The following is a 139,585-nucleotide window of genomic DNA, read 5'->3' as shown; positions in this document are numbered from 1 at the left end:
GAATGGTCAGCCAGGTTTCATTCTATATTCCACCTAACTCAAAGAATTTTTATTAATATTCTTCACGAACGCAACCACTGTCAGTGTTTAATGTGTATCTGTTGGAGGATCTAGTTATTTCATGCTCTTTCAAGCCTAAATTCTTGCCTAAGATGCAACACTCATGATCCTTGAGACCCACGAATGGTCAGCCAGGTTTCATTCTATATTCCACCTAACTCAAAGAATTTTTATTAATATTCTTCACGAAAGCAACCATTGTCTGTGTTTAATGTGTATCTGTTGGAGGATCTAGTTATTTCATGCTCTTTCAAGCCTAAATTCTTGCCCAAAGATGATCCTCGGGGCCCACGATGTTCTCCAGCATGTTTCACTGTTAACATTTTGGTACCTTACATCATATCTTTCATCAACGTCCCCCAAATAAATAAACGAACAACATGAGAGTGACACATCCTCTCTAGATCATCGTTAAACGATCGATCCTTGTTGCCTTTCGTGGTCCTCCACTGTGAAATGAAATATGATTTTTGGAAATCCATCCGAGTGGAAACTTTTGTCCGCAACTGTATATCTTGCTCTCTGTCGATCGATTCTCTCGTCTGGATATCGCTGGCGAACGTAACGTTGGCAATTAAAGATGCAACGTGCGAAACCCCAACGCGATGGCATTTTAATTGTCCCGAGATCGCGTTTCACTCTCACCTTACCATATTTCCCAGAGTTGCACGTGTTTTTTAAGGGACCAGATCCTCGATTTGAATCGTGTCCCATTAGCTTCTACAGACTCGATCGCGAATGGAAATTGATAAGGTAGATTTCCCACAGTGGGGGGGCATTTGTATGGCGCGGATAGAAAGTAGAATGAACGTTCGCGGAGTGCTCGAGGCCGCAACACGCGTTTTTCAAAGCTGTCAGGCCTCGCGGGAAAGGTGTGCCCCAACAGTCCAGTCCGAGAATTTCAGATCAGTCGACGTTGTCTCGGTCAATGGTCAACACGTTCCTCGGAATTCTCCTGTTTCAATTTTTCTGCGCCTCCTGGGTCAGTTCTCATCGTAACTTCTTCGGTTGGTCTCTCGATTGTTCACACACGTCGATAAATATTGGTTTTGCACTTTCTCCGCTCTCGAAGAAAACGTTGGATGGAGGTCAAAACACTGGTGAACAGAGTTGCTCGATTCACGCGATCGATTTCGAATGTTCCTTTTGATGATTCAGAGCTCGCGTGTGTTTTGATCGCGACAGCTCGAAGCACAAAGTTAGGGGAAAAGGCCCTGGTAAATTTTGATGGTCGAGAACCTGAAACGGTGTTCCTTTCGAATTCCAGATCAAACATAAGTGCGCGCGTGTGGTTCGTATGTGTATACATGTGCCATCCCCCGTGTCAACGGTAAGCGAGAGAGAAGAGGACTGGCGCCAACGGAAGCCGGAACCAAAAAATGGATGCGACGTCACGGCGACTCATTTCCGGACTGCTTTTGTTCGCCTACACCACCTCGCACCTTAGTAAGTAATTTCACTTTACAAAAGCTGTGCGTATGCCGCAGAGTCGGATTCAACACGTTCGAAACGGTGGTTCTTAGTCTCTGATCCAAGGATGTTGAGTTAAACGGAACATTGTCCATCCTAGAGTCGACGAAATTGCGTGTGTTTTGCAAGTAAATGCCGCTGGGCATGGTCTGTCGCTTACGTAACGAATCGCCGAACGTTGCGCGTTTCCAGTTTAATATTCGAGTCTTTTTCATTGCAAAAAGCATTTCCATGTTTCCTCTTTGGTTCACGGTTCCGCGCGATCGCCTGTGACCGGCGTTCCGATACGCGGGGCTCCTAAATTTCTTTAGGCGTTCGCCGAACATGGACAGAGAGGGATCGAATCAAATTTCGCGGGCGGGGAACCTCTGCGTGGTTGCACGGTTGCATACGGCACAGGCGTGATTCGGAAAATCGTACCCGCGTATCGGTTAACGGCGGTAATTTCAAAACTTTGAGCGATTTAGGCGGTAAATTACTAAGGGAAACGGGGACGTGGCTGGAAAGACGGTGGCAAATGCGTCGCCGTAATTGCATAATGGCCCCGGTGTGTTCTCGTCGAGATACGAAGCCCTGGCCTGGTTTTTATTTCAGGACTTTCACTCCGCGCCACGGACACTTCTTCCCGTTCTCTCTCTGTTGCAGTGCCTCTAGCTTCGCTCTAAACTTTTCCTTGTATCGTTACACGCCATCTTACGTCCTCGTGTATTTTATTTCCCGGCTCTAATCGTTGGGGGTCACCGGTGACCGGCGAGAAGTAGTAAAAAAATAAATAATCGGAGTAGATACCGATAAATTTTTCAATAATTATTCTATGGTTTGAAGAAATTAATGGCATATAGAATGCACAAAAATAGTATTATTAATGCATCAGAAATGTACATATTATCTGTGTTACAATGAAACGCTCAAAGGAAAGGTGTCACCACTTTTCTAGTAGAATTCTTTGCTTCTATTTTCGTAACACGGCTTGCAAATCGGGAGAAAAACAGCTTGAAAAGAACTGATAATCGTAAAAGTAGTCCACAGCGTCGCGGAGGTCACCGGTGACCGTCGACCCAATAATAAAAATAAATAATCAGAGTAAATACTGATAAATTTCTCAATAATTATTCTATGGTTTGAAGAAACTAATGGCATATAGAACGTAAAAAAATAGTTTTATTAACGCATGAGAAACACACCTTGCATTTTCCACTATTTTTTTTTTAATTCGTGACGAGGTTTTTTCCTGTACGCAATTGCTCCAAGAAATGCAAGCTTCATCGTCGTCAATTACGCTAAATTCATCCTAAAATCGGGAGGAAAAAACTGATAATCGTAAGAGTGGTCCACAGCGCCGCGGAGGTCACCGGTGACCGTTGACCCAATAATAAAAATAAATAATCAAAGTAAATACTGATAAATTTCTCAATAATTATTCTATGGTTTGAAGAAACTAATGGCATATAGAACATAAAAAAATAGTTTTATTAATGCACGAGAAACACACCTTGCATTTTCCACTATTTTTTTTTTAATTCGCGACGAGGTTTTTTTCCTGTACGCAATTGCTCCAAGAAATGCAAGCTTCATCATCGTCAATTACGCTAAATTCATCCTAAAATCGGGAGGAAAAAACTGATAATCGTAAGAGTGGTCCACAGCGCCGCGGAGGTCACCGGTGACCGTTGACCCAATAATAAAAATAAATAATCAAAGTAAATACTGATAAATTTCTCAATAATTATTCTATGGTTTGAAGAAACTAATGGCATATAGAACATAAAAAAATAGTTTTATTAATGCACGAGAAACACACCTTGCATTTTCCACTATTTTTTTTTTAATTCGCGACGAGGTTTTTTTCCTGTACGCAATTGCTCCAAGAAATGCAAGCTTCATCATCGTCAATTACGCTAAATTCATCCTAAAATCGGGAGGAAAAAACTGATAATCGTAAGAGTGGTCCACAGCGCCGCGGAGGTCACCGGTGACCCCCAACCCCGAAAAACGCATTAAAACTGTTAAATTCGAGCGGATGAAACATGGATGTTCCTCTTATAAGTACGGCAGAGTCGAGACGGTGTTTTGGTAGCGAATCTAGGGAGAGACGATCCAATAATCGCGGTGTATTCAAGACGAATCCGAATGGCCGGTTTCGTAGGGCGGTTGGATCGGAAGCACCCGGTATAAGGGAGTCCCGGGGGCTGTTAGCCAGCATTATTCGGTTTCAAGTACGGAATATTGTTTCTAGAGATCCCGGGCGCTCAAATTGCTAGCATTTAGCAGCTTATCTGGATTATCGTTTCCCTCGTGCGCAATCGGGGAGAAACGAGACGGTTTCCCGTTGGGGTAAAAACGCGAGACGGGGCGACCCGCGCTTTTCGAAATTCACTGGCCACCCCCTCCGCCGCCCCTCGAGCATGATTCTTTTTCTCCCGGGCGCGAGGAAAAGGATTACTCGCCGGGAAGGATTAGAGACGCTTTTTTCTCTCTCTCTCAACTAAATAATTCCAACGGAGAAAGCGTAAATTCGAACAAAACGAGAACCCCCGCGATTTCGTGGGTAAGCCGACTCGAGCCGGGAGAAACTCGAATTTGGATCCGTTGCGTAATGAAATGTTAGGTGGAAAGTGTACGCGATACTTCCGGGACACCGTGTGCACATAGATACAGGCTGAAAAGAGAGAGAGAGAGAGAGAGATGGGGGAGGGGCACATGTAGCTTCCAATAAAGCTCCGCTCGAGTGCTCGATCGGCACTCGACGAATCTCGAATCGGACAATACCCTCGTACGTCTATCTGAAATAACCCATAAGGTCTCTCGAGTGTACATCTATATAGGGGCGGTAATGCTTCGTGGCACGGTTACGAGTATCCGGGCTGTACAAGTATCAAAGCTACGTTTTTTTACCTTCTTTCCAGGGATTACTTCCGGGTCAGCAGTCGGGGCTCGATTGTGTCCGGTCCGCAAGCTTACAGATTACCGGACACTCGTCTCTGGATCACGTGACGCTCATCGCGTGTAATCCACCGACTTCCCCCTTTTTTTTCCACCGCGCTGTGAAATTCGCGACCTTCTTCGTCGACGTTCCGCGAAAAGACACGCTAATAGACGTTTCCGTTTTCCTCGATCGCGGTGCATCCCGTTGCAGAAAGAAATCGAGCAATTTTTACCCTCCTTTTTTCTTTTTTTTATTTTGCTCTCCCCGCGGGATTACTTCCGGTTCAACGAATCCCGCTCAGTCGGGTTCAATCTCCGTGCTCTGTGTCAGATTACAGAGTACTCGCCGTAGTAACATCTATAGTAACACGTGTGTAGTATGTAAACTCGTGGCGCGCGTGCGCGTACCAACGACCAGGCTTCCATGTACGTAGTCCACGATTGCATCCACCTACCGAGAAACGCGTTGCATCCGTGTGCATTCGATGCATATCAGGGGCACGTTTTCTTTTTTTTTCTGAGAGAGAGAGAGAGAGATTACAACGCAACTCGAAATCCATTCGATCCGATAAGTTATTATTCCGGATTATCGTAAACTGCACGGGGGGGAGCATCGGTGCAGAAACTCGAAATATATTTCGATCCCGACTTTGTCTACAGTTCGACTTTATTTGAAATCTGGAACGATCATGCTCGTTACTATGTTTCTCACGTTCGCTACGCCTTGACACGAATCGAACGAATACTTGGCGGCGTCCCATAGTCGATAGCACACGCTCCTGGAATGTCCATGATCTAAATTCTATACAAAGGACACCGGAAAAACTGACGCAATTAAAACTGAATAATTAAAACGGCCGTCGTTGCAACGTACACGGAATTCCGTAACATAAATTACAACGGAGTAATTAAATCTACTTTACCGTCAGGGCTCCCTATCTTACCGACAAGTAGGAATTGTTCTATCTTACCGACAAGTAGAAATTTCCCTACCTTACCGACTAAAATACCACTTTTGGTGTTTTTTTTCACGTGAAACGAACGTAGCCCCGTATATTCATGGGCAGACGTGTCCGGAGGCAAGTGCGCGGGCAAAGATAGAAGATTGCGCGTGCAGGTGCACACGCGTGAGGCCAGAGTACTCCGAGTAATTGGAGTCGGTAACGGGTGTACATTTAATGCGTATACTTGTTGCTCGCACGCCAGATGTGCGACTCCCAGCGGAGAGCAAACGACGACCACCCTCCCCCCCCCGAACTTCGTGGTTTGCTGTTAATAGATGTAAACGGCCGACTCTGGGGTGAACCGAAGGGACTCGACGATCGGACGATTCTCTGATCGATCGAGCAGTCCCACCTGTGGCCGGCATCAGGACAGAATTTCAGAAAACATTTCACTCTGGATATCCCTTTGGAGGGAAAATATTTAACAAATCACCGAGCAGATTAAACCGATTCTTTCGCGACTCCAGACGTTTGCATCCTTTTTACCAGGGAATCAAGATGTTCCTCCAGCCTCGTTTCTCCGTCGTGGCGCGTCCCCCCTTTCATCGAGTAGAAAAAGTCCAATTCCATCGTCGGATCGGTATCGCGTATTGACTCGAAGCCAATACAAAACGTTCGGTTTGCATTGTCGGGCGCTACAAAACCCCCCCATGTACCTTAATCTATCCGCAATCAAATGATCGCCCGTCTCCCCACGGGTCCCTTTCTTCTTTCACGGTATATTCTTATCGTCTCCCCGGGGGTAGAGGATAACCTGGAATCGCGTCGTAGGCCCGTCTATCCGCCGGGCAAAGTGAAATGAAAGCTCGAGTCAAAGAACGCGGACCCGTATCTGGGAAACAATTTAACTAATGGAACGGTATTGCTCGTAGAAATCTATGATCGCGTGTGCAACCTTTGTGCCCCGCCTTATCCAGGGTCTTATCCTCCTCGTCGATTCCAATTTCCGAGGGCTCACGTCTCCGGGAAAGGTGTCTCGTGTTTTTTTAATCGCTATGGAAGATCGAAAACGAAAGTCCTTTAGAAAACACGGTAGGGGACAGGTGTGCGACGCGTTGACACCGCGAGATGCTTGATTGGCTTCCTCTCGTCGACGGTATTGGATCCGAGTATAATTTGCACGTCTTCAGGGCGCATAATGCGTTATTAGATGAACGGGTGACACGTGCCCCGACACGATGCCATTATCGACCGTTCTCGCGCGTTTCTCATTGTCACAGTTGTCCCTCGCCTCCTACACGCTTCTAAATTAACGCCTATTGTACGGCTGTATACATCCCAGCCATTTTTTAACGCGTTATCTGCGTTTCTGTATCATTAAAATCGAGAGTGACAACTAAGTCTTTGTTGCACCTAAGTATGATCATGGAAATTGGCAGGCAAACGTACCGATATCGATGGAACAGCGATCACAGGGCGATCGAAGGGGGAGATATTACAGTGGCGTGTCGTCTCTCCGTGTTTGAGTTCCACTGCGATATGAATGTCTCCCCATGTGTGTGGGGTGTCGTCGCATATCGATTGGAATGAGGTGCCAGCTACGCGCGAACGCGTGTACGTATGTTTCGAGCACCATTATATATCGCGAGTTTCGTGGCAGTCGAAAAGAGAAGGGTGCCAATGGTGGATCGTGTCCTGTACGATGACACGGTCAGAAACGATAATGGTGGCGCTGGGGCATTCGTCACGCCAGAAAGCTACCAAAGTCATTCCGCTTGATATCATCGTCCATCATCGTGTGCAACGATTTTCGATCCCGCTCTTCGGAACTTTTTAAACGAGAGATGTAGATTACGGGGGCTGGTTGGGCCCTTTGCCGGGAATACTTAAAAAGCCATTCTCGATGCTATCTGGTCGATCCCTTCCAAGTTTCCATTACCCCTAAGACAGCTTTTAACACTAGATAGACTGAAACTTAGTATATACCTATATTGGCCAAAAGCAGTCAAAATGACTGCATTGTGAAAGACTAACTAATGTGTAAAGAAATTTGTTTAAAATTAATTTTTAATATTATGTTATAATATTATGAATTTAAGGCGCAGAAATAAAATAAACAACTTGTTAGAACAAGTATCACTAAGATTTGAATAACAAGTACTACTTTAGCTTATTGAGAAACTGCAATTTATCAAACCTAACCCAGACCTAACCCAGACCTGACCCAAACCTAACCCAGACCTAACCCAGACCTAACCCAGATCTAACTCAGATCTAACTCAGACCTAACCCAGACATAACCCAGACCTAACCCAGACCTAACCCAGACCTAACCCAGACCTAACCCAGATCTAATTCAGATCTAATCCAGACCTAACCCAGAGCTAACTCAGATCTAATCCAGACCTAACCCAGACCTAACCGAGACATAACCCAGACCTAACCCAGACCTAACCCAGACCCTAGATCTGGGTTAGGTCTGGGTTAGGTCTGGATTAGATCTGAGTTACATCTGAGTTAGGTCTGGGTTAGGTCTGGATTAGATCTGAGTTAGGTCTGGGTCAGGTCTGGGTCAGGTCTGGGTCAGGTCTGGGTTATGTCTGGATTAGGTCTGGGTTAGGTCTGGGATAGGTCTGGGTTAGGTCTGGGTTAGGTCTGGGTTAGGTCTGGGTTAGGTCTGGGTTAGGTCTGGGTTAGGTACGCCCAAATCGACAATTTATCATGTACTTGTATGTTATCATGTGTTGGTAATCGAAAAAAAAATGAAAACTGTTATTTCAATACAGAGTCGAACTGGTCATATAAGAAATTTACTCAATTCAATAATAAGAGTCATTTGATTATTTAAAATTTCCCAAGCAGACAAAATGACTGCTTTTGGGCAATCTAGTGTTAACGAGTCTGTCGATCGAACTGCAAGATTACAGTCCACGACTCGAAAAGTACCTTTTATGATCAACAAAATGGTAGCCTCTCGAGCCACACCATCGCCTTTTGGATACTTGCGTCCACGAGGCGGAGGAATGGTCCTCCTAGCACGAGTTCTACTTCCTCCAGAAGTCTCGTCTCTTCTTAACGTTAACCATGGGCGGATGGTGTCTGTTTCTGCGTTGAAAAGTGCCTGGGAGTCCGTACCACCCCGGTTGCAAATGAGGCGCGAGAAACGCGATGTATCCTGCACTGCGAGGAGAACGAGTCGCGGAGTCAGTTCGATATTGCCAGGGGGGGTGGAGGGGGTGGTCTTAATGCATTTGGCGAGGTAGCTACGGTACGCATCACCAGCCACCCTTTCTGCAAGCTCAGCATGCCCTCTCCCTTTCGCTCTCTTTCTCTTTGGCCTTTCCTTCGCCTCTGTTCTTCCAGCTCCTCTCTTTTTTTCGCTCTCTCCCGTTCTCCCATCCAGCCGACCCCTTTCTTTGCATCCTTTATGTCTCCTTGTTTACGTTCTCTCCCGGATTTTCCGACTTGGGTCTTCTTCTCCGAAAACCGTTTTCATTTACCTGGCCCCTTTTCTCCTTTGGTCTCCCGCTCTCTCTCTCTCTCTCTCTCTGGCCCCCTCTCCCGAGAGTATAATGGATCTAAAACGAACCGTACCGACCCCTTGGCTTTAATCTCTTAACGGGCGAACGACAAAAAAAATATCATTTGTATTCTTCTTTGGAAGACGAACGGAGTCTGGCTCGATCAATTAAGAGATTGCCTTGTCCGCGATTAACGCCGGGCTGTCGAAAAATGTCGAACGATGGACAATCGAATATCCCTGCAGTATCCTCGGACATCCGGGCTGTTTTATCTCCCAGGGGCGCTGCTAGTTTCGTTACTTTGGTGTTCGCGCTAGACGGTTTCTCTCTCTCTCGGTCGGGAGCACTTAGAAAATCGATAAGCTCTGGCTCACTTGATCCACCGTTGGCTGCTGCCAGGCCATATCTTGATTAAAATCAGTGCCGCCCGACGCGCTCTCCTTTCTTCACCCTTCTCGCCAAGATCCACCCCTCCACGTTGAATCCGGTTAGTCTCGTTAACGTCTTAAGTCACTGCCTCCTTCAGCCACCTTCTCACTCTTTCCCATCGCCACTTTCTCCTCGAGAGGACAATAGAACCTCGAGCTTCCTCGAAAACTTACGCAGGCTACTTCTCCTCCGGACGCGTGTCCGATAAAACCACCCCCCAAGCGCCAGCCTTGATTAAATTCGAGAGCAAAGATTGCGTGTATGATCTCACGGTGCCTTGTTTGCTGTAAAACGAAACCAACAGTGCACCTGCAGGCCTGTAAAATCGTGTTCTCGAGAACTTATGCTGCTAATTCTGTTCTATTAATTGTTGAGATCCTCCTATGCACGTGTGACGCTACTTTGGTGCAGTTAGGAACTCGTGAGATTCATCGGTAAAGTCGAGCGCTTGTGAGAGCGCTAGCCCTCTGGCGGCGAGCACGAGGAGCTGCGCCACACGCGTTTCCAGGATCCCACGGTGTCTTGTTCGACGCGAGACGAAAGTAAAAGTGCACTTGCAGGTCTGTAAGATCGTGTTCATCTTCTGTTGTCTGATTGTAGAACATTTACGCTGCTAATTCTGCTCTAATAATTGTTGAGATCCTCCTATGCACATGTGACGCTACTTTGGTGCGGTTAGGAACTCGTGAGATTCATCGGTAAAGTCGAGCGCTTGTGAGAGCGGTAGCCCTCTGGCGGCGAGCACGAGGAGCTGCGCCACACGCGTTTCCAGGATCCCACGGTGTCTTGTTCGACGCGAGACGAAAGTAAAAGTGCAGTTGCAGGTCGATCGTAGGATCGTGTTCGTGATTTGCGGTCTGGTCCCACGAAACCGACACGCGTGGTTTACCACGCGGCTAATAATAACTAAATTATTCGAGTCTAAATAGAAAGTTTGAATTATATTGCAGCGCGGATTATGGTCGAAACCTTTCGTTGCGTAAGTAACCGAGTGCTCGCGCTTGATAGTAAAACAGCGAATTGCATAAATCGCGATGCAACGTTCGCGTTGGGAAACCGTAAATGTCAATTACAATGGGGATACTTGGAGGCTCTGAGCCTCCGTTGCACCGTATCCTGATTCTATGCTGATCATGAAAAAGGAAACAGTGATGCTAGGAGGATATGAGACTCGTGGATCTCGCGAGCCCATGGTAATCAATTATCCCGATTGGTTCTCGTATTTTCTCGGCGAATTTCTCGCGGAATTATCGCGAGGGCGGAGTCGTTGCATTGAAAAACACTTTGCATCCCACAGCTGGGGACTCCCCCGGATCCCGCAGAGGGTATAATTTCACGGACAAAAGGGGGCAAGGAGAAGCGTAATTCTTTAATTTGATCGGGCGTTCCCGTTTCTCGGTCGGCGTCGCGTTGTTCTCGGTATCATTTCGCGCGCCGCGGCCATGATAACGAGTGAATTTTTCACGACTATCCTCATTAAACGGGCGCCCGGGGGCAGACGTGGCAGAGATCTCCCGTTGAATCCGATCGAAAGAGCAAAGACCATCGACGCCCCCAGAAGGTAACGAACCCCGACGCTCCCGGTTCCCCGGTTTCCCGGGGCGCGATTGTGTGTTCGGAGCACATGCAATATGCTTTGTGCCCGGGGACGCCCCGGGGGCTAAGGCATTCCCCGCAGTGGCCCGTGGAAGCCTAAGACCCGACGTGTGTGTCAGAGCGGAGGACGCAACGCGCGATTCGGAGTCTCATCGACGGCCACTGATACCCAGGGACCAAGGGAAGAACCGCGACTGCCCGATGTTTGCCGCCCTCAAATGTTTACCGAACTACCCCTCGCTGCTCCCAGGATCATATCCTGCTTTCAGACCAACCTCTCAGGGTAGACGCGGTCCTGGTCCCTCGATAAGACACCCCGTCACGCGTCTACGGCTCTCAACTTTTTTTACCATTCACTGGAAACAATTTATAGAGTGGCATATAGTTACTCTGCCTATGGGGAGCTAGTTCCTCGAGTCTCCTTCAGCCACTCGATATTAGTTTTTTATCTTCGAGTCCAAACCAAAGAGATCAGTCATTGAATTTGTTTAAATTGAGAGTGTTGAGTGGTGACAAGATTTAAATGTAATTCGGGGTGCAAAGGGTTAAGAGGGTCTACTGTAAACCCCCAAAATATTCGATTATTTTTTTTTGTTTTTTTTTGCAAAATTATCAGAGGTATACCTGTTTAAACAGTCTGGTCCTTTCGTTTACATGCATTTTTCTCAAAACTACCTTTTCTGATTGGGCTTCCCCGATATCTCAAAATCTATACCTGGTTCTCAGGGGATCCCCCCTGTACTGCCCCCAATTTAGACTATTCCTCATAGTAAAAATTTGTGAATATTATCTAAAGGGTAGTAAATATATATAGGAAACATCGATGCAAGAGGTTGCATAGTTTGCTTGTGAAAAAAAATATGAAGGAAGAGAAGGAGGCGTTTTAGAGGAGACCTCCTTGGAGCAGCGTAGCCGGGTGTCGTCGCGTTGCGTTAATTCGTCCCGGTGATTATGGATCCATTAGTGTGGCAGGCAACAAATAGCACGGTACAATCCAATAACCGTCGCAGCCCATAATAAAAGGGGAGGCAGTTTAAGCACCAGTCGGGGGTAGTTTAGGTGACGGCGCGTACGCGGGGCAGCTACGTACAGACAGTGAACGCGAGTGTGCGCGCGTGTTTACCAGTGGATGTTCCCCGTTCTCTGTTCTTCCCCGTGTCCCGAGTGGTCTGTCGGTCCTCTTTCTCGTTCTCACCCTCCTCCGTTCTTTCCGTTCCTGCGTGCCGTCTCTCTCGCGTGGCCGATTTAATGCGGGGTGGGGCGCAAGCCCGCCCCAATACCGTCCAGATACCGATCACTACGTTCATTGTCGCATCGCCGTAATATCCTGCCGATGGGGAGTCGCGACCACGTCCGTGGATGACGTAGACGACGGCTCGAGAAGAACGGAACCCGGAGTTTCGTTCACCGACACAACCCCAACGCAGCCCCGAACGGGGTTGAATGGGGAACGGTGAGGGTGGACTAAAAGCCTCGACTACGCGTTTTGGACGAACACCGGCATCGGCGACGTGTTAATTATCCCGGGTGTTTCGCCGCGGAACAAAAATCGCGGGCACCGTTCAATGGAAATTAATTGGAAACGAAGTTTCGAGTCGCCATTGGGAAATACGGGTGATCGCCATATCACATTCTGGCTCTTCCAGATTCCCCAATTATGACGACTTCTGACAGATTATTATTCACGATTAATACGGAAGATAGTTGCATGACAAGATAGCTTCGCATTCATGGAGATTAAAGTGTCATTTATTAGATTTCCACCATCTTTCTGATCTCGTGAAATCAGTCCGAATTGAGTTCGTGTAGGAAGGATGATTAACAAGAATGAAAGGCTTCAGATGCGTCATTAACGAACAGAACAAACAGTAAGGGTCTGAGGTGTGAACCTAAGCGTTATTGAACCTAACAATTTGTATTATAGAGACCTGGTCGATCCATCGAGAGTCTTTGTTAATTTATTTCACGAAAGCGTGGCCGTTTTAAGGCGATCCACCTATAAACGTTCGTTGATCTTTACCGTTCTCCTCCGGTTCGGTTCTCTCTGCCGACTTTATGGGCCTGTCGAGCAAATGAAATGAAATTCATGCAAATCGGAGAACCAGCCGACTGGCCTGGCACCGCTTTTGTATCGGGGCGGCGATGCGTCCAACCTATATCACGAGGGTGAAACCGTACTTCCCCCTTTGCAGCCACCGAGCGTGGCTCGAATCAAGTCCCCGGCCACCGCGTCTTTTCGTGGTTTCGTGAACGGCTGTAGGGTCGATTTCAATCGCGTTTACGTCGATCTTGCTAAAATTGTTAAAACCGGAACGCGTTCAACTCGCTTTTCACGTGGCGCCCGCGAGGAAGTCGAGCGCTTGCGAGAACGCCTAGCCCTCTGGCGGCCACAGATCGTTTGTTGAATCGTTTTTTTCGTTCCAGGTCATGCTAAAAAGGGATCCAACGACTACGGGAAGCGGATCGGGACCTTCTCGAAAGAGGATTCTGGTAACAACGGGATTAAAGGCGACGTGTACGCCGTGGACGACTCGACCATATTCATAAAAGGATTCTACTACAATGGTGTCGTTCCTACGTACTTCTGGGCCGGAAACGGCTCGGAGGTCCACCGGGGTTTCATCGTCCCGTACCCGGAGGTGGAGAAGGGCATGTAAGGAATCATTTTTCACGGTATCGAACCTCCCAACTGGAACGTTTTAATGTCGTCAAGTACGTGGTCACGGTTAACGTTGAAGAAAAAACGGGGAACGAAAGAAAAGGAACGCGCGCTGCGGGGTTGGACGAAGGCGGCATACCGTAACCAAGGGATAAAATGAAACTCAAAGAGCTTGTTGTGCGCGACGAAGGGGGGTGGAAACAGGAGGAAGGTCGGGCGAACGGATCGCGGGAGTGCAGTTAATAAAACGGGAATTATACGCCGATCTCGTTCGTATTTCATCCGCGCGAGCACTTTATTACGTTTCGATCCGGCGCTGCTTGTCTCTTTTCCATCGAGATTGGGTGGAAAAGTCGTAAACACCGCCCCGGAGACCGACGTTTCCTCCCTCGGACCTCTTTTTTTCACGATCGATTTTTCTTCCTTTTTTTCTAACGTTGCTGCTTCCTTTAAATATTGATGAAGGTAATTGATTCGTTTACGACCGCTCCATATTATTCTCCTCGGTGCGTAACCTTCTCCACCGATCGAATATATTATTTATTCACTTTCGTCGATTCTCGAGCACTCGAAACGATACGAGAATTCGGTGGCGAAATGTTAAACGTGATCGTCGTTTGCCGGTTACTGGCGAAAACTGGCCAAGCGGGAAAACGCGGTATCATTAGAGCACTTTACGAGCACAATAGAGGTGATTCTCCAGTGTGTGTGTTTTTTTTCTTTTTTTTTTTTTTTCTTTCTATTCCTGTCTGCGCAGCAAACCGCCGATGCTCGAAGCGCACAACTACACGGACATCATACTGAAGCTGCCTGACGGGAAGCGGATACGGGACATCAACATGCTCAGCATTTGGAACGATCGATTCGCCGTAAGTGAACCCCCCCCCAAACGTCACGATCAAAGCTTTACGAAATACTCCGATCGTAAGATTGGACACGGTGTTTTTCTTTTTAAAACTTTTCGCGGGAAACGTGCCCCTCGTTTGTTCGTTATTTGGTACGATTTAACCCTCTCTAGCCCGTATAAATTCTCTGGCCTCGTCGAATCCGATAATAAAACGACGATCCTCCGGGTAATCTCGCGCCCGGTATTTCCAATAAATTTCTGCGACATACTCGAGCGGTCCGGGGGGTGGCGGAGAAGACGGTGCACCACCTTGGGGGGGCCACCGCGTGGCACGAGGTTTTATTCGAAACCCCGCGATGCGCGGAGAATGGAGATAACTTGATTTTTGAGAAGGTCCACGGGTCCCTGCGCCCTATCGGACGTGCATTCGTGGTCAATGGCGCGTGAGAGATGGATACGGAAGCCGGGGACCAGGGGCGGGACACGCATTTTCCTGCACGTGCACCGGGGGGGGGCCTCTGTTGTCTGCACGCACCTAAGCATGCGTCTAAGTCGTTTCTCGCCTCTCTCTCCTCCTAAGGCTCCTACATACATACATACATCTTCCGTCCTGACACTGTCAACCGGTCGTCCAGCCACGGAAAGGGTTTATTTAGGGTGCAACGCCATCCATTATGCTATATTCTTCGAACGAACGCTTCCTATTAACTAGTATCTTTCGAACGAAGCTTAACACTTTCACTCAATTACCATTTCATCATACTTTCTTGAGGTCCTAACACCTTGACGGCCATTGTCACGTGTACGTGACTTTGTGAGCCAGCAGACGTCGGCCATTGTCACGTATACGTGATCTACTATACCAGTTACCATTTCATCATACTTTCTTGAGGTCCTAACACTCTGACGGCCATTGTCACGTATACGTGATCTACTGTACCAGTTACCATTTCATTATACCTTCCATTATGCAATATTCTTCGAACGAACGCTTCCTATTAACTAGTATCTTTCGAACGAAGCTTAACACTTTCACTCAATTACCATTTCATCATACTTTCTTGAGGTCCTAACACCTTGACGGCCATTGTCACGTGTACGTGACTTTGTGAGCCAGCAGACGTCGGCCATTGTCACGTATACGTGATCTACTATACCAGTTACCATTTCATCATACTTTCTTGAGGTCCTAACACTCTGACGGCCATTGTCACGTATACGTGATCTACTGTACCAGTTACCATTTCATTATACCTTCCATTATGCAATATTCTTCGAACGAACGCTTCGTATTAACTAGTATCTTTCGAAGGAAACGATGGAGGCTTTAACACTTTCACTCAGTCACCATTTCATCATACTTTCTTGAGGTCCTAACACCTTGACGGCCATTGTCACGTATACGTGACTTTGTGAGCCAGCAGACGTCGGCCATTGTCACGTATACGTGATCTACCGTATCAGTTACCATTTCATCATACTTTCTTGAGATATCATTTATAATTGCTACCATCTTCGTGCAGTTTGGTGTACAATATCAGTGGTGATGGTTTGAAGTACTATATCAAGGTCAGTCTCGCGTAAATGTTGCAAAATTTGGCCAGCGCGTTGTTGAAAAAAGAATTGATTTTTACTATCCCCCGTTGATGAATCTGTTCGTCCCTTTTGGCGACCCACCCTCGCACGCCCACTCGCTTACCCACAAATCTGGGACGGTCGTTCGCACAAAAGTCAGTATCGCTGGAAGATTCGAGAGGGGGGTGGGTGGGCGAGGGGAACGGTTTGAAACGAGCATATCGACGGTGGAGAGCAAGAGCTTTCGCTCTTATATTAGGAGGGCTTTAATATCGAAGTCTGAGGGGTGCTCCCTTACCGTGACAACCCTCCATCAGACACGCTCTGTCACCGCAAAACTCGCTGTCCGCCGCCTGTGTGTCCGTTCTACAGGGTGTCCCGTTACGATACGCGGACGTAAGCGATCGTCGAACCTTTCGTTATAAATCGATCCGTCCCTCCCATCGAGTGCACCGATCAGGAACGCGAATGGAAACCAGGAGACGCGATGTACGGATCTTTACGAGCAAAAACGCATAGATAGAGGCACCTTTCAACGTTTTGGTGAACTCTGAAATAACTTTACGGTTGTTCCAAAGATGTCTGTCGCCGCGATTTCTCGGAGAAGCAAAACTTCTCCCCGGTACTGTATTTACGACCAAAAATCTCGGGGATCCCCGGAAGTATTGTTGTTTCCCTCCGATACGTGGCTCTCCATTCTATTCGTGATTCACAGAAAACTCGAGGCGGGGGTGTACCGATCTCTCTGGGGGGGGTGGAGAAGGTGGCTGATACACGTACAGGGGGTAGACGTGGGTTTTTGCTCCGGGTAGACAGGAGCTGTCTGTCAGTCAGCACACCCTCGCGTTACGTCGAAGGATGTATTGTCGGAATAAGCCTTCTTCTTGTTCCGTTTTCCTATTTCTACCCCCCCTGCCCCGTGTCCCTCGTTCTCGCGTGCGATACACCGCCGTTGGTTTCTTTTGAAAATGAACAGAGAGATATCCACGGTCGATATCAAACGGCCCTCTCAATGGACCACTGATTCAGATAGGATTTAGTAATTTTTTCCAACGTCCGCTCGTCCCCCTCGTTCAAAACGGTCTCGCCACTTTTGCTACGCTTTGGGGGAACCTGTCCGGCCTCTCGCTTTCGGATCTTATCCACGGGGCTTCCTCGGGGAATCCAAAACATTAAAGCCGTTGATCGGTCTCTCATCCCTTTCGGTTCTTCTTTCATCCCTCTCGATATCGGGCACAACCCTTGGCCAGGGAACGTTTTCGATCATACGGCGTTGATACGGATTTTATGGAAAACTTACGTGTCTTACGATTATGAAATTTTATTGTGTTTAATTGAAATCGATGGGAAATGGGGAGAGAATGTTCGTCGAATTTTTTTCTCTAAAGTGAGTAGGATTTCGGGTGTATGTCTATTGACCAAAATTGATCGTAATTGACCCCTGCAATTGAAAATATTTTTTCCAGAACGATTTGAAATTTTTTAATTTCGTCGAAAAGTTTGTCCACCTTTCGGAATTTTTTTCTCAAAAGTGGGTAGGATTTTGAGGGTATGTCTAATGACCAAAATTGATCGTAATTGACCCCTGCAACCAAAAATAATTTTTTCAGAACGATTTGAAATTTTTTAATTTCGTCGAGAAATTTCACACCTTCTCGAATTTTTATCTCAAAAGTGGTTAGGAATTCCCGGGTATCTCTGTTGACCAAAAATGATTATAATTGACTGCTTTAGCTAAAAATAATTTTTTTAGAACGATTTGAAAAATGTTTTTTTCGGTGAAAAATTTAGGCACCTACCCCCTGTCGATTATTCTTAAGAATTCATTTTTCATTTTTAATAAATTAGTTTGACGCCCGATAGAAAAGTTGTCTAATAGTTTTTTGTAGGTACCTATAAGCTCTACTTTGGAAACAAGTTTCATTGAAATATATGCACTATTCTAGGAATTATGGTTATTTGAAAATTGAACCATGTTTATGGGGTTTTATTCATTTTTCGCGATCAAGGATCAACTTTTCGAATATTTTTACGATTTCTACATATTCTTCGCTAAAATACGCGTTGTTTGCCGTTTTAAACATTAAAATCCTCCAATCCGTTCAGAAGTTATGGCATTTTAAAGATTCGCATGAAAATTCAGGGGAATGAATCAACGGTATGGTCAGACAGTGTACTTTTGGCAAAGAATTTTTCTCTCGAAAATAGGTAGGATTTCGGGGGTACGTCTATTCACCAAAAATGCTTGCAATTGACCCCCCTAGCTAAAAATAATTTTTTCAAAACGATTCAAAAATTTTTATCTTCGAAAAATTTCTCCTTCTACTCGAATTTTTTTCTCGAAATCGGTCAGGATTTCGAGGGTATCTCTATTCACCAAAAATGATTGCAATTGGTCCCTGAAACTAAACATAATTTTTTTAGAACAATTTGAAATTTTTTAATTTTGCTGAAAAATTTCACATATTCTCGAATTTTTTTCTGGGAACTGAGCAGGATTTCAGGAGTACATCTATTCACCAAAAATGATTGTAATTAACCCCTGTAACTAAATATATTTTTTTTTAGTATGATTTGAAATTTTCTAATATCGTCTAAAAATTTCACATCTTCACGAATTTTTTTCTCGAAACTGCGTAGAAATTCGGGGGTATGTCTATCCGCCAAAAATGATTGCAATTGCCCCTTGCAACTAAAAATAATTTTTCCAGAACGTTTCGAAATTTTTTATTTTCACCGAAAAATTTAGGCACCTGGTCTAATTTTTTTCTCGAAACTGCGTTGGATTTCGACGATATACCTATTCACCAAAAATGATTCTAATTGACCCCCGCAACTAAAAATAATTTTTCCAGAACGGTTTGAAATTTTTTATTTTCGTCGAAAAGTTTGTCCACCTTTCGGAATTTGTTTCTTAAAAGCGGGTAGGATTTCGAGGGTATGCCTAATGACCAAAATTGATTGTAATTGACCCCTGCGATTGATAATAATTTTTTTAGAACGATTTGAAATTTTTTAATTTCGTCGAGAAATTTCGGCACCTGGTCTAATTTTTTTCTCGAAACTGCGTAGGATTTCGATGATATACCTGTTCACCAAAAATGATTCTAATTGCCCCTCGCAACTAAAAATAATTTTTCCAGAACGATTTGAAATTTTTTTTCCCTCCAAGTGGAAACGGTACGGTCATAGTCAGACTTAGATTCGTAACGCGCGAAATACCGAACGTGCAGAGATTACGCGTTGAAAAAATGTTTCCCCGTCTATTACGTAGTGTTTCGCTTTCCGCGTCTGATCAGTGCGCGGACAGAAACTATCGCGGAAATGAAAAAAACCGAATCGCTTTATCCCTCGATCTCTGCACGCGCCTTGTGCATTACGCTGTTCGTGATGCGGAAATTTAATCTCCCCGCGTATCTTCCACGCAACGAAACCAACCATGAATACCATGGACGATTACAATTTCTTCACGTGGCTACCTAATTACAGAAATCTTTATTCGTACGCGAAATTTCGTGGAATTATATAATCGGGAAGAAGGGCATCATCCAACCAGCGGTGTCCTCCAAGCGATGGTTGTGTTTTAACCCCGGAAGAAGAAAGGGTCGTTCCGTGGGCGTGTCACGGCATTTGCATCTGAATTCGCGTTCTCTTTCCACGAACATTGGAGTTAATTAAACGCCTCATAGTTTTCGGGAGGGGGGGGGTGGGGGGTGGGATGACGAAGCACGGCTGCTTCTGGCACTAAGTGGACGATCCTAGGCCGCGGGAACGTCAATTAATAACCGTTTCAAACAGATCCCAGCCACGAAAACCGTGGCTCGTTTCCCTAATAGAATTTTCAACCGTCGTTTTTTTTTTTGTTAGAAAATTTGCAGAACCGTAGAGAGGAATGATCGTTTAGGGAATGCAGGGAAGCGCATTGGCCCGTTCGTCGAGAAGGTGGTGTGACAAATTACACGGTCGGCGGGACGAAAAATCCTTGTCAAACGGCGCTGCGAAAACGAACAACGGCCCTCGTATAAATCGTTATGCATCGACAGTACGCATTGTGCTGGAACGACAAATATTTTCCAGCCCCCGTTGAAGGACTTCTCGGGAAACGTTCCATGACGTTCCCGTTTTCGGCTGTTTCCCAGCCGGCGGACGTTAATCGCCGATCGGAAACCAGTAATATCGTCTCGAAATATTTCTGCCGTTCTCGCGGGCAATATTTTCCATCGCTTGTTCCGTTAAAAATATTTTCGCGATGGAATTAAAAAGAAATTAACGAGCTCGAGGGGGCAAGCAACGCTAAAAACATCTGATTTCGATCAAAAAAAGTTTCTTGGCATCTCGAACTTTATCCGTTAATTATGAAAATGCTGGACCATCCCTGGAGCTGGTGAAAATTTCCGAGAACACGATCGAGAGAGTTTAAAATTGCGAAGAGGGATGCTTTGCTGGAAGATCGAGCTTAGATCGGTTTTGATCGCGCGAGGGGTGTGTTTGTTCCGTGCGTAGATCTCGTTTTGCAAAAGTGACGGGGAAGTTGTAAGTCGTGAATTGGATCGGGCCCATCACTAGTCCTGGGATAAGATTGTTGCGCATGGGCAGAGAGCAGCTCGCCGGGTCGATGTTGGCCGGGGCTGGCTGACTGGCTGCCGGCTGCTACCCGAGGATGCTCTCCCCCTTGCTCTTCTCCTCTATCTTCCCACCCTTCTGCCCTCTGTCCTCCACCCTCTTCCCTCCCACCCTCTCCACGGTCTAACCTCCGTCTCTTTCCCTCCAAAATTCTTCCCCGGTGTCCTTGTTGTCTCCATTCTCGCTTTCACCATTTCCACCTCCGCGTCCCCTATTTTTCGTAAAATTATTTCACTTCCTCTTTGTCGCGCTAAAGTCTTCTTTCGCGCCTTCGAAAAGCCGCCATTTTGAAGACGCCTAGCCTCGATTCGTAGGAACGAAGACTTCCTGGGTCCAGAAACGTGCAATTTTTACGAATTTTGATATACACCTCGGCTATGTATTGGAAAAATGCTCGTTATCGCGGGGGAAACTCAATTATGAATAACGGGGGCTGGGAATTGGAGAGCAGCGTGTACCGGTACGCCATTTTGAAGCCACCCCAAAGCGGCCGCAACGATGCGTCAGGTGCACCACGCGTACAAAGCCACACGGCGGCAGCGAACTGTCCCTGGAACATCGCCAAAAGTGTGGAAAATTACCAGCAAAAAGTACCGTTGCAAACCATCGAAACTCCAGCAGACGTTCCATCGCGGTATCAACAAGATAAACGAATGAAATTAAAATTCTTGGACCGTAAAGGGACCATCGCTGTGGTTCGAGGAACCCCACCAATCTGGAGGGGGGCACATATGAACCCAGTACCTGGTGGAGTATGTACTCGCCCAGACGTGGAAAATGAAATACGAGCCGAAGTGGAGCGAAGTTTAACATCCCCCAAGCGTCTGACCACCCGTATTTCAGCGAAAAGTTATCATTTTTCGTTCCCCCGTTCCTACCCCGCTCGTCCGACGCGTCTCTTCCCGTGCGATTTTCCCTCTGACCAGCCAGTTCCTCTTGTCATCCATTCTACACACACGTGTACATTGTACGTGTATATCTTTCTCGCTCCCAGCACGCCGATTGGACGAGAGCTTGCGAAAGTTCCAGGTATCACGGAGGACCGCCCACCCGGGTCCTCCTGCCGCTGAGAAAGTTTCGCCGATTCTGTTGCAGTACAGGGTTGGGAATCTGCCTGCTGATGTTGCTGTATACATTGCCAATTGGTCGACTCTATTCAGAAATCGCGGCACTACGCCAGTTTCTGATAACCTGGCCGGAGGTGTAATTAAATTTCCAAGGATATCGCGACGGAACAACGCCCCGAGCATCCAACGCAGCGTACAACGTTTCGGGATCTTTTTTTCTTGACGAATTGGAGAACTTTGGGTAGCAATTTAGGGTGCCAAAGGGCTGGTTTGAAAGATTGTACTGTGATCCGTAAATCTCCCCGGGTGGAGTCCAGGGGTACCACTCCGTTTGCAACCGGAAGAAACTGGAGGCGACGCGTGAAATCCGTGTAATTAGACTGCTGGAACGTATTTAACGGGAGCTTATCCCGGCTGGTATAAAGTTTCGGTTAAAAAAGTTCCATTAAATCCGCCGGGCCAAGATGTAGAGGTATTACGGGGGTAGGGGGGGAGGCTCGTTTAATTTATCACCTACTTAAAGTTCGACGGACGCTGGGAACGGTTCTTTTTAGATCCGGTTTCAAGGTTCTTGGAGCCAATTGCTCGCGTACTCGACGATTGGAATTTTACGAGAGGTTCGTAAAAAAAACACGATACATCCTCGACCTTGTTGAACACGACGATCTTAAATCTTTGTCTTTCGAAATCCAACACGGTCTGGGGGGGAAATTTTTCCAGTACGTCCTCGATCCTCCATGGTTGGGATAACCCGACTCTCGCGTTATCAATTTAATCACCCGTTAGGAACGACGTTCGACGATGATTGCAGCGGACTGTCGCCCAGCCCGGAAGCAATAAGGTGCAACACAATGTGCGTTTGCTCTCGTTCGACGAGAAACGACAAGGGGCGTTGCTATCGAATCTAACGAGGCTCGATGTCTCAATTTCCGTAAGAACGCGCGTCTCGCAACAGGGGGTGACCAACGAGAGGGTGGAACGCCAGGATTTGCGAGACCGGGGCTGATAAGGCGCTAAAATGATATACCGCCATGACCTGTCCGGAATCTCCTCGATACATCCTGGGATCCCCCCTCCATTTCGTCCACGCGTACCAAACGAAACGTGATCGTTAGCGTCCCGCGCAGGGGATAATCGGCTGACATAAAATAACGAGGAGTTTTAAAAAAAAAACATTTCAGGTAGAGAATCGATGAGAATAATTGGGACGTTCCGTTTCCTCCAGCTGCCCCGACAAATTATTAGATTTCTTTATTCCTGATTGCGCAGCCGCCCCTGGAATTGTTTCTCGATGCTATCTACCACTCTCCAGTTTGTTAGGGGGATTTATTTGATTGAATATCGACTGCTCGAACGGTCGCCGGTATATCGATATCAGCCGTATCGCACCCGTCCACGGGGACCCCAAACCCCCGTGAAACGCGTCCAAAGGGGGTTCCCTCCCCCGTGGATCTTAATCCGGATCGACGTAACGCTCAAGCAGTCACGTTTCGTTTTTTTTCATCACCCCACACCGTGAATCGATCTTAGATCGCGGAGAATAAACAAAGGAGCAGAGAATGGTTTCATTTTTCGCGACACGTGGGGAGCGAAACACTACGTAATAGCCTAAGTCTGACTATGACCGTACCCTTTCCACTTGGAGGGGAAAAAAATTTCAAATCGTTCTGGAAAAATTATTTTTAGTCGCGGGGGTCAATTAGAATCATTTTTGGTGAGCAGACATATCTTCGAAATCCTACGCAGTTTCGAGAAAAAAATTAGACCAGGTTGCCTAAATTTCTCGACGAAATTAAAAAATTTCAAATCGTTCTAAAGAAATTATTTTCAATCGCAGGGGTCAATTACAATCAATTTTGGTCATTAGACATACCCTCGAAATCCTACCCGCTTTTAAGAAAAAAATTCCGAAATGTGGACAAACTTTTCGACGAAAATAAAAAATTTCAAACCGTTCTGGAAAAATTATTTTTAGTTGCGGGGGTCAATTAGAATCATTTTTGGTGAATAGGTATATCATCGAAATCCTACGCAGTTTCGAGAAGAAAATTCAGCAAGTGTAGACATTTTTGGGCGAAATTGAAAAATTTCAAATCGCTTTGAAAAAATTATTTTCAATTGCAGGGGTCAATTACAATCAATTTTGGTCATTAGACATACCCTCAAAATCCTACCCGCTTTTAAGAAAAAAATTCCGAAAGGTGGACAAAACTTTTCGACGAAAATAAAAAATTTCAAATCGTTCTGGAAAAATTATTTTTAGTTGCACGGGTCAATTACAATCATTTTTGGTCAATACACATACCCCCGAAATCCTACCCAGATATCGAGAAAAAAATTCGAGAAGTGTGAAATTTTTCAGCAAAATTAAAAAATTTATTAAATATCGACTGCTCGAACGGTCGCCGGTATATCGATATCAGCCGTATCGCATCCGTCCACGGGGACCCCAAACCCCCGTGAAACGCGTCCAAAGGGGGTTCCCCCCGTGGATCTTAATCCGGATCGACGTAACGCTGAAGCAGTCACGTTTCGTTTTTTTTCATCCCCCCCCCTCCCCCGTGAATCGATCTTAGATCGCGGAGAATAAACAAAGGAGCAGAGAATGGTTTCATTTTTCGCGACACGTGGAAAACATTGGGTTCGAAAAGATTTGTGCGCCGTTGCGTAAGCGGACTTCGCATGATAGAACCAGATCTGAATCTAAATCCGGGCTTACGAGATAAACAGTCTATTAGGGGGATGTACCCTATTGAGACTTGGCTCGACGCATAACGACCAGATCAAAGGTATCGAATTGACGGGGGAACCCTCGTCGACTACCGCACAACCGGTTTATAAACCGGTGTCTTCATCGTGCAGATATGAAGACCGTTTGCTTTGGGAAATTTTCACATTTCGAACCGTCGTTTTCGACGTTAAATGACCAATTTTGAGTAGATTGTGACCACTCGAAACGCCATTAAGCTCGAGCCCCGGTTCATTGGTAGCATCTCTGGGTGTGCACACAACGAGCCGCGGAGGGTAGATATGATTGACGAGCCCTTAAACGAAATGGGATTAATGCGCGTGCAAATTTCGAACCCCCTGGAGGACGTTGGCTCAGCTTGCTAATAATGATTATTATTAACGATGGAATTAGCATCGACTAGGTGGGGGGAGAACTCGACGAAAACGTGAGGCAACTACTCCTCGGACTGGGATGCGAATTTTTCGCTGGGAAACTTAGTTTCTCGCCGTTGGAGAATAAAAGTCACCGTTAATTTGCCAGCCGGACGTATGAAAGGAGAGGGAATATCGGTGGAAGATTAATTTCCGCGAGCAATACTGCTACCGTCTTCGTGCTGTTACCTTTGAAACGTGCCAGTTCGGTTAATGAAGAAGTTCTCTTGGTAGCTTCACCGGGCTCGGTTGAAAATTATTAATCGACCCTCCGCGGGCTGAAGTCCCGTTGACAAACATTTCTAAAGCTCGCGTCTTCCCCGTTCAGAATTTCCCGCCATTCAGCCGTTTAAATACATTAACGGAGTCCTGTCCTCGTATATTACTCCTTCAAAGAGCTTGGGTCTCGCGAGAGAAGGTAAATATTTCGAAATAAAAACGAGAAAGAAATGATTCGAGGAATCGAACGACCCTGATACGTGGGAGGCTCATATCGTCGGTTCAAGGTATCGCCTGTATCGATTCCATTGTAGACAAAAGTCTCGAAGCCGGTCCCAAAGAACATCTCAAGGCGACTGAATCAGGCCACGTGTACAGTAGCCTTGAGCGGAATATCGAAGATGTCGAAGATATTCACCGACTTTTCAATCTTCGACTCTTGGCACACTTTCTCAAGGACCGATAAAAAAAGACAATAGAAAAATAGGAGGCAACGGAGCCAAGTTAATCGGTGCACCATCGCCATCTATGTATACAGGATGTTCGATCTGGAAAAAATTCTAATTTAATGTGAAGTAATTTTAATAAAAAGTACAAGTTTTTCGGCCACCCGTTAGAAAAAATTTTAATGGGAGATTCTAGAGCCCGAAATAAGACGAAAATCAAGAATACCAATTTCTCGATCGAGGCTTCGTTTAAAAGTTATTAACAGTTGCGTCTGCGCAGGTCGATCGCAGTGCGGAGGTTGCATATCTACAGGCGCAACTGTTAATAACTTTTTAACGAGCCAAAAGGCGAGAAATTGGTATTCTTGATTTTCGTCTTATTTTGGCCTCTGGAATCCCCCATTAAAATTTTTCCCAAGGTCGAAGCTTCGTTAAAAAGTTATTAACAATTGCGCCTGTGGATGTGCAACTTGCGTAGACGCAACTGTTAATAGCTTTTTAACGAAGCCTCGATCGAGAAATTTCTATTCTTGATTTTCGTCTTATTTTGTCCTCTAGAATCTCCCAATACAATTTTTATCGAGCAACATCGAACAATCAAATAAATAAAACTCAAATGTTGCGTGAATTTTCAAGCGGGAAGTAATTTTAATAAAAAGTACTAGTTTTTCGGCCACCTGTTAGAAAAAATTTTAATGGGAGATTCTAGAGCCCGAAATAAGACGAAAATCAAGAATACCAATTTCTCGATCGAGGCTTCGTTTAAAAGTTATTAACAGTTGCGTCTGCGCAGGTCGATCGCAGTGCGGAGGTTGCATATCTACAGGCGCAACTGTTAATAACTTTTTAACGAGCCAAAAGGCGAGAAATTGGTATTCTTGATTTTCGTCTTATTTTGGCCTCTGGAATCCCCCATTAAAATTTTTCCCAAGGTCGAAGCTTCGTTAAAAAGTTATTAACAATTGCGCCTGTGGATGTGCAACTTGCGTAGACGCAACTGTTAATAGCTTTTTAACGAAGCCTCGATCGAGAAATTTCTATTCTTGATTTTCGTCTTATTTTGGGCTCTAGAATCCGCCATTAAAATTTTTCCCAGGGTGTGATCGAACACCTGGAGTAAGACAATGTCGGGATCACGAAAAGTAAATTCAGGAAGATGGAAGAAGCGTATAAAACTGTATCGTAAACGAATAGATTTGTCCAGGGTCTCGGAACGAGTTGAGAAATCGTCGCGAACGTTGAATTTTCTCCCATAAAACGTTCCCCGGGGGTTTAAGGGAGTAGATCGGCCTGTATAGAGGGTCGAATCCGTTTCTCGGATTTTACGAGGTCCCGCTCGAGATCTTTCCTTTTATTTCCACCATTTTCCTTCCCGTTCTCGCGTTCCCTCCCCTACCCTTCGGCGTCTCACTTATTCAGACGTTTGACGGAACTTGGAATATAAACGACCCCAAACCAGCCCCTATCGGTGCGTCAACTTCAACAGGGGGTAAGGGAATGACAGATCGACTTTTTCGACCGCGAGGGTGTAAATATGCGGTCTACGGAAGATAGGTCGATGGGACGGTTTCCGGTTTGGATCCTTTCACTACTCGCGGAACAGCCTGACCTTCGATTACTGATTTAAAGCTGTACCCCTGTGTATCGGTTAATTTGTTCTTAATTTGCCCTAGATACCCATCAGCTACGTGAAAATCCCGCCTGATCTGAAGGTACCAAAGGCTAGAGTGCTGCCAGAGTTCTCGAGGCTGGCGCACGGTCTACGTAGCGGGAACATCACCATTCTAGATAGCAAAACTTTCTACATACCGAATTTACACTACGACGGCGGCGGCCCGGACGTTTATTTCTGGGTGGGGAACGGTTTGCAGCCCAACACATTCGGCACCAAAGTGCCCAACGAGAGGAAAAGGTGACCATCTACCAAAATCGACGAGCATCGCTCGGGGTGGAGGGGGAGGGGGGCGTTTGACAAATGTTTCCCTTTTTTTAGCTTGGCTCCGCTGAGAGGGTACCAAGGGGAGGACATCGAGATAGTATTGCCAGGGAACATGACCGTGTACGACATCGATTGGCTGTCGGTGTGGTGCGTCAAGTACGGGCAGAATTTCGGCCACGTTTTCATCCCGAAGGACCTCAGAGTACCGCCTGCCCTCGGTCAGACAAAAATCACGGTAAACGAACACGAATCGTTTCCCCGTACACGGTATTCTTCATCGCTCACGCGTTCATCTCTATAGACGAGAAACTTCACTGTCCGACGAATAACACAAAATTAAATTAATCGAATGTAATTTTACCGGGGATAGCCGCCTTGGTGGTACGATCCTGTAAGTAACGCAAAGCGCACTCACGCAAATTTACCTTATTCGATTCGAACGAGCAATCTCTCCGCGCGTCGATACGCGATCATTCATAAGAAACTTGGGTGGGCCATGCGTCTTGAGAAAGCGTTCGAAATGTTTTACAGACGAGCAGCACACCGACGCCGCCGCAGTTCCAGCACGAGCTGACCAACTGCAAGGAGCTGCTCAACGGTCGGGTGCAGGTGCAATGGGAGCTGGTGGGCGAGGACGTGAAGATAAAGGTGTCGGGGCGAATCAGGGAGGATCAGTACGTGGCGTTCGGTCTGTCGGGCAGCGAGGGGAAGCCCGAGATGATCGGCGGCGACGTGGTCGTAGTCGCGTACAACAACAACACGGGAAAGTTCATCGCCGAGGACTACTACATGTCCAATTACGCGCAGTGCGATGGAAACGAGGGCGTATGTCCTGACGAGAGGGTCGGGGGCGAAAACGACGCCGTCCTGGTGCACGGAGAACGGAAGAACGGGGTGACGACAGGTAAACTCGACGTTGAAGATTCCTAAGGAACGAGGGATAACTTCTGGTTGTTTTCAGTCACCTACATGAGGCCTCTGAGAACCAACGAGCCGGTCAAAGACAAGATGATCCCGGATTCAAAGACCAGCGTGATCGCGGCGATAGGAAGGCTGAACTCGAGAGGGGAAGCCAATGCTCACGAGAGCTTCGACAAGACCACCGAGGACATACGCATCGATTTCACGTCGAAGAACGTCCGGGATTGTAAAAATTCGCTGTACAATCTGCCGGATATGCCTGACATCAAGGCTTGGTCGCCGTTGGAGATCACCAATGAGACCACCTTCAGCGCGAGGATCGGCCCTACTGGCGGTAACAGAGGCTACTCGAGGATCACAGGTGGCTATCTTAATTACTCCTCATGCTATGCGATGTGTTCTATGGTACGTGTGTTTTAGGTCTACCTTCATGGGGCATCGCGTGGTACATCAACGATCTGTTGATCCCGGAGCTCACCGTCAAGAGGGGACAGACGTACACGTTCATAGTGGAGGGCGGGAACGACTCCACCGAGACCTCGAGGCAAGTTCTACCCTGATACTCGTCCTTTGATCGATTCTAATTCACACTGACGGTCGACTTTCTGTAAAGCAGATACCACCCGTTCTATATCACCGACAGTCCAAAGGGCGGATTCTCTCAAAAGACTGAGGAGCAGCAGATGGAGGAAAAGGTGTACGCCGGGGTGAAATACAACTCGGACGGGTATCCCTACCCGGAATCAGCTGGACGTTCTTGCCAGTGGGTCCACAAGACTGTGGACATGAGCGCGGATATGGAGACCTTCGAAGATTTCTTTGAGACTCTTAGATTAGAGTGCGACGAAGGTGAACCGGCCAAACTCATCTGGACAGTGGCCGAGGACACCCCAGATTTGGTGTACTACCAGGTACGGACGAAGGGTGGTAAGCCTGTAACGGAGGCTTCGTTCTCGAGAAGAATCGAAGTAGAAAAGCGGACGTATGGTCGGACGCCGTCTGACTAGTTTCACCTGGATTCCACTTGCGTTCGAGGAATCTTCGAGTTCTCGAGAACGAACGCTCTTTTTTTACTTGTTTTTGATCACTCTAACCCAACGTTTGATATTTTTTTTCCTCCCCCCAGTGTTACACGCACAATAACATGGGCTGGAAGATACACGTTATCAGCAGCGCGCACACAACCGTACCGATCATGTCAATGGTCACAACGCTCGTCGTCGGTCTCTTAAAGCTCTCGAGATGAATCCCTCGATCGTCTTGCGCAAACTACGCGGGTGGGGGGGGAAGCAAATAAATAAAGGTAAAAATGGGGGGGGGGAGGGGGGATCGACGAGACGTAGCTCGCCTAAATAACGATGGTGATACAAAGTAAAAAAAAAAACAAACAAAAAAATCGATTATCAAAATCGGCTGATACACGATACAAGGTTGTAAGAAAGTACTTAGCACGTAAGGTTTAATCTAACGTAAAAAGATTAGCAGAATATTTTTAAGATCTATCAGATTCAATATTTCGTATTATACGATATATGTATATGTATATTTATACATGTGTATACATATATATACAGATATATATATATATATTATATACATACATACACACATATTAAACACGGCACACGAGGAGGATTCGAAGTGATTTTTAATGTTTAAGAATTTAAGGGGAGGCGGGATGTTTCTGACAATAAACGATTTAATGGCGGTCTGAGCGCGGCAATTCTGACAATAATGCGTAACGAAATGATGTTCACGGCGTCTACGATGCGTTTAAATCGTATAATGCAAAATCCAATTACATTGATCGGCGAGAAAATGAAATGGAGAATCGTTGCGGAGCATCGGTGGGTACGGCATGTACAATGTAAATTTTGCACAAAGCTATAGTTGAACTATAAACGTAACATTAAAATCGAGTAGCACGTAAGGATATACATTTATAAATGCTGTCGACTTGACAATAATACGTAGAATAGCGAAACGACGAAAGGATCGTTGACGACGGAAACGAGAAATTATGTACAAGGTAATGTCGGACATTAACAATTAAGGGCGATACGAGTTACAAAACTATCCCCCTATACGTGTAACAATGCTATAATATGTACATACTATAGAGTGGACCTTCCTAAAACGGAATGAAAGTATAAAATGTGCCTTGGGTACAGATAATGAACTTCCTTAATTATCACGAATTAGGAACCACTCGGACTGGAGATGCCCCTATAGTACTTAGGAACTGGCCTCTTGCGAGAGAATCAGCCACTTATCGGGATCCCGTGTCGCTTTAGCCGTGAATCCAGATAGGTGGTATCTGGATTTACGGGAGTCGCTTCAAATAGATACGAAAATTACGAAACGAAAAAAAAAACATTAACCCGCGATATTTAAAAATATGGAAAGAGGGTGGTACCTTGGCGATACGTTGGAAAAATTAAAAAACAAGGAATGGGAAAAAAAAACTGTCAAGAATCTCTGTCTCTCTCTCTCTCTCTCTCTCTCTTTCTCTCTCTCTCTTAAGATCGATTTCGAAGCTTCGTCCAGATTCTAAGTAACGGGGTGTCCTCAAAATTGCCAGCAGCGAAAATTCTTTGCAATTCCAATTGCTTATCGCACGAAGACCAGTCTGTATTTAACTACGTATGCATATATACCTAACATATACATTACATACATATAATTATATATATATATATACATACCACGCATATATACACATATTAAATACACATGCGTAACATGAGGCACGTGTATATATATACAGGGTGTTCGAACCCTGGAAAAATTTTAATGGAAGATTCTAGGGTCGAAAATAAGACGAAAATGAAGAATGGAAATTTCTCGTTTGAGGCTTCGTTAAAAAGTTATTAACAGTTTCGCTTATACGGGGGTTGCTTCTCTACAGGCGAAACTGTTAATAACTTTTTAACGAAGCCTCGGTCGAGAAATTGTTATTCTTCATTTTCGTCTTATTTTGGGCCCCGGAATCTTCTGTTAAAATTTCGAGTCGATCGAGCACCCTGTATGGAAAGGAGAATTTCAAAAAATTTATGTCATTTAGCCCCTCAGCGGTGTCCAAGTACTATTCACCGCTCGCAATTACCTCTCACACCGATGTCCACGTAACAGTGATAAATTAGATAAAACCGTAACGTCAATTCACTCCCATTGTTCTTCTATCATCGTTTCCACCGGAAGACAGAATCGCGTAAATCTAGAGCGACGAATACCATTGGACACGGCTGTGTTTTTAGCTCCTGCGCGAATAAGCATCGACGAAAACCAGCGTTAAGTAGGACATACGTGCTAACTACAACTGTAAGTTAATTAAGCGACAATAACGTGAGGACGGTTTGGTAAAAAGTTCTCCGACAATACGCGCCTAGGCGAGTTCACCGCGGGATCAATGCTGAGATCCGAGTATGCATCGTTCATACCCTTTTCGTTTTATCCCGTTCCCTATCGTTTCAAAGCCCTTTCGGTTCCCCTGAGCGAATCCTTCGAGAGAGCGAGGCTGAGCCTAACGAAACTCCTACTTCTGTGAACGACAATAAATAAGAAGCACCCCGGACTTTGCCGGGTTTTCATAGGGCTGCTCCCGTCGAGGCTTAAAAGAGGATCGCTGTCCTTGTTCCTCAGACAATAAATGTCGCGGGGGTGTCGATCGCCCGTCACCGTCGATGTTACTCGGACAATAATATGGTGATAATATTAAGTCTATATCGCACAATAAGAAAGTATATTTTTCCTTGGCCCCCCAGCGAAACGTATACAAACGACGTGGTAGCGAACGCAACGACAAGTGCTCTTTCGAACGAAGTTGCTCAGTGGCTGGGCGATCGGCGGCTGTGTCTCATCTGGCAACCAAATTAGTCGTAAATCGTGTACAGATTCTAGAACAGGAAAAGTAAAGAATTATCCTTCGAACCCGTCAACCTGGGATTTCAAACCAAACTTGATAGAATTCTAGGGTCCGATGTCTAAACGTAATCTGTAAAATACGAGGCGTTTATGGTCAGCCATCTTGAAAAAAATGACTCTATATCGTAGGCGTCTACGAGAGGAAGCTGTCTAGTATTTCACAAGTTACATTTGAACATCAGTTTCTACGGCTCTAGCAAACGTTAAAATCCCCTTGGTAGCCTGTACAGATTCTAGAACAGGAAAAGTAAAGAATTATCCTTCGAACCTGTCAACCTGGGATTTCAAACCAAACTTGATAGAATTCTAGGGTCCGATGTCTAAACGTAATCTGTAAAATACGAGGCGTTTATGGTCAGCCATCTTGAAAAAAATGACTCTATATCGTAGGCGTCTACGAGAGGAAGCTGTCTAGTATTTCACAAGTTACATTTGAACATCAGTTTCTACGGCTCTAGCAAACGTTAAAATCCCCTTGGTAGCCTGTACAGATTCTAGAACAGGAAAAGTAAAGAATTATCCTTCGAACCTGTCAACCTGGGATTTCAAACCAAACTTGATAGAATTCTAGGGTCCGATGTCTAAACGTAATCTGTAAAATACGAGGCGTTTATGGTCAGCCATCTTGAGAAAAAATGACTCTATATCGTAGGCGTCTACGAGAGGAAGCTGTCTAGTATTTCACAAGTTACATTTGAACATCAGTTTCTACGGCTCTAGCAAACGTTGAAATCCCCTTGGTAGCCTGTACAGATTCTAGAACAGGAAAAGTAAAGAATTATCCTTCGAACCTGTCAACCTGGGATTTCAAACCAAACTTGATAGAATTCTAGGGTCCGATGTCTAAACGTAATCTGTAAAATACGAGGCGTTTATGGTCAGCCATCTTGAAAAAAAATGACTCTATATCGTAGGCGTCTACGAGAGGAAGCTGTCTAGTATTTCACAAGTTACATTTGAACATCAGTCTCTACGCCTCTAGCAAACGTTGAAATCTCCTGTACGATGACTGTACTCGATTTCTTCGAGAATCAATTATTCGAGGCGTAAAGTGTACAAAGACAGTGGACACCGCAATAAGTTCGTTGACGTTAGGGTACCAATTAGAACGGAGACGGAGAAATTCTTTTCTTGTTCCTCTTCCCGCGGTTAGGTGATAGAAACGATCGCGGAGCAGCCCTGCCTATTGGTCCCACGAGTTGTTAGCCGTTAAGGAAGCAAATACACACTGTACACGCTGCGGGTGAAAAAAGAGACCTTCTCTTCTTTCTTTTCGCTGTATCGACATGTAATTTTAGAGGCGACGAACACGGGAATAATTGTATATCATCGTCGGCATTCGACTCGTTAGCGATACCCTTAGGTAAAACGATGTTTTACAAGTTTGTGTCTCGTAGTTAAGGTCCAAGTAGCGTTTCACTCGTGTAACATTTTACTTCCGTCGATTATAGATGAGAGATTCGGACGACGAGGGGGGAAAAAGAGGATTGTATTTGTATCTCGTTAGCGCTCAATTCGGTCCAGCTGTCTAAATATCTTGTAAGATGTCCTTTCCTCTTACCCTGGCGTCCGGGCGTTCCGGTCGAAAGTGTTCGTGGCGTTCGAACAGAGCCTCGAGCAGGCTCGATCGTTACGGCGAGGATCGCGAAACTTGATTTATTTTCTCGATACCTGCTCACATATCTCTATCGAACATATCCCTAATGTAAGGATTCGAACCAAGCGTTCTCGATCGACATCACGGTTCAAGGTGAAACATTTAAGGAGAATTTACGAACGTTCAATGACAAAATACACGACATCTGGTTGCGGTCGATCGACTAAGAATGAGTGAGAAAGGGATATCAAGGGTTGATCGAGTGGATGTTAATAACATTGTCAATATGCATGTAAACGACGAAGAGTCTTCTCCGTTAAAACCGTAGAGATCTCTCGGTGAGTTTTAAGCTGGATATATCTTTCTGAATCTTGTCCTCGTGGTAGAATATATTTTCACACTTGAAGAGCACGGGAAAGCGAGAGAAGCGTCGGCGTTTCGGCTCTTTGCACTATTTTACGCCGGTTCTCAGTCACATTTCAACACTTTGGAGATGTATTTTTAAAGGAACATACTTGGACGAGTGTCGCGATAACTTAAATAATCTCGAAGAACGTTATTCGAACATATCGAAGAAAATGAAATGTTAAAAAGACAAAATTTTGCTGGTATATCGTCACCAATAGCCGATAATGTTAAAATAGCTGTTTGTTGATTTTCGGTAAATTGTTACCAACGAAAGGCAGAGTAGAACAGCCGCCATTTTGGTCAGACGCGGGTGCAAAGGGTCGGAAGTGAGGGGTTGATGAAATTTCCAGAGTCACCGTAGATAAGACTCGCATTCATTAGCTGTTAGAACGTCCCGTAGAGAATATCTTAGTTAACGAAACAAACAATGAAAGAAAAAAGAAAAAGAAAAAAAAGGGTGAAATAAGTGAAATTTATCAAGCGCCATCGAAGAGAAGCGAAAATGAGTAATGTGCCCCCGGGGGTAGGTGAGTTTCGGTGAATTTATCCAAGGTCTAGAGTATTAAAACAAAAAAAAAAGAGTAAAAAATAAAAAAATAAAAGTACGTATTATAAAGTGTAGCATTATCGAGAATGGTAACAATTGTCAACCGTTTTTTTCAACGTTTACGTGTTAGAGTAGGTTAACGAGCAAAGTAACTCTATTAATCGTGTACTCGTGTTACTTGTAAAAGTCGATTCGATCGATCGAGATTATCGAGTTTCCTGCTATCCGTGCTGAACGCGCGCGGAACGGTGTTCTTTTCTTTTTTTAAATTTCGCGCGCGTCCGTGGATCCCGCCATCGCGACTACAGATCGCCAGACAGAATCGTAAGCTTTGCTAACTGCGTACAATGATGTATACGAGTTTTGAATTACGATGTCGGTGCAGCATAGCGCGTTTCGAGTCGTGTACGTGTACGATGTTGCACGTGTCGTCCTTTCCATCACCGATTTTTTCGTTAATTTCAAGGGCGACGATATCGTCATACACACATATTCCAAAGACACCGCTGAGCGTAAAAAAAAAATCGTATCCTTGTTTACCCCAGTCGCGCTGCTAATTTCGTACGATTCAACTTTAACAGACGAGTTACGGTTTTTCGTAAAATAAGTCGAAGGATCCGCGAAACATAATTAATCGAACTTGGCGATTTAAACGCTTATTTCACGAATTCAGTGGATGATTTTCAGACGCTTGAACGACCTTAAAATTCGAATTGAAGCAAAAGACGCGTAACTAGTTCGAACGAACATAGAGAGACGATATATGATATATTTTTAGTCAATTATTTCGTAATAATAGATTTTTTATTCGTTCGTGGATACACGTGTTCGATGGTCGTGCGAAAAATTGACCGTACGAACGAGTCGAGGCTAAATTCGATCGTTTATTTTCTTTTATCAACGATACGGAAACAATTCCGTGGAGTGTTGGTTTCCTTGATATAGTCTATATGCACAGTTCGGTACGTAAAGGATAAGCGAGTTTACTTGTAGCGTTAATACGTCTTTCGAAAAACAAAGAAGGAAATATGGGTATAACAGGTTGTTTGGCCCAACACTAGGAACAATTTTGATGGAAGATTTTAGTGGCCAAAGTAAGAAGAAAATCAAGAATAGAAACTTGTTGATTGAGGCTTCGTTAAAAATTTCTAATCGTACGAAAAAAATTATATTTAGCTACAGGGGTCGATTATAATCATTTTTGGTCAACGGACGTACCCCCGAAATTCTATCCATTTTCGAGAAAAAAAATTCGGTAAATGGACAAATTTTTAGACGAAATTAAACAATTTCAAATCATACTAAAAAAATTATATTTAGTTAGAAGGGTCAATTGCAAACATTTTTTATGAATAGACATATCCCCGAAATCCTGCCCACTTTTGAGAAAAAAATTCGTGAAAATGTGAAATTTTTAGACGAAATTAAAAAATTTCAAATCATACTAAAAAAATTATATTTAGTTAGAAGGGTCAATTGCAAACATTTTTTATGAATAGACATACCCGCGAATTCCTACTCGGTTTCGAGAAAAAAATTCGTGAAAATGTGAAATTTTTAGACGAAATTAAAAAATTTCAAATCATACTAAAAAAATTATATTTAGTTAGAAGGGTCAATTGCAAACATTTTTGGTGAATAGACGTACCCCCGAAATCCTACCCATTTTCGAGAAAAAAATTCTTTACCAAAAGTACACTGTCTGACCATACCGTTGATTCATTCCCCTGAAATTTCATATGTATCTTTAAATCGTCATAACTTCTAAACGGATTGGAGGATTTTAATGTTTAAAATAGCAAACGACGCGTATTTTAGTGGGGAATATGTAGAAATTGTAAAAATGTTGAAAAAGTGGTTCCTTAACCCCGTAATGTGGGAAAAACCCCATAAAAGTAATTCAATTTTCAAACAACCATAACTCCTACAATAGTGAATATATTTCAATGAAACTTGTTTCTAAAGTAGAGCTTATAGGTACCTACAAAAAACTATTAGACAACTTTTCTATCGGGCGTCAAACTAATTTATTAAAAATGAAAAACGAATTTAAGAAAAATCGACAGGGTGTAGGTGTCCAAATTTTTCGACGAAATTGAAAAATTTTAAATCGTTTTGAAAAAATTATTTTTGGTTACTAGGGTCAATTACAGTCATTTTTGGTGAATAGACATACCCTCGAATTCCTACCCAGTTTCGAGAAAAAAATTCGAGATCTTGTGAAATTTTTCGAGAAAATTAAAAAATTTCAAATCGTTCTGGAAAAATTATTTTTAGCTAAGGGCGTCAATTGTGATCATTTTTTGTCATTAGACATACCCTCGGTATCCTACCCAGTTTCGAGAAAAAAAATTCGAGAAGATGTGAAATTTTTAGACGAAATTGAAAAATTTCAAATCATACTAAAAAAAATATATTTAGTTACAAGGGGCCATTACAAACATTTTTGGTGACACACACATACCCCCCAAATTTCTACCTATTTTCGAGAAAAAAATTCCGGAAGGTAGAGAAATTTTTCGAAAAAAAAAAAATTCCAAATCGTTCTGAAAAAATTATCTTCATTTTCGGGGGTCAATTACAATAATTGTTGGTGAATAGACCCACCCCCGGGATCCTACCCACTTTCCAGAAAAAAATTCATCACTGGCGGAACTTTAAATATTAATAACATTTTAACGAAGCCTCCATCAGCAAATTAGTATTCTTAATTTTCGTCTTATTTCGGCCTCCGGAATCTCCCATTAAAATTGTTCCCAGGGGAATCCCCTGTATACGCATAAAATCGCACAGAAAGGAACGCTGGCGCATGTTCCAAACATTAAACGAATCCAATGTTGGAGAAAATCTAATCCGATTACATTTATCGCGGTTACTTCTACGCGGTAATTACATTGCAGTTACGCTATTATTATCGTTCAATTACAGTGGAAAGTGTAATCGAATTACATATCGTCTGACATCGCCTCGAAGTCACAGTACGAAATATAATAACATTAATGAGAAAAAATATAAAAAAGACTGCTCTCACCAGCAAAAAGCATCATTGTCCCTCGAGAAAAATAGTTACTTAGAAGCAGGGGGGGGGGGGGGCAGCATCGACAAAGGCGAGGCCCTCCGAACGCATAATTTTAACTAAAAAATTGTCGCAAAAAAAATATTTACGTTGCAAACATCCCGTTCAGCTTCGAGAATTAACGCAAATAGAAGTATACCGATTGTTTTTCGTTCTCTGGAGTCGGATCGAAGAAAGAATCGAGTTGGAAAACCTCGCTACGAAGCTATCACCGCCATATTGTTTTGCCTAACTCCCTTCTTCTTCGAGCAAATTTTTAATAAACAGGGACGAGATACTCTTTCTTCGACCCTACTGTCCGATTGTTTGAACGGAGTCTCGTACTCATACAGAGGCCCTCATTTCCCAGGGTCCCACACTATAACATATGTATGTATGTGTGACTGTGTATGACTGCCGAGTGTTGGACACTTTGGAAAACGACGGTGAGGGCCCCCGATCATGCCTAGAAAACTCCAATTTACGCCCACGTATTTACAAACACCTTCGTTCCTCGTTTTATCCGTGTTTACTTTCGATTTTTAAACTGAAAAAAAAAAAAAAAAAAAAAAAAATCAAAATCAAAAATTTTCCTGCGCAATAATTCCCGCTTAAAAGCGACAAAATTTTTATCTCGAAGTGTAAGATCAACGTGAATCGTTTCTACGTTGCTTGAAAGATTGTCGTTTTGAAAGTGGAATTATTGTATTTTATTCAGACTCGAGAAATAACTATGTACGGGTTACGAGATTTAGGGGTGGTTCCTCTAGAAGTCGCGGAGTCACCACAATGAATTATTATTCTCCCGAATGGAAATATCTCAGGATATTGTACCCGTTCGTTGTTCCCTGAGTTTTATCCCCGCAACGCCACGGGCGTTGAATCCACAGCTTCGACAGCGCTACATTTATTAACGATTTGGGTAAAAAGGAGCGTCTAAGTAATCATGAGGTATATAATATATTATGATTATGAATTATTGAACATTGTATCAAATTTTATATTCACTTCTTGTGGTTGACAATAAACTGGTTTTATAAAAAAGATACACATGTTTTGTACTGGTACGACGTTCGGTTAGCCTATACAATTACATTATCCTGAATTACATTATCGTCTAAATTTCCTACATGGTTCACTTTGGATAGCCCCAGGGATCTTTCTTCTCGTCCATTAAAATGATAGAAGACTCGCAGATCTTCTTAAACACCTCGTACAACCTATCTTTCTGGAACACCTTGAATAAATCAATGATTAATCGCACAAAGTATCGATAACTTAACACTAGAAAGACTGAAACTTAGTATATACCTATATTGGCCAAAAGCAGTCAAAATGACTGCGTTGTGAAAGGCTAACTAATGTGTAAAGAAATTTGTTTAAAATTAATTTTTAATATTATGTTATAATATTATGAATTTAGGGCGCAGAAATAAAATAAACAACTTGTTAGAACAAGTATCACTGCATAAAGATTCGAATAACAAGTACTACTTTAGCTTATTGAGAAACGGTAATTTATCAATAGGTCTGGATTAGATCTGGGTTAGGTCTGGATTAGATCTGGGTTAGATCTGGGTTAGGTCTGGGTTAGGTCTGAGTTAGATCTGGATTAGATCTGGGTTAGGTCTGGGTTAGGTCTGGATTAGATCTGAGTTAGGTCTGGGTTAGGTCTGGATTAGATCTGGGTTAGGTCTGGATTAGATCTGGATTAGATCTGGGTTAGGTCTGGATTAGATCTGAATTAGATCTGGGTTAGGTCTGGATTAGATCTGGGTTAGGTCTGGGTTAGGTCTCATTTACACTGTTGTTGTATTTTGTAATTTCCAAGTGTATGATATCTGTTTGGTTTGGACTTGAAAGAATGTCGAGTGAGACTTGACGAAGGTGCTCCTGAGATCAAAATTGATGTCGAATCACACTCGACATAGGAGTGCAAAGGGTTAAGATAATTTGGATTATTAACTAATCCAGACCTAACCCAGACCTAACCCAGACCTAAACCAGACCTAACCCAGATCTAATTCAGACCTAATCCAGACCTAACCCAGAGCTAACTCAGATCTAATCCAGACCTAACCCAGACCTAACTCAGATCTAATCCAGACCTAACCCAGACCTAACCCAGACCTAACCCAGATCTAATCCAGACCTAACCCAGACCTAACCCAGAGCTAACTCAGATCTAATCCAGACCTAACCCAGACCTAACCCAGACCTAAACCAGACCTAACCCAGATCTAATCCAGACCTAACCCAGACCTAACTCAGACCTAACTCAGATCTAATCCAGACCTAACCCAGACCTAACTCAGACCTAACTCAGATCTAATCCAGACCTAACCCAGATCTAGGGTCTGAGTTATGTCTGGGTTAGGTCTGGGTTAGGTACGCCCAAATCGACAATTTATCATGTACTTGTATGTTATCATGTGTTGGTAATCGAAAAAAAATGAAAACAGTTATTTCAATACAGAGTCGAACTGGTCATATAAGAAATTTACTCAATTCAATAATAAGAGTCATTTGATTATTTAAAATTTCCCAAGCAGTCAAAATGACTGCTTTTGGGCGATATAGGTATAACACATATATATATACCGGAAATGAAGGAGGGGGGAGGTAATTACAATTATTAATAAACGCATTTATATGTTGTGCAAAAAGTCACAAAATTCTAAGAAATTGTGTCATTATATACATAATTGTTTTTCTAATTGAAATTAAAAAGCAGTCAAAATTACTTCCTTGGGCAATCTAGTGTTAAACGTTCAAAGAGATCGTAGATACGTACTTTATACAGTTGATATTGCTCGGAAGCAAGGATGTCCGCCAATTGAATGCAGCCAGCGTGCTCGTTCATTTCAGACATCACGGAATGCAAAAGAAGCGTAATCTTTGGGATACAGAGCTCCCGTAGCTTCTCCATTTGACGTTCACGCGATTCCTCGTCCAACGTTCGCGGCTCGTCGTTGTTATTATTCGAATCGACCAGCCAACCACCATCGGGAAACAATAGTACATTGAACAGTAGTTGCTTGACAGCCTACGAAAAGAAATTTCTATCTTGTAGAATAAAGAATTCGTTTAAATTTTTACTTGTATGGGCGTTGCTTCCCACGCTCGCCGCCAGGGGGCTCGCGCTCTTACAAGCGTTCGAGCGACCCCTCAGCTGGTATATAAGGCAGAGCCTGCTAGGAACCCTTAGTGACGAGTCCACCAGCAGACTCGGATAAAAAAAAACAGGGCCACGTGTGTAACTTTTATTTGACGAACCTTCGTGTGATGTTGCATCGTACATTTCCACCTCTCCATTTCTACATTGTACTGTGTTTTTTTGTGCTCGTACGCAACCTTCTCCGTGAAAGTAGCATACTGTGGTAGCTCCTCCAACGCTGTGGGTTTTCCATGATGGTAGTGAGAGAACCATTCTGCGAAACCCTCTTGAGCATCGAGATAGGTTTTGTAGCAAAGGTATTCCCGAATCGACGATGACGCTCTTTTCGATAAATTGTTCGTTATTGTAAGATTCGTTAAGGTGCCCTCCATCGTTGGGTATTCAGCCATAACGGACTCGATGGAATCCGCTGGAATCTGAACGAAAAGACATTGGAATTCTTTGAAAATTAAACTGATTCAACACCTACCTTGTTGAATGCCTTCCGCGCTGCGTCTATTTTGTCATTGGTTAAGAAGTATCTTATGAGAGCGTTGGTTTGCCACAACACCTCCTCCCGTTGACTTTGATAGAATATCAACCAGTCCAACGCGTTGATTTTTTCCATGTCCGCATCGGTTATACTGCCCTTCAGATCCGTGGGATCGACATCCACGTCTTTCAAACGTATACTCTCTACCACCAATGTGGTGATCGCATCCACGTTCAGATTCGCGTCCTCTGCCGCGGTCAGGCACTTCTTCCTTTGCTCGTAATCCTTTATCGTCTCCAAATAACTCGCGTAACTCTTCACTTGAGCCTCCTGGGGCAACATGGCCGTATAAAACGCGATCAAAATCGGGTCGTCCATCTCGATCAAAACGTGAACGTACGCGGATAGAACTTTATCACCAATTTTATCATTCGTATTTTTCCCTATTTGTCGAAAGAAGAACACCAGGTGGGCCAGGAATCGTAAAAAGTGAGGGTCGCAAACTTTTCTATCTATCATGCTCTCCACCTCTTCCATCAGCTTCGGTATGTGGTCCAAAATTAAGTATTTCTGAATAAGGTGATCGGGCTCGTTCGACTGCGCGCGAATAATCGGATTTTTCGACGCGTGTAGCTCTTTGAAAACGTCCTCCAACGAGCCCTCGTTCTTCCAATAATCGTCCACCATGTTCGTGAAATTTTTTATCGCCAAATCCCTCACCACTCTTTCGACCTTTATGTCCAACAGCGTTTTCATGTAAGCCCATAGCGCATCTTGCCACGAGGACGCTACTTGCAGCATTTGTTGCACGTTTCCGCAAAGACTAGCATAAATAGACCGATAGAATTGACCTAAATACAAGAGATAATTCCTATCAGCAGAAGTTCCTTTGTGTATTCTATTAAATGTGTAAACGATAAAGAACTATTACCTACGCGTTTATCTTGAGAAAGTTCCCACGCGCAAAGTTTCCAAAGACTCCTGGTAGGATTCCCCTCTATAGGTAATTTAATATCGGACAATGGATTTCTATAATTAGGATCGTGATAAGGTATCCATCCTAATAAACAAGCAGCTCTCCAAGGCTGCCCACAGTTCTCAGCCAATGCTTGCGCCTTTTGAAGACGACCGCAACGTACCTATTCAATAAAACGTATTTAATAAAAAATTTGTTCCGTTCAAATTTTCGATCAAGAATCTTATACCTCTATAAACATTCTTTTCTCGAGTCTTGCGTTATCTTCCCTGTCCAGATCGTGTAGAGGTTTACCTTCCCTTATCGTCGCATCTGGATCAAGAGACGACACCAGCGGTCGGGACAACCCGAAAGGAATTTGATCTCTGTCTTTAACCGCTAGCTGTCTCACCGTATTCTCCCATGCGAGCGTCTTTTCCGTGAAATGTTCGGTGGATGGATATTTATCCGCCTGATCCAACGCATTCTTTTCCAACCAGTCTATTATCAACTGATATTCTCTGATGTATCTCTCTGTTTTGAATAAGTTATCTATTATCAGTTTTTCGGATACGTAAGTAACATTTTCGTCCGAGTCCTCCTCCATCGGAGTTGGAAAATTAAGACTGTTTATTCTGTTTTGGTATAGACAATAAATCAGCCTCCATGTGTTCCTTTCATTCTCTAACGAAACTTCTTCTTCCGACACTTCTGTAGTTTCTACTTTCGACTGCATACCTGTATTACATAAAAAACTAAATAACCTTGGGATTAATTAATATAATTCCAAATATTATAGTACGACTCTTACCTCTCATTATATCTAACGTATCCGAGCAGTTCTGAATGAAATCTGCAATCGTGTCGAATACTTGCGCTTCGGAGAAGTTCATTTGTATACTATGCAAGAAGTCGTAGTACAATTTAGACATGACATCGCGCCACGGTTCTTTCGCTTTCAAAATTATACCAGTCGCGGCGCTATCTTCCATCATTTCCCTCAATGTAAGCTCGTTCTTATCCATACCGACCACAATATCGCGCAATTCGTGCGGAGCGATCGTTATCGAATCATCCATATCCAGAACATCGTGACCCTTCATTAATCTCGAACTAAAATACGATCTGCTCAACATTTTCGGGCTATTGGTATCGTTCAACGAGCAGGAATCATCCGAATCTTTTCGTACATGATTACTCTGTAACGATATCCTCTTGGGTGTCGCGCTCTTTCCACTTAACCTCAAAAATGACTTTCGTTGAGCATTTTCTTGATTATGCATTTGAATCGATCGTTCCAAATTTTCTGTGGTATCGTTTATCGAATCCATCGTTTAAACTGCTGCTTGAAAATCCACCGATGTTAACTGAAACTACTTGCTATATCCGACAGGCAAATGTTTACAAAAGCGTGATCATTGACAATCGCGTGCCGGTTTTCGAATTATACAGTAGTACCACCATTAAGCAGATCGATCGATACCAATAGTAAGGTGTGAAATTTTCCTTAGAAAGACAGAATTCCCTAAATTATTACCCTGTTTAACACTAGAAAGACTGAAACTTAGTATATACCTATATTGGCCAAAAGCAGTCAAAATGACTGCATTGTGAAAGACTAACTAATGTGTAAAGAAATTTGTTTAAAATTAATTTTTAATATTACGTTATAATATTATGAATTTAGGGCGCAGAAATAAAATAAACAACTTGTTAGAACAAGTATCACTGCATAAAGATTCGAATAACAAGTACTACTTTAGCTTATTGAAAAACTGCAATTTATCAAACCTAACCCAGACCTAACCCAGACCTAACCCAAACCTAACCCAGATTAGGTTTGAGTTAGGTCTGAGTTAGATCTGAGTTAGATCTGGGTTAGGTCTGGGTTAGGTCTGGATTAGATCTGAGTTAGATCTGAGTTAGGTCTGGGTTAGGTCTGGATTAGATCTGAGTTAGGTCTGGGTTAGGTCTGGGTTAGATCTGGATTAGATTTGGGTTAGGTCTGGATTAGATCTGGATTAGATCTGGGTTAGGTCTGGATTAGATCTTGGTTAGGTCTGGGTTAGGTCTGGGTTAGGTCTCATTTACACTGTTGTTGTATTTTGTAATTTCCAAGTGTATGATTTGGTTTGGTTTGGACCTAATCCAGACCTAACCCAGACCTAACCCAGACCTAAACCAGACCTAAACCAGACCTAACCCAGATGTAATTCAGATCTAATCCAGACCTAACCCAGACCTAACCCAGATCTAATCCAAACCTAACCCAGACCTAACCCAGAGCTAACTCAGATCTAATCCAGACCTAATCCAGACCTAACCCAGACCTAACCCAGACCTAAACCAGACCTAACCCAGATCTAATTCAGATCTAATCCAGACCTAACCCAGAGCTAACTCAGATCTAATCCAGACCTAACCCAGACCTAACCCAGATCTAACTCAGATCTAATCCAGACCTAACCCAGATCTAGGGTGACTTCCTTGGGCAATCTAGTGTTAAAAATGTAATATTATATCGATCCGTTTATTTCGGTCTATATTTTAATTCTTTATATCGTTATTACTTATTTAAAAATTGTTATAAAGTAAAATAATATGGTAATCGATTGAATTAACTGTCGCCCTCTTTCTCGATTTTACGAAGCTGCCCAAAGTGAGCGAGTAGCGACGAACTGGCGGCCATTACGACGTAATCGAAAATGGCGACTCGTCTGCTAAGAGTGGGCTCCGCATTGCGGACTTATACCAACAAAACCAGCCTCGTAGAGGTAATAACATTTTTATTTTCTAATTCAGTTATCGTTGGAGGAACATACCGCGACGTTTCGTTGGAATTTACATTCAACTCGAGATGATTTAACCGAGATAATACATCGACTCCATTTACTCCTTACGTAATGGGAACGAAGTTTTTTAAACCATTCAAAATAAGAGAGGAATTACTAATTCCCGTTCAATTGACAACAAATGAGATTTGATGAATTAACTCTGTAATATACGTTCAAGTACTTGTGTCAGAGTATCATAACCTTAATATGTTTAGGTCTTATAATGTGTTGTCGATGAATTCAGGAATTTGACAGATGTAACTTTTACCAAATGTCTTTCTAGACGCGGAAACAATGGCAGTCTACGGCACCATCTATGAAAGAGATGCTGATCAATCAACCACCAACGAGAATCACAACTTTAGATTGCGGTTTAAGAGTTGCGAGCGAAGACAGCGGTGCCCCGACAGCCACGGTAGGACTGTGGATCGATGCTGGCAGTCGCCTTGAAACTGACGAAAATAATGGGGTGGCGCACTTTATGGAGCACATGGCCTTCAAGGTAAAACAATATTTTCCGACCGTATTTCTATCCCAACGTTAGAACCTTTAATCTACAATTATAATTATTAACAGGGAACCACTAAACGTTCGCAAACTGATTTAGAATTAGAGATTGAAAATATGGGTGCTCATTTGAACGCTTACACGAGCAGAGAACAGACAGTATTTTATGCCAAATGTTTGTCGCAAGATGTACCCAAAGCGATAGAAATTTTGAGCGATATTATTCAAAATTCAAAGCTGGGCGACGCAGAAATCGAGAGAGAACGCGGTGTAATTTTAAGGGAGATGCAAGAGGTCGAAACGAATCTCCAGGAAGTTGTGTTCGATCACTTACACGCTAGTGCCTATCAAGGTACGCCGTTAGGAAGGACAATTCTTGGTCCTACTAAAAATATTAAAAGCATTACGAGGAACGACCTTGTCGATTATGTAAAAAAGAGCTACGGTCCGCCTAGGTATCTAATTCTAAATCATAAATCCCGTAAGAGATTTTAAAAGATCTTAAAAGTGATTGAATATTATTTTTCTTAGATTTGTTTTGGCTGGTGCTGGTGGTGTAGATCACAACGCGTTAGTAGCATTAGCCGAGCAACATTTTGGCAAAATGCAAGGACCAGTCTACGACGAAATTCCGCCTGTTCTAGTACCCTGTCGTTACACTGGTTCTGACATTCGCGTTCGCGATGATAGTATACCTCTTGCGCATATCGCCATTGCTGTCGAAGGTGCTGGATGGGCAGATGCGGATAATATTCCTCTTATGGTCGCGAATACCCTGATGGGAGCGTGGGACCGTAGCCAAGGAGGAGGTGCAAACAGTGCGAACCACTTGGCTCAAGCAGCTTCGATCGCTGAACTGTGTCACAGTTACCAAAGCTTCAACACTTGTTACAAAGTACATGATCGTGTCATATAAATCGTTATTTCGTAAGCATATTGTACCAGATGTGACTGTTTTATAGGATACGGGACTTTGGGGGTTATATTTTGTGTGCGATCCGATGGCCTGTGACGATTTCTTATATAACGTACAATCCGAATGGAGGAGGTTATGTATATCAGTCACGGAAAAGGAGGTTGAACGCGCGAAGAACATTCTCAAAACAAATATGCTCCTTCAGTTGGATGGAACAACCGCAATTTGCGAGGACATTGGACGGCAGCTGCTTTGTTACAATCGACGTATACCACTTCACGAACTCGAAGCCAGGATAGATGTAAGTAACAATATATCTCGGATATAAAACGTACTGTATTTATTTGTTAACAACGTTCCTTGCAGAGTGTAACGGCCAAAAATATTCACGATGTTGGTATGAAATATATATATGACCAGTGTCCAGTGGTCGCAGCAGTCGGGCCAGTCGAAAACTTACCTGATTACAATTTAATTCGCGGTAGTATGTACAGTCTACGCGTGTAAACGCATTTCTTTAAACAAACTTAGAACGAGTCGCCAGCAACATCATATTTAGTAACAAAAAAAAAAATCAGTATCAAAGTGAGATCACAAATACTTGAAGCTGTCTTTCGTGAATACTAATCGTAGTAGAAATTTTCTTATATTTAATATATAAATTGCAATATCAAAGACTAAGTTTTCACGAATTTTTTAATGGCATTCTGTGATCTTACTTTTAATACTTGTTCAACAATTAGTCCTTCCCCATACGTGTATTATCAGATTTAAATAAAATAATAAAATTACCAACCATTATCCTCTTGGTTCGTGACTTAAAAACAGCTGAAAATTTATATGCTAGAGGATGGAGCGGATTATTTGGTACGTAATTGTTTAAAAAATTAATACATAATTACGGGAAGATTCCGAAAATTTCGAGGTATTATAAATCAATTTTTTATTAAACGTGTTTCTCACCAAATTGCAAGAATTAATAGACACGCGTATACTCTTTTTACATAGTACATGCTATTCTATTTCTATTCTGTTATAGTATCGTTTAATTCAATACAAAATGCAACGTATAAAGATAATACACGGGCATCTAAAGGGTGCGTAATATGTACAATTATATATTTCTATGAAATAATTTCATAAATAACGTAGCCGAATTTTCTCATACAATTTAATACATTTAATTACTTTGATTTAATCACAATAATGTAAAGTTCGATTCGAACAAAAATATTCATAAACACGTATCTTATCAAACAAACTATGCAGATACATGATCATTAGTGTTTCTACAAAAAAAAAAAATTGAATATAAAATTTGTAGAAACTCACCGGCACTGTTATTCGAGTTTCCGTTTAAAATAGTTTAAGCAGCATTTACCGTATAAGCAATAAATGCATAATTTACATTCTACTTAATATAATTAGAAAATTACTTAGATTACTAACTTATTATTCCAAAATAGGAAAATTCTAATGCAACAGTGGAAGTACATTATCATTATAATAATGAGATTACGAATTTAAGCGCTATACATAATAAAGCTTTTAATAATATTCTTGTCCATGTTGCAATATATCGATAAGAATGATTATCAAAATCATAAAAATAATTTTTATTTTTAGCATTCTGATAATATTAATAAATTTCGTCGTTACCTTTCCAGAAAAATACTAAGGGTATTCTTTAATTTTTGTACTTATATTAAAAAAATTTACCTCTACAATTTGGTTACCATATTTATGCATTTCATATGTTTCATGACTCTAGCATCGTTCTGTGGTGCTGTAGCCAGTGTCGGAGATGCAGTATCTTTACACACTTTGGCAGTCATTTCGGCCAATGGTTCTAATTCTTTTGCATTTATTAATTCAAATTCTGTTACAAAATAATAAAAATGCTTGTAACACGTATTTACGTGTGCTTCCTGAAATGCAAAAATTCTCAGTCGTACAAAATTAATTGGAATATGATTATTTTAGCACACGAAATATAGATGTTACAGTGAAACACCGAAATCTGGAGAATGTCGACTTTCACCGGTGAATGTCAACATTCACATAGTCGGTTAGTGTATGTCCGAAATATTTGCTAAACACCCTTATTTCTGACTTACACCGGTAAATGTTGACATTCACCATGCACTAATGGTGAGTGTTGAACATGTTGGAGATTTATATTTTCTTCCCCGCAATTCAGTCGCTATAAAACGTCACAAGGGTGACGTAACTTTTTCGCCTCTCTTTCTGAAAGGATCTAACCCAGACCTAACTCAGATCTAATCCAGACCTAACTCAGACCTAACTCAGATCTAATCCAGACCTAACTCAGATCTAATCCAGACCTAACCCAGACCTAACCCCCGTTATCAGCGATGAATTGGTCTGGGTTAGGTCTGGAATAAGTCTGAATTAAGTCTGGGTTAGGTCTGGAATAAGTCTGGGTTAGGTCTGGGTTAGGTCTGAATTAAGTCTGGGTTAGGTCTGGATTAGATCTGAGTTAGGTCTGGGTTAGGTCTGGGTTAGGTCTGGGTTAGGTCTGGGTTAGGTCTGGAATAAGTCTGAATTAAGTCTGGGTTAGGTCTGGGTTAGGTCTGAATTAAGTCTGGGTTAGGTCTGGGTTAGGTCTGGATTAGATCTGAGTTAGGTCTGGGTTAGGTCTGGGTTAGATCTGAGTCAGGTTTGGGTTAGGTCTGGGTTAGGTCTGGGTTAGGTCTGAATTAAGTCTGGGTTAGGTCTGGGTTCTAATCCAGATCTAACCCAGACCTAACGCAGACCTAACGCAGACCTAATCCAGACCTAACCCAAACCTGACTCAGATCTAACCCAGACCTAACCCAGACCTAACCCAGACTTAATTCAGACCTAACCCAGACCTAACCCAGACTTAATTCAGACTTATTCCAGACCTAACCCAGACCAAACCCAAACCTAACCCAGACCTAACCCAGACCTAACCCAGACCAAACCCAAACCTAACCCAGACCTAACCCAGACTTAATTCAGACCTAACCCAGACCTAACCCAGACTTAATTCAGACTTATTCCAGACCTAACCCAGACCAATTCATCGCTGATAACGGGGGTTAGGTCTGGAATAAGTCTGAATTAAGTCTGGGTTAGGTCTGGAATAAGTCTGAATTAAGTCTGGGTTAGGTCTGGGTTAGGTCTGGGTTAGAAAAAGATCACGATTTACTGCAGTATCCATTTAGTATAAATTAGGGTATCGGAAATGAAATTAAGAAAACGTTGCTCGCGTTATCAAAGCTTGCATAAGACTGACAAAGCTGATTGACTCCGAGCAGAAGAAAGGATTTGGCAGGAGAGAGCCAGTCGCTTGTTTTTTGACTCTTCTGTTTTGGACCTCCACCAGAGCATATCTGTGATTGTCGACACACACCGGAGAGGGTCCGAATGTACAACAATGTAATGAAATATTCGATCTTTCACCGACGTATTTGGGTATCTGTTGACGTTCACCGGTGAAAGTTGACATTCTCCAATTTCGGTCATTCACGGTAACATAGACACGAAACTTACTGCTCCTATTGCCACGATACGGTCAAAATGATGTATGTAGACGTGAACGAAAACTCTAAACAAGCGCGTCAAGATTTTTCTACACAGCGGCACAAACGTTTTTGGGAACGGTACATCTGTAACAAAATTTTTGCATAAACAATATACGCAATTATCAAACTAACGTTTGAACTTTGTACCTGTAGACACTGGGAATATGTTCTCGTTATTTATTTGCGCTTCTATCCAATCCATAAGAAGACTGACGTACTGCGGTGCTGGTAACGCTGTAGGCTTCTTGTATTTCTCACCGTCCGCCCACAAGTATTCAAAACGAGCACCGCCGCTCATCGTTGGACACGACGCGGAGTCACAATATTCAGAAACAGTACCATATATTAAGTTTATTCTATTAAAGAAATCCACCACTGAAATTATAATAACATAACATATAACGGCAATTTTTAAGATCATGTATTAAAGGTTCTAAAAATTTTTAGCAAATCCATCCGAGTACCGTGAACAGCGATCCAGTCGTTAAGATCCTCGCCAGGAGGCAACTTCACCACAGACCTTAAATTAATTCCAGAATTAAGGGAAGCCTGTGCCTGCTTGTGCAGGGAATACCGTAACGTTCCATGAGCAAACTTTTTCTTTGGTCTAAATGTCTACACCATTGAATGAAAAAAAAATCTGAATTAGGAATACGTATATGGTGAGCTTTAAATATATACGTAATAATTTAAAATAGAAAACTTAATACAACTTGGTGTTTTTAAAATCGATCGATAATAATGTTAGGTTAGAATGTTCGTTGTAAATTCGAACAAATATCGTGCAAAGTTAAAACAAATATTTACCTTTCCCTTTTGAAAGAATTCCATAAAACCGCTCAGTGCAGTCATTGCGGCTGAACTTGCACAGAACCCTGTGATTATTACAGAAATACCGAGGTAACCGGTAGTAGAAATTTATTTCGGTCTATGTCCATGCATGTGTTACGAATCCAAATTCTGCGCCACGTATAAATTATTTTACTACCTACAACTTTCCATTATTACACTTGCCCGAGTTATTTAATTGCGATTAATTTTACAAAAAATTTATCGTACATTTAATATTCACTCGCAAGTATATAAAAACGGAACGAATCTACAGCACGCTCTCGGTCATCGTGTTACGCTTAAATAATAACCACTTTGTCGGCGGTAACCGCAATATTTAATACCGCTATCTGCAAATAGTACAGTTATAACGAGATGTCTTTTATTAGAAATATATTATCACATTTGCATTACGTTTGTTGAAGAAATTTAAGATATATCGTCGTTCGCTACACTTGCGAAAAGTGCCAACAACGATACATCGTTGCGTATGCGATGGTGTCTTATTCTTCCCATCAGGTCTGGAATAATTATTTTTATTTGCAGGGATCAATTGCAATCATTTTTGGTCATTAGACGTACCCTCAAAATCCTACCCACTTTTGAGAAAAAAATTCGAGAATGTGTGAAATTTTTCGACAAAATTCAAAAATTTCAGATCGTTCTAAAAAAATTATTTTTGATTGCAGGGGTCAATTATAATCATTTTTGGTCAATATACATAACCTCGAAATCCTACGCACTTTCGAGAAAAAAATTCTTTACCGAAAATCTAATGTGAGGCCCAGAAATGCTTCCTTGAAATTTCATGCGAATCTTTAAAATGTCATAATATTTGAATGGATGGGAGGATTTTAATGTTTCAAAAGGCAAACAACGCGTATTTTAGCGAAGAATATGTAGAAATTGTAAAAATATTCGAAAACTTATACCTTAACCCCGTAAAACGAGAAAAACCTCATAAAACTGGCCCAATCTTCAAACGTCTATAACTTCTATATTAGTGAATGTATTCCATTGAAATTTAGTATGGAGGTAGAGCTCATGCGTACCTACAAAAATGTACTAAACAAAATTTCCGGTAGGACGTCAAAAAAATTTATTAAAAATGGAAAACGAAATTTTAAGAAAAATCGACCCTTAATTTTTCAGGGAAAATAAAAGATTTCAAAGCATTCTGTAAAAAATATTTTCAGTTGCATAGGTCAGTTACAATCATTTTTGGTTAATAAACATACCCCCAAAATCCTAACCATTTTCGAGAAAAAAATTCGAGTAAGTGTGAAATTTTTCGACAAAATTCAAAAATTTCGAATCGTTCTGGAAAAATTATTGTCGGTTGCGGGGGTCAATTATAATCATTTTTGGTCAATATACATAACCTCGAAATCCTACGCACTTTCGAGAAAAAAATTCTTTACCGAAAATCTAATGTGAGGCCCAGAAATGCTTCCTTGAAATTTCATGCGTATCTTTAAAATGTCATAATATTTGAATGGATGGGAGGATTTTAATGTTTTAAAAGGCAAACAACGCGTATTTTAGCGAAGAATATGTAGAAATTGTAAAAATATTCGAAAACTTATACCTTAACCCCGTAAAACGAGAAAAACCTCATAAAACTGGCCCAATCTTCAAACGTCTATAACTTCTATATTAGTGAATGTATTCCATTGAAATTTAGTATGGAGGTAGAGCTCATGCGTACCTACAAAAATGTACTAAACAAAATTTCCGGTAGGACGTCAAAAAAATTTATTAAAAATGGAAAACGAAATTTTAAGAAAAATCGACCCTTAATTTTTCAGGGAAAATAAAAGATTTCAAAGCATTCTGTAAAAAATATTTTCAGTTGCATAGGTCAGTTACAATCATTTTTGGTTAATAAACATACCCCCAAAATCCTAACCATTTTCGAGAAAAAAATTCGAGTAAGTGTGAAATTTCTGGAAAAATTATTGTTGGTTGCGGGGGTCAATTACAATCATTGGTAATAAAATACATTAAAAATACATTACCCCCATTCAAAACAAAAACAACGTCAACGACTTTTCTTTAATATTTCTAATAAAATAGTTTCAAATTTATGTTCGCGGGAATTAGAAGGTATAATATAACAGTAACTGTACGTGAATGTTTTTAATAAAAATAATTGTACATTTAAATTAGAAAAAATATTTTTGAGTAACGCTATGCTTTTTACATAAATAGTTTATTACATACACAGGTAGTTTGATGCACAAAAAAGTAAAAAAGTAAACATTACCCCGGGCACCATTTACTATTCACGTTTTCTTTTCTTTTTTTTTTTCCTGAAATAGATATATAACTTTCACATAATTGTAATTGTAATTGTATTATAATTTTGTGCAAGTATATGTATGTACATAACTACATAGGCATAGTAAATTTAATCTATTGCCTTAATGTTTAATTATTACAACAATTACATTGTTTTTTAACCAAATAGTTTGAAGCTGTATTTAGTTTCGCTTATAAAGAACTTCTCGTGTTATTTATATACGATCAACGTTCAATTTGAGACTGTTGTTTCCGTGAGCAACATTTAGGTACATTTCACTCGAATGTTGCGTGCTTTGCTTTCTTTATATAATCAGTACATACATGTAACGGATAATTCTCTCTCTTCGTGTACTTTACAATTAGTAAAATTACTTTATCTATAAATGTACATTTCTCTTCGACCTCGTTCGCAGAGGTAATGTGTTCACTGTTTCAAAACAGAACAAAAATGATCACGCCTGTGTATTACAATTCTGTAACAGTCAATATTTGGACAGATGGAATGATTCCTCACGGTAGGACAATATTTCGGAATTGAGTTTTATTGAAATAAAACTGAATACCCCTAATATAATTATATCCCATAGTAAACCATAAATATGAACGATAGAATTATTGTCACGTACAATTTAAACAAAATGTTTTTCAACATTAATGAAGGATTTGCGTGCAAGCTGTTATTTTTGTGTCCCGCACAAATATCTTGCGATTTGTGGATCAAATAATACATTGATGCCATTAAATGCACCACAGTCTTAATGAAAAACCTGAAAATCTGTTTTAGTTATAAAATAGATTAATGTCCTTTATCGTTTTTAGTTGAAACGTTCGAAGTAGTAAAGATCATGTATGTGGTAGAATTCATTGCAAAGTACTCTTCTATTAAATTATCCTATAAAATCATTTAGATACACGCCCCGGAGGACTTTTTTAAAAGACCTTTACTGTATAAATTCGTTTTTCAAAGTAATGTTTCTGAACATGTTTATAGAGACGGGAACGTTAATATCTCTGTCGATTAATGTCCAGTAAAGACGTTTGTATTAATAATTAGATACATTAATTTATAGTTTATTGTACGGGAATCATAGATGCTTAGAGCCTTCCGCTTTTTTTGCCGCTGGTGGAACGCCGGGCGCTAACGGGGGATTTCTAACCGAATCGGAAGTGGAATTACTTTTAAGAACCGCGGCTGACTTCTCCCGTTTCGGTTCGGACGTGCGTCCAGCATAATCATCGTCCAACTCCTCCTTACCATAACCCTTTTCGGTTGTTACCGGTGTAGCAGGAACTGGAGACTTTGGCGAAACGTATTTCGCTCCGCCCGTCTCCTTTTGCAATGTCTTTTGAATCTGTTCCTCCACTTCCAGAATTTCCTCCTTGTCAATTAATTCGATCAATTCGTGCACTTGTTTCTTGCTCAGCTTAATATCCTCTTTTCCGATTAGCTCCAATACCTGGGAAAAAATCACGCGAATTTAAATATTCGGTTATTAAATTATCTTATCAAATATTCGATATTATACGTTACCTTTAGAACGTCTTCGATCTTTATTGATCCGTCCCTGTCGTCGTCAATTTTCGCTAAAATTTCTGCGATGCGTTGCAACCGGTGATCGTCGGGTACACTTTGAATTCGTTTAATGGCTGTGATTAATTCGTCTATTTTAATCAATTCTTCGGCAGCCTCGATAGAGACACTTTCCTTCACAGCGGTGTTCCCTTCTTTCTGTTTCACTTGCTTCTCGGATTCAAGTTGTTCTAAAACTGTATCCATCTTGTGGATCATCTTGTTCACTTTGTTAAACAATCGTTTAGCGCCCTTGGACTCTTTGATACTTTCTATGTCCTCCTGACCCTTCGCAGCCGCTTTGATTTCATAGAGCTCTTTAAGATCCTCTTGATAGTCGGCCATTTCTTCTTTGAGCTCTTTCAATTCCTCCTTCTCCACAGACATCATTTTATTATCCTGTACAAAACCATATATTATCTTTATAATAATATGTTAACTACTCAAACATCTCGTTGGAATACAATCGTTACAAACCTTTCCAAGCGAGTCTAAAGCCTGTTCTAGTACTTTCACATCCGTAGTCGTTATTTCGTCCACCTTGGAGCTTTGCACGCAAACCGATGGTTGAGGATCGCTTTCTTTCTTCTCTTGTCGTTCCTCCTCTATCTTACGCTCTTCCATTTTGATGATTTCAATGTTCGTTTTGTGATCCATTTTACCTTCTTTCTCTCCTATCGCGCCCTGAGTACGCGCAACGACCGTGTCAGGAAGAGCAGAGATGGTAGCTTTCAGTTTATCGGACATAGGTATCGTTTCTGGGACCATAAGTGCTCGAGAGAGAAGTAACAAAGATGGCGGGACTTTTTTAGTCAGGCTTAAGTCCAACCACTGAGACAATTGCTCTTTCAGTTTACTTTCTGGCAGTCCGTATGCGCGCATAGCGCGTGCTCTGCAAGCTTGTTGCAATTCGCTTCTAGTAAGCGAATCTATGCCTTCCTTTTCAATTAGCTGACAAAACAATTATAAATTTGTATTATTACAAATTATATTTGTCGCTATCAAGAAGAAAATTACCTTATCGTCCGCGGCAAGACTCCTAAGCCTCATTCTAAGTAGAAATCGTAAAAAGTTCGTGGTTCCAAGCGTCTGTACATCCAACACTCTACACAACGCGACTAATTGTGGCCGTGAAAGAGAGTCTAACGTAATTTCATCCTCGAAAAGTTTGCTAAACTGCATGATCTCGTCGTTAGTGGCTGCGGTGCCAGAGGTTCGAACTTTATAGAAAAATTCGGCAAACTCTTTAGCCTTTTTCGATCTATAATCGGACGACTGTACCGCCATGTCGTCCAATGTTTTTTGCAGAAACTTGGCCATTTCGATTTTAATCTGAAATATTGGATTTACAGTTAGTCGATTAGGTAATTATAGTTAGAGGAATTTAAACCGTTATAGAACAGAAGATTCGTACCTTTAATGCTTGTTTTAATTTATCTTCCTTTTCTGTTGCTGTTTGAAAAGTGGATGGTAGCAAGCCGGGGAAAATCTTAATAGCAATAGGTAGTAAAAATTCCATAAAGGGCACAATGATAAAAACAGAGAAGGGAATAAGCCTGAATACATCGCCGGTTGTCTTTATAAGCTAAAAATTAATTTTAAAATGATTTGAAAAATCCAGCAGACACGATTATATACATTGATAATAAATATATATATATAATGTAATTTAGAATTTACCAGCCTATGTTCTCTTCTGCTAAGTTCTTTGCCCTGCAAAATTCTCCAAACTAGTTTCGCTGAAATTTTCATATCAAGGCCCAGCAACCTAAATCCATGATAGTAGTGTAATATTTCTCCTTTCACTTTTTGCCACAAGGTGAGCTTTTCCGCCAATGCTTTCTGAGGACCGTGCGCGACAGTTCCTTCCACCTTCTCTTTTAATTCCTTTTGCTCCTTGATATTCTTCACTGTATCTTCCACTTTGGAAGATGACTCCTGACTCCTCCATGATGGCGTTATATACAATGTACGCAGTTGTAAATATGGTAAATTAATACTATTATTGCTTTCCACTAACGTCGAGCGTATAAATAATCTAGTACTTTTTGGATCTCTTTTACCGGTGTAAATGAAAGCCAAGCTTCCATTTATTTGAGCGGTACTGTACCACAACTTGAAACTACAATGTTCTGAAATAAATAGATTTTGTAAAACATTTCGCATTAAATCTCCCACGTAAAATGTAACAACATACACTTTCCTTCATCACTTTTTTTTTTTTTTATCATTTGATACGCATTGTTGCATCGTTCGAGACATAATTTTTTAACAATAAATCACCCTATCATTGGCGAACAAATTTATTTACGATGTTACAAATTAGTATTTCGTGGTATAAACATTGTTATATTGTGAAAACATGAAACGTATTATTATTAGTACTTATTTCACAACATAACCTATTGCAAAACCAATTATGTAAATGAAAAGATTAAGGAAAGAAAATGATAAAGTAAAATGAGAAATTTTTTTTAATTTATCATATATATTAATAACTTCGTCCATAAATTCACCTGTTATATAAATGTAACGTGTACAATATCTATACTGCGCGCATTCGGAATAATATTACGATTCTTATTTTATTAGAGAACGAAATTAATTGTACATACGTCGAATTGCTCTGCCCTGGCTAATTGCCATTGTTTTTGCGTGAATTAAAGAGTTCATTCTGTATTAGTTTTTTTTTGTAATTTTTATACTTTTACGAAGCCGTGTTCCCTTGCAAATATGTGGTAAAATACGGCCATCACACATTTTCCGCCTTGAACATAGCGATAAGAGGTCAAAGATTAACTGTTTGTTAGGCTGGTTCCACTATTCGAAGCGCAACTTGATGTTTCCCCGATTACTTTTACTTATCTGCGCATACTTCAATAACGTTTACTTTTTTAAGAACATCGCATTATTAAATACATGTACTGATCTAATTCGAAGTATGACTCGTTTGTTTAAAACAAGTTAATCGACGACTACGGGAAAACATAAGTACGCACGAGGTTATTGAATTCGTCGCAAGGTGTATAGTTTTCCAATTGGTGGACCCGACGCTGGTTACACCCAATTGGTAAAAAGTGGCGTTTTCACCAATCATTTCACCAATTGGAAACACAGCATAAGCCCTTAAATTTTACAAGGGTGAAGCTTTTATCAAAATTATGCTTCACACGAGTCTAGAGATTCAGTAACAAAAATAATATTTAATATCTGGGGGTACGAGAACTTAACTAGATACAGTTTTCGGGAGAGTCGACAAAGGCAAACTGACACGTGCCCTCTTTCTCGATTCCCCGAAGCTGCCAGAATTTCGGATCGTTTCGTGGAAGTCAGAGAGAGGAAGGCTTATATTTGCTTTCTCGCTCTTGAACAACCGAAATTCGACTTCACGTGCAGTTCGAATGACGGTCTCCCGCGCAATAGCGGTGAACTTTCATGGGAAGTTTCCTTTGTGCGATTCCGTTCTGCGCATGCGCACGCCTGACGTCACAGCTACCTGTCGTCCGCTGGCACAGATGTATCTTGAACGCAGGAGGAGGTGGATGTAAGGGGCCTGTTGGGAATTCAAACATTTTATCAGCGGACATTTAGTTCAATATTAGCTGAAAGGGTAAGAACACTGTAAAAACCTGAAATAACTCGTTTTCTTCTACAAATTAGGTCGAAATTGTGACAAAACCTAAGTCGTGTTCCTTCGCGTTTTCTCGTAACGAAATTACGTATCTTGTACATATTATTTAAAGTTCAATTATTGTTTAATTATGATCAGGTATGTTTACTGTAATGTATTTGTATTAATTCGTATTTTATTTCTGTTGCAGTCTTTGGTTGGAATTCGAATTCAAGCTACCGGGCGCACAATGGACGCCATTACAGTTGGAAATATCGAAATGGCGGCAACTTCGAATGATTGGTAAAATTTATATTATTATAACTAGTGACACATACACATTTTTTATATATCGTTATCTTTTTATCGTGTTATTATATGTCGGAGGCGTAATGTATCGGTGTTGAGATTAAGTTGTTTTGTTTCTCACGACTTAAAGAACTATCGTGTTCACGGCGTGTCACGTGGTTTAAATCCGGCTGAACCGTCATCTCGGGAGAATGGCTGCTCCGGTAAAAAAACGTGATATTCAACGAAGTACGGAAGACAGGAGTAGCGACGACGATGATCAGAGTTCATTAAATAGCGAGGATAACGAACGGGATGCGGTAGAAGAACAGGTAAGGTGTTGTTGCATTATTTCCCGTGACACGAATTGTCCGTTTTGTCTTAACCTCACTTTGGGACACGCGGTCTCCGCTACAGTACTATTTCCGATGATCATGTACGATATTTAGATCATTATGATCAGCTTATAATGGTAAAAAAGTTATATCTGAACTTAAAAATTGTGAAAGGTTCGTAAATCGTTCACCCAACTGTCATAGTATTCGTCGTGGTCGTCATTCTGCAGGGGCAGCCTTGCGCATATTTTTACTAATAAAAAAAAACTAAATTCTTTTCATAAAGATTTGTGTTATAAGTGTTTGCTAGAACAACAAGTGCGAAAAGAAAATGGATTACAGAAATTGTATCTTTTTAATTAAGTTAAGTACATATTTGCAAATGTTTACAATAAATTAATTTGTTACGAATCGAATCTGTGACGCTGCTTTGTTCGGTTAAAATATAAGAATGTTTGTAATTAGGGAATGGAAATTCAAGTGGACTTTGAAGGAAGAAGTCCGTTAGACCCGGATTATCATGGAATTAAGACCCTTCTGCAACAACTGTTCTTGAAGGCGCATATCGATTTAGGTGGTCTCACAGACTTGATTATTTCCCAAAATTATGTAGGTTCGGTCGTCAAACAGTCTGAAGATTTAGAAAATTCAGACGACGAAGATAGCGATATCAACGATGTGTTTGGTGTTACTACGGTAATTAATTTATCCAGCGGACAGGTAAGCATTTATTAACACGTTTGGGTCTAATTCGATCCAATTTGCAACGTACAAACTTTTTTTCAGAACTATATCTGTGTACAACAGCTCAGAGAATTGTTAAAACAATTGGCAAACGAACACGCACCGGATGCGACTAATTCAATGATAAAACATGCCCTTGAGAACGATTCGGAAGCTTTAGGCTTATTAATTAACGAAAGATTTGTTAACATTCCAGCACAAATATCTGTGCCCCTTTTGGAAAACTTAACGTCTGAGATAAAGCGGGCGAACAATAAAAGGATGCCATTTAACTTTTCTTACTACGTGTTAATTTGCAAATTGTACAAAACCGAGGACCAAAAAATTGAAAAGAAACTGAAGAACAAAAAGAAGAATAATTCGGAAGAGCCAGCCATTCTATGGAGTAACCCGGAGGAAGAGATTTTTGCTGAGGAGGCTACGTTTAGTTTTGAATTTTCTGTCGAAAAGGACTCTGACAGTGGTTTGTCTGGAACGTGGACAGAAACAGATAACGAGATGGTACCCTATAGGAGGGTTCTTTTGTTCGAAGCGACAAAGTTACAACAAATTATCGACAAAATAAAAGTACATGTTTCTTTTCTATAAAATAAACAAAACCAGCGGGAAAAAGCTAATGATAAATTCGTCTCGTATTCCTAAAAAAAAAAAACTCCTTCCTTCGATGTACCGAAGGAAGGTACACGCTTGACAGAGGTAACTTCTTCGATATCTTTTGTACAATAAACAGTATTGTGTGTATACAATACATGTAATCAGCTTTTTATAATATACCTTTATTCATAATGCTTACTGCAACACGTTTCCAATCACTTTTCCCTTAACCATCATTTATACAGTTTCTTTACACATAGAAAAATACGTCTTGCACGTTAATCGCGAGCCTATATATCTTCTTCGATGGTACAAAAATTTATTTTACGACTAAATAAATAACATTACTTTAAACAGCATTTACGTAGAACAAATTTTTGTTTAAAAAAAAAAAAAAAAAAAAACGTATCGTAATCAATATATCAACAACGGTACGCAACATGCGTAACCTGAGATTTCAAAATAACGTCCAGTTTTTTATGTTGGCACATCTGTTGATTGGTAAGGTTGTTTCATCGGTTTGGCTCTTCTTCTCATGGTTCCTAAAATATTTAACATTTCCGAAACCGCTGGCGGTGCGCTTTCCGCTTCCTGTCTTCTTCTTCTTTCCTCCTCCCTTTGTTTCTGCAACGAATCCATTCCGTATAAAAAGAATTCTCATGAAAAACTATTTCTCGACAAATATAAAGCTTACGTCTGTCTGTTTCAGAGTGAAACGTCCACCTTTGATCTGATTGATAATGTCGTCAATGGCTGAAAGAATTTAAGAAGAAAAAAGGTTTACACGTCCAGCGAATTCTCGGCACGCTTATTGCGAATAAAATCGAAAACATAGCTCACCTGGTTGTTGAGCAACCGTTGGTGCCTTTTTTGCGATTCCAAGCATGTTCTCCATGTCGGTCACCGCGTCGCGTTCCAAATTCATTTTCTCTTTCGTCAGCAGTTTGATCGACGTTTGACCGCCGTTGTTGAACATAGGCGGAGGAGGTGGAGGAGGCAGAGGGGGCGGCGGTGGCCTCGAAAGCTTCTCCTCCATCTCGCCGATTTTCGCTTTCAAGCTCTGCACCACACCCTCCAGACTCTCCACCGACTTTTCCGCCCTTTCCGCCCTCTGTGTAACCACCTCCAACTCCGACTCCGCCAGCTTCAACTTCTCCTCGACAATCTCGAACTCCACGTTCGACTCTTTCTCCTCGAGCTTCTCCTCCAACATTTGTATGTGAGAGGCGTGGTTCTGTTGCTCTTCCTCCAACAATCTCTTGAGAGATTCCACCTCCTGGAGGACCGTTAACAGTCTTCCATTGGGGTCGTCCCCAACTTCCGCCATCAAGAGTGCGCTCTGATGAGCCAGAACGTTCCTCTCCTTTTGCACCTGTTGGAAATCAAAAATTATATATCAATTTGTAAAAATCGAAGTAGTAAATATTTACCCTTTCCGCCTCGATTTTCATAATTTTCGCGTTTTCCCTCTCGCGGTCGCATTGCGCCTTCAACGCCTGCACTTCCTCCGCGACCATCTTCGTCACCCTCTCCATGTTCTCTTTATGCACCTTCATTTCGTTCACTTTCTCCTCGGCTACGTTTGAAAATTTATCATCAGAATAATCGATCAGTTATTACGAACAAATTATCGAGTCGTTTAATTACAATTTTGCCGGAGAGCTCGTTCCTCTTCCAATTGCGTGGTCAAATGCGTAACTTGCTCCTGGGCTTCGAACTCTTGCAAACGAGCGGAATGCAGCTCCGTCTGAAGCCTCGCTATCTCTTTGCTCAGTTCTGGAAGAAAAAATGCTCGCTTTCGTGATCGTGATCGTGATCGTGATCTCTATCATTGCTTCGCGAATTTACCTTTCACCGTTTCCCTAAGTTGATCGAGATCTTCGAAATTCGAGTCGACTTCGTCGGGCACTTCGATATCCAACCCGTCCGCGCTGTTCTCCAAAAGTTTCTGCGTTATGATCTGCGACCTCCTCTTCAGTTCGCGATTCTGTCTGTACCACTGGAAAAAATATCCTCTGGATAAATCATGCTCCCGATTAGAATCATATTAGACTTACCTGGGACGCCTGTTGCATAGCTTTGTGCATCGCGCCAGTCTCCACATCGTATTGATGTTTCAGTTGCTCGTATTCCTTGCATACCGCCTCGGAAACTAGAAAATATTTTCGGTTAGATCGATCATTTTGCGCAAGAGACACGTGTATATTTACCTGTTCGTAGTTTTTGAAGTTTGTGTTCTTTCTCCTGTACTTGGGTTTGCAGAGTGCTGTTCTGCCTCTGCAGATTTTGGTACTTCTTCTCCAGGTCGACATGGTCCTTGCTGGCTACGGTTAAAAAATATGCGCGTCACGAGCGGTAAGGCAACGAGAATCCCTTGGCGACAATTTCATTCCGATCGATTTATAACACTATCGCGTACCGAGCACTGACTAATAAAACGTCGTTCGTTTTGCATGCAGGAGTGAATCACGATCGAATAATTGCATCGCGGATGATTGGCCGTGAACTATAATCACGCGTCGGCCACTTCCCTTTCGCCGTGCATCTTTATCCGCCTCTACTTTTACGTAAGTCCGTTCCATACCTCTGTCCTTACAATAACAAACCAATAGATCGTTCAACGTCGCATTTCAAGCTGTAGAAAATTACTTTCAGGACCCCGGAACCGATAGATCGAAGAGCAAATGCAAGGAACAAGGGATTTCTTGAGAATTTTTAGAAGCGTTGATGCAGCCGCTGTTCCATATTTACCAAGCTCCGTATCGCGCAGCTGTTTAATCAAATTAATGCTCGAGAACGAGTAGGGGGAAGAAGCCGGTGCTCACTTCGTTAATGATGACTAATGGGAATCGTAATAAACTTCTCGAACGACTTGGTGGAAACTTAAATTGTTAATTACCGGCCTCGCTCTTCTGCAGCAACAGCTTCCTCCTCTTCTCAGACTCCTCGTACTTGCTCTTCCACTTGCTCTCGAGGCTGTTGCTGCGGTTCAGTTTAGCCAGGCCGGCTGGCTCGTTCGTCTTCCAGCTGGCGAACACCGGAGTGGCCAGCTTCTCCTCCGAGTTTCGCATCTCGATGCTCGAGGCGGATAGATTGTTGTTCCTCGGACGCAGCTGGACAGAAGCGTTCAGCTTCTCGAAGGACGCCTTTTGAGCAGCGACCGATACGCCTCTGGACAGCTTCTCGAACGATCCCCTGCGAGCCGGGGGACATCTTTCTTGAGCTTTGATCGCGTTCGATATCCTCGGTACCGGGATGTGCGAGTGGTTCACGCTCGAGGACGTTCTAGCCGGCTCCGGGCTCAGAACTATTTTCAATTCCGTTTTGTTCATCTGGAAATAGGAATACACGGTGTCCTCTGTTATACGATCGTGGCAAAATCGACTGTTCGTTAAATAACTCTGCACAAAGAGGGGGAATACTGCGGATGTTTATGCATTTGTGGGAAATTTTAATTATCAACAAACTACAGAATTCAGTTGATATGCAAGAATGTAAGAAATACTTAAAGTATCTACAAAGCTCCAATCTCATTAATTTTATTAATAAAAAATATGAATTTGCACGAAGATCCGCAGTCTGATAATAAATTAACGAAAACAGAAATTTCGTGGTCGATTAAGTATCTGCGCATCAAAGCTTCCGGTAAGAAGTTAGGGTAACGAAAGTTTTAACATTTTGTGTACATGATTTGTTGCCATTTATTATCATCTTTGCTGGAAATCATCATTTTTCTTAATTCGAAATCTCTGGTATGTGTCATGAATGTTCTATTGGGTTTATATCTGGGTGATTGTGGAGTAGTGTTCCGCGTTATCTTCCTGGAAGTGATACATACGTGTCCCTAACTAGGAAGATAGTTGAAGCGGTCAATTGATTTTGCTACGATTATAACAGAGAGAATATTCTATATTCAGTATGCTTATACGAGAACAGAGAAGCTCTATTGTCCCGTCCGGTCTATCAGTGTGAACCAATGTGTGTCTGGAAGCAGAATTTTCTCGTTTCACCGCCGACCACTTTGAAGTGTAGTTTTTCGAACAGAGTAATGAGAATATTCTGAATGAACGATACGAGCGATTCTATACTTAGCCAGGATAGAGTATTTCTATTGAAGTGTGCTCAAACGGCAGAGGGCTAGTAAGATCGTCGTTCCCTAAAAATAAGCGTATTGGTCGCACACCCCCTGCAGCTAAGACACGTTGGAAATAGCCGTACTGTCAAAACGTATTCGTGACTAATCTAGAAATACTAAGTACCGAGATAAGTTGATCTTCGAGTACGTAGTTACCGGGAAACGATAAACGTTGCGCCAAGTAAGCCTCGAATCGAGTTACCGTAAGATCTCACGTTCGAAGTTTAATAAACGTTGACGGAAAACACTGTTCCAATCGGTACACTTGCTTCTCGATGTTTAAATATTATTGATACACGACGCTCGTCGCTTCTCAATTGTCTTCAATTATAGCGAGTTACATTGTTGCCAGCGAGATGAGCGTTTACTTAACCTTCGAACGGGATTTCCATGGTTTGATTTGCCGTTTGTAATTCGACGCGTGTCTTCGATGTAACATATTTTGTATAGTTTCGATATACCATGCGAATTTATACAGGGTGCTCGGTGAATCCTGGGAAAGATTTTAATGGGAGATTCTAGAGGCGAAAATAAGACGAATATTTATGATATTTAAAATTTTAAATCATTCTAAAAAAATTATTTTGGGCTGCGGGGGTTGATCGCAATCAGTTTTGGTTATTACAGACAACCCCGAAATCCTACGCATTTTCGAGAAAAAAATTCCTCACCGAAAATATCATTTCAAGCAATGTCACTCCGAAATTTCAAGCGTAGTTTTAAAATGTCATAACTTCCGAACGGATTGGCCGACTTAAAAGTTTCAAAATGCAAACAACGCGTATTTAGGCGAAGAATATGTAGAAATCGTAAAAATATTGAAAAAGTTGATCCTTGACCCCGAAAAATGAGAAAAACCCCCCATAAAAGCGATCCAATATTCAAACAATCATAACTCCTATAATAGTAAATGGATTTCATTGAAATTTTTTTCTGAAATAGAGATCATACATAACTACAGAAAAGTATTGAACAACTTTTCTGTAGGGCGTCAAGCAAACTTACTAAAAATGAAAAACAAATTTTTAAGAAAAATCGACAGGGGGTAGGTGCCTAAATTTTTCGCCGAAAAAAAAAAATTTCAAATCGTTCTGGAAAAATTATTTTTAGCTAAGAGGGTCAATTACAATCATTTTTGGTGAATAGACATATTTTCGAAATCCTAACCAGTTTCAAGAAAAAAATTCGAGAAGATGTGACATTTTTAGACGAAATTAAAAAATTTTAAATCATACTAAAAAAATTATATTTAGTTACATGGGTCAATTACAATCATTTTTGATAAATAGACATATCTTCGAAATCCTAACCAGTTTCGAGAAAAAAATTCCATAAGTTCCCAAATTTTTCGACGAAAAAAAAAATATTCAAATCGTTCTAAAAAAATTATTCTTAGCTAAGGGGGTCGACTACAATCATTTTTAGTGAATAGACATACCCCTGAAATCCTATCCATTTTCGAGATAAAAATTCAGAAAGTGCCTAAATTTGTCGACAAAATTTCAAAATTTCAAATTGTTCTAAAAAAATTATTTTCATTTGCAGGGGTCAATTACAATCATTCTTGATAACCAGACATACGTCCGAAATCCTGCGCATTTTCGAGAAAAAAATTCAGTAAGGTTGATACTTTGGACGTTGATAACTCTTTAACGAAGCCTCCATCAACAAATTGGTATTCTTGATTTTCGTCCTATTTTGGCCTCCAGAATCCCCCATTAAAATTGTTCTCAGGGGTGTCCGTACACCCTGTATACTTTTAGCATTCCACCGGCTGGGCTACACGTGGGTTAGTCGTCGCGTGAGTTAGGCGAGATCTCCCCGCGAGAGTATCGAAGTCGTTTCGCTGGAATGCGTGCGTCACTGTCCTCGAGGATGATCGTTAACGGGACCGACGACGACGTCATTCTGGAAAGTCTGACGTCTCGACCACTTTCGCAATAAGTGCTTGGATAAGGGCCAGGTTAACGACTCTCCGCGGATCGAAAGCCCCGAGGGCCCTCCCATTTGGCTAGCGTGCCAGGAAAACTATCAACAATGCGTGCTCCGTTCCAAATCGTTATCACTGGTACAAACTCTGGTATCGATCTTAAATTAATCATAAGCTTCTAGTTATGTTAATTAAGAGCGGTAGGTCTTCCATCGTAAACGCGTCGTAACTGGGCCAATTTGTCCAGGGTCTGTTAATGGAGCCATCGATCCGAAATTACGCGCGCTACGGCGTTTAACGTGAAACGTTAGATCCACCTACGACTCGCGTGATCTAATAGAACGTTGGAAGCGAACGTTTGCGAATTCGCCGGAATACCGAAGATTCCAAGGATCGTTTTTACCGGCTGCGACTATTTTTAATTCACGCGTGCCTCGTGCGTGCATATCCGACCGTCGAGGAACGGACGCACTTGCCTTCAGGAAGAGCGAAATGATAATTTCGAACGTGCCCGTGTCATGCGAGCCTCGAGTCCGCGCGTCAGGTCGACGGTCACGTAGATCGTTGCACTTTTACGCGCGCATCACGCCACTCGCGGATTCGATCGATCGTGTCGCCTCGTCGTTTCCGTTCGGCGAAACCGGCGATCCTAGATCGGGCCATGCTCGATCGAGGGAAACGGCGGTTTAACGCGTCGATTACGGAACTAGAAAATCACGGCGTCGCCTCCGCGGAAAGTTCTCACCGGGAGTCCTTTCACTTTTCCTGTTTCGCGCTGGTGGATATCGAACGCCGTCAAACGACGTTCTCGTAATTGAGCGCACTTTCGTTCGACGCGATTTCCCGCATTCTTCGCGGAGGCGAGCGTCCAATTATACGTACGAAGAAACTGTAAACCGTAAGGAAAGATCGAGAAACGGATAGGAAATTTGCTCCGTCGACTTACGGTTTCTTGGGCACCGATCGCGTACGTTGGAGTCACTGCATTTTCGTGTCTCGATCGGGACGAGACTGGCCCAAGCACTGAGCAAACGATCGACGGTCTTTTAACGAAACGAAAGTCGACGATAGAACGGAACAAAGACCCGCGAAGAGGAGGAAAGGAGGTGCGCGTTCCACGACGTTCGCGCGCATACTGCTCACACGGCTGACCGTAATGTCACGTTATCTCGGGAGGTTCCAGACGACACGAAAGAACCCCGAGAGTGCGTGCCCTTCTATCGGTGTGCGACAGCGCGGAGAGGCTTCCTTATTATCACTGAAAAACTGCATCCACCGCACAGTCGTTCTTTTGTTTATCGTTCACCGTTCGAAAGAAACGCAGTTGTCGATTGCTTTTCCTTTTTACTCGTTTTCATTAATTTATTACAACCGTGAAATGTTCACGATAAGTCTTGGAATATTATTACACGAGGGAAAAGTCAAGATTGATGTTTCGTTCGCACGCAACGATGCTCCTACAGCTAGGAATGATCGAATCAAAGAAATCGTAACAAAGAGAATTACTTGTTAACGTGGTTGGTAATTCACGCGATGCATCGTGTTACTATGTATGCGATTAAGACGTTGGAGAATGTTGGTTGTTCTAACGATAGCAAAAACCCCGAATACGTAACGTTACCGAATCGAAATGATCGTCAACCGATGATAACTGTGATTATCGTTATCGTTGGTAAACACGACATGTTTATTTTATACATACTGCGACAAGTAACAGAAGTTTCGACCGAGACGTTTGACAAAATTACATCTCTTTTTAAAACATACTTGCCTCTGTTCGTCAGGTGTTTAGATTTAGGATCGTTCGTTAAATTCCCCACATCGTACACAATTTTCGACCGTCCATGTTCGAACGATTTTAACAATGTAAATAGATCAGTAATATAACTGAGGTGTGTTGGCTGCTGCCTTGGAGAAACGATTGGACTATCTCGATACTTCGGATACTTCTTTTTTTTTTCTCGCAACGCAGCTGCACACACATTCGCGGAACAAGGAACAAATTAACGAACGCGGTTGCAGCGTCCACATATGCGGACTTGAGTCATGATTTCTGAATAATCGTCCAAGTCTTTGTCCCCGGTTGCCACGAAAGCACGTTGACGCCTTTGCGAACCTCGTGCCACGCGAATGTAGATACAGAGGTGTAGTTTCGTCGAGGCCAAACCGTTGGTTTCTTGTCACCGATAATAATAACTCGAAAAATGAATCCTTAACTCACGAGGGCCCGTAGAATCTTTAACGAAACTAGTAAGCTACTTAAAAGTTATTTAAAAATCGTATGTAAACTAAAAGGTCGAACAGTAATCGATAGCAAAGTAACTTTCAATTTCATCGAGCTTGTCGATCGTTAGAACTGCGCAGCAGAGATTTACTGCGCATGAACGTGGGAATTCGAAATCCAGCTTTCTTTCCACCACGACGCAATCGACGTTTTCCGTGTATATTCGTTCAGTACTGCTCGAAACGAGCGTCGCAGCAAGCGCGTGGCTCAAACTCTCGCGGAGGAGCGTCATTAAACAGCTTTATTGTCTAGAATTATTCCCCTACTCCCGTCATAACTAAAGACACGTGAGTCACGTTCATTAAGTATGTAACGGGTGGTCATAGAATTCGCGGAAACTGGAAACGAGATAAAGGACTAGGATTTAAGATTTCGCGGCGGAGGATTCGATTACACGACCGGCCTCTCCGGTTTCCCTCGTCTTTGATTCTTTCCTCGTTAAGCCGTACGAGAACCGTTTTCGTTCTTCGCTACGCCACGCTCCTTCGTTCTATATTTTATGCGCCTGATCGATATATATGTATTCAGATATAAATTGGCGAACGCTCCGGAGCGTTTTGTTTCACCGTGTTTTGTTCGAGAATAGATTATCGGGTGTTGTAAAATACTAGCAGGGAAATCTGTGGAAAGAGAGTGTCGGAGCGGATCTTGATTCAAGATCATCGTTAAATTAACATGCTCCTGATGGATCTCGTTAATGCAAACGTCATTCCGTTTCGTTATTTATAGGTCAAGCGCGGTGGCATTGGCAGCCCTGGGTGTCGTAAATTCATTTTCGATAAGAACTTTTATACTTAATAATTATTAATTTATATCATATTAATACACATGTAAAGTTCGTCCAGTTAAATGTATAGTCAACAAAATCGTAATAATATGTTCGCGCAAAGTTCGTACAATCATAAAAAGTTGTAAATGAACGTAATAATTTGTGCACTGGTTAGCGAACAATTTAGGGATATTTTTGCTTTCAAGAAACATATCTTTTTAAATGTAAAACGTTTCGAAAACTTTCACTTTTATTAAGATGAGATATACGCAAAGATTTAAATCAATCGCCAAATGTCTCGGAATCAGTTCAGGTTAGAAATTGTATTATTTGTGTCGTACGCAGTTGCCCAGCCTGCTTCTTGATAGCGTTTCTCTATATAGCAGCGAGAACAGTCTGCTATTTCTGTCATTAAACTGTGATAAAGAAAGAAAAAAAAAGTTCATTTTGTTGTGTTACGAGAGCAATCATTTAGAAATTATTAAGTTATTTTCTACCGACGAAGCGTCACTTAATGGAGCTGTAATAAATCACGAGATTACGAAGACTTGAAAGTACTTTTGTTATACGGGCGCCGACATTCGGTGAAAGGTAGAATTTTATCGCGTAACAAATAATAATAGCCTCGATTAAATAAAAGTAATAACAACGTGATTTGAGCTTGATGTTCTACTGGACCGACAGTCATGACACGTCTAAGAGGCCGAGCCTCTTTAATGGCCATTGTAATGATCAGTTTCACTCTGTTGATTGTTATTTATCATATTCTGAGTAATGAGGTCGAGGACATATCTTCCAATAAATTAAATCCCCGTTTGAAAATCGAAGAGGTATATCCATTGAGCGATCTTACAGAGAATCCTCGCAGCATCGCCAGAAAACAGGAAATAGAAGCACGGATAATGGGAAAGTTGAAAAATGGCGGTGGAAAATTGTTTGCTGATTTCAATTACGATAAACTAAATACAAACACCGCTCCCTTGTTCAAGGGCCATAAAATTGTGCACCTCGATTTAAAAGGCGCCCCTCCCAAAGTTAGTTATTACAAGTACCTGTTACGTTTGCTCAAGAAATTAGGTGCTACCGGTATACTTATAGAATACGAAGATATGTTTCCTTTCGAAGGAAAGATTCAAAACATTAGCGCGCGCAATTGTTACTCTAAGAGAGACATTGCGAACATTCTAGAAACTGCTAATGAAAATAAGCTCGTAGCGATACCGTTGGTACAGACCTTTGGTCACATGGAATTTGTACTTAAATTAGACGAGTATAAGGATTATAGAGAAGTAAATCGTTACCCTCAAGCTGTCTGCCCTACTTATAACAAGACTCTTCCGTTCATTTTTGAAATGATAGATCAAGTAGTGACTGCGCATCCTAATGCAAAACATATACATATAGGAGCTGATGAGGTGTATCAAATAGGGGAATGTTCTAGGTGTTTAGATGCGATGCTTAAAGGACAATTAGGTAAAAAACGTTTATTCTTGGATCATGTTGCAAAAGTAGCGAGATACGTCAAAGACAAGTATCCGGACCTCACGATTCTCATGTGGGACGACGAGTTTAGAGAAATATCTCCGGAGGAGATAATAGACAGGGGATTACACTCGATGATAGAACCGGTTGTATGGAAATATACTACAGATCCTGGTGCATCGTTAACGGATCAATTATGGGACAGCTATGCAGCTATTTGGAAATATATTTGGATAGCTACAGCTTTCAAAGGTGCCACTGCGCCGGATAAGTATTACACAGATATCGGGTATCATATGGAAAATCATCAACGTTGGCTAGAAATTATTAACAGATACTCTTCCGAAATCACATTCAAGGGTGTGATCTTAACAGGATGGCAGAGATACGATCATTTCAGCATACTTTGCGAACTGCTACCAGCTTCCATACCATCGCTCGCGGTGAATTTAGCCATTTTACAAGCACCGGATTTAAGCGGATTTTCAGTAGACGTGCCCACTCGTGTATTGCAAGCATTAAGATGCGAGGGAAAAATTTCTTTAAGTATACCAGAACCACAGTACGGTTGGACCAAATGTAGCTACCAAGGTGTGTCGATCTACGCTGCACTTCTACGACTCTTTTCTTTGCACCAAGAAATTACTAAAATGGAACAGGACAACACGTTCAAGGGATGGTTGAAACCATACAATTTAAAACATTCGTTTTCGAGTCCTAGTCACGTCGAGCGTGCAGTCGCTGAACTGGACAGAAATAAAATGGAAGTAACGTATATCGAGAAAGAAATGCGATCGGCCATGGAAGAAATATACGACGACTACACCATACAGGAATGGCTGGAAACCTATGTCGTTCCTTTGAACGAGAAATTCACTAAATTGTGGGAGGCCAAAGAAAAAATTCTGGAAAAGAACACGTGGCCGAGGAGACCGTTAAAGAAGCTTGAATTATAGTCTGATAAATATTAATACCGACAAAACAAATAAGTATTACATCACGTAATAACAGACTGATGACCATATTAGGATAAAGGAAACGACGTACCCGAGATATTCAGAATTCTTCTTTTCTAAAAGGACGTGTACAAAAACCTGAACTATAATTTTGCACGTTTACGTTTGTACGTTTACTGTATAATACTCTACAACTCAATTTTAACGGGTGATCAAAATCTGTAGATCCCACCGTCCGTAAATTTTCTTTCGAATCGAATACTCGAACGAAATTGATGGCTCGAGCTTTTGAAAACTGAACAACACCGTTTTACGATCAGCGCTGCCTGGGATAAAATTTGAAATTTGTATATATTCAGAATCCAGAATCTTATTCCACCGAGTACCGATTGTAATTCTCGTTTTATAGCCGATAGACAGTAGCATCGATAACATCGTTCACGAAATTACTTTTCGAATGTTTTTACGAGCTCCCATTTCCTATTTCCTCATTCCTAGGAAAGAACAATTAATTTATTTGCTATTTATTAACGATTTTTTACCCTCTGACTTTTACGCTTCCAATTTGCATTTTACGTATACGTTATAATGTTTATCGTTCCAAATATACGCACACGTGCGACGTGTTTGTTTTCTGTTCTCGTATATGTAACGTTTGCATGAGTAGTGCCATTAATAAGTAGACACCAGAGAAGGTTCTTCCCGCGAGAGAACAAGTTTTCGATTAATAAAAATATCGACAGATCTTTCGAATAATTCCCTTACGATGTTATCGTAATTATCGAACGTGAACTTTATTCGTTTGTCGTGAAATTTTGTGTTCGATTTCAATCAAATACCAACAAAAACATCTTTCCGCGAGCATTTGTAAACTCTGACCAAAACAGAGTTCACGGCATGTAGTAAATCTACGATGTGTATGTACGTTACTACATGTGTATTATTATTATTGTAAAAGTATTTTTAACGTTGTTACGTCGAACAATATTAACATTAATTAACATAAGTAGTAAGATTCTATCAATAAATAAATATCTGTTTTTAAATCTACAGCGAAGACACCAGTGGTTTATTGCATTGGTCCCTTAGAGTAGAAGCGAACCGTCAGGTAACAGTAGGAAAAGGTACGAAAAATATTCGTTCAACATCTTATGTACAAATGATCTTCTATCTTGTAATCGCTAATTCTATTGTTTAGGACGTTATCGTTTGTGTGCGTGGAGATTGAAGAATCGTTTTCTCTTACTGCAACGCGCACACCGTTGATTTAGACGAGTGAAGATGAGGATAGAAAGGGATTTGAGTTTGCTTTTTGGTCGGGACCCTTTTCACAACTTTGTGGATAGCGGTCATGTCGACCGTGTCCCCGATTTCCGCGGTAATTATAGGCTTGTGATAGTCTTGGTCGGTTTTCGTCAATCGAACGCCCAGAATTTGCGCTGCCAATGTCACTATGCACAAAGACACCTGAAATTGTATTATTATTAGAGTAATAGAGAAAAAAACGTGTAATTCAGTGAACTTTACCGCCTCGCCGGTTCTCGCGGACATATCGTGGGAGGGGAAACCATTTTCCGCGGCGAATTTGTGGCTTCGATCCCTTTTAACGGTCCTCTGATGCTCCATGTCGCATTTGTTACCGACCACCGCCATCAGAGGCGTCTCCTCGTAGCTATTGTTCACTTGTCTGATTTTATCTATCCACTGCTCGAGAACGTCGAAGGTGAAACTGTTCGTAACGTCGTAGACGAACAGGATGATCTAAAAATCATATCTTCGTAGTGAGTGATCGAGATACGTCCAGGTTTTTAGCGATCTTTATCGCGTATTTTCTCACATGAGCGCCGAAGACGTATTTGTCCAGCATGTTTCCGTGAAGGGCCACGCCACCCACGTCCCATATGTGGAGATTCACGTTCTTGTAATAACCGATGGTGATGTTCTTCAGGAAGAAGTCGATACCGGACGTAGGCGTGTACTGTCTGGCGAACTCGTTGTTGCAGAACTTCTGCGCGATGCTCGTCTAAACATCCCTGAATCTCAGTTATCGAGAATCGGTGCTTGGTCAATACGAGAGTTACCATTTTATTCTTCTCGAATTCTTTGGGTGCAATGGATCTCTGATCAGTCGTTTACCTTGGACGTATCTCGCGTTAATTAATAGACTACGGATGTTTATGCATTTATGCAAAAATATAAGAAATACTTTAAGTAAGATACGAATTATTATGTTTAGGGTTCATTAATTTTATTAATAAATATATGAATTTGCATAAAGACCCGCAGTCTACCAATTAATAATGAAAGCGCGTCGTGGTTGCTCGAGGCAATGTCGTAGCGTAGTTCGACGATAGATCGACGCCTTTTAGAAATTCGTAATTTATAAAAGTTATTATTGACCGCGTCGTGACACTGACCACATTGTACGAAAGAGATTAATCGATACGTGGCTTCGTTCTTTCGCGCTTCGCCCTTAACACTTTAATGGCCGTCACCGTTGATAGACCAAAGTGAAGATACCAGGAATATTATTATAATTATAACGTAATAAGTTGAATGTAATAAGAAAATGATGGCTGATACGGTAGATCACGCACACGTGACAGTGGCCAAAGTCTGCTGACGCGCGAAGTCACGTATACGTGACAACGGCCGTCAAAGTGTTAACACGAAACAATTGAACCGTAAAAAATGTACGATCCAACAATCGATGATCGGTTTAGAGTGGACAAGACGGTTCGAAACTCACTTTGCCGGATCCGGAGTCGCCGACGAGGACGATTTTTAGCCTCTTCGCGATCAGGTCCTCCTCGATGTCGGACATTGAGGAAGATCGTGACGTGATGACGCGCTAGGAAGCTCTAACTTCGTCCGAATGTGAATCATGCAAAAAGTTCTGACGGCCACGACGGTTCTGCGCCGACTATAACGCGATATATGAACGAAGGTGTCTGGGCATGTGGCCGGGGAACGAAATCGAGCGAATCGACCGACCGGCCGTGGCCAGTGCGACGTCGTCGTCGTCCACACGGCCTCATGAATAAATTACCGAATAATCGATAGCACTGCGAACGCCATTGTGCGTGGCGTCGACGTTGCTTTCGAGGGGGGGGGGGAAATAATTAATCAGCGACCGATCGTGGAACTTTGTATATTTTTATATGAGAATTTGAATCGCACTCCATTTCGTTCGAACATAATTTCATCGTAGATCTCAGCTTTCAAAAATGGCGTATAAAAATATATATCTGGTATTTCGTAATACTAGGAATACATATATCGAAGATGGTCACGTTTCCAGTATCTGAAACAAAAATTTATTATAAACAACGACTCGGTTTAATATTTATTTAATCGTTACCTCGTTAATGTATTTATTCGTCTCGGTGATATTGGTCGATCGTGTGGAAAATTCGTATATACAAGTAGTTGGCAGAAGGTTCCGTTAGTTGAAGATCAGATCCTTGTAATTGGCCAACAGGTAGTAGTTCGATACTCTGCAGCACGTGGACGTTCGAACCACAGTGAGTCTGTCCGCTCGCTCGAAATTCGCTTTTACGATCTCGTAGTACCTCCCGTCGCTGCAACATTTCGTACTGTCACGCGATAATTATCCCCCTCGCCTAAAACTCACCTCAAGCTCAGGCATCGCAACTTTATGCACTTCACGCGTAGTATGTCTATAGCCTTTTGACTTTTGTCGGAGAACCGCAAGTTCTCCGGGTCCCAACGCAGCTCCAATCGTTCCAAGTTGGGGCAGTTGTTCGCGATCCCGTCCATCAGCTGATCCACGTGGATGTTGACGCCAAGTCTCTCTTGCGTACCCATCACGAGGATCCTGAAAACGTGAATTCGTGTAGATCGTGTACAGCCAGAAGGTATTCGACGAGTGTCTCACTTGGCGTTGGTCAGTATCGGTAGGACGCTTTGCCACAGCTGATCGGTGATGTGTGGCATCCCGGACAGCGCGAGTCCCCACAACTGATGGCCGTATCTCGACAGAAACTTGTGCAGACCATCGTCCGTTAAATTGTCCGAACTGTCCAGGTCCAGGGCGATCAGGTTCCGGGGGTTCCCCATCTCCGCCCAGGCCTTCAGCACGCTGTCGTTGAAGCCGTTCAGCTGGCCAGCGCTGAGGAAACGGAGCCCTGGGATCCTGGATAGCATATCGATCAGACACTCCGTGGACAGGTCCGTGGCTGTGACGTCCAGCTCTTGTACACTGGACTTCTCCCACTCGACTTGCATCACGTAATCGCTTTGAAGATCTGCGACAAGTTCGACGCGTCTAAGATTCGCCATAAATGAAGGGGAACGTTAAATCGCAGGGAGCGTAAGTACTTGTTCCTTGCATGAGAAGACACTTGAGCCGTCTGCTCCTCTGAAACAGGATCTTCATCGTCGAGCCGGTGACCTTCGAGCAGAAATTCACGGCCAGGCACTCGAGCTGGATGCAATTCGAGGAGAACGCGTCGATGTGAGAGTCGTCCACGAAGTTGATCCCGTAGAGATTGATCACCCTCAGATTTGGGGTCGCTGACTTCAGTTTGTGAACGTTTATGACTTCGTAGATCTCCTCCTCTTCCTCCTCCACCTTCTCGTAGGTCCCTATGCAACGATTACATGTAACATTTTTGTTTCGTAGGTGTTTGCTTCGATGGGTACGAACCTATGAGATGGAGGATCTCCAAACCGTTGATGAAGTTGTAGATCTTTCTCATGAAGCCCTCCATGAAGATCACCTCCGATAGACAGATGCACATGTACTTCAGCTTTGTGGGGAAAGCCTGCATCTCCGAGAAATCGTGCAGCTGCATGGCGGTGGAGAAATCGAGCAGCATGTGGGTCAGGTTCGGACACTTGTTCGCCAGCTCGTGGAGAACCGTGTGGGTGATCAGTTCGATCGGTAGCTCGATGTACCTCAACGATGCTCCGAACCTCGTGCTGCGGGCACATTTTTTTTATCGTAGTCTCTAATACGTATGCGTTATAGTCACTGTTTACAAAAGAATTTTGGCAAGTGGGACAGAGTTTTGGGGACGTATTTCGGGAACGAGCGTAATCTGCCAAAATTCTTTGCAATTCCTTCTAACTACCTGATCAAATGCAGCAGATTGTCCAACGAGTTTACGTGCAATCCGCTGATCTCCGGCCGCAGGGATACGTGTTTCCATAAGCGCGTGTCGTAGGCGATCTGTCGCCACCTTTTGCAGACACGTGCCACCCTGCAGATCTCACGGTGGGACAGGTAGCTGAAGATGTTGAGGATCACCTTGTCCGGGAGCTTCTCTATAGTCTAGACAAAGAGAAGAGGTCGTTGAAAAGTTGACAAAGACGTTGGAAGATCCTAGGGACGCGACTATTGTCAGGATTAGTTTCGAAGATCACTTACTGTCCCCGCAAAACGACTTTTAATCACACCGCCCTCGGATACGAACATCTGAGACGTCTCCACGGCGATTTGACCCCAGACATCGACACCCCCCAGATCCATTTTGTTGTTTTATTTAAAAACGAACTCGAGATAATTTTTTTTATACGACTGTCGTAGATCGGTCGAAGATTTTCAAGATTCTTTAGCCGCGTGAAATTGAACTTTGCACCATAGAGAAAGCGTTACGATTCACATCGATGGAGAATATAGAGAATAATTGCACGTTCGCGACAGACGGCCGGAATTCGGGGAACCAGAAGTTTCTAAGTCTTCACGGCATTTCTAATCGGATCGCGCCTGCGCGTCGTCCTAAATATAAGACTTGGAAGGTCTGTCTCCGCTTTAATTTTAAACTCGTCACCCGCAGCCAAGGTGCATTTCCTTCTGTTTCTCACGAAACGTCAAATTCCGGATGAAGTTCTTTCGCAAAGCGTTTCGAAACTTCCCCTTAAAAACGGGAATTACAAGAACTTTTACGCAATTGACGCTTATTCTCAGAGATCCGTGGGAAAAAACGAATCGAAATTGTCTCTTGGAAAACGTTTTCTATTTGTAAACTCCTGTATCTCGAAATGCACGATTCTTAACTCGATTGGAAAATGTACATTTTTCGAGGCATAGATACCAGTTCGCCGTGGTCTTGTTAGTTTTCTTGGGAATCGTGGATTTTCGAAATGTCTGCCAACACTTGGCTGATTTAAGACTTGGAACTTATCCGACACGAGACACGCGAAATTCATGGCACGTGGTAATGAACGTATCGTACAACTTTGTAAAAAATGTTTACTCGAGGCAACAAACTCTACGACTTCCTCGACGATCCAAACATTAAGGTAATCGATCGTAGAGACTTTTATCAAACATGTGCAATTTTCGAATTGTTTAATTACCTTGTGACGTTGGCTACTATTATGGAGAACCATGTGTTTACATATTTTGACAGCAAGCACCCGCAACAGAGATCAATAATCTACTGACTGAGAGGCTTCTTTAATTGTCTCTCGTAATAGTCGCAGCACGATTACGCAATGTAAAATTGAACACTATGTTGCAAATAGAAATATCCAACTGTTGCAAATCTAATAACGCTGCAACATTGAGTATCAAATATCCCTATCGAGGATAAAATTCTAGAAAAACTATTTTGCGCAGAGTATTTTGTACAGTTTGAGCAGAGTTTGTGTGAACGTTGTGTGATTTATTGGTACAGTTTAAACATTTACCGCAGTGGACACGACTCTGTACCGATGGACATGAGTGCCGAGATCCTCCCTGGATATAGCGCTGGTTGCATGCTCCACGTTCAATCGATGCCAGGTACTCATCATTATGGCAAAAATAACAATCGTAATAACGTCACGGTCACAGAAATAACAACGTTCCACGTCCTTTTTTCATATCGACTTTCTTCTCTTTTGCAGAATCACGGGTACGCGAGTTCGAAGCGAGGACCAATTTGTTAGGAGGCTGCTAGTTGACTGGACCATACTAGGATACACTTCGAAACGAGTCTAGCTTAATTAGTTATAAATACAGGCAAGCAGTCAGTCAGGGAAGCTGACGAGACGAGAATAGGCGGAACCCATTAGTATAGCCTAGCCTAGCGATCTAGAAAACAAGTGGTCCCGTGGATCTGTTCTTCGACGTCATATCAAATTATAAAATCACTTGTAGAATGGCGGGAATAGAAAAATGATAGATCAACGCACCGTGTTCGGTCGTCTCAGAGTCTCGCCGTTCTCTTCGTCGAAGTTATTGCGCTGCTGAAGAGCCACCTCCACGTTCAGGACGTTCCAATTGGACATTCTCCGCGGGTCCATGGTGGTGATACGTTCGATCAAAAACGTATTCGAACATTAGAATGTTTTAACTTTGGGAGAAGATCGCGTAAACTAGAAGACATTGTTGAAATCGCACTAACAATTCAAAATACACTTTCACGATATTGTTTAGTCACACTGTAGCACTTGGGCGTAAAGGGATCGTGGATGATTTCGTGAAAAGCGCGTTACGTTAGTTTACGTTTCTCTTCCGAGAGTAATTCAATTCTTCTGACGTTGAATGGATGGTGTCTTCCTCGTCGTACGTTCTGCCCTCGTGTTACATAATTATTTACGAAACGCGACACTCATGTCTCATTCATCGGTACTATTTTTTTCTTTGTACGAAACGTATGCGATCCTCGTTGCTCGCGTAAAATCGACCTACTCGGTAATCGTGATGTTCTTACGCTAAGCACCCTGCGTTCTGGTTCGGAGGTAAAAAATTGAACTAAAATAATCTTAACTTTCTGTCGTTCCCTAAAATAGATTCGCTGGAGTGCCCCGCTACGCAAGGATGCACAGCCAACAGAGGGCCGTCACGTTACATTGCGGGACTTTTCGAAAATTCGACGAGAAAAAAGCACGCCTCTACCACACTCTTCGGCGCTGAAACGATCCAGGTGATAGAATCGTCCTAATCATAACAGACACCTACTCTACAGGGACATGAGATTAAAAGCAAAGGGCTAGTCGAAGGAAAGATCGCTCTGCGGATTTAATTCTCCAAAAAATTAGCGAAAAAAAAAACTTGAAAATGATGGCGAGTGTCGCGTACGCACGACAGTTGTTGAATATCCTTTTGATTGCAGGCCAAATAGGTACCATTTGGCTCGGCGCCATTAGCAATTTGATTAATTAAGGCCACACATAATGTGGGCACAATAGCGGCGATATACAGAAACTTGTACGACGTAAATTTATTGTATACATGTTGTTTCAAGACTTGTTAAACATTTTCTATCGTCGAGGATATTTTTAACCGGCGCGATCGGGACTTGGGGATATTCGTAAAATGAAGTTTCGTAATGTTTAGCATAGAATTTTTACTCATTTTAATTTGAAAAAAATAGAGAACATATGCGTGTACATAATTGATACACACGTGTACAGAATATTTACGAATTGACAGTAAAGATGGCGTTGGAAGTTTCGTGTTACCGACAGTAGATCTATAAATTTAAAATTCGAAATGTTTTTTATTTAGTGAGATTGATTTTTTTATTTCAATTTGGCTCTTTTATCCTTTTATCTTTATTCGCGATTGATAGAATGTGATAGAAATTAAAGTCTTTATTATGTAGAAGTTTACTACGATTATCTATGTTCGCTGCATGTTTGGAAATTCAATTTCCATTCAATCTACACTTTATATACGACAACATTGCCAACACAATTGTAACATGTTATCTACCGAGTTCATTGTTTCCGCTCTTTGTCTACAGTTTTTCATAAACTTATCGGTAGCCGGACGATTGTTATTTTACTAAAAGTATACGCTGGAATGAATTCACGTCCAAGTAAAGTTAAAAAACGCGAGGCAATTTCAATCCGTGTATCGATCAAAATGATCAAACAAATTAATTATCTCTGTGATTTCCAATCGTTTGGAAATTAAACGGTATTACTAGCCGTTTTATCTTTACGACAGCGTCACTAAAAGATACCAGCAGATTATGCGTACAAGTATCCGTGATAAAAATGTTAAATGTCGTTGCAAGCAAGGCAGTTATCGTTAGGGGCCATTTAGCAGAATATTGGACTATAAAATTTCCGACAAAATAGCTTTTACGATCACAAAAACATTACAGATTATTTCCCTGTTTGTGTAGCAGACGTGTGTGCGTATTTAAAATTCAGATAGGATCTTTCATTTTATTCGCAAGCAACTGCGATTATTTGCAAGGAAGTACAGCAGCGCCTCTATTGATTTTGATGGTCAACAAGAAGAGTTGAATATTTTTCTGTTTCGTTTTTCAAAATAGGGCTTTCGTCTATAAATTGTTTATTGCCTAACCATCGAATTGTACATTCTTCGATACGTTTAACTTCATCGTCGTCGTCTTCTTTTTCTTTTCCCCCCGTTTCTCTTGCGCATTTCCATTCTCTGTCTCTCTTCTTTGCACGGTACTCGTGCATCTGTCCTCTTCCTTGCGCACGCACACCGCCTAGCGTGGCGCTTCGGTAGCTATAAAAGGGACTGCCTTCGTCGTAATGCGCATTAACCGTTCCGTCAGTGTGGTGAGTGGGCAAGATTGTGCGTTATTTCATAATCAATAGAAATAAAGTAAGAATAGAAGGAGATAACCAACGACAGTGCGATTTCTGTCTGTCGGATCGCCGCGGTCAGCCATTGTCGGCGCGAAAACGCGAGAACCACGAGTCGTACATAACCAAGAAATTCGAGGAGCCAGGAAGGGCCTAAGAATTGTGGGCTGCTGTGTAATTGTGATTTGTTGTTTCGATGGAATGATGCATCATCGCGTCGAAGACGAATCGAACAACCCCAGGCAGAAATTGTACAGCGAGGAGCGAAAAAAAGAATAGAGAGACACGCGATAGTCGACGAGAGCAGAAACGATATTGTTGACCGTTGTCGTTGAGTATTTATCGTCACGGGACTGATCAGGATGCTATTGTCTTCGTATTGCGACGGTATGAAATAACAAGAGGCTTGATTTAATCGAGAAAACCGGCGACGGTAGAGGCGGCGACCGCCTGATTCGTAGCGTCCGCACTCAGTTCTCAGTGTAGGCTAGTCGGTCGCTCGTTAGTCGTGGTCACTCGACGAATTTTCTTTACCCCGGGTGACAGCATTCTTACCTCCCGCAAGACATTCACCCGCGCATAAGTTATTTCCGAATTGTTTAACGGTACGCTTACGTACAGCAGCGCAATTACATTCCCGATAGAGTAACGGCGAGAGGTTATTTTCGTGTAAACAGACCAGTCGCACGAAGAGACGTACGGTATCGATAAACGCTGATAGTTAACGGTGTGTTTTGCTCGTTGAATATTCAAGCGGTCCCGATAACGTTAATTAAAAATCATCGGAAGTGTGATCGTCGCCGGGGGACAAAGGATTCTGGGAAACGTACGGTTCGTTCGAAGGATTTTTACCGAGCGGCGTTTGATACACAAAACGTGCAAACATGGCGGCAAACACAAGCGCAGAGAATTGCACCGACTTTGCCGGATTCTTCTATGAAATTGTTATGGAGGACATGTGGACGTCATGGGATGCCACGATGGAATATTTTCAGTACTCCCCGTGGTTGTTTTCCCTGCTAGGCAGCACCGTGATAGGACTAACCGGTATCTTCCCTCTCTGGATCATCCCCATCGAAGACGGTGCCGATTTTAAAACAGGAGGTAACGAATTCATTTATAATCGACACTTGAACACTGTTTTTTTCTTTTCTCTCTTGTTGTATTATTCTTTCCAGCGAACTTGAGCCCACGCGATATCTGTTGCGAGGGATTTTTATTATCTCTCGTTTGGGAGGTTATGTGTACATTTTAACAGGATCTGTGCCCAATTTCTAAATAGATGTTACTCAAATGAAAATATTCCTTTAAAAGATGCAACAACAATTGATCTCCAAGTATCTTTCGTGTCGTCTTCGGTTATTAAACGATCGATCCTTGCGTTACAATTATACGCGGGAAAATCAAATTTTAAACACTGCGTTCTAAGGTAATTATGTAACGTTTAATGTTTGCGGTTGAACACCGTGTCAATGCACGATTAGAACGTTGCATAGTTCGTCGCTAATTCTCGCCACAGGTCTTGTGCAATAGGATAGAATCCGGTACCGTAATTTCACTAGAAATCTGTGGTCGATCGAATCTTTTTCTTAGAATATTTCTTATCAACGTTTACATCGATAGATCGTTCATTTTTATTAGGTACGTTATTATGGACGAAAGAATGATTGTATTTTTTCTGTTCTTTTTAATAGAAACGAGAGACTTCGGGAGAGACCTTGAAATGTAACAAATAACTCGCGGTAAAACAAATTCTCCCCTCGATGCATGTTCCTTTGTCTCATTATTTTTTCCTTATCACGAAAAACAAAGAAGATAGAGCTGTTGAGTGGTTTAACATTCGTACTTAACAATGCCCGACGAGGACGGGAAAAATTTTTATGACAGATTCTAGAGGCCAAAATAAGACGAAAATCAAAAATACCAATTTGTTAATGGAGGCTTCGTTAAAAAGTTATTAATATTTAAAATTCCGCCTGTATTGAATATTTTTCTCGTTAATGCGTAGGATTTCGGGGGTACGTCTATTCACCAAAAATGATTGCAATGGACCTCTGTAACTAAATATATTTTTTTTGGTATGATTTGAAATTTTTTAATTTCGTCTAAAAATTTCACATTTTCTCGAATTTTTTTCTCGAAAATGGGTAGGATTTCGAGGGTATGTCTATTGACCAAAAATGCTTGTAATTGCCCCCTGAAATCGTAAATAATTTTTCCAAAACGATTTGAAACTTTTCAAATTCGCCCAAAAATTTCAAACCTTCACGAATTTTTTTCTCGAAAATGGGTCGGATTTCGGGGGTACGTCTATTCACCAAAAATGATTGCAATGGACCTCTGTAACTAAATATATTTTTTTTGGTATGATTTGAAATTTTTTAATTTCGTCTAAAAATTTTACATTTTCTCGAATTTTTTTCTCGAAAATGGGTAGGATTTCGAGGGTATGTCTATTGACCAAAAATGCTTGTAATTGCCCCCTGAAATCGTAAATAATTTTTCCAAAACGATTTGAAACTTTTCAAATTCGCCCAAAAATTTCAAACCTTCACGAATTTTTTTCTCGAAAATGGGTCGGATTTCGGGGGTACGTCTATTCACCATAAATGATTGCAATGGACCTCTGTAACTAAATATATATTTTTTGGTATGATTTGAAATTTTTTAATTTCGTCTAAAAATTTTACATTTTCTCGAATTTTTTTCTCGAAAATGGGTAGGATTTCGAGGGTATGTCTATTGACCAAAAATGCTTGTAATTGCCCCCTGAAATCGTAAATAATTTTTCCAAAACGATTTGAAACTTTTCAAATTCGCCCAAAAATTTCAAACCTTCACGAATTTTTTTCTCGAAAATGGGTAGGATTTCGGGGGTACGTCTATTCACCAAAAATGATTGTAATTAATCTCTGTAACTAAATATAATTTTTTTAGTGTGATTTGAAATATTTTAATTTCGTCTAAAAATTTTACATTTTCACGAATTTTTTTCTCGAAAATGGTTAGGATTTTGAGGGCATGTCTATTCACCAAAAATGATTGTAATGGGCCTCTGTAACTAAATATATTTTTTTTGGTATGATATGAAATTTTTTAATTTCGTCTAAAAATTTTACATTTTCTCGAATTTTTGTCTCGAAAATGGTTAGGATTTTGAGGGCATGTCTATTCACCAAAAATGATTGTAATCAATCTCAGCGACTAAAAATAATTTTTTTATAACGATTTGAAATTTTTTAATAACTTTTTAACAAAGTCTCTGCGTTTGTTTTTATCGAAAATGAATGTTTGCACGCTCGGTATCGAATTTACCAAGCGTAGATAAAAATAATCGTGCATCATAGCGTCAGTTAAAATTCCCGGATGCGTAAGAAGAAACGCATATTCGACCACGTGGCGAGGTTCCGCTGCGCATATTGTTTACTACGTCGATACTCATTGCATCGTGCCAACGACTTCTCTGTAAGGGTATTCTGGTCTTCTATCGAGAAATATTACGAATCGAGCCAGGATATTGTAATGACGTTTGAGTTACTTTCAGCTCTCATCTGCATTCCGGAGGAAAGAAACAAGACAACGGTTTGCAAGAGATTTCGAAACAAGAAGTTGGACAGAAACTGAACGAAAAGATCGCGAGCCTGTAACTGTAGAACAACGTTCGCGAAGAGGACTGCTGACGAGAGGCCATCTCCGCCGTAAGGCTGCATCATCCTCTCGTTTATTTGCGAAATCTACATGCACACGTAACGCTGCTGCATGCCAATGCAAGCGGGAGAGGATCGTGGAACTCGTTCTCCAGCGGGACGCATCGCAACAATTGGAATCTGCGGAAGAAGAATGAAACGCGAACGTAATTCGCCGTGGAACGGGATCGCGCACGGAATTTAAATGCGTCGGAACAACTACAGCGTCCCGATCGAACGATCTTGCAATTACAATTTTCTGTATCTCGGCGACGATAACGAGCATTTTGTTTTATTTTTATCGTACGAGCGACGGTTTCATGCGATCGTCGCGATGGAGAGTACGCGAATTGAATTCCTCGTTTCTCCGTGGCATAATTTTAAGCGACACGGCGCTAATTCAAGGTCGTTGTTGCATTTCGTCTCAGCCTGCAACGCGCAGAGGAGCCTCGCGGGAACATAAATTTACCGTTCACTTATCGTCGCCGACAATTTTATGGAAATTTATATCACACAGTGATCAATGATTGATTAACTCATCCGCGAGCGTGTCTGTGATGTTAAGCCACGTATCGTATAGTTAGTAAATTCGTTGACTGATATATTTTTGTATTTTACGCAACGGCTCTCCCTAGTTTCTCCGTGTAAATCCCTGTACCGTACGAAAAGCGTGAAAACTTGCCCATAGAAAGAAAAAGCTCAGCTGCAGCTGGGCTGCTGCCGCGTTTGATTACATTCGGAGCCGGATCCGGAGCGTAAAAAGTCTAACAGCTAATCGATACGTTAGCTATCCTCGTTTCCGGCGTCTTGTTGCTGAAAACACGCTGACCAGGTTGCAGTTCGCTGTTTCACAGCTCTCCTCGTGCAGAATAGGAGGGACCAAAGCGATCTCGCCGCCTCGAATTTACTTTTAAAGCACGATCGATAGCACCGCCGGGTCTATTTAAATAAATTGTATTCGATGCGTACTGGTAGCTCTGTGTGCCCGTTTCGAACAGCTTTAACGCGACTTGAGTCTTCCGTCGAAACGATCGAATTCGAATAATTTAGTGTCGTTTAACTGTTGTTTTGTAGCGTCGGAATATATACGTCCGAAAGAATCCCGGGATTCGCGAGGGGGATGGTGTTAAATTATGGTTCTGGCTGGTCTGTCGCATCACCGACTGTTCTGGAACGAATCTATTATCAGGCCCGTTCTCTCTGCGTTACGCCCACGAGCATCAATGCGTTCCCCGTTTCTGTTTCGCTCGATGCGATCGCGTTTACGCGTAAGTACATTGGACTTTAATTTACCATCGCCCAGCTGCACCGAAACACACGTTCGAACGGTTTCCCTGAATGCATTCGCGCAACGACGATTCGATTGGTTTTTCTATTTTAGAACCGAAGAAACGCGCCCCGTACGCTTTCTATGTAGTGTTCTTTTATACGCGTAGTTAGAAAGCATAGGTTTTTAGATCAATAAGAGATTGATAACGAGCTCGTTCGCGCGTTTATATCGCAAGATAATTGCTTTCAATTAGAACGATAACGCGCTATAAAAACAATTACCTTGCGCCGGCTATTCGATCTTTCAGGTATTTTATCGAGTAGCTGCGATGTACAGGGTGTTTGGACACATCTGGGGATACATTTTAATGAGCGATTTTAGAGGCCTAAATGAGACGAAAATCAACAATATCAATTTCTTGACTGAGGATTTGTTAGAGTTGTTAAAAAACTTCGAATCATTCTGAAAAAATTATGTTTGGCTAGGGGGGTCAATTACAATCATTTTTGGTGAATAGATATACCCTCGAAATCCTACCCACTTTTGAGAAAAAAATTCGAGAAAATTTGAAATTTTTGGGCGAATTTGAAAAGTTACAAATCGTTTTGGAAAAATTATTTTCGATTGTAGGGGTCAATTGCAATCATTTTTGGTCAGTAGACATACCCTCGAAATTTCATCCATATTCGAGAAAAAAATTCGAGAAAATTTGAAATTTTTGGGCGAATTTGAAAAGTTACAAATCGTTTTGGAAAAATTATTTTCGATTGTAGGGGTCAATTGCAATCATTTTTGGTCAGTAGACATACCCTCGAAATTTCATCCATATTCGAGAAAAAAATTCGAGAAAATTTGAAATTTTTGGGCGAATTTGAAAAGTTACAAATCGTTTTGGAAAAATTATTTTCGATTGTAGGGGTCAATTGCAATCATTTTTGGTCAGTAGACATACCCTCGAAATTTCATCCATATTCGAGAAAAAAATTCGAGAAAATTTGAAATTTTTGGGCGAATTTGAAAAGTTACAAATCGTTTTGGAAAAATTATTTTCGATTGTAGGGGTCAATTGCAATCATTTTTGGTCAGTAGACATACCCTCGAAATTTCATCCATATTCGAGAAAAAAATTCGAGAAAATTTGTAATTTTTGGGCGAATTTGAAAAGTTACAAATCGTTTTGGAAAAATTATTTTCGATTGTAGGGGTCAATTGCAATCATTTTTGGTCAGTAGACATACCCTCGAAATTTCATCCATATTCGAGAAAAAAATTCGAGAAAATTTGAAATTTTTGGGCGAATTTGAAAAGTTACAAATCGTTTTGGAAAAATTATTTTCGATTGTAGGGGTCAATTGCAATCATTTTTGGTCAGTAGACATACCCTCGAAATCTTGCGCATTTTCGAGAAAAAAATTCGAGAATGTTTGAAATATTTCGACAAAATTAAAAAATTTCAAATCTTCCTAAAAAAAATATTTTCAGTTGCAAGGGTTAATTGCAATAATTTTTGGTGAATAGATATACCACCGAATTCCTACCCACTTTTGAGAAAAAAATTCAGTGAGTGCTTAAATTTTCAAAAAAAAAAAAATTTTTAAATCGTCCTAAAAAAATTATTTTTAGCTAAAGAAGTAAATTACAATAATTTTTGGTGAATAGGCACACCCCTGAAATCCTACTCATTTTCGAGAAAAAAATTCGAGAAAGTTTGAAATATTTCGACAAAATTAAAAAATTTCAAATCTTCCAAAAAAAAATATTTTCAGTTGCAGGGGTTAATTACAATCATTTTTGGTGAATAGACATACCCCCGAATTCCTACCCACTTTCGAGAAAAAAATTCGAGAATGTGCCTAAATTTTTCGACCAAAAAAAAATTTGTCAAATCGTTCTAAAAAAATTATTTTTAGCTAAAGAGGTAAATTACAATAATTTTTGGTGAATAGGCATACCCCTGAAATCTTACCCACTTTCGGGGAAAAAAATTCAATACGCTTTAAACATTAATAACTTTTTAACGAAGCCTCAATCAACAAATTAGTATTCTTGATTTTCGTCTTATTTTGGCCTCTGGAATCTTGCATTAAAATTTTTCTCCATAGTTGGCCGTACATCCTGTTGTGTAAGTTGGAGATGCTTTTCCACTGACAACAATGGACATTTATTAACAATTAAGTTGACGATGTTGCGTAACTGTTGGATAAGCAACCATGAAAAATAAATGAAACGATAACTATCGTTATAATCTGTCTCGATACGATAACAAATTTGTTGATAACATTGTTTCAACGTTATATTCGTACGAAACAATTTATTAACTTTTTAATCTGCTCGATATGTGCTCTGCATTGTGAAATCGATATCTTATTTGTCGAAAGAAGTATTGTTATCGCCGATGCCAAAACCATTTCTTTAGAAAGGATCTAGAAGAAACTTTAAACCAACCGACAACGTTGCAAATCAATTTTTCATACGCGTTTGTCGTCGAACAAAAACTCCATTACATATCGTGACGCCTGGATCTCACGATCCAAGTAAATTATTACTATCTATCGGTATTTTTCTTCCCGACAAGGCACGTTTATATCAAGATCTATGCAAAATCTATGTTAATAGCCGTTAATCGTAGGATCGTTATTGTTCCTTGCAATAGCGTCGCGATGTTTCATCATGAAATCGATGAGAAAAGAACAAAGCGTGCTCGGCCTGGTACATAAATCGTTGGAAAGATCGCGTAGAAACCGGGAGTAGGGATCGCAACGCGCTGTTTCCCGAGTTAACTGGGCGTCGTGTTCGGCACAGAAACAAAAATTCAGACTTATTATCGGTGGAAGGAAGCCTAGAAGTTGGCAAACATAACAGAAATTTATCGTTGGACACGCTCGTTTCCTCCAGTTTCGAAATTCTGTTCCCTCGCGATATGCCCAATTATGTTATCGCAACGTGTATTTAGCGTTTAATGTTTAAGTCTCTTTTATTTAGAAATAAGAAAGCAATTACCGTGATTTATCAGCGATCACCAAGTGAATTGTACTCGATAAAAGATTAACTTAAACTTCCATTGTATCAATCAGAGTTTGTTCGTTGAAATGATTAAATCATCAGAGATTATTACGCGTAACTCGACAACAGTTTGGGTTTTTCGCGAAACAGAGCGGTTTTTCCCCGTTGCAGTGATCGTTTATCTGCGTCAATTACCGATGATAAGTTCTTCGTTGCTGTTTCTATTGTCTATTCTAGAGAAATAGTTTTAATTCCAACGAGTAGGGGACCGTGTGCAATGCATAAACATTGACCCATTTCACAAGAATGTAACATTTATCGATGCGACATAGATCGCGAGAGGTCGGTACAAGGTTCAGGAAGAAGAAAATTGCATCGAAGAGGAATTAACGATACTCGCGTTTAGCATGCTCGCAGAAATAGAAAGTCGAAAGAAAAGCGATACCGCGCTTGTTGACCTTTGACCGGCGGACGGTTCAAGATAGCTTCGAATATTCCATTTTCTGCCACTGCGAATAATATCCGTCACTCTCGTGCAACGTTTGTGCATCGAAATTTTAGTAAATATCTAAAAGTTTGAGAGATTAGACTGTGATGTAAATAGATCGGATGACTAATCGCTGAAATATCTGTTGCAGCACGCATTTTAACGGATGTCTAATGACTCTCGTCACGAACCACTGCTACATTTGTTCGAATTCGCCTAGACGCTGTTGGAATAAATATCGCACGATTTTGAACCAAGAATTCTAGAGCAGTTTTAACGAACCATTGAAGAAGGGATGAATAATAACACGTGGCAGCAGTTTTTATTAACCGCAGGTCATCGTGCCAGCAGTCGTGAAAACAAGCGTCTCTCGGGTCGAATAATTACCTTAATAGCAGTCGACTATTATCGAGTTAAACGTAGACTCCGTAAAATATTAGGATATCTCTAAAGAAAACAAACGGTTGGATCAAATGTACGCTGAGGACACGTTCCACGCACTTATTAAGAGTCGTCCACTCAATGATCTGTTCCGCAAAATGTGGATCAAGGTCTGCCAAGTCGCTGTTCTCAGCGAACACAATTCTCCGTTCGATTTTTTAATCAAAAGCCCCTGGTATTTCGCGATATTTCGCGTCGGTAGATGTCATCTAATCATCGAGATAATACAGAACCTTTTATAATTGTTCTCTGATTGGAAATTAAGCTAATGGCGATCAGTGGCGGATTAAATGTTCATTTAAATGTAATTTCTCCAGTTGGTGGAGAGTGGAAATATGTTCTTTGGAGCGTGAACTGGCTAGAGTGAAATACGACTCGAGTGGAGGGCGAAGATATCGCCCAGGCTCGATCGTACTTTAACGTGGTCAGTGATCCTTGCACGCGAAGGATCCAACCGACGGTGAAATTGTTGGCACCGTGTGGGATTCGACTTAAAAATTTATCGCCACGCGGCAGACACACATCGTTCTGTCGATATTTTTTATTATCGAGGATACGCGCGTAGGTGGGGGTGTTCGATAAGCATTCTTCGGACCATAGTTCCTAGATACTTCACGGAAGACCAATTCCAAATGCACCGTTTTACGTTTCTAACAATTGATATTGTGTTTCAGATAGCGCTGGCACGCTGAAAATACTGTTGAGCTTTGCGGTCGGCGGTCTTCTGGGCGATGTTTTCTTGCACCTTCTACCGGAAGCATGGGGGAACAAGTCACTGAACAGAGGTACAAATACCCTGGAAACGGAAGAAGTCAAGAACCCAGACCTAACCCAGACCTAACTCAGATCTAATCCAGACCTAACCCAGATCTAACTCAGACCTAACCCAGACCTAACTCAGATCTAACTCAGACCTAACCCAGACCTAACCCAGACCTAACCCAGACCTAACCCAGACCTAACCCAGATCTAACTCAGACCTAACTCAGACCTAACCCAGACCTAACCCAGACCTAACTCAGACCTAACTCAGACCTAACCCAGACCTAACCCAGATCTAACTCAGACCTAACTCAGACCTAACTCAGATCAAATCTGGGTTACGTTTGGGTTAGGTCTGGGTTAGGTCTGGGTTAGGTCTGGATTAGGTTTGGGTTAGGTTTGGGTCAGGTCTGGGTTAGGTCTGGATTAGGTTTGGGTCAGGTCTGGGTTAGGTCTGGGTTAGGTTTGGGTTAAACTCAGACCTAACCCAGAACCCAAATAATTTGTTAAATATTTGTCTACATATTAGTTTAGAAGATAATACAGATGTTAATAGTGAGAATGGTAGCTGTAAGTCGTTAAACAGAAGCTATTAATAGAATTTAGCAGAGGGTAGTCTCATCCCCTAAATAATTTGTTAAATATTTGTCTATATATCAGTTTAGAAGATAATACAGATGTTAATAGCGAGAATGGTAGCTGTAAGTCGTTAAACAGAAGCTATTAATAGAATTTAGCAGAGGGTAGTCTCATCCCCTAAATAATTTGTTAAATATTTGTCTATATATCAGTTTAGAAGATAATACAGATGTTAACCCTTTGCACTCCTACGTCGAGTGTGATTCGACATGAATTTTTATCCCAGGAGCTCCTTCGTCAAGTCCAAACCAAAGTGATATCCGTACACTTGAAAGTTACAAAATGCTTCCAACAGTGTAAATAAAACAGATATTTGAACAGGTAAATTTCAAATAAAAGACTTAAAGGGCGTTGGGAGCTGCTGGTAAGAAAATTGAAATATAGTTCGTAGTGCAAAGAGTTTGTTCTCGGTGACAAAACGATTACGTAACTGGTGTGAATTATGTAATAGCTTAACGCGAATTGCGACCCCGAAAACAAGAAGTCAAGGTATTCGTGCAACGCGGAATCGTTCATCGCTTTGGGGGAAGTACGCGGCTCAAAGATCATCGTTCGAACGATGCAATATTCTTTGCGCTCGAGTATTTTTAAGTTAGAGTGTAATTCGTGGTATTAGAGGCTCGAGGCGATCATCTATCTCCTTTGTGAGCGACTCAAGCGACGGTCGCGAACCTCTATTGTGCTTCAGTTACCGATTTCAATTGCCAGCTATCCTCTCCTAAATTAAACCGACACGGTCCTAGTTCACCTACGATTTCCGAGTTACCTTCCCGCCAGAGGGAATTAAACTGGATCGAATGACGCTATAAATATCGCCCTTTTGTACGTGTAAGAATATCGCCGAGCATTATTCTTTTTATTTCAGTCTCGGATGATGGTCGACCCTCGATGACTTCTGGCTTATGGGTGCTCGGTGGTTTTCTAGTATTTGTCATAGCGGAGAAACTCTTCAACGTTGAGAGGGAATCCGAGGATGTGGACGAGTCCGTGGTAACGGACAATCAGGACGCGGAGAAAGAAATGGAGAACAATAATAGCATCACGTTGATCGGTGACAAACCGCAGAACGGATTTTCGAAGCCTTACGATGATTTGTTCACGGATATAGTCAGCGCCATCAATAAGGTAACACAGTCAAGAGCAAATGTATTATAAAAAATACTCTTGTGTTATTAAAAACAGCGAATTATTCTTGTAGCTGAAGCCCACTTTGGAGAAGAAGAACGGGTACTCCCAGATACCGAATGGCTACAAAGACGCGCGCAGAAAGAATAGCTTGGACGGTAACGGTATCGAGCCAGTATCGGTATGTAACAAATTCTCTGGCAGACTAGAGGGTATGTCGATGGACGAAGCGAGAAATTGCTTAAAAAACTTGAAGGAAATGAAGAACGACATCTCTGACAAATTGTCGAACGATCGCGTCGACAAGCAGAATCTTGCGACCGGCGTTTCTGGCAATAAAAAGACTGTCGGTAAAGAGAAATCGAAATCGAAACATATAACCGGCTATCTGAATTTAACAGCGAATATCATTGACAACTTCACGCACGGATTGGCCGTTGGCGGCTCTTTCCTCGTGTCCCTTCGTTTAGGGGTGCTCACCACATTCGCTATCCTAATACACGAGATACCTCACGAGGTCGGTGATTTCGCTATACTGCTACGCAGTGGATTTAACAGGTGGGATGCTGCGCGCGCACAGCTCATCACTTCTACCGGTGGTATTTTCGGAGCTATGTCCGCGGTGTTCTTTTCCGGTGGCAAGGCAGGTGGGTAGTTTCCGGTCGGTTCACGTTATAATTGTATGAAATAAATCGCATCGCGAGGACCTATGTCGAACCCTTATCCAGTTAGTTATTTAGAAATGTTGATATCAATTTTCTCAAACAATTGTTCCACGATTTAAGAAAAATTGTTGATCGATAATCACTTTTTAGGAGCGACGACAAGTTGGATATTACCATTCACAGCTGGTGGCTTTCTGCACATTGGTTTGGTAACCATTTTACCAGAACTGATTAAAGAATCTAGTCCGAAAGAATCGTTGAAGCAAATCGCCGCATTGCTCTTAGGTATCATCGTGATGGCGGTTCTGACGATTCTTTGCGATTAGGATGACTTCGTTTTGTAATCAAATTGTCGACTACTAGTTTAACGTGTGCCGAGTATAGATAATTTTTTTATATTTAGCATCGCCTTGGTACGCGTCGAAACGGTAATTCGAGTTTGCCATAAAAAAAAAAAAAAAAAAAGGGAATTATTCCGTGTAATAATTGTTGCTCAATAAAGATGGGTCTACGTATGCGTCTAGACAGCGAAGAAACGAGGAACGACGATTAACGACTGATCGAAATCAGATTCAAATTATGTAACCATCATATGCTGAGTTTAGTTCCGAAATAGAGGTTTATAGTTTGTTTACATTTGCAACGTTTTAACCGAAATCTTTTTTTTCCATTTGATCCAACTCTAATTTCGTGGTTTCGATATCAACGAATCGATTTATTTTCACTCATAAGCATAAACGCAAAAAAAAAGCATAAAATCAAGCATAAAAATAAAAAAAAAGCCAGCGAGAAATTTAAAAGGAGTATTTGTACGAATTATATTTATATTTTTCGATCGTTTATCGTGGGATCGTATTATTGGCAGTTCGAGATTATTGATTTATATTAATACTTTAAGGGATATTGTTAGAAACCTGACATAGTTTATACACGAATATACGTATGTTCTTCTGTAAAGTATCGGTAAACGTGTTGTTTGTGAGAAACGTTAATTCCGTTTCTGAAGATATTGTCGCACTTGAAACTCCGTTGCCTAGAAGTTACAACAATCGAAACCAGTATTGACATATAACTTTCACGTTGTCAAATGAATTGTGTATGTATATAACCTTTATGCTTCCTTATTTATCGTTTAAAACAAACAAAAGGTATAAATCGAAGCGTATTTTAGTCGAAGGTTTGCGATATCGGTACGTGTAAACTGACGTGAAAGGGTGTCCATCTGTTTTTTTCCTAGGCTCGTGTATCCTTTGGGAAGTGCATGTTTTATAAGTCGCACAAAACAAACGTAATTCTTGTACTTAAAAGAAAACAAGGTATTCTTTTACCGCAAAAAGAAAAAAAAAAAAATACACTTGGTACATGAGTGCCTTTTTTAATCACATGTAAATAGAAATCTTAAAACTTACGGAGCTGTTCGATCAGCGACTTCGCGAGTATATTTTCTATGAACTATGATGACTACACGAGCAGACTGTTCATATGTAATCATTATAATTTGTAAATAAAGTATGTTATTCTATAACAAATTGTTATTTTTCTACGGAATAAAAAAAAAAAAAGAAGTACGAACGGTACAAAATAATTTATTAAACAATCACATCTCGGAACACGGGAAACATAACAATTATTCGCTACATAATTACGGACAAGGTAACTTAAATGCCTTACACGCTATATGTACAGACATTACACAAATGACACTTTAATTCGCATGTACTCGTTTTATAATACATTTATACATTCATTCATTTAGACATCGATCCATACTTGGTAATAATCTATTTACAAGTGACTATGTACTGTTTCCGTAAAAATTAATGACGTAACGTTGCATTTCATTACTCGCTCAAAGAATAACAATATTCCTTATTAACTGTAGATTCGATAACAATTTTCATGCAATATCAACAATGGATAATTCAACGTATCCATGCGAGGAGATGTTCCATTATGCCAAAAGACTGTACAATTGTTATTTTGCAACATAAATTACCGTAGTATTTTCCTCGCGTATTCTACAATTCGTCGTGAACAATCTCAGATACAGTCGTTTGTAACTTTTCGATCAATAGGGTGAGATATTTCAAAATATCATTTTCATCTTGTTCTATGGTAAGATCCGAGTTTTGATAGAAGTTCAATAAATGTTGTATAATAGGAAGCAATGTATCTTTGTTCTCTTTAAATTGTTGTTTACAGACAGGAACTACAATGATCATGCTTTCGATGATAGTTTCAACGAATTCGTAATTCTCGGTTTGAAACTGATTGTGAAGCGCGTCCTTGAAGCTTCTTGTCATTAGGTTGCTTAAATGCATACAGTAGCCGTTCTTTAATAATTTTTGTTCGACGTCGGCGGCTGCATACGCTTTGGTTCTCTGTTGCGCCTGTTCAGGGTCAGGGTCGTCTTGTAAGTTTTGTCTCTCGATAATCAAATCGCTGATTAGCTTCATGACTCTCATTTGCACCTGCAATTGATCGTCTGCTAAAATCTTCCCAAATATCTCCACTCCGCCGTGATCGATCCAAACTTTTTGCGCCGTCGGGAATTGTCTTATTAAGGCACTCAAAGCAAACAGACACTTTGACTTTACTTCCAGTTTAGCGTTCGTCGACAATATGTGCAAAAGCTTCTCGACAAAATCATTCTCCAACGCTTTCAATTGGGCTTTGGGATTGGACTGAACAGCTGCACCCAACAGCTTCAATGCTTCAACCTTAATTTCGGTGTTTGTTCCATTGAGGCAAGGTGATATGACTTTGCCCATACCTTGCATATCGGCGAACACTTTAGCGCTTACAATATGATGAAGCAGATATTCCAAATTGTACAGACTATCTAAAACCTCCTCTACTTCCAAAACTGTTAAAGTTCCTGTAGTAACTGCATTCCTATGAGTTTGAAATTTCTGGAAATAGTGATCTAGTAATTCCCAGCTCGCCGTAACATTTACTTTAAGCTCTTTTATCAAAGTTTCGTAAACTCTGAAATTTTGCTTTACTCTCTGGGTGTGCTTATCGTTTAGTTCACCATCATCTTCTTTGATCTTCTTTAACCTGGCTTTTAATTCTTCTATCGGATCATCGAACAGATCAGATTTATCCGCAGTCACGGAAGAATCATGATCTTCTATAATTGCTTTATCAGGATGCAATGTTAACGAATTTGAACGCGAATGATTAGAATTCTCGTCAGAATCTTTTTCTTCTGCATCTTCTTTGTCCATTAATTTTGCCTCTGTTACTCCAGTTTGAAGACTATGCCGTACGTGTAATCCTTTGGGAATAGGTGTACCTAACAAAGAGTTAAATATGAAACTAATGCCGCAAAGATAAAAGCAATATTTTTTATAAAAAAATTAATTGGGTTACAGATGAGTCAATTGGCACCTTTAAATAAAATTCTGCATACGTCACTGTTGTATATTATTTACGATACTCTACGTGTTAATATATCAGGCGTATTTCAAGCAATGTGCAAATAAAAAATATTCGTAACATTTTTTGCACGAACAGTGATATGCATTTGATTGCAATACGAAAACGATGACGATTTTTTATCGAAGAAACGTGCAACGTCAAATTTGACTGACGTGGTCTTAGGAACAGCACAATCAGTTGCGTAAAAAAGTAGTCCCAAAAATGTACGTATGTAGAAGATTAAATGAACGTTTGCTCACCTTTTTTTACGGTTTGCCATTCACGGGTCGGTACAAATGTTGTCTCGTTTTTTTCGTTATTGCCAAATACTACCGGCAACAAACATAAACAAGTTAGAATAATTATATTGGCTCGCATTCTGACGAGTTCCTGTCGTCGACCGAGGTCTATAGCTTATCTTAAGATACGCTGATGTCTTTCTCGGCGAGGTTGCTTAAATATCGTAATGCATTAATGTCAACCGTGTCGTAGCAATTGCTCAATTTTTCTACAAAACTCTTTCATCGCGCTTTTGTTCAATTTAAGTATTATTCACGTGTTGCGCCCGATATTTATGCAGTCAATGTGTCGATGCTTTGTTTCATGTTCTTACCACCAGGGATTCTACAACCAATAAGCTTTCGATGCAACGTTGTCAAGCTTTTTATTCAAATTCTGTTATTCATGAAATACTATTTTAAATAATTACAGAGTATTCGTACGTCGAATAAAACGAACCTAAAAGGAAAGCAATTTTTTCGTTCAGTATTTTATAATCAATGGGAATTTTGCAACAACTTAGGAGGTACAAAGTCATTAAATGCATATTGACGATCATCTGTTTAGCAGTAACTTCTATATAAATTTATAATTAACTTATATACATGTTATTTATAGAGTGTCATAGAGAACTTTAAATTGGACAATTTCACTTTATATTTAATGTTTCTTTCATAACTGGCACAATGCATGGGGTTAAGAATACCCCTCGTAAAGCCCTCAGTGGTGATTTGTGATATTGAAAACGGCAACGCTGTCGCGAGCGTATCGACCAATCAAAGAAGAGAACGTATTCTAGGCGCGCAAGGCCGAGTACGCGAAACTCATTTGCTACGCGTTCGTCTAACACGTGCGACCACTGTTCTTCGCGCAGTGACCGTTGTGCGCGCGGCGTCTTTGGCTTCTCCACTTTCGTTCGGCACGCATACTCGAAAAGGGTCCGTCTACACGTCCGCTAACGAGAATCCTTTAATATCAAGTCGATCGCCATGGCAGAGGAGTATCTCTATGGTAAATATTAGAAGCCGTGATATCGTGATCGTCGTGGATATTTTATTTTGCGCCGCACGCGGATACTTTCGACGTTGTTGGCCATTCGGCTCGAGCGGTAATATGGTCGGGACGCCGGCTGGCTTTCGGCCATTGTGACGAGCCCCCATTGTCTCCTAAGAGCCTAACGAACTCGCGTCTTTTACTTAACTATGATGCAACGGCAAGCATTTATTATATTTTGTGTGCGTACTATTGTGATTTGTGTGTCCAGGAATCACCCTCGAAGGACTCAATTGCAGCGAGGTATGGGATCCTGAACACAAGAACGACGACGCAGACGGCACGAACCAACATTTCGGAGCCGATCAGAAGCTTATCATAAAAATGGTAAGTCGAAGACATAAAGGAGATATTAAATTGCTTTGTGCTTTGTCGTTTATCGACGTTCCGCAACCATCGAATTTTATGTACCCTTCCATTGTGAGCGGTAGGCTCTCGTTAACGCGCGATTTTATCGGCAACGAGTTTCCCATCGATACCATGATACACACGTTCGTTTTGGCTGAATTCAGCGATCCTCTGTCTTTTACAAACAGGTTATGGCACCTTTGTGTGTCATCGTATCAATTGTGTATGAATATATGATGAATATTTGGCGTCACTGGTAATCTTGGCTTTTTCGAGCGCTTTCGTCGACTATTCTTATGTTTGCGCGCGAATTTTTAACCACCGTATGAAAGTAATGAATTTCAGACATCCTAGTCGCAGACTTTTTACCACACGAGTTACTCTAACACCTTTTATATACGTCTATAATACATTCATGATTATGAATTTACATGCATCTAAGCATGAAATTGTCCTCAGATTTTATATAAATGTTACGACGTTTGAGAACTTATATAAATTTAAGATATTTTGTCTTTCCGTTCCTTGTCTTTGGTTCCGTTTGGAACTACTTGAGATTGCTTAAGACGTAGAGATTTAGATTCTTTTTTAAAGAATCTGTAAAGATCTTGTTCGATAGTTTCATTCTTCAGTGTTAAATATGTAATTAAACGTAAGAGAAAAAAGAAGTTTACGGCTTTCGACTATCTACTTTGACAATGAAATGCATTGCATTTTAGGTAAGATGGTATACAAATTTATAGGTTAACTAGTTGCGAGCAACATTGATTTTCAATTAGTTTACACGTGTCAATTTCTTATAGGCACTTTTAGGTCCAGAAGCTAAACCTGGAGAGCTTAACGTACTACAGGTTGAAGCAATGGGGTTAAAGGGACCAATTAAAACACCAATAGCTTTGCTGGAAATAGGAAAAACAGCGCAAATTATTCTGGATCTCAGTTTTCCCGACCCACCCGTTACATTTACGTTGGTTAAAGGAAGCGGTCCTGTTCATATAGTAGGGCATAACCTTCTTGGTAAGAATTTACGTTATGCATTATCGTTAACCTCTTTGCATTTATGTATACAGAAAATTGTGTTATGTGTGTGACAATTATAGAGCATGTATCGACCAGAGCAGAGTATTAACGCTTTTTAAAAGATCGATTGCTTTCCATGTTCCGATTAAAGGTTATTTGAAAAAGGGCGATAATTATAGCTGGACGCCTTTAAACAAAAATTTATGTCAACTATAATGTGGTAAATTTTGATACAGATTTGATAGTTTGATCAAATACAGATAAAATAATTAAAATAAATTTTTTAACAAAAGTATTAGACTCCTCTGTTAAATATACATTTTCTTGTTTGTACAATAATGCATTTCAATAATTAAAACTGTCATTTTTACATAATTATTTGTTGGCACAACTATTTTCGAACATTTTTTACATCGGCGTTGTATCACACTTTTTTTGGCGAGTCTCGGAAATTAGCAACGCGAAAGTAAATAATTCCGGGTTAATTTCAATGTTTTAGGTACACACATGGAAGAGTTTGACGATATGGATGATGAGATGGAGGAAGAGAACATCGACGATGACGATGACGATAAGGTACAAGCTACATAATAATTGCTTGATTAACGTTCGCATACAGATTTTTGTACATGTACATATTAAAAGTTTTTTAAACGTTCACCATTGAAGAAGAGATTGTATTTCTAACTGACATTCTGAATAAGCTATATGAAAAAAATGTGACTTGAAATGAAAAAGTATATGCAGAATATTTTCGATGAAAGTTGGTCTTATATATACGCATATATATATATATATATATATGTAGATACACATATATAGAAAATACTAATTTAAAATTAATAATTCCTATACTTTTATTATGTATGTTGTCAGAAGCAATAGTATTACATTTTTTATATACTAGGAATACGAATTTCAGGCACTGCAAAAGAAACGAAAGCATTCTGCAGAGGGTAAAAAAAATGGCACCAAGCGTGCCAGGATGGATGAAGCTGTAGACAAATAGAATGTTAATATTAAAGTGCTGCTATTTAAACATCCTCCAAAACGAGTTTTACCGAGAATATTTTAAACTCGCGTTACTTTTTATATGATTCGGGAAGGGGAGGGCTCCGAAGATTGTCTTAAGGAATAAATGAAAGTCGTGGATATACTTTCTGCGTTTGTGTTCTCATTCCATGTGTCTGTTTTATTTTTTTCCATAATAAATCATCCCATTTTGAAACAGTTGCTTTTATTCTTTACTCATCTTGTTTTCCTCTTTTTCCATTCTTGCGTTCGAACAGTATACTTTTAAGGTTACAGGAAAAGGAGTTACGCTAGAATGTCAGTAATACAATCTTTTGTTAGAAGATTAATCGAATCACATTTATCGAATTGTATATTACAAAAATCATTCAGTTTCTACATGGTTATATTTTATTTATTTCAATATGTTAGGAACCAGACGACGAGGAAGACGACGATGACGAACCCAAGAAGAAGAATGCCAAATTAACAACTGCAGCCAAATACAAAAATCAAGCTAATAAGAACAAGAAAAAATAAGCACGAGCCTTAATACTACGGAAACACAAAAAAACTTTTAAGTTAGGCTAATAAGCGTAAGTCCATCATTATCATCCGCATTTTTGCGAATCTAGTATCGTTTCATCAGATTATCAGACGACATACGTCGCATTTCACGTTTCTACGACACGACTGGACCAACGAATTATCATAAATGTTAATCGTCAGGTTTTATTGATTCATGGGACAGTAACGTTATAACTGATTGACATAATATTTAACACAGAACGAGATCGGCTTAATAGTCGTTTTCGCGTGGTCTGTTTTAGCTGTACATTTCTCGAAATGCCTTGGAGGAATGACCCCTAAAGCGGTATTAGATGAACTCTACGGATATTAAAAATGTGAATCGAAAATTATTTTTTTGACAAAATTTTATGGAGTTGAAAAGTTCAAAGGGCATTCTTCCGAGAGCTGATCGTATACAAGGACTTGTTTTCATCTTGTTGCAATAGAGTCGACAGGGAATCGAGGTTAGAATAAACGCGGAAGTCCGTTGGCTAAAACGCGAGTAATTGTTTTGGTCCAGTTGTTGTCGGTAAAAGCAGTGGAAAGCGCGGATGGACCTACAGTGGAAGTGTATTCGTATTGTTTCCTTTTTGTCTTCTCCGATGCCGTGTTCACACATCGACACTTCCAGTGATATACGAAGGTACACTATTCTAATGTAGCTATGTAAACGCGATTCAACGAATTACTATGTCCTTTAAACAAAATAATTGCGAAGATAACGTTCCAGTGTAATTTATTATTTTCGTGTGTACAAGATGGGGAAAGGGGTAATAGTCACAAAACCCTTATACCAGAATGTTATTAATGACTAAAGAGGGGGGGAAAAAAAATGATAAGATCAGAAACTAAAATAATAATAATAAAAAAAAAAAAAAAACATATGCGTCATCTCGACATTCATTCCATTTGATGAAAGATTACAGAAGAGGGGGTTGCAGGTGTACTACACAACGTGATGCTCGTACATCAATGTTATATGCGATAAAAGCATATGTAAAGCGTGTATTAAACGCGCCCATGCGATTGATAAGTAGTCTGTACACCTATTTTGTACATATACGATACAATAAAAAATTTCACAACTTTTAATCAGTATCGCACGACGTAGTACTTATTCGTCGAACGTCCTTCCTTTTTTTTTTTTTTCCGGCTCGAAGGTTCGTCCTTTAATGCATTACTCGTAGGTTAAAGAAAATGGCGACGTTTGGACGTTCGTCATTTGTCTAATAATTTAATGGAAATTACTTTTCGTCATGCGATCGAAAGAAATTGCTCGTTCATACGACACTCACGGAAATAACTAAAAAAAAGCATGTTGGTGATTTTAAATGTGTAAAAAGTATACATACCCTGTATCTTATAATAAGAACTCTGAAACTGTCTACGAATAAATCGAACCTAAAATTTTATAAATTGACTCAATACCTGAACGTTATTTGTAAATTAAGGTAAGTGATTTTGTTGTAATAATAACGGTTAGTGCATTTTAAAAAAAATTTGATCGATCTTCAGATTCCTCGTTGGTAGAATGTGATATTCGATATTATGATATGCAGAGTATCGGTTCAAGGAATAGTTTGTGTAAAAATCTAGATGCGAATGTTCTTTGTACAAACACAAAATGTCAAATTACCAACGAAGAGTTAGTAGACTTACGTCAACAGGTATGGATAATTCGTGTTATCGTCCATTGATAATTAAACTAATTGAAACGCACGTGTGTTTGAAAGGTGGCGAATCTGAAAGAAACGGTCGTGTCTCTGGAGAACACCGTGCAAATGAAAGACACGCAGCTTCGAAATATGCAACAAGATAACGAAAGGTTATCGATCGAGCTGAAGAAGCAACAAAGATGCGTCAGGAACATAAAACGTAAGGGTTGGAAAGTCTTTGAGTTTATCGTGATTCTTAAATGCATCGAATTAATTTTAGAGCAGTTGGACGACGAAAGGTTCTTTTACCAAAGGGAAAAGGATTACTTCAACGACGAATTGCAGCGACAGAAAACACGATGCGTCAGCGGGGCGTCCAGGTTGCACCAGCAACAGAAGAAACTCGAAGTGGCGTGGGATTCGTTGGAAGAAGAGAACAAGATGCTACGGGAAGAATTGAACGAAAAAGCTGAGACTACGTACAACCTGTGTATAAAGTTCTTACGAATGAAGTACGCGAAGGATACGTTGAGAGAGAAACTGGATCAGCTGTTGAACGAGCATCTGCAAGTAATGACGGACATGATGGAGAAGCTGGACGAGGGCAGAGGTGAACTAAATATCATCGTGTCGGAAAAGTTTCAAGAACCACTCCCTTTGAACAAAGCAAAATTCTTGCGGGTGAATGTTTCGATCGTCGATCAATTTTTTAATTCGTTCTTTGGTTTGGGTAAATAAACGATCATTTTGTTAGGTGGTCCAGAGGAATGCGCGATTAGTTCACGAAAACGCGATGCTCAAAGTGCAAATACAGCAGCTGACTTTGAACATGGAGAAATTGAAGAGTTACACGCAGAAGCCGAAATTGATCAACGTGGATGCGAAGATCATCGCTAAATTAGCATCGCGAAATGGAAGAAAGTGTAGCAAGGAATCAACGAGATGGCTGCCGCTTCAGTAAGAGAACAACTCGATTACGGTTTTAATGCTCTCGCGAAAATTGTAATAAGAATTGATCGAATCTCGCCCAACGGTGTTATTAGATCGAACGTAGACGAGAGTGAAAAGACTGCGTTGCTTATCGAACCCTCGAATCGTCGGAATCCTGTCGATTACTCCGGTGATGCAAAATTAATATCGAAAATACGATCGAATCGTTCAAGAAAATACGCGGACACAACGGTACGGGAAGTTCAAACGGAGGGGACGATAGAGTTTCGAAAGGAACATGCACACAGCGCCCCGGAAATCGCGCGGACGAAAGCTGAACAGAGTTGTTCAACGATCGCTCTAACAGATTCTTTGATCGACTCCCGCGATGCCTCCACGAACACGTAACGGGGCAAATTTGTTTAAAACATTATTGTACATATCTTTTTATACTAGTTTTTGTTTAAAAAAAAAAAATATGTATCGTCTGTAGAGTATAGAGCCTGATGTATCGACTGTACGTTAATGTAAACCGTTTGCGGTGTGTGTTGCGAGGTAGAGGGCGCGTTTGGTATGAAATACCGAGTTTCGTTTCGTATGCTTGTGGGGTTCGAATTAGTTTGGTGTAATCACTTGGCGAGAATGTGTTTGATAATGTTAAATAGGAAGAACAGTGGACGAAGAGGGCTGGAGGAAATCTATTAACGGAGGTATGTAGGTTATTAAACATATTTCATCAGAGAATTGATTATTTCACGTAATTGTTAATTGATGTTGAAATTCTTGATAAGCGTTATTTATGGCTATAGATGTGTAGTACCCCTTGTTTACCAATTTGTGGGGAAAGTTATTGGCACGTGGTGGATAGGTTAGGGTACGGCCGAGAAGTGCCGCCATTTTTGTTAAAGAAGAGGACGTGTACGGTTTAATCGAAACGACCGGTAGTGGCAATTACAGTGTTTGCAGGAGTCATCGATATCCGTGAAAGTAAGGGACGTGGCAAATAATCGGTAGGGCCGCGATACTTATAAACGTCATTACGACAGAGCGGCCGTGATTACGTTAGAACGACGAGACCGCGTGGAAGGGTGTGGGTAGAAACGAGGACTCGAGGAGGAGTGTCGTCGTCTCGTTTCCTCCTGCTTGTTCTCGTGCGCCTTCGGAGCCGGTTCGAGGCGAAGCCAGGTTTTAACGATCGGTCATTAAGTCGCGAAGAAAATTGAGACGTCCACCTCTCGGTGAGCTCATACCCAATTGAGTAGCGGCCTTAATACCCTTTATGTATTATCCGGTAGGCGAAGCACCTTGTTAAACGGATCCGCCATTTCTTCTTCTCACTTCGTGTTGTTCCAGGTGGATCGCGGCTCGATCGAAAACAGTTCTTCGACGATTCTTTTTTTTATCCGCAACGCGTCTCCCGGAGCTTTTCACTTTTGCTTTCCTCGACGTAAGTACCAACTTGGTAAAATGCTTTGAAAATAAATATTGTTTATCGTTTTTTAGGTTCACCAGGTTCATTAGAAAGAAATTATAGAAGTGATTGGATATTTCATCGAGCCTTTTGGGGTCAAAGGCTCCCCCAAGTTGCAGGGTGTACGTTCCATCGAATGTCCAGCTTTATCCTATACCTCGTCCGCGTTGACGCGCGTTTAATCGTCACGCTGACGTATATTTTCTCCGGCGTGTCGGATCTTTGAGTAATGGGCTCGATGTATGCAATCGTCGATCCTGATTATGGATCCTGATTGCAGGCATTAGTGCGCGCGCCGGTTATCGACCATCGGACGTCATGTACGGCGCGAAGCCCAGCATAAATACGCCGCGAAAGACAGCCGAGATCCCGGTAGAACCGCGAGGCGTTTCGATACACGTCGATTGATAGCCCCGCCGGATCGGTAAAGCCCCCTCTGGATTCGAGACGGGCAAAAATCTGGTCCGAAACGCCGCCAAATCGTGCGGACCGATTGGCTCAACTTCACGCATACGATCCTTTCTCGCGATTGGACATGATACGATTCGTGTCTTGGAATAAGTCAGGGAAAAATGAGCCAAGCTCGCTCCAAGATAGCTACCTAGCTTAGTCCTTGCAAGCTAGCTACCTAGCTCACTTCTTGATAGCTAGATACCTAGCTTCCTAGCTACCTAGCTTAGTCCTTGCAAGCTAGCTACCTAGCTCACTTCTTGATAGCTAGCTACCTAGCACAGTTTTTGATAGCTAGCTACCTAGCTCAACTTCACGCATACGATCCTTTCTCGCGATTGGACATGATACGATTCGTGTCCTGGAATAAGTCAGGGAAAAATGAGCCAAGTTCACTCCTTGATACGTAGCTACCTAGCTACCTAGCTTAGTCCTTGCAAGCTAGCTACCTAGCTCACTTCTTGATAGCTAGCTACCTAGTCCAGTTCTTGATAGCTAGATACCTAGCTCACTTCTTGATAGCTAGATACCTAGCTTAGTTCTTGATAGCTAGCTACTTAGCTCACTTCTTGATAGCTAGCTACCTAGGTCAGTTCTTATTAGCTAGCTACCTAGCTCATTTCTTGATAGTTAGATACCTAGCTCAGTTTTTGATAGCTAGCTACCTAGCTCAGTTTTTGATAGCTAGCTACCTAGCTCAGTTCTTGATAGCTAGCTACCTAGTTCAGTTTTTGATAGCTAGATACCTAGCTCAGTTCTTAATAGCTAGATATCTAGCTCAGTTCTTGTTAGCTAGGATACTTAGCTCAGTTCTTGTTAGCTAGCTACCTAGCTCACTCCTTGCTAGCTAGGTTAACAGGTTGACTGCCAGACCAAACTCCTCAAATTCCAAGGGAAATAAAATTTAGTTTACAGAGAACTGGAAACTAGCATACCCATCATTCGTTATTGAATTTATTTTCGCAGACTCGTTAAAATTCAAGGGCCCTACTTAGCTTTATTTAAGCTTGAGAATGAATTTTGTTTAACTCGTTGGTTGAAAAGTTGTGTCACCCATATTGTGGTTAAAATTCAAGGGCCCTACTTAGCTTTATTTAAGCTTGAGAATGAATTTTGTTTAACTCGTTGGTTTGAAAAGTTGTGTCACCCATATTGTGGGTGACGATGGCAGTTAATGTGTTAAGATTAGTATTAAAAACTGTCGAGCAGGAATGATCGTGAAGCGCGCGTAACGAATATCGGAAGCGTAAAAGCGTTGGTCGAGCAAGGCGCATTAGCGAGAGGGCATCCGTTATCGACGATCAGGCGGTGCGGAACAGGGTTGAAACCGGTATAAATATGCCGTCAAAGGACAAGTAAGATGACAGCTGCCGTACATACGTAATATTTCATCGCTAACAAGCGGTGAACGCGCGACGCGGGGCCCCGGTTATGCCATCCATTGTCGAAGATTACATCGTTATTTCATTGTTTTACCGGTCGATTCAAATTCGCTTTTTGCTCGCCGACTCGCGCGGCATACATGAATCAATATGTTCCGTAATAATCGAGTTATCGCGGGATGCAACGGACCAAGAGAGAGAGAGAGAAAGAGATTCTTCATTTCTCCAAGGAACGTTTCACATAGTTTTAAGTTAGTCATAGCACAGAATGTATCGCGATTTAATACAACTGTTATTTGGATATTCCACGTTGGAAGGTCGTGTGTCACGCCGCGGCCATTAAAGCGTTAATGCATGCGTTCGTCATTTGCCTCGATTTGCGTCAGCTGTTCCAGAATCAATTAGCACGTAAGTTACGATTACAAGCGACGATTGTTATTCCCCGTGTGTATTGTCAGCGATTATCGGGAGACATCGGGATCCGGATGGCCAAAGGGACCGAAGGATCCCGTCGATGGGTATCGTTTACCTAGCGAAGCTTAATTTTCTGCGAACGGCTCGCGATTCGAAATTAATTAGGTCCTTTCGCGAGTAGGCTCGCTGGGAAGGATATCGAGCGTCGAAGGGTGGCGGGGACGAGACCAATCGTGCGCCTTCATTGCCCTCGACGCGTTTCAGGCCGTGAGCGTTAATTGGCCGGACCAATTAATTCCAACAAGTTCGCTCGGTGCGATTAGTGCGCGTACGTGGTGGTGCGGTGTGATGGCGAGCACACACGTCCTTCTCTCTCTCTCTCTGTGGCTGTGTGTGCTCTGTTCCGAGGTAACAAGCGAAGGCAGCGGACGACGATCTGCCCCCGGAAAACGAAGAACCTGTTCAAAGCACGGTGGAGGTTTCTCGCATTCCCGGCTGTTCCCGCGACACCAGATACCGTCGTTCCATCGGCCGCCTTCGGGGAATAGGAATAGGAATCGGACGCAATAACGAAAACACAAATTACGGGAGCACCGTGGCACCGCGGCGATCGTCTCCGTACGATAATCTACTCGGGATACTCCCGGTGGTCGGGGCCAGGGATTATTAAAACCCTCGACGGAGTTCCTTTTTACCTCGATAATTGTTTGTTTCCATTAACGGACGGGTTTGTTCATCGCTAGTTCACTCATAATCGCGTAATTGCCGCCATATTGTTACTTTCTTTGCGATCCTGTTACAATTTAACAAGCTAGAACGCGATAAGGCTCCGATAAGAATGTAAACTCGTGTACATTTTCACCCGGATGGCAAAATAATATTGTAAAAATTTACTGCGAACCGCTACCATGTAAAGAATCACCCCTCCAAACGTTCACGTTAAAGGATTTCTGTAATTTTTGTGGGGGCGTGAGACTGGAGCGGGACTTCCTGGCATTTGCCAGGTCGAAAACCCCGATTTAGCTGATGTTCCCCTATATCTGGGCTTCTACCTTGGTAGCGATCCGGTGCAGGGAACTTCGGCGATGTTGGCGGACCTGTTCCGGTCAAATCCACTCGTCTCACCTCCTCGTGGGGCCCCTGGGACCCTGTGTTGGACACAGGGTGCGAAAGAGCGAGTGGTACTCAAGCAAGAAGTCAAGATCCAAGAGACTAGATCCCCAAGATGGATCCTGTATCTGTACCTACTCTAGAGAATAGTTCCTAGTAACCCCTTGGTATGTGTGAGCACCTATATGAGATAGATACTTAGCTTTGGTTACAATACTCCTCTCACCTCTATCTAGGGACCCCTAGGACCCCGTATTAGACACAGGGGTGCAAAAGAGCGAGTTATACTCAAGCAAGAAGTCAAGATCCAAGAGACTAGATCCCCAAGATGGTTTCTGTACCTATACCTATTCCAGAGAATATTTCCCAATAATCCTTGATATGTGTGAGCACCTATATGAGATAGATACTTAGCTTAGTTCACGATACTCCTCTCACCTCTATCTAGGGACCCTAGAACCCTGTATTAGACAGAGTGCAAAAGAGCGAGTGGTGCACAAGGAAGAAGTCCAAGACCCCAGAGACAAGGTCCCCAAGATGGCTCCTGTAGAGAATAATTCCCAGTAGCCCCTTGGTATGTGCGAGCACCTATACCAGAGAGATACTTAGCTTAGTTCACGATACTCCTCTCACCTAGAACCCTGTATTAGACACAGTGGAGCAAAAGAGCGAGTGGTACTCAAGCAAGAAGATGTCAAGACCCTAGAGACAACATCCCCAAGATGGTTTCTGTACCTCTACCTATTCCAGAGAATATTTCCCAATAATCCTTGATATGTGTGAGCACCTATATGAGATAGATACTTAGCTTAGTTCACGATACTCCTCTCACCTCTATCTAGGGACCCTAGAACCCTGTATTAGACAGAGTGCAAAAGAGCGAGTGGTGCTCAAGGAAGAAGTCCAAGACCCCAGAGACAAGGTCCCCAAGATGGCTCCTGTAGAGAATAATTCCCAGTAGCCCCTTGGTATGTGCGAGCACCTATACCAGAGAGATACTTAGCTTAGTTCACGATACTCCTCTCACCTAGAACCCTGTATTAGACACAGTGGAGCAAAAGAGCGAGTGGTACTCAAGCAAGAAGATGTCAAGACCCTAGAGACAACATCCCCAAGATGGTTTCTGTACCTCTACCTATTCCAGAGAATATTTCCCAATAATCCTTGATATGTGTGAGCACCTATATGAGATAGATACTTAGCTTAGTTCACGATACTCCTCTCACCTCTATCTAGGGACCCTAGAACCCTGTATTAGACAGAGTGCAAAAGAGCGAGTGGTGCACAAGGAAGAAGTCCAAGACCCCAGAGACAAGGTCCCCAAGATGGCTCCTGTAGAGAATAATTCCCAGTAGCCCCTTGGTATGTGTGAGCACCTATACCAGAGAGATACTTAGCTTAGTTCACGATACTCCTCTCACCTAGAACCCTGTATTAGACACAGTGGAGCAAAAGAGCGAGTGGTACTCAAGCAAGAAGATGTCAAGACCCTAGAGACAACATCCCCAAGATGGTTTCTGTACCTATACCTATTCCAGAGAATATTTCCCAATAATCCTTGGTATGTGTGAGCACCTATATGAGATAGATACTTAGCTTAGTTCACGATACTCCTCTCACCTCTATCTAGGGACCCTAGAACCCTGTATTAGACAGAGTGCAAAAGAGCGAGTGGTGCACAAGGAAGAAGTCCAAGACCCCAGAGACAAGGTCCCCAAGATGGCTCCTGTAGAGAATAATTCCCAGTAGCCCCTTGGTATGTGCGAGCACCTATACCAGAGAGATACTTAGCTTAGTTCACGATACTCCTCTCACCTAGAACCCTGTATTAGACACAGTGGAGCAAAAGAGCGAGTGGTACTCAAGCAAGAAGATGTCAAGACCCTAGAGAGAAGGTCCCCAAGATGGCTCCTCTACCCTGTACCTATTCCAGAGAATAATTTCCAATAACCGTTTGGTATGTGTGTGCACCTACACGAGAGAGATACTTAGCTTTGTTTATGATCTGCGAAACTGTTTCACACCTTGTCCCTTGTTAGCGTTAAGCGTTCCCCAGTCCCGTTGACAAATTTCCACGAGGTTGGGGAACGAATGTTCGGTGCATCGTTGCCCCGATAATTAAATTATTCCCCAAAGAATATTACAATTTCAACGAAAGGACGCCGGCGAAAATTTATCGCGTCTGGTAGCCGGGGATCGTCCCTATCGGAGGTGATCTCGATGCTCGCTGATAAAATATCTTCCGTCGTCCTCGTTTGGCCGAGACGTCGTTCTGTCCGGGACTTGATTGGCGCATTAAATACGCGAACGTATGCGTGGCGGGGCAATGGGGGATCATGAGAGACGACGGGTGTAAAGTCGTGGTGTATACCGGTGTGCTTTCTCTCGAGAGAAATTAATCGGTCATCCGAAACGCGGAACTAAAGGGACCGACGATGGCACGTCATCGATTATGGGGGTATAATTAAGCGTTTCGGACAATAAAGCGACGCGTTGAAAAATTTAGTAGCGTGCTGTGATTGCTAATGGCGCGATACGCGGTCTTCAAACGCGATTTAACATTTGTATCGGGTAATAGAAAAGGATATATCACTCTGTAGCATAATTGTGGAGTTATAATTCCTAGGGACTACTCAGTGTATTTACATGTAATCTTCAGCTTGTATGTTTGAACCAAAGAGGTCTCTGTTAACCCTTAAGTGGATTATTGGAACCCTCCATTTTGTAAATACTTTGAAGGAAAATTGATTTCTATTAAGTAATTCAGTTGAGATAGAGTACATTCAAGGGTTAATTCTGACAGTGGAGTTGTAATTCCTAGGGACTATTCAGTGTATTTATATGTAATCTTCAGCTTGTATGTTTGAACCAAAGAGGTCTCTGTTAACCCTTAAGTGGATTATTGGTAGCCCTCCATTTTGTAAATACTTTGAAGGAAAATTGATTTCCATTGAGTAATTCAGTTGAGATGGAGAGTCCATTCAAGGGTTAATTCTGACAGTGGAGTTGTAATTCCTAGGGACTACTCAGTGTATTTATATATAATCTTCAGCTTGTATGTTGATTGAACCAAAGAGGTCTCTGTTAACCCTTAAGTGGATTATTGGAATTCTCCATTTTGTAAATACTTTGAAGGAAAATTGATTTCCATTGAGTAATTCAGTTGAGATGGAGAGTCTATTCAAGGGTTAATTCTGACAGTGGAGTTGTAATTCCTAGGGACTACTCAGTGTATTTATATGTAATCTTCAGCTTGTACGTTGATTGAACCAAAGAGCGTCTGGGTAGGTCTCTGTTAACCCTTGAGTGGATATTGGTAGCCCTCCATTTTGTAAATACTTTGAAGGAAAATTGATTTCTATTAAGTAATTCAGTTGAGATAGAGTACATTCAAGGGTTAATTCTGACAGTGGAGTTGTAATTCCTAGGGACTATTCAGTGTATTTATATGTAATCTTCAGCTTGTATGTTGATTGGACCAAAGAGGTCTCTGTTAACCCTTAAGTGGATTATTGGAACCCTCCATTTTGTAAATACTTTGAAGGAAAATTGATTTCCATTGAGTAATTCAGTTGAGATAGAGTACATTCAAGGGTTAATTCTGACAGTGGAGTTGTAATTCCTAGGGACTACTCAGTGTATTTATATGTAATCTTCAGCTTGTACGTTGATTGAACCAAAGAGCGTCTGGGTAGGTCTCTGTTAACCCTTGAGTGGATATTGGTAGCCCTCCATTTTGTAAATACTTTGAAGGAAAATTGATTTCTATTAAGTAATTCAGTTGAGATAGAGTACATTCAAGGGTTAATTCTGACAGTGGAGTTGTAATTCCTAGGGACTATTCAGTGTATTTATATGTAATCTTCAGCTTGTATGTTTGAACCAAAGAGGTCTCTGTTAACCCTTAAGTGGATTATTGGTAGCCCTCCATTTTGTAAATACTTTGAAGGAAAATTGATTTCTATTAAGTAATTCAGTTGAGATAGAGTACATTCAAGGGTTAATTCTGACAGTGGAGTTGTAATTCCTAGGGACTACTCAGTGTATTTATATATAATCTTCAGCTTGTATGTTGATTGAACCAAAGAGGTCTCTGTTAACCCTTAAGTGGATTATTGGAATTCTCCATTTTGTAAATACTTTGAAGGAAAATTGATTTCTATTAAGTAATTCAGTTGAGATAGAGTACATTCAAGGGTTAATTCTGACAATAACATTGTGAATAGATACGTTTGTTGGGGCAATTAGAATAGACTTGGAAGGATTATGGGGGCTTGAGGTGGTGGTGATTGAGGGAAGATGGTGTCGTGAAGCGTTGGGTGCGTAGGTATCGAGAATTTATCCGAGCTAGCAGTCGTTCGGAATTAGACTCGGGGCGCGTGTGTACCTTACGTCCGGAAAGTCCACCTATGAGTCTAAAAGGTCCAGCGAAGGTACGGTGGAAGAGAAGGTAAGCCGGAGGTTGATTTATCGGCCAATTAGTCCACCGTACCGGGTGCGCTTCTCTGGTGTGTCTCACCTTCCAGATGATATCCCGGCAAAGACCGGCACATGGGTTAAAACCTTGCTGGAGTGCCTGGAAGCGGGAGAGGGAAGGGAGAGACGCAGTGCCGTAGCTACGCGACCCTTAAAAATGTAACAGTTTCCAGAAAACGTATCGATTTACCGTATATTATTTTACGATCGTAGGTAAACATCTTTTACATTATCGATAGCCTCGATATATTGTTCGAAAATGTTTGCATAATTTGTTCAGATTAGCGGTTGCAGTCAGCATGAATTAGAGTATGAATAATTTGCAAATGCCCGTGGGAATGTTTCATTTGTTTACGTCGAAGGACTTTGAATGGCTCGTCGATTATGCATTCGAATAGAGGCGGGCTTCGTCCGCATGTAATCGTCGTTGTCGGCGATAAATGTCACCCGATTCTACTAATTAACAATTACTCGTAAAATTCCACCAACGCCTAGTAGAATCGTGGATATATTCTTTTGCTCGTGGGTAACCGCGAATGGCAGCGAGAAAAACAGATGGTGGGAATCGTGGGAACGACGATATTTTGTTTGACACGAGAACACGAGATGTTCCGCTCTTTTTTTTCTCGTTCTCTCTTCACTTTGGACGCTCGGAACGGCTCCATTAGTCCACGGGATCTATCCCAATCTGTGGTTAACGGAGTACGGGCAGCGTCCGCGAGCCTCCGCGGCTGTCCCCAGTTTGTCTCGTCGTGGTTTGAAGCCGTTGAAGCCGTTTAACGTTCGGCGAAAATAGACTGTCGCCTGCCCTCCGTTCTCCGAGGGTTCCCAGAAAAACGCACGACGCTCGTAGAAACAAGATCAAAAGGGACCACGGTGGCCAGAGATCCTGCGTGATCGTTTATGAATCGATCTGGAAATTCGAGGTGATCGCGGGTATCGTTCGATATGTAACTAATGGCTGAATCCCTAGAAGGGAATCAGCTTTCACGCAATCAGCGTCAACTCGGAACTCGTACGATATCGAACGATTCTTCCGGCGACAGAGGCTCGTTCTCGAACGTCGGGCGTTAAGGAATTAACCGTCCGCCGAATCCCTTTATTTCTCGAGGTCTGAGCGCGGCGTTTCCTTTTACCCGAACGAATGAAAATGCAAATCGTGAGAAATGAAAGGAGGGAAGCAAGAACCTTGCCCCTCGGGCTATCGCGGCGTTATTATGCTCGATCTCGCCACGGCGGTTCCGTTATATCGTGAAAATGAAAGATGCGCGCGCGACCAAGAACCACCGGATATCGTTGGAAATATATTCGTTAGCCTGTAAAACAATCGTGTCGATTCTCGGAAATCCTTTTCTCCCGGTTTAGAAGTCGCCAACGGTAAAAAAAACTTGTACGACCGTAATGGTCGGGACGGTTGCACGCTTTAATTCGATAAGTAATTTTTGATAATTTCTTGCCGGCGTTCCAGCAGAATTCCACGGCGAGGCAATCGGCTCGGAACAGCCGCGGCGAACGGGCACGTAGCCGGGGCACGTTACACGAATATCGGTCCTCGCGAGCGAGATTTCTTTCCGCGAATTCTCGCGTGTCGGAGCGCGTTGCCAGGCCGCGGCGATCCGCGTCGCGATGACACGCGCGTTAGCTAATGCTCGCAACACGACACGGGGGCCCTTTCGCGTGCTCCGTGATTTCCATTCTCTGTTTCGTGCCCCCTCCCCCCACCCCTCTCTCCACCTCTTTGGGTAACGGTCGGGTCCCCCGGGTTCCACTCTACGTGATGACTCGGCCACCGCCGCCATTAGATCTGCCGACTCCAATTTCAGTTGCAACCGAAACGAACCTTCTACGCCGGGTTCCACGCTCCGACTCTTACCGATTTCACGTTTTATGTCCCCCCTGTGGGCGTTGGCTTAGAAGGTACAAAAGGTTTTCTAGCAGTAATATTGTTGGAGAAGTGTATATTATAGGAATGGAAGAGTCAGGTCGAGTGCTTGCGAGAGAGACGAAAGAGCGTAGCCCTCTGGTGGTCTAAACTACCATTAAAATACTCAGTTTCGCGAGTTTTACTATTTAACACACGTTCACTGTCCGGTTTCTTAATGGCGTATCCAAAAGCGTGGTGATGTGACCCGTATGTGAGTCATGGACAGTGAACGGGTTTAATATCCCCTGTGAATGCTGCTTAGAAGGTACAAAAGGTTTCCTAGCATGGAATATACTTAGAAAAGTGTATATTATAGGAATGGAAGAGTTAGGTCGAGTGCTTGCGAGAGAGACGAAAGAGCGTAGCCCTCTGGTGGTCTAAACTACCATTAAAATACTCAGTTTCGCGAGTTTTACTATTTAACACACGTTCACTGTCCGATCTCCTAACGGCGTATCCAAAAGCGTGGTGCTGTGACACATATATGGGTCATGGACAGTGAACGTGTTTAATATCCCCCTGTGAACGCTGCTTAAAAAGTAGAAAAGGCTTCCTGGGATATTGTATAGTTTTGCTCGTGCGCTTGCGAGAGAGACGAGAGCGTAGCCCTCTGGTGACCGAAACTACAAGTAAAATACTCGAGATCGGAACAAGTTTTCGCGGATTTTTATTTGAAAATCGTCGAGTCCACTTAAACGACGTGGAAGCACGTAGCCAGGATAAGCCAGGCAAGAGGTTTACGATTTTACTTTATTGCTCGGACGATGCATTGTCAAAATGTGTTATGGTTACGGTGTATAGAGCCTAGTTTAATATCCTGTCTGCATTTAATCGCGGGCGGTATTAGAGTACGGGCCACGGGTGGTCCCATTAACTGTCCGCCGCGCTGAAGCGGCCTTGCCTCACCTTCCACCGAATATATCCGCTCTGTATTTGCGTTATTAGTTTACGTTAACGTCGTCGAAAATTCCTTCTTTTTTTCTCTACCGCGGCCGTCGCGAGATTGCCGATTAACGCGTCGAAACTTTAAGCCGGCGGGCCAACAAAATTAACGGGAACAACGAGGCGCTGGTAATCTCGTTCGTCGACCGCCTTTGGATCCTTAAGCTTGATCTTTCACGAATTATACACAGTTTTTATCAGAACGAACATCGATTTCACCCTCTGTTCTCCATGGAAATTTCCATAGAAAGCGATACTCGATCGCTCGGAAGTTGTATTTTTCCTGAATCGATGCGTGGCATTAAGCAGTCGTAATCAATGGCGAATGAAAGTCGAATCCGTGGCTTTAATCTCCGGATTCACGGATCGATCGATTCGTATTTGACTGATCGCGGTCCTGGAATAATTTTAAAAATAACTTGGAGCAATTTTTACCCTTCCGTTGGGCTTCTTCTCGTTGTTTAAAGTAGCAAAGCCATTAAAATGGGCTCATGTGTGTGTGGCGTGGCGGTCTGTATAATTCGCGCACCGTAAATACGTACATACGTCTCCGAATGTGGTATACATACGCGCAGGAGGGCGGAGAGTCGAAGGAAGGTGCAGCAGATGCGAACTAGAACACTATGTCTCGGTCGTAAAACGCGGGTCGCGGTTAAATTTGTATTTGTAGAGCGTTATAACTTCTCCGGTTGTACCGGAGGGACGAGTCCAACTTGTTTCTTCGACACGTGTCGGTTGGTCTCGATTTTTCGAAACAAACGATGCAAATATAGTTGCACCTCTCCTTCTCGTTTGACCTCAGGTTCTTCTCCCGTTTCAATAATAACGCGCAAACAAGACCTAAAACCGTGACTGTTGCACCGTTCGGAATCGCCAACGATTGTTTACCATCGTTTTATTTTTCGTCGGCGAACTTCCTGCCCGTAATTACCAATCGTCGAACACGGATAGCCGCGGAAAGAGAAGGACATTTAAAGGTAAAGGAAAAAAAAGGTAGAACAAGAAAGGGAAGGTAGAGCGCGCGGAACAATGGAAATTACCAATTTTAATTCCACATCGGTAAACCGATGGAAATCGTATTCAACATGGAGGAATTTATTAAACTGTGAACTTGTGCCCGGTAATTCTATCTAAAGGGACAAATAGCAATGTATTGTTTCCTAAATCAACGGTGTATCGTGCATATGCATGGGGTGCACGAGCGTGTGGAAAATGTTGTGCATTATCATGTCGAACGATAACAATCGGTTAAATTTTGTTGAGCGCGGAATCGGACACGCCGCTTCCAGCACCGCGCTCAGCAAAAAAAAACCCCGAACGGAGAAAAAAGGGGACTTGGTTCTGCAACATCACCTACGAACACATCTTCGACCATCAGCATTGTAAAACTGAAAATAACTTGAACCACATCAGTAAACCTTGTACGTAAATCAAACTCTTAAATCAATCGTTCTCTAACTCCTCCATTCGGAATAAGTAAATTATTTCGGAAAAACGCGAGCCCGACGTTGAGTGCCGATCGTTTACTCAACGGATACCGCGAGCCGCAACATTTGTTAAATATTCAACGGAGGAAGTGCTTGGCAATCGTCAGACCCCGAGTTTTTAACCAAATTCGTCGGTTAGCTTCGTTTATACGTGAAAATACGAACGTTGAGCAAAGTCTGGATAAATCGAGAAATATACGAAAAAAAAAACGCGGAAAATTCATTTCTCGAACGTAAATCGCGGCTGCTTATTTCCGATGGCCGTCGAAAGCGATATTCCCCGGCGATCTATCATATTTCGTATAGAAATTGCAGGTGCGTGTACTCCCCTATCCCCTCGGCCATCAGCCGCTCGTGCCCAGGATTACGCAAGATAAACGCTTTTAATTATTTTTCCCCCCGTGGACCGAAACCCTGAAATCCCTTCGGCAAACACGAGTAATACGAATCAGCCCTCCGACAGGATGCAGTTCTTCACCCCTACCGGGCTTGTCGCGTGTAACTGCGTTTCAGGGGGGGGGGTGAGGAGGAGGCTTTGTGTGGGTGGGAGCGCGCGCGTGTAATATCTGCAACGGCGTAGACGGGTCCATTGACCGTGCTGGACGAATATCTACACTCGTGTGCAAGTATCATCGTTCGTTTCGGTCCCCAGTGCAATTTTTTACCAACCAAACAACGCGAAACTGAGCTTTTCAATTTTTTCACTCGTTAATTCTTTACCCCAGTCGTTGCAATTCGTTCGAACTCATTAAGGGGGTAGACTCCATATTTGACAATTTTTTTACGATCAGACTTCCCGCCATTTTGCATATATATTTTTTTCCCCGTTACGTTTTATCGAGTCTGGATGAAATAATTCTTGTTGTACTATTTTACGATCAGACTTCCCGCCATTTTGCATATATATATATTTTTTTCCGTTACGTTTTATCGAGTCTGGATGAAATAATTCTTGTTGTACTATTTTACGATCAGACTTCCCGCCATTTTGCATATATATTTTTTCCCCCGTTACGTTTTATCGAGTTTGGATGAAATAATTTTTGTTGCACTATTTTGCATGGGTTTGTCCCCCTAGTCGCGTATCAGGGTACAGAAATCGTGCTACGCCATTGCGTACAAAGTCGTAGGGGATGTCGAGAAAGAGAAGAGGGGGGTTAGAGGGGGATAGAGGTGGATGGAAAGGTGCACACGTGGCGAGAGAGAGAGAAAGTGGCTCTTTTAACAGGCCATTATTGTGTGCCAGGGACATTTTCCCGGGCCATTATTGTATCTGACGATAAGTCGGGAGATAACCGAGTCGGCCGGGCGTCTCGACGTCCCCCGTCGTTCACTTCGCAGGCCGCGTGCGCGAGAAAATCGGAATCGCTATCGAGAGATCGGTGACTAAGCGTTGTTTGTTAAATGGCCCTTACATGGCTTCTCTTCCTCTCAAATAGAATTTTCGAATCTGCAAATGGATCCCTTGATCCATCCACTCGAGGCTCGACAGACATTCTTTTCGCGCCAAAAGTTTCACACTTGTTACCACTGTGACCTCTCTCTGAAAATAAAGGCAATTTTCAAGAATTTTTTGGGGGTAACTGTGGAACTTTTTCTGATAAGTGCTCGATGTTTCCTAAAAGTGCATTTCTTGGACTGTTTATTGTAAAAATTTCGTGTAGAAATATTAATTATTGGGGCCATAATGGGAACCAGTATGAGAGGCCTCTCCATTGGATCAGACTAAATACTCTTGATTCACATAGTAATCTCGATCAAAATCACTTCCTATTTGTATGAAACTTTGATCAGAATAGAAATAGAATTTCATATAATAAATATGATAATAATAATAATAGAGATATCACGATTATTTGCATCTACTAAATCTTCTGTAACTTTGCCATTTTTGCGAATTTTACTTCAATATTTCAGGGGGTCATTCAACCCCCAAGCATCGAAAAGATATAATAAAAATTTCGATATTTCCCCTCAAGTTAAGGGGTCATTCTTAACCCCCCAAGAATTCAAAAGAGATAATAAAAATTTCGATATTTCCCCTCAAGTTAAGGGGTCATTCTTAACCCCCCCAAGAATCGGAAAGAGATAATAAAAATTTCGATGTTTTCCCTCAAGTTACGGGGTCATTCTTAACCCCCCCGAGAATTCAAAAGAGATAATAAAAATTTCGATATTTCCCCTCAAGTTAAGGGGTCATTCTTAACCCCCCAAGAATTCAAAAGACATAATAAAAATTTCGATATTTCCTCTCAAGTTAAGTGGTCATTCTTGATCCCCCCCAAGAATTCAAAAGAGATAATACAAATTTCGATATTTTCCCTCAAGTTAAGGGGTCATTCTTAACCCCCCCAAGAATTGAAAAGAGATGAAAAAAATTTCAGTGTTTTGAATCGAATCACATTGGTTTCCCCTCGTCAAGTAACTCTCATAGGATCTATTCTGTGTAATAGAATTTCATAACGTGGAAATAAATTCTTTTCGCGTAATTAGCCAGGGTGTAAGGTGGTCCAGTAGATTAGGGAGCTCATAATTCCGTTGGTAGTCGATGCCCGCAGGTGGGGAGGAGAGAAGGTGGAAAAAAGGACAGAGTGGAATAAGGAGGAAGGGATTCAGGGGGCAGCCCTTCAATTATCGAGCGCGGCTCGCCTCACGGCGGCCATGTTGCACGATCCGATGTCCACCTTCGGTGTCCATTCCGAACACTCGTTCAGGACTCCGGGCCGACTGTCACCGGACTCCGCGGGACTATTGCATATGTATTATATGCGATTGTGTTCCGAGAAACTTCTGGCCGACATACGAGAACTCTGTCCGTCGTTCTCTCCTTCCCACTCGTACCCCAGCTACTCGAAACGCGCCTCTTCCTCTGTCTTCAGGGAACTCTACCAGAGTCACTTTGCACCTGGCCCGTGTTCGCTCGTTGGCAGCTCTCGTTTCGTTCCAACTCCTCGCGATATCGTCTATTCCCCCCCTTGCTCCCTCTACGCGCTCTTTTTTTCTCCACCCCACCCCCCTCTCTCTCTCTCTCCCTCTCGAAGGGGATGAAACGAAGGACAAGAACCGTGGCTCGTCCATCTTGCCGCGCGATCGTGCGACCGCTGTCGACACGACCACGGCAAATTCGACTCGTTATGGTTTTTTCCTCCGTGCACGATCGCGTGGACCTATTCTCCACCGCCGGAAACGCGAGAAAATTCCGCGTAACGACTTGCAACGGGTTCGCGCTAATTTTGCCACCAACGGGACGCAACGGTTCGCGTCCTTCTGCCGATTTCCGCACAAATGTCAATGCCTGCCCCAGACTGGCTCGAAGCATTGACCCCTGGCCGGCGGTTATGTGATTGTATTCCAATTACTTTCGATATACGTCGATTCTAATCGAGTCGCTCGACAATCGCCGGAAGTATTGCTCTCCGTTCGCGAGTGAGGCCGCGCGTTTCACGTGGCTCTCTTAATAGAACGAAAACACTTGGGGGGGGTCCGTAATGATAATCGGTGAACTCGAACTCCGGGAATACAAAAGGGAAAGTAATAATTCATAACGTCAATATTGATGAATTAACAAACGATTTCAAGTAAATTCACCGGCGCAGTTAGGCATTTACAAGCAGCTCGGCGATACTTTTCGATGACCCCGTTAACGCGCCTTGGAAATATACGGCCGGAATTAATGGCCGCTCATCGATGCTAATACAATTCGTAATCGTTTTGCATACGCTCGGCGTAGCTACCTTGCGATCGTTCGACCAAAATAGAGGTTTATCGTTCGGTTATCGCCGGGGGTGGAATCGAGAGAACGAAGAAAACACCTGAGTCGGTTTCGCGGTTGCACAAAGGAAAAGTCGTAAGTCAGAGACGGCAGACGGTTCCCCCCGTCATTTGTCATCGGTCCAGGGCGCGATTGTTCGCCCCGGACGCCATCTTGCCGGTCACCCTCCCGATACCTAATAGACCACCCTACGCATTCACCGTGCCAGGTGATAAATCGTGAAATAATCTCGTTCGGGACGCATTATGTCGGATTTAGAAACGGCCAGCTCGAGCTCACTGGCCCGTGATGGCCTGTTTCATTTTTCGACTCGATCGAGAACTTGTCACCGATTCGATCCTAATGATCGCTTTATGGGGTGTAATGTAACAGGTGAAGACGTTCTTAACATTGTTCGATCAAAAGTTTATTCATTTAGTCGCTCAATGGGCAAATACCCTTTACATAATACTTACACAGGAGATACATCGATCTTTACAAAAGACAGAATTGTAACTAAATATTCAAAACACTATCAGAGGATAAAGTTTATTAATCTTAAATTAAAGAATACAAAGTCCAGAGGATCAGGAGTTTCTTCGATCTCGAACATCCCCCTTTGAAGAATCTCAATTCCTCTGTCGAATGATCGTGAAAATGGTCGACTTTGTCCAAGAGTCTCCAGAGACTTCTTTCAATGAATTTTCTCAAGTACCCTTGTAAAATTTAAGATTCCTGAGAAGGGGTTGTTCTCCATTTTAGCATTCCAAGAGCACCATTCGATTCGAAATTGCAAAATGGTACCCGGTGACTAGGGTTTTCTTAATTGCTCCCGTATACTTTGTGCAGAGTCTCCAGAGACTGCAATGAATTTTCTCAAGTACAACACCTTTGTAAAATTTAAGATTCCTGAGAAAGGGTTGTTCTCCATTTTAGCATTCCAAGAGCACCATTCGATGCGAAATTGCAAAATGGTACCCGGTGACTAGGGTTTTCTTAATTGCTCCCGTATACTTTGTGCAGATACTCCAGAGACTGCGATGAATTTTCTCAAGTACAACACCTTTGTAAAATTTCAGATTCCTGAGAAGGGGTTGTTCTCCATTTTAGCATTCCAAGAGCACCATTCGATTCGAAATTGCAAAATGGTACCCGGTGACTAGGGTTTTCTTAATTGCTCCCGTATACTTTGTGCAGAGTCTCCAGAGACTGCGATGAATTTTCTCACCCACTTCGTTTTTAAGATTCGTGAAAAGGGGTTGTCCCCCATCGACGACAGGGCCCTTTTCAACGATGACTTAATAAACTGCAGCCGCGAAAGGACTTTCTTCGGTGTGAACGCGTCCCTTTGAGAGCCGGGCGAGAGATTTTTGAAAATCATTTCGGGGATGAAGATGTTCCGCGAGCCGGTGGCTTTGTCCAGGATTTCACGGGACGAATTCATTCAGCGGGAGTTGTTGGCCGTGAATGGGCCACCGGTCTCTGTGCCGCGGTTATGATCTCGAGAGGATCGATTCTGCAGCTCGAGTGGACGTTTGTATTCGAAACTGTCCCCGTGCACAAACGATTCCCGGCCAGGCGAGATACGTTTATGCGAGGATCGTTATTGAGAGCGTCTTCTTCGTTTCGGGGTCCCCGTTGTGTACCCCGGGACAGGATCATATCGTGCCCCGACACAATGCAACTCTCTAGCGAAAAAAAAAAAAACGATACGTTATTTTCTGTCAAATCGTCCCGGCCATATTCTGTTCGTTTACACGCTGTCGCGACCTCGTTCCGTAATTCGATCGAGATCGATATTTCGGCGTTTGTTACGATTCCTGGTCTCGTACGCGGTGGAAGTGTCTCTCGACTCGTTCGAGGGAAAAAAATCTGAGTAACAGCCTCCGGTAACAGCCTCGTAAAGACGGCTTTACAGTATCGTAACTTTGCTATCGCGCGGTCGTAAAAAGCCTATTATCTAAGGGCTGGCCGCGTTGCGCGGAGTTTCGCAATAAATCTGATATAATTATTTCGATCGCGTTCGCCGACTTGAATCAACTTCTTTCCTCCGGAACGATTCGAAATCCGGGTTGCACTTCTTCACTCTCGATCCTCCCCTTCGTCGCTTAAAAAATGCTCGAAGATACGTAAAAATTCGAAGTGACGGGCCCCCCGGAGCCGATATCCGCGACGAAATAAGTGAGAAGCGAGAAGCGTTTTACAGAGACAGAACTCGAGGGGATGGCCTCGCCGAGATTTCGCTCGAAAATAGCACAATAGCTCATCTCCCGGCGTTGATACGGAGCCCTCCTATGCTACTCTCTGACTTATCGAGTGAGGCATATTTAATTTCCGTTCAACGCTGCCGCGCCACCCGCCTCACGCTCCCTTACACGCCTGCACGCCCATTCACACCTACACCCCAACCGCCTACCACCCCCTTATCTACCGTTTTCCAATAAGGTTTCCTACTGCGGAATTACCCCTTTGCTACACGGCACAATATTCGCTTTCTGCGGGACATTACGCCCCCCCCCCCCCTCCCCTGTCTCCACCTCGAGGTTGCCTTCTTAGGTTCTTACCCATTTGTACTTTTTCCTTTAATTACCATTCCAGCCTCTGGATTTTCCGTGTCGAGCGCGAAATGTCAGCTTTTTATAAAACGCAGGCGACAGTCTGAGGGGGGTTGGTTTCGAGAAGAATCGTTTCTAAACGGCAATAATTGAATACCACCGTGTCACCGAGCCAGACGCCTGAATTTCCTTGTTCCAGCGGTGAGTTTTTATAGCAGTCCCTCCCGCGTCGCGTTCAATTGTCCCATAATGAATAAAAGCACGCATAATGCCGCCTATGGGCAAGGCAGATACGCTCGTAGCTCATTTCCGTCTCGTCGGGAGTATTCCTCATTAGTTGTTGCGGCCGTTAAATGTCACGTTCCTCGACATGTATGTGCTTTTTTTTTTTTTTCACGCGCTCGCGATAACAAAGCGTTTAACGAGCGACTCGTGAAATTATTTTTGCTTTCTCCTATCCGTTTACCAAAATATCGTGAGAAAAATGGCTCGACGGTGGTATCCACCCCCGTTTCGATATCCATTTCTCGATACATCACGCTTAATCACAGTCATAAGTCTCTCGGGGGGGGGGTTGTCTCAGCCCCTCCGAACCCTGCTACCAGATTTCCCCTGGTTAAACCACGGTAAACCATACATAATAGGCAAACAGAGAACGTATGGGGTCCATCGTCGCGGCGCTTGACTTTTCGTATGTAATGCTAGCTTTTATGGGGTGCATAAGGGGTTGGGAAATATTTGTCTCGACATTGGCGGGTGTGCAGGGCCCGCGGACTCGGTGGCTGGACAGTAGTTCCCCCGTAGATTCCAACCCCTAAGGATCTTGTCCACAGATCGTTGGGTGGCCGAGATTCAATTTAGGAGCGCGCAACATTAAACGCTTATTTATATCCACCAGTTTTTACGGACCCTTCTGCATCTACGAATTGAAATGTCTTCGAGGGGGGGGGGCTGGTGTTATGCATACAGTGTCTTTTATTTTAGGCTCGCGTTCGAAATTCACCAAGTACACTTGTTTCCTCGAGGAACGGTCGCGTTCCCGTTCCCATTGTGCGACGATTCCTGAAGCAGCTCCTTTTTCCTTTGTCTCCGGCTCGCAGCCGGCACGGGGAGATCCTTTCTCGCCGTGGAACAAGTTAGTAATTAATTTTTGCGAATTACTCGGCAGTCGACGTGCTGCCACCGGTATACGTGCAACTGGAGCACTATCTTTCCTCGTTCTCGTTGCTCGTCTCTCTTAAACAGCGATGGACTCGAGGCGTCCACGTTTCGATCTAGCTTCGATTCATCCTCTACTCTTTGAACACCAAAAGCTATTGGTATATGGTTATTTAAATTCAGGTTACAATCTTGGGTATCAGACATCTGTGAAATTGCAATTTGCTTTGGAACAATTGAAATTTATTTAAAATTGTTCAGTTTGTTCGTTTCGCGGTGTGTTCGTGGCCATCGCGACGCCGGTCGTCGAGGCGGTGGGCTGCGTCTCCGGCGCCCCTTCCGCGGCTTGTATCCCCCTTTCCCCGTTTCAGCACAACTCAATTTCTCGTTTCATTCTCCAAGCACGGTGCTATCTCGTTCGCCCGCCTGAGTTCCCCCGACGGCCGCGTATAATACGCCACCTACCCAGTTATAATAATGGGACGGAGGGGTTGGCACCGACACCACCGACGCCACCGACGCCGCCACCGCCGCCGGCTCGCGGCTATGCCAGAGCACTGGTATTGGTTGATATTTCCAACAGTTATGTAATTTCCTGGGTATTGTCGGGGGCTCCAGAGAGAGCTCGTAGCCACTCCACTCCGCTGCCTCTGGCTCCGACTATCGTCCGCAGACGCGACCGAGAGGAAAGAGAGGAGAGGGACCCCGGGTAACGAACGGAGAAGAGAGATGCCGGGGATCCAGCGGGAAGGAAGAGGACCGGAGAGGCCACGGTAACGGAACGAGACGCGAATACGAACGAACCGCCGACCGACGGTGGAGGAGGGAGACAAAAGCCCCCCCCCCCCGGGTACACAACAGAGAGAGAAGACGTGGACGCGGACTACGACGACCTCTCTTCGTTCTATGCCCTCCTCGAGAGACCGTACGACGACTCTCTTCCAGTTTGCTCCTCGAGATCCTCCGACACCAAGAGATCGCACGGACAGCCATCCGTGGCCTGTCACGGTCACCCGGAGGATCGCAGATAGGAATGTACGGAGCGACGAGTGGTTACTCGGTGTCACGGTGATCACGGATACTGTCACCGGCCGCTGCTAATTTGCACGAATGTCGCGGATCCGGATTCTTCGAACGTTCCTGCAACCCCTCGCGTACTCCATCGAGATCCACCCACGGAACCTTCGAAAAAATCACGATACTTTAGAAACGGGATTTTCTATCCACTCGACGCCCGCGATATTTCTTTTCCATTCCCCTGACTCCGAAATTAGGAGTCCGAAGATCCCCGAGGGGGGGGGGCGCGGGAGAAAGCTGGCTTTGGCTGCGACACACAATAGAGGAATCCGTTGCACGTGAGATGGTTCGCTGAAAGGGCCGAAGAAACTACCCTCTATCTCGCGTCTTTCGCCCTCCTTCGACTCCCCCTGCCACCCTCTGCTCCGGCACGATAAGGCCCGTATCGGGAAGAACGTCACGGCGTTTCTACCCGGTAATTTCCTGCGTTTTATGGCTCGCTTAAGGAGCATCGGGACGCCCCGATCGCGAGAATTAGGATGCCCGTCGCGATCTATGCAATCTCCTATTACACACGCTACTTTCAACAGTCGTTCAGGTACAATGTTGAAAATAAAAAATAATTTAATTAGAGTTTGATTTACGGTGACCAGCATTCTAATTAGGGCTGTACCTAAATATTTTGCCACCCAGGATAATAATTCATGCGATAATTTGTCATGTGCAATTTTCACAACATATTAAAGACACGACTACGTTCTCGTTTAGTAGATAAACAACATTTGAGTGTTAGATTTGAAAAAGAAAATGTTAATATTTTCCGTTTTAGTAAAAATTCTAAAAAAAATTATTTTCGGTTGCAGGGGTCAATTACAATCATGTTTGGTCAATAGACATACCACCGAAATCCTACGCTCTAATCGAGAAAAAAATTCCTAATCGAAAATGTGATTTATGGCCAGAAATGTTGCTCGAAAATTTCATGCGAGTCTTTAAAATGTTATAATGTCTGAACGGCTTGGCCGATTTTGAAGTCTCAAACAGCAAACGGCGCGTATTTTGGTGGAGATTATGTAGAAATTCTAAAAATATTAGAAAAGTTGCTCCTTGACCCCGTGAAGTTAGAAAAACCCCAAAAAAGTCGTTCCAATATTCAAACGACCATAACTCCTACAATAGTGAATATATTTCAGTGAAATTTTTTTCTGACGTAGAGCTCGTAGGTACCTACAAAAAAGTATTAGACAACTTTTCTATAGGGCGTCAAACAAAATGACTGAAAATTAAAAACGAATTTTTAAGAAAAATCGACAGGGGGGGAAGTCCCTAAATTTTTCGGTAAAATTGAAAAGTCTCAAATCATTCTGAAAATATTATTTTTGGCTACTGGAGTCAGATTCGAGAAAAAAAATTCAGTAGGATATACTGCTATTCCAAGTCTCTACACCCTTGCAAAACTTAACGTATTTCCACCCTTAAGTGGGGCCTGCATTTTTAAATGCTTGAAAGTTGATTTCCATTCACCACACTTAAGGGCTAAAACCATAGATACACGAAGAACCGTGTAACGCGAATGACTTAAATAAATTTAAATCGAATGGTATAGCGCAAGGGGTTAAAGGTAAAAATGGCACCGTCGAGCACGGTTTCCATCGATGGAGCGTGGCGTTAATTCGCTCCTGGTAATTAAATTGCCGCGTTATTAGCGACAGCTCGATGAAACGCGTCTGGCGTCGCCGCGAGGGAGGGGGGTTGTTGCGGAGAAATCGCGCGGAGAAAATACGCTCGCGGCTCGATACGCGCGAGTACAGGCCCCCAGTTATCGGTAACACGGAGTTTCTGCGGCAATGGCGCGGCGACGCGTAGTTTAATTAACAATGAGCACGTCCCCGCGACGTCAAGCTGAATCCCAGACAATGAGAAGTTGTCAGCGTTGGGGTCCTGGGTGGGGGGTGGCTCGACCGAGGGGGGGGGGGGATGGTATTCGTTGAACAAGGCTATAGCTGTGCACGATAACGACCCGGCGACGTTTTGTCCCCGACCAGCCCCGCTTTTCGTTACCCGCGAGACTATTATTGACCAATTATTTGCGACATCGCGCGCATCCCCTTTCCGCCTTCCCCCCTGAAACCTTTTTCTTTCTTCGCGGAAACTTTTCCACCCCGTCGATCGCATCCTTCTGGACGGTTCATCTCGAATAATATACATTTGGTTAATTGTAACTTTCGTGCAATAAAATTCGTTCGGAACGCGGGGTAAGTTTTTACTTTACGCCAGTGACACCGAAGGCTCGAGGCTGACTCGTCGGTTAATATTGACTGGCAGCGGTTACGCGTGCGCCAAAGTGGCCTGCCCGAACAACCCTCCCATTTTAACTCGCGTCCCTCGAAACCTCGACCACCCCTTCGCGCGTACCGATGCTCATGGCGCGTGCTATTCCCCAACCTCTGTCGCAATCCACCCGGCGATACGTGATTTTAATTTAGTTTTCACGCCCGGTAATTTCTCATTTACGATCACCAGCGGCCCAACCCTTTGTCCCGTCGTCTTGTAATTTGTTCGACGAACCGACGCCGTATCGCCCGCCACTCGCCGACGTACAATTATATAACGTATAACGCCCCCTTACGTCATATCTATCCGTGCATCCGGCCGAAGACGAAGTTACCATTCTCGACGGCACAATTAACCGGCAATGTGCAAGTGTTCCAAAGTAACAGCATGTCTAAACAATCCTGTTATCTTAGCAGCGTCCCCGTTGCAAACTCGGCCAGGTCGTAGCCAACGTTCCGCGAAGTTCAAATGGAGAGAGAGCTTCCCCCCTCACCACGGTTAATGTCACGATAAGCACCCAAGCAATTGCGATAACTGGCAACCTGGGCACACCAGTCGCTAAATTTTTCGACACCCCCCCCCCGGTTGCAACCTATAAATCGTCACGCGTTATCGTTATTAGCGATCCGTAGACACGAAATGTACTTATCAAAAGTCAGCAAACCGATATTCTTTACGATTTTATTCCCCGCCATTCGTGTTAACAGCGTTTTCGTTGAATCATCGACGGGATCCCCGATAGTTTACGCGCCGTGGTTTTGTTTCTATCTCGCTCGACCGTAAATAATCCTGCACAGAGAGAGAGGGGGGGGGGTGGAGGGGGGCAGAAGAATAAATTCTCATTACTTTGCATTGTTTCCACCGCGAGGTCGGACCAGGCAATCACAAACAGATAGGCACGCGGCAGATAAGTTTGAGGCATGGGCATTTGTAGACGGGGATACGTGGCGAATACAACGATATTCGAAATGTCAGAAGTGCAGTCACGTTCGCGCGCTCGCCTTAAACGTGAGATATGGTCGGGGCTAATGTGAGATTAAGTTGCTCTCTTATTTCGAAAGGCAACATTTGTACGGTGAAAAGGCACTCGTTGTAAAATGGCAATCGATAAAAATTCACGCCGCTTCTCCGCTGCAGAACCTCTCGTGTTGTTTCACGGTTTCAGGAGACATTTCGTCGTCGACTTTATTAAACCCTTCGCTTACAATTTAATTCCAATTTAGTTTGCACAAGGAATATCGATATTGATGACGAGTGGCCTTATAATATCTATTCACAAAATATATATAATGTCTGCAGTAGGGAGGGATTAACCCTTTCCACTCAAATCAAATCCAAATCAAAGAGATATTTTGAAAATTACAAAATGCAACAACGGTGTAAATAAAACAGATATTTTAACAGGTAAATTTCAAATAAAACACTCAGCTCGATAGAGTAATTTCATTTTAAGATATCACTATAGTCAATTTTTATTATCCAACTAAAAATTATACATAATTATTAATAATTTTTTTTTTATATCATAAGGTTATTTCATAAGAATTTCATTGTGTTTCATTATAAGATATCACTATAGTCAATTTTTATTATCCAACTAAAAATTATACATAATTATTAATAATTTTTTTAGCTGCTGGTAAGAAAATTGAAATATAATTCGGAGTGGAAAGTGTTAACACTAGATTGCCCAAGGAAGTCATTTTGACTGCTTTTTAATTTCAATTAGAAAAACAATTATGTATATAATGACACAATTTCTTAGAATTTTCTGACTTTTTGCACAACATATAAATGCGTTTATTAATAATTGTAGTTACCTTCCCCCTTCTTCATTTCCGGTATATATATATATATGTGTTATACCTATATCGCCCAAAAGCAGTCATTTTGACTGCTTGGGAAATTTTAAATAATCAAATGACTTCTATTATTGAATTGAGTAAATTTCTTATATGAACAGTTCGACTCTGTATTGAAATAACAGTTTTCATTTTTTTTTCGATTACCAACACATGATAACATACAAGTACATGATAAATTGTTGATTTGGGCGTACCTAACCCAGACCTAACCCAGACCTAACCCAAATCTAATCCAGACCTAACCCAGACCTAACCGAGACATAACCCAGACCTAACCCAGACCCTAGATCTGGGTTAGGTCTGGGTTAGGTCTGGATTAGATCTGAGTTAGATCTGAGTTAGGTCTGGATTAGATCTGAGTTAGCTCTGGGTTAGGTCTGGGTTAGGTCTGAATTAGATCTGGGTTAGGTCTGGTTTAGGTCTGGGTTAGCTCTGGGTTAGGTCTGGATTAGATCTGAATTAGATCTGGGTTAGGTCTGGTTTAGGTCTGGGCTAGGTCTGGGTTAGGTCTGGATTAGTTAATAATCCAAATTATCTTAACCCTTTGCACTCCTATGTCGAGTGTGATTCGACATCAATTTTGATCTCAGGAGCACCTTCGTCAAGTCTCACTCGACATTCTTTCAAGTCCAAACCAAACCAAATCATACACTTGGAAATTATAAAATACAACAACTGTGTAAATGAGACCTAACCCAGACCTAACCCAGACCTAAACCAGATCTAATCCAGACCTAACCCAGATCTAATCCAGATCTAATCCAGACCTAACCCAGTCATAACCCAGACCTAACCCAGACCTAACCCAGACTTAACTCAGATCTAACTCAGATCTAACTCAGACCTAACTCAGACCTAACCCACATTAGGTTTGGGTCAGGTCTGGGTTAGGTCTGGGTTAGGTTTGATAAATTGCAGTTTCTCAATAAGCTAAAGTAGTACTTGTTATTCGAATCTTTATGCAGTGATACTTGTTCTAACAAGTTGTTGATTTTATTTCTGCGCCCTAAATTCATAATATTATAACATAATATTAAAAATTAATTTTAAACAAATTTCTTTACACAATTAGTTAGTCTTTCACAATGCAGTCATTTTGACTGCTTTTGGCCAATATAGGTATATACTAAGTTTCAGTCTTTCTAGTGTTAAAGAAGACGTTGAAGTCGCTTCGTACGTATTCCAGGTATCGGAACGTGCTCCCAAGGCTGATTTGCGAAGCCAATTAGAACCCAACGAGGGCTAATCGAGTTTTCCGCGGCGTTCGTCGGGGTCGTTTCGCCACCCGCGCCGGACGAGGTGGCCCCGAAATCTGGCCATTCTTCCCCCAGGTCCCGGGACTATTCGCATTCAACTGTCGTCCTTTCGTAATAATTGCTACCGATTCCCAACCGCCATGCTGCATTTCCAGCTTTTTACCTCGACGATCCCCCACCTTCCCGGCCAGGGTCCCCCACCCTGTCGGTCGGTCTCTCTCCATCTCGCGTCCCCTCTTTGGGTCCCTCTCTAACCTTTCGGTCGTACCTCTTCCTCTCGCCCTTGTACTAGGCTCGCGTTTCCTTTTCTTCGCGGGAACATCTTCTATTTACCTCCGTTTTCCTCTTCCCCTCGTCGTGTCCTGCTCCCTCCTCGCGATCTTCCCCCCGTTCCCATCTTTGTTCCACGCGTAGGATCTTCCCTCTCCGTTGCACCCCCGGCTAGGTAACATGGCCGCTTCAGTGGCGCAATTAGAGGAAGCCTGCGCGTGTGCACGCCGGCTACAATATCATTAAGATAGGGTCCCTCCCCTCGGCCCTCCGCCCTCCGTCCTCCGTCCTCCGCCCTCGACCCTCGTTCCTCTTTGCTCCGCTCTTTGCTCGCGCCAACCTCTCTCTACCCGCGACTCCTTTTTACCCTTTTTGCAACAGGGATTCGCCTTTCCTTCCGCTTCCGTTCGATCTTCGCGACACTTTCCCTCTCGTTCCCCTCCAGCTGCAAACTAGACACCGGACCAAGATAATTGTCGCTTAATTGTCCAGCACAATAACCTCCATCCCCCATTTTACATCTCTTTCAAATTAATACCAACCATCCGAAAATCGAAGCTGCTGGCTAACGACGAGCACGATCTTCGCGTTCGTTTTGTCGGAGAGTTTCGTGGATCCCTTTCGAAGCTTTATTCTCCCTTTTAGCGAGGACCACCCCTTGGTAAAACGTTGCTCTCGCGGCCGGATCGAGGGGACGGTGGGGGGGAGGGGGCGGCGTATCCGCGGGTCGCTGGTATAAATCCTTATAAATTGACAAAAAAGCAGGGATATCAGCTGGCGAGATCTTGCGGTAACCCGCCTCGAGGGCTACCTTGGTTCCCCATGCTAAAACAAAAGGCGACCCACCTCGCAGCACATACTTCTCCACACACACACACACACACACGCGCGTACACCCTGGAACACGTGTGCACGCGTTCGGTTTTCAACGTCGTGCACTTACCTCGTCGGAACAAAAGTTTTCGGGTGCAACTCGCATTCCGTAACCAGGGATGCTAAATGGCCCCCGTGCAACCTCTTCTCCAGCCACTAGCTCCTTCCAGAAATCGTTCTTCCGTACCGTTTTTTCTCCACCGAACGATACATCAACGAGGCTCCAAATGGAACAGTTCGCTTTTCCGCGAACAGTTAACGAACCTCGAACAATTAACGAGCTTTCACGCTAGGCTCTACGTATGGGCCTGCTACCGGTGCCCATAACCTCTTACGGCGATGCTCGCTTCTCGTTATTAACCCCTCGGAGTCTTACATATTAAAATCAACAGAGTTCACGAGGCATTCATAAAACTATTTCTCTGCCCATTCCTGGTACCAACTTTAACCCTTAAGTGGACCCTCGATCTCAACTGAAATTTTGAAAGAATTAAATTTGAATAGAATTTTGGAATTTTAACAAGGTTACGGAAATTACTAAGAAATTTTAGGTTGCGTAGATTACAATGGTCTGTAATCAACAATTCGCTTTTACAGAATATTATACGATTTTGGTGTGGCAGTGAACGTGTTTAGTGGACCCCCGATCTCAACAGAAATTTTCCTTTAAAGTATTTAAAAAATAATGAACTAATGAAGTAATTAACGAAAGTACACGTTGGAAAAATGATTAGAAATAAAACTGAGCAGTGCGAAGGTGTAATGGTAGTGGGTGGTTGTTCGAAAATGGGAAGTACGGCCCTGAGGGAGCCCGAAGAAGGGAACCGATCGGGCCCCAAGCGGTTCTTGCCGGTGAGTGCTCGGAGAGTAAGACAGTGGCCACGAAATAAGAAACCGGTTGGGACCCAATTTACTTAACAACGGCCGAGAATCCAACACTTACGTTTGTCCACGTGTGAGCGCCCTCCGCACAACTCCCGGTGCCCCGTAGGGGGGTAAATTTGTGTGGGTTCGCGAGACGCCATTACCACCAGCACGACGGTCGGCCTCTAACTGTTATTATCCCCCGCTATTAACAGTGCAGGGTCTCCGTCGAACCATTGTTCCACTTTTGCAGAATAAAAAAATTCGAGGCAAAGATTCCGGGCGTTATCGCGTGACTTTTTTGGGGGGCAATTAATTCACGTGGGCCTTTTGGCGCGGAACGATCGCTATTACCGGAACTTCAGCATCGATGTTACCCGGGAACAGCACACGGCCGCTATTGGCATACCCGGCTATTAATATTGTCACGTTCACCGACGCGACACATTCTCGCCGAGCTTCCCTTCACGGAGCCACCAGCACGCGGGAACGGCGTCATCACCGATTCTCTCCACCATCGTGGAGCCAAGCCGGGGCCGTGTACGGTAGCCAGCTACTAATTTCGACTTCATCGGGCGAGATAAGGCCGGAATTTTTGCCACTGCGATCCAAGGGAGCCGGCGCTAACACGGTCCCCGGGAGTCCTTAATTTTCTGTACCCCCACGCCGCAGTCTCTCGTGTAGTAGTCCCGATCCCGGTAATTAGTAGACTCTATGAAGTTATTAACGTTCGCGAAATTTCTAATCTCGATCCACGGGTCTTTGGAATCAGCTTCCTCCCCTCCCCCCCCGCGATAACAGATCGAACTGGTCGGTGAAAATCTCAACTCTCAAGCAGCCAGCGAGATCGTTCACCTTCTCTCGCGTCACCGAACCCGAGGGGGGGTGGGGGCATTCAGTGCGCCAGGATAGCTAATTGACATCTTCGAAATTTTTATTAACCGAACCCGTCGATGGGACGGTACGATAATCGTGCGATTCGTTTTGTCAACCCGTGGATGGTAAAGAGACGCGATCGAAAACGAGACCCGCGGGACTAACTAGCTATAATTTAAGCGGCGCTGCAAGGACAAAAAATAAATGAACGTATTAAATTTGATTATTTTATCGCTTCGCCCGGCGGAGCCACTCTCCGCTGAAGTATCCTCTCTAATTGCCGGCATAATTTTCGCTTTTTATTCAATCTACCGGGCGGCTGGCGCGCGGGACAGCGTGCCACCGATCGTCGAGCTACTAATTTCGATCTCATCGATGAAGATAAGCACCGGGGGGAACGTTCTCGATCGCGTTGATATTTCGCGAACCTTTGACCATCCGACGTAATAATTTCGTCTTAATCGGGGAACAGTACGCTTGACGCTCGGAACGCTTGTTCGATTTTACTTTATCGCCCCGCCGACGATACCGCCGATCGATGTTCCACGCCGCAGGAATGCTCGATAGACGAAAAAAAAAACCGACTTCCCCCCCCCCGGTCTAAGGGACAGTCGGTATAATGTCGGACGAGCGTTCCAACCTTTGCTCCCGCGGGCAAACCGCGCCGTGACCGTCCCCCAGGCCCAATCCCGATCCAATTTGATGCACAGTAGCTTCCAGAGATACCGCGTAAGGGGCCACGGTAGTAAATGGTAAATAACTGAGCCGTCCGGGACACGGGCGGGAAGAGAGCCTAATTAAACGATGTACAATTTATAACACCAGCCAGAAGGTCTAATGGCTCGCGTTCCTGGAAACCCGTTGCCTCGAGCGTAGGACCACACCTAGCCGGTCCTGCCGCCGGAGAGATTGTCATCGCGTCTACCGAACCACGCCGACGCCAAAGCGTTTACTATCATCGAGAAAATTGATAATCCAAACATCCTCGGAAACCTGGAAACCTGGACGATCCAAATTTTCGCGGGGGAATTCGAAAATGGCGATTTGTCCAGCCCCCCGGGTTGCCCTTCTCTGTTGATCCATCAACCCCCCATCGTAACCCGTCGATTATTATTAACCCTTTGCACTCCGAATTATATTCCAGTTTTGTTACCAGCGGCTCCCATTGCTTTCAAGAGTTTTATCTGAAATTTACCTGTTAAAATAAGTGTTTTATTTACACTGTTGTTGCATTTTGCAATTTTCAAGTGTACGATATCTGTTTGGCTTGGACTTGGAAAAATGTCGAGTGGGACTCGACGAAGGTGCTCCTGAGATCAAAATTGATGTCGAATCACACTCGACATAGGAGTGCAAAGGGTTAAGATAATTTGGATTATTAACTAACCCAGACCTAACCCAGACCTAACCCAGACCTAACCCAGATCTAATTCAGATCTAATCCAGACCTAACCCAGAGCTAACTCAGATCTAATCCAGACCTAACCCAGACCTAACTCAGAGCTAACTCAGATCTAAACCAGACCAAACCCAGATCTAGGGTCTGGGTTAGGTCTGGGTTAGGTCTCATTTGTTGTATTTTGCAATTTTCAAGTGTACGATATCTGTTTGGTTTGGACTTGGAAAAAGTGTCGAGTGGGACTCGACGAAGGTGCTCCAGAGATAAAAATTGATGTCACACTCGGCATAGGAGTGCAAAGGGTTAACACCGAGTTTGCTACGCTTTAATTATTTCCCGTTTTAATTACCTCACACCGACGCCAAAGCGTTTACTATCATCAGGAAAATTGATAATCCAAACATCCTCGGAAACCTGGAAAGCTGGACGATCTAAATTTTCACGGGGGAATTCGAAAATGGCGATTTGTCCGACCCCCTGGTTGCCCTCTCTGTTGATCCATCAACCCCCCAAGTAACCTGTCGATTATTATTTATACGGCAAATTAGTCGACCCGTTCAATTACCTTAATCGCGCGATCTCTAGATTTTAATTTCGTTTTTTAAAACGTTGAAGAAACCCTTTTGCTAGGACTGGGTCAACGTCGCGAATTCTTCGTTAATTTCGTTACATCCCCCTAAACGTGGCACCCCGACCTTGTCTCGGACTATTTAGTCGTCCGCTGCGGTTCGAAGCGTTTCCGAAACATCGGCATACGCTTATCGGATTCCAATTAAGCGCCGCGATCGGACCGTTCTTGGCCGTAAACGGTTACACCTGTAGTCGTACTTGGCCGCACGGAAGTGATCGGGGCTCGAGCAAGAAATAATTAGAGCTTTCGAACGACCGGGCGAGGGAAGATCGGGGTGGGGAACGTAGGAAGTACCTTAATGACCTCTGCTTACACGGTACCCCGGGGGCCGGGTGTTCCGCACCGAGGAAACGATAACTCGGAACCGGTATGTGCGCGCGAAACGAAAGTGTGAATCGTGCCTCGCGTTCGACACGAACCGCCGCCGATTTTCTTTGCCACCTTTCGATTTATCACCGTTGTTACACGACCTTTCGATTTCTATCTTGTTTATGAATCGAACGAAAATCGCGAGCTCGTCGAAATGAACACCAAACGAGTATATCGCGCGGAAAATCCGCGAAATGGTAAGAGAAACAGAGGGGGTGGAGATTGGCGCGGTGAAGATTTAGGCGGAGGTTTCGTTTTATAAAGAGAGGCAAAAACCGACGCAATTGAGAGCACTCTCGAGGGTAATGCGGCATAAAGGAGATAAAGTACGTTTAATATCGTTGAAACAGTTATGGCCGGGCGATTACGCCTCCTGGACGTCGAGCTCCTGTGCATTTTGTATACAAATGTTCCGACGGCGAAGTAACCGGGGGGGACGTTAACCCGGTCCCCGGTTGCTTAATAACGCGTTATCGAGGGGACAAACCGAAACCTAAAAACGATAACGCTAGAATTTCACTCGGATCCCCGATAGCGTTAACGAACCACTAATGCGTCCGCGGGGTAAAACGAATTCACGTGAAAAGAGTGTTTTCGGCGGGGCTGGTCTCTAGTCGGTCCGTTTGAATATTCATAGGCGATGGTCATAAACAGCGAAATAAATTGGAGAGGGCCGGTTGTAACGCTAAACGGTTACACAGGAAATTAACGGCCGAACGGGGCGGCGAAGATTTACGGGACGGGTGTGTCGAACAAATTAACGGAAAGGAAGAAAAGGCGATACCACGGTCGGTAGGATTCGGAACTCGTATCCGATCCGATTCACGAAACGGTTCCGTCCGACGGTGAATCGGGTTAACGTCCGTGTTATTTTTGCTGCGAGCTGTCAACCCGAGAATCCTTGCGCTAACAAGGTGCCGCACCGGTCGAGTAACCGAGTCCGTTTTTATCAATGGCCCTTTGGGAAGTGGCGGATACCCGGTCCTTCGCAGCGAGGATCTAACGAGCGACCGGCTTTTTGCGCATTAAAATATCGACTAATTGCCCCAGGATTCTGGCCCCGTTTTTGCCTGGTACGCGGGACTCCCCGAGCCTCCGGGACGTGACCGGGCAGCCGAATTATTCCTGAAATTTCCGATTCGACTCCACAACCGCGAGATTTTTCTCTGCCTTCCAGGAACACCTCGTGCCCCTTAGTTACGCAAGCGTCTTATCAACCGGGAGCCATTATCATAGCGTTACAACGGGTTTCGATCCGTTTCGATATCGAAAAATATGCCGTTTGGCGGATCGCTGGAAGACATCTAGCGTATTACCATACTCGTTTCCCTGGCGTCGTGAAACGCTCGTGGAATCCCGACTGGTCGGTGGATTAAGAAATACACCTGCGTTCACGGGATCGACAGAATGGGTCGCCTATGACCCACATTTGCAAACCGAGAATCTTACTATTTAATTTCGTTGACTGTTGATCTTCCCTGGGGCTAGGAAACCGTGGGACGACGATTCGTTACGTTTTGGTTGGAAACCGGTCCCCGGGGCGACAGGCGTCGAGGAGCGATATTAACCTTCGCGCGTCCCTTAAAACGAACGCCGTGAGCCCCGTATCAGTCTCGCGTCGCTCGGATTCTTCGACGATTCGCTTCGTTAAAAGGAATTCCGTGAGGGGGGGAAGTAATTTTGTCGCGTTTCGAGCACTCGTAGCGGGGAATCCCGTGTTTACGATCTAACAAATAGGGACGCTTTTTCGTCGAACCCCTCTTTCGTAGAATTATTATTCGCCTGTAACGATTATAGTTTCGAACGCCTTTGGGTGGGGGGCTGGAGGTGGTCGTGAGCAGTTCAATTTGTGTCGAGGTGCACGGGGTCCCCGGCCGGCTAATTGCCTCTCGAATGCCGGGAGTAGTTCGCGGAGAAACACCTATTTAAACTAGCATTCCGCGCGACAATCGTCTTACGCGCAGGAGCCACTCAGCGAGCGAAGCAGCGAGGGCAAAAAGAGGCAAACGTCCGGTCTCGCGGAGGCCTCGAGTGCTACGGGGCCGACTCTGGCGACAATAATTGAACGGCAGCGGCGGACCAGCCATCGCCACCAGTATCTGACAAATTATTGCCGATTGGACGGGGCCACGCGAATGCCTCCACCGGACCAGCCACCTGAATTTAGAATTTTTTCCACTGGAAACCCACCTCTCGACCGCCGCCATCTTGATCGCCAAATTTCTTCCTATTTCTTCGAATCTTTCTAGCCTCGGAGTCGGTTGTTTTAAAGAACCGGGTGGATTATACTTGCGGGGGGTTGAAAGAGAAGAAAAAGGACGAAAGGATAATCGGATTTGCGACAAATTGTGCGGCGGCGGCGGCGGGAACATCGCTTCTCGAACGCCCGGGCCGTTGATCGAGAATTTATGCCTTTTCAGGGGACCGTTTTATGGGTAATTAGAAAGTTGTAAGTTAGTTAACGAGGTAACCCCCCTCAATTGCATTATACGGAGATAATTTTTAATTTTATATCGACCGTGCTAAAGTTCGACGTCGGATTCCCCGCTATGAATAAATTCGACCGCACCACGAGTCCCGGGGGGTGGGGACAGTTCTCGATCTTTAACGCGATCCTGTCCG

General features: G+C 42.6%; 14 protein-coding genes and 2 long non-coding RNA genes across 22 annotated transcripts in view; 9 read left to right on the top strand and 7 right to left on the bottom strand.

The window, feature by feature from the left end:
* The window catches only part of LOC122399924 (protein Skeletor, isoforms B/C), a 30,286-nt gene extending 618 nt beyond the window's left edge, over positions 1-29,668 (top strand). The window contains exons 2-12 of the mRNA XM_043401007.1: positions 1,328-1,506; positions 13,370-13,598; positions 14,362-14,473; positions 27,217-27,455; positions 27,537-27,717; positions 27,853-27,873; positions 28,014-28,386; positions 28,444-28,764; positions 28,824-28,947; positions 29,020-29,314; positions 29,530-29,668. Of these exons, the coding sequence (XP_043256942.1) occupies positions 1,440-1,506; positions 13,370-13,598; positions 14,362-14,473; positions 27,217-27,455; positions 27,537-27,717; positions 27,853-27,873; positions 28,014-28,386; positions 28,444-28,764; positions 28,824-28,947; positions 29,020-29,314; positions 29,530-29,649 (2,082 nt within the window). The 5' untranslated portion in view covers positions 1,328-1,439 and the 3' untranslated portion in view covers positions 29,650-29,668. The remainder of the gene's footprint in view (positions 1-1,327; positions 1,507-13,369; positions 13,599-14,361; positions 14,474-27,216; positions 27,456-27,536; positions 27,718-27,852; positions 27,874-28,013; positions 28,387-28,443; positions 28,765-28,823; positions 28,948-29,019; positions 29,315-29,529) is intronic.
* A 9,354-nt stretch (positions 29,669-39,022) lies between these two features.
* Positions 39,023-43,968, bottom strand: LOC122399915 (nuclear pore complex protein Nup107). Its single transcript, XM_043400983.1, has 7 exons — positions 43,351-43,968; positions 42,790-43,277; positions 42,516-42,723; positions 41,582-42,435; positions 41,211-41,528; positions 40,729-40,980; positions 39,023-39,171 (listed from the first exon to the last, which is right to left on the bottom strand). Exons 1-7 carry the CDS (start codon positions 43,868-43,870, stop codon positions 39,070-39,072), a joined length of 2,742 nt encoding a protein of 913 aa, XP_043256918.1. The 5' UTR covers positions 43,871-43,968; the 3' UTR covers positions 39,023-39,069.
* A 1,221-nt stretch (positions 43,969-45,189) lies between these two features.
* On the top strand, positions 45,190-47,608 carry LOC122399935 (mitochondrial-processing peptidase subunit beta). Its single transcript, XM_043401029.1, has 6 exons — positions 45,190-45,313; positions 45,657-45,875; positions 45,950-46,335; positions 46,412-46,775; positions 46,843-47,097; positions 47,163-47,608. The coding sequence occupies exons 1-6, from the start codon at positions 45,245-45,247 to the stop codon at positions 47,301-47,303; spliced, it is 1,434 nt and encodes a 477-aa protein (XP_043256964.1). The 5' UTR covers positions 45,190-45,244; the 3' UTR covers positions 47,304-47,608.
* Positions 47,609-48,366: 758 nt separating this feature from the next.
* LOC122399959 (MOB kinase activator-like 3) lies at positions 48,367-51,789 on the bottom strand. Of its 2 annotated transcripts, none has more exons than XM_043401070.1 (6): positions 51,428-51,789; positions 51,176-51,356; positions 50,833-50,983; positions 50,516-50,743; positions 50,337-50,452; positions 48,367-48,724 (listed from the first exon to the last, which is right to left on the bottom strand). In XM_043401070.1, exons 2-6 carry the CDS (start codon positions 51,218-51,220, stop codon positions 48,518-48,520), a joined length of 747 nt encoding a protein of 248 aa, XP_043257005.1. In that variant the 5' UTR covers positions 51,221-51,356; positions 51,428-51,789; the 3' UTR covers positions 48,367-48,517. The 2 variants fall into 2 exon arrangements, with proteins under 2 accessions (XP_043257005.1, XP_043257004.1); XM_043401069.1 differs by having other exon boundaries at positions 51,176-51,549; positions 51,614-51,789.
* On the top strand, positions 50,036-50,985 carry LOC122399976. The gene is made up of 3 exons (XR_006259311.1): positions 50,036-50,446; positions 50,522-50,703; positions 50,816-50,985. It is a non-coding gene; the product is annotated as an uncharacterized LOC122399976 (long non-coding RNA).
* A 1,362-nt stretch (positions 51,790-53,151) lies between the features above and the next one.
* LOC122399921 (mitochondrial proton/calcium exchanger protein) lies at positions 53,152-58,043 on the bottom strand. Its single transcript, XM_043401000.1, has 7 exons — positions 57,689-58,043; positions 56,754-57,205; positions 56,488-56,658; positions 56,091-56,405; positions 55,551-56,024; positions 55,035-55,472; positions 53,152-54,960 (listed from the first exon to the last, which is right to left on the bottom strand). Exons 1-7 carry the CDS (start codon positions 57,744-57,746, stop codon positions 54,589-54,591), a joined length of 2,280 nt encoding a protein of 759 aa, XP_043256935.1. The 5' UTR covers positions 57,747-58,043; the 3' UTR covers positions 53,152-54,588.
* Positions 58,044-58,576: 533 nt separating this feature from the next.
* Positions 58,577-60,819, top strand: LOC122399955 (protein BCCIP homolog). Its single transcript, XM_043401060.1, has 5 exons — positions 58,577-58,683; positions 58,895-58,986; positions 59,123-59,303; positions 59,772-60,026; positions 60,093-60,819. The coding sequence occupies exons 3-5, from the start codon at positions 59,184-59,186 to the stop codon at positions 60,636-60,638; spliced, it is 921 nt and encodes a 306-aa protein (XP_043256995.1). The 5' UTR covers positions 58,577-58,683; positions 58,895-58,986; positions 59,123-59,183; the 3' UTR covers positions 60,639-60,819.
* A 69-nt stretch (positions 60,820-60,888) lies between these two features.
* Positions 60,889-67,850, bottom strand: LOC122399926 (shootin-1). Its single transcript, XM_043401009.1, has 10 exons — positions 67,656-67,850; positions 63,544-63,976; positions 62,855-62,968; positions 62,702-62,796; positions 62,493-62,643; positions 62,292-62,420; positions 62,075-62,220; positions 61,485-62,016; positions 61,339-61,397; positions 60,889-61,268 (listed from the first exon to the last, which is right to left on the bottom strand). The coding sequence occupies exons 2-10, from the start codon at positions 63,974-63,976 to the stop codon at positions 61,122-61,124; spliced, it is 1,806 nt and encodes a 601-aa protein (XP_043256944.1). The 5' UTR covers positions 67,656-67,850; the 3' UTR covers positions 60,889-61,121.
* Positions 67,851-70,359: 2,509 nt separating this feature from the next.
* Positions 70,360-73,267, top strand: LOC122399928 (hexosaminidase D-like). The gene has a single exon (XM_043401014.1). It carries the CDS (start codon positions 70,449-70,451, stop codon positions 72,198-72,200), a length of 1,752 nt encoding a protein of 583 aa, XP_043256949.1. The 5' UTR covers positions 70,360-70,448; the 3' UTR covers positions 72,201-73,267.
* Positions 73,268-73,402: 135 nt separating this feature from the next.
* Positions 73,403-75,320, bottom strand: LOC122399961 (ras-related protein Rab-28-like). The gene is made up of 4 exons (XM_043401078.1): positions 74,950-75,320; positions 74,038-74,223; positions 73,728-73,961; positions 73,403-73,667 (listed from the first exon to the last, which is right to left on the bottom strand). The coding sequence occupies exons 1-4, from the start codon at positions 75,022-75,024 to the stop codon at positions 73,443-73,445; spliced, it is 720 nt and encodes a 239-aa protein (XP_043257013.1). The 5' UTR covers positions 75,025-75,320; the 3' UTR covers positions 73,403-73,442.
* Positions 75,321-75,365: 45 nt separating this feature from the next.
* On the bottom strand, positions 75,366-79,774 carry LOC122399931 (F-box/LRR-repeat protein 7). Of its 4 annotated transcripts, none has more exons than XM_043401021.1 (8): positions 79,344-79,774; positions 77,297-77,496; positions 76,870-77,144; positions 76,542-76,808; positions 76,099-76,468; positions 75,835-76,038; positions 75,562-75,781; positions 75,366-75,504 (listed from the first exon to the last, which is right to left on the bottom strand). In XM_043401021.1, the coding sequence occupies exons 1-7, from the start codon at positions 79,452-79,454 to the stop codon at positions 75,646-75,648; spliced, it is 1,563 nt and encodes a 520-aa protein (XP_043256956.1). In that variant the 5' UTR covers positions 79,455-79,774; the 3' UTR covers positions 75,366-75,504; positions 75,562-75,645. The 4 variants fall into 4 exon arrangements, with proteins under 4 accessions (XP_043256956.1, XP_043256957.1, XP_043256959.1 ...); XM_043401022.1 differs by lacking the exon at positions 79,344-79,774 and adding an exon at positions 78,858-79,118; XM_043401024.1 differs by lacking the exon at positions 79,344-79,774 and adding an exon at positions 78,525-78,803 and having other exon boundaries at positions 75,367-75,504.
* On the top strand, positions 78,074-79,149 carry LOC122399977. The gene is made up of 3 exons (XR_006259312.1): positions 78,074-78,467; positions 78,863-78,951; positions 79,056-79,149. It is a non-coding gene; the product is annotated as an uncharacterized LOC122399977 (long non-coding RNA).
* Positions 79,775-81,666: 1,892 nt separating the features above from the next.
* LOC122399942 (zinc transporter ZIP13 homolog) lies at positions 81,667-94,947 on the top strand. Its single transcript, XM_043401040.1, has 5 exons — positions 81,667-82,826; positions 91,284-91,394; positions 92,876-93,135; positions 93,209-93,782; positions 93,951-94,947. Exons 1-5 carry the CDS (start codon positions 82,607-82,609, stop codon positions 94,124-94,126), a joined length of 1,341 nt encoding a protein of 446 aa, XP_043256975.1. The 5' UTR covers positions 81,667-82,606; the 3' UTR covers positions 94,127-94,947.
* A 388-nt stretch (positions 94,948-95,335) lies between these two features.
* LOC122399937 (nucleotide exchange factor Sil1) lies at positions 95,336-97,838 on the bottom strand. Of its 2 annotated transcripts, none has more exons than XM_043401031.1 (2): positions 97,484-97,838; positions 95,336-97,098 (listed from the first exon to the last, which is right to left on the bottom strand). In XM_043401031.1, the coding sequence occupies exons 1-2, from the start codon at positions 97,599-97,601 to the stop codon at positions 95,819-95,821; spliced, it is 1,398 nt and encodes a 465-aa protein (XP_043256966.1). In that variant the 5' UTR covers positions 97,602-97,838; the 3' UTR covers positions 95,336-95,818. The 2 variants fall into 2 exon arrangements, with proteins under 2 accessions (XP_043256966.1, XP_043256967.1); XM_043401032.1 differs by lacking the exon at positions 97,484-97,838 and adding an exon at positions 97,194-97,473.
* Positions 97,839-98,334: 496 nt separating this feature from the next.
* On the top strand, positions 98,335-102,185 carry LOC122399968 (nucleoplasmin-like protein). 2 transcript variants are annotated; one of them, XM_043401092.1, is made up of 5 exons: positions 98,335-98,513; positions 98,767-98,882; positions 99,707-99,920; positions 100,423-100,499; positions 101,367-102,185. In XM_043401092.1, the coding sequence occupies exons 1-5, from the start codon at positions 98,492-98,494 to the stop codon at positions 101,472-101,474; spliced, it is 537 nt and encodes a 178-aa protein (XP_043257027.1). In that variant the 5' UTR covers positions 98,335-98,491; the 3' UTR covers positions 101,475-102,185. The 2 variants fall into 2 exon arrangements, with proteins under 2 accessions (XP_043257027.1, XP_043257028.1); XM_043401093.1 differs by lacking the exon at positions 101,367-102,185 and adding an exon at positions 100,846-100,974.
* Positions 102,186-103,057: 872 nt separating this feature from the next.
* On the top strand, positions 103,058-104,497 carry LOC122399893 (trichohyalin-like). Its single transcript, XM_043400949.1, has 4 exons — positions 103,058-103,171; positions 103,238-103,840; positions 103,914-104,116; positions 104,203-104,497. The coding sequence occupies exons 1-4, from the start codon at positions 103,058-103,060 to the stop codon at positions 104,495-104,497; spliced, it is 1,215 nt and encodes a 404-aa protein (XP_043256884.1).
* The last annotated feature ends 35,088 nt before the right edge of the window (positions 104,498-139,585 follow it).

Source organism: Colletes gigas, unplaced genomic scaffold, assembly GCF_013123115.1.
Source record: "Colletes gigas isolate AHSC1104 unplaced genomic scaffold, ASM1312311v1 Colletes_gigas_Sc00015, whole genome shotgun sequence".
Taxonomy (NCBI): Eukaryota; Metazoa; Arthropoda; class Insecta; order Hymenoptera; family Colletidae; genus Colletes; species Colletes gigas.
This window is presented reverse-complemented; position numbering and strand designations above follow the sequence as displayed.

Coding starts and splice junctions, on each gene's coding strand:
- LOC122399931 (XM_043401021.1), bottom strand. CDS start 79,454: ATGGACCCGCGGAGAATGTCCAATTGGAACGTCCTGAACGTGGAGGTG. Junction 77,145..77,296: donor AATCTGCTGCATTTGATCAG/GTAGTTAGAAGG, acceptor ATGTGCCCGCAG/CACGAGGTTCGGAGCATCGT. Junction 76,469..76,541: donor TCTTCTCATGCAAGGAACAA/GTACTTACGCTC, acceptor AACTTGTCGCAG/ATCTTCAAAGCGATTACGTG.
- LOC122399893 (XM_043400949.1), top strand. CDS start 103,058: ATGCAGAGTATCGGTTCAAGGAATAGTTTGTGTAAAAATCTAGATGCG. Junction 103,172..103,237: donor TAGTAGACTTACGTCAACAG/GTATGGATAATT, acceptor TGTGTTTGAAAG/GTGGCGAATCTGAAAGAAAC. Junction 103,841..103,913: donor ACAAAGCAAAATTCTTGCGG/GTGAATGTTTCG, acceptor TCATTTTGTTAG/GTGGTCCAGAGGAATGCGCG.
- LOC122399942 (XM_043401040.1), top strand. CDS start 82,607: ATGGCGGCAAACACAAGCGCAGAGAATTGCACCGACTTTGCCGGATTC. Junction 82,827..91,283: donor TGCCGATTTTAAAACAGGAG/GTAACGAATTCA, acceptor ATTGTGTTTCAG/ATAGCGCTGGCACGCTGAAA. Junction 93,136..93,208: donor TAGTCAGCGCCATCAATAAG/GTAACACAGTCA, acceptor TTATTCTTGTAG/CTGAAGCCCACTTTGGAGAA.
- LOC122399928 (XM_043401014.1), top strand. CDS start 70,449: ATGACACGTCTAAGAGGCCGAGCCTCTTTAATGGCCATTGTAATGATC.
- LOC122399968 (XM_043401092.1), top strand. CDS start 98,492: ATGGCAGAGGAGTATCTCTATG. Junction 98,514..98,766: donor GGCAGAGGAGTATCTCTATG/GTAAATATTAGA, acceptor TTGTGTGTCCAG/GAATCACCCTCGAAGGACTC. Junction 100,500..101,366: donor ACGATGACGATGACGATAAG/GTACAAGCTACA, acceptor TCAATATGTTAG/GAACCAGACGACGAGGAAGA.
- LOC122399921 (XM_043401000.1), bottom strand. CDS start 57,746: ATGAACTCTTTAATTCACGCAAAAACAATGGCAATTAGCCAGGGCAGA. Junction 55,473..55,550: donor CTTTAGACTCGCTTGGAAAG/GTTTGTAACGAT, acceptor GGTTTTGTACAG/GATAATAAAATGATGTCTGT. Junction 54,961..55,034: donor AGATCGAAGACGTTCTAAAG/GTAACGTATAAT, acceptor ATTTTTTCCCAG/GTATTGGAGCTAATCGGAAA.
- LOC122399959 (XM_043401070.1), bottom strand. CDS start 51,220: ATGACTGCACTGAGCGGTTTTATGGAATTCTTTCAAAAGGGAAAG. Junction 50,984..51,175: donor AATTCTTTCAAAAGGGAAAG/GTAAATATTTGT, acceptor TCAATGGTGTAG/ACATTTAGACCAAAGAAAAA. Junction 48,725..50,336: donor GTATCGTGGCAATAGGAGCA/GTAAGTTTCGTG, acceptor TTTGCATTTCAG/GAAGCACACGTAAATACGTG.
- LOC122399961 (XM_043401078.1), bottom strand. CDS start 75,024: ATGTCCGACATCGAGGAGGACCTGATCGCGAAGAGGCTAAAAATCGTC. Junction 74,224..74,949: donor GCGACTCCGGATCCGGCAAA/GTGAGTTTCGAA, acceptor AGGGATGTTTAG/ACGAGCATCGCGCAGAAGTT. Junction 73,668..73,727: donor CCGCGAGAACCGGCGAGGCG/GTAAAGTTCACT, acceptor ATACAATTTCAG/GTGTCTTTGTGCATAGTGAC.
- LOC122399955 (XM_043401060.1), top strand. CDS start 59,184: ATGGCTGCTCCGGTAAAAAAACGTGATATTCAACGAAGTACGGAAGAC. Junction 59,304..59,771: donor GGGATGCGGTAGAAGAACAG/GTAAGGTGTTGT, acceptor GTTTGTAATTAG/GGAATGGAAATTCAAGTGGA. Junction 60,027..60,092: donor TTAATTTATCCAGCGGACAG/GTAAGCATTTAT, acceptor ACTTTTTTTCAG/AACTATATCTGTGTACAACA.
- LOC122399915 (XM_043400983.1), bottom strand. CDS start 43,870: ATGGATTCGATAAACGATACCACAGAAAATTTGGAACGATCGATTCAA. Junction 42,436..42,515: donor TTCTCAAGATAAACGCGTAG/GTAATAGTTCTT, acceptor TCTTGTATTTAG/GTCAATTCTATCGGTCTATT. Junction 39,172..40,728: donor AGCAATATCAACTGTATAAA/GTACGTATCTAC, acceptor GATTTATTCAAG/GTGTTCCAGAAAGATAGGTT.
- LOC122399937 (XM_043401031.1), bottom strand. CDS start 97,601: ATGCGAGCCAATATAATTATTCTAACTTGTTTATGTTTGTTGCCGGTA. Junction 97,099..97,483: donor ATGGCAAACCGTAAAAAAAG/GTGAGCAAACGT, acceptor ACTCTTTGTTAG/GTACACCTATTCCCAAAGGA.
- LOC122399935 (XM_043401029.1), top strand. CDS start 45,245: ATGGCGACTCGTCTGCTAAGAGTGGGCTCCGCATTGCGGACTTATACC. Junction 45,314..45,656: donor ACAAAACCAGCCTCGTAGAG/GTAATAACATTT, acceptor ATGTCTTTCTAG/ACGCGGAAACAATGGCAGTC. Junction 47,098..47,162: donor AACTCGAAGCCAGGATAGAT/GTAAGTAACAAT, acceptor CGTTCCTTGCAG/AGTGTAACGGCCAAAAATAT.
- LOC122399926 (XM_043401009.1), bottom strand. CDS start 63,976: ATGAACAAAACGGAATTGAAAATAGTTCTGAGCCCGGAGCCGGCTAGA. Junction 62,797..62,854: donor ACTTCAAAAACTACGAACAG/GTAAATATACAC, acceptor AATATTTTCTAG/TTTCCGAGGCGGTATGCAAG. Junction 62,421..62,492: donor ACTTAGGGAAACGGTGAAAG/GTAAATTCGCGA, acceptor TTTTTCTTCCAG/AACTGAGCAAAGAGATAGCG.